This window comes from Melanotaenia boesemani, chromosome 11 (assembly GCF_017639745.1).
Source record: "Melanotaenia boesemani isolate fMelBoe1 chromosome 11, fMelBoe1.pri, whole genome shotgun sequence".
NCBI classification, from domain to species: domain Eukaryota; kingdom Metazoa; phylum Chordata; class Actinopteri; order Atheriniformes; family Melanotaeniidae; genus Melanotaenia; species Melanotaenia boesemani.
This window is the reverse complement of record NC_055692.1, coordinates 37,259,872-37,382,322: the sequence shown is the minus strand read 5'-3', so window position 1 is coordinate 37,382,322 and position 122,451 is coordinate 37,259,872. Positions and strand designations below refer to the sequence as shown.

General features: G+C 45.6%; 3 protein-coding genes and 1 long non-coding RNA gene across 13 annotated transcripts; 3 read left to right on the top strand and 1 right to left on the bottom strand.

Moving 5' to 3' along the window:
* Positions 1–3,620: 3,620 nt before the first annotated feature.
* On the top strand, positions 3,621–32,788 carry LOC121649368 (bromodomain-containing protein 3-like). Of its 5 annotated transcripts, none has more exons than XM_042000155.1 (12): positions 3,621–3,749; positions 8,556–8,834; positions 8,924–9,035; positions 17,852–17,989; positions 21,175–21,319; positions 21,398–21,567; positions 21,647–22,042; positions 27,520–27,648; positions 27,724–27,930; positions 28,098–28,330; positions 28,412–28,710; positions 30,710–32,788. In XM_042000155.1, the coding sequence occupies exons 2-12, from the start codon at positions 8,743–8,745 to the stop codon at positions 30,826–30,828; spliced, it is 2,040 nt and encodes a 679-aa protein (XP_041856089.1). In that variant the 5' UTR covers positions 3,621–3,749; positions 8,556–8,742; the 3' UTR covers positions 30,829–32,788. The 5 variants fall into 5 exon arrangements, with proteins under 5 accessions (XP_041856089.1, XP_041856091.1, XP_041856090.1 ...); XM_042000157.1 differs by having other exon boundaries at positions 3,631–3,789; XM_042000156.1 differs by lacking the exon at positions 3,621–3,749 and adding an exon at positions 3,796–4,069.
* A 10,094-nt stretch (positions 32,789–42,882) lies between these two features.
* On the bottom strand, positions 42,883–64,969 carry LOC121649381 (putative uncharacterized protein BRD3OS). 4 transcript variants are annotated; one of them, XM_042000196.1, is made up of 3 exons: positions 64,953–64,969; positions 43,377–43,781; positions 42,883–43,275 (listed from the first exon to the last, which is right to left on the bottom strand). In XM_042000196.1, the coding sequence occupies exon 2, from the start codon at positions 43,691–43,693 to the stop codon at positions 43,409–43,411; it is 285 nt and encodes a 94-aa protein (XP_041856130.1). In that variant the 5' UTR covers positions 43,694–43,781; positions 64,953–64,969; the 3' UTR covers positions 42,883–43,275; positions 43,377–43,408. The 4 variants fall into 4 exon arrangements, with proteins under 4 accessions (XP_041856130.1, XP_041856127.1, XP_041856129.1 ...); XM_042000193.1 differs by lacking the exon at positions 64,953–64,969 and adding an exon at positions 43,987–44,153; XM_042000195.1 differs by lacking the exon at positions 64,953–64,969 and adding an exon at positions 43,900–44,151.
* LOC121649391 lies at positions 53,797–57,306 on the top strand. Its single transcript, XR_006012112.1, has 2 exons — positions 53,797–54,605; positions 54,706–57,306. It is a non-coding gene; the product is annotated as an uncharacterized LOC121649391 (long non-coding RNA).
* On the top strand, positions 60,900–101,644 carry dok2 (docking protein 2). Of its 3 annotated transcripts, XM_042000164.1 has the most exons (8): positions 60,900–61,696; positions 61,781–61,918; positions 62,002–62,169; positions 68,310–68,418; positions 94,757–94,926; positions 98,878–99,162; positions 99,258–99,374; positions 100,517–101,643. In XM_042000164.1, exons 1-8 carry the CDS (start codon positions 61,637–61,639, stop codon positions 101,309–101,311), a joined length of 1,842 nt encoding a protein of 613 aa, XP_041856098.1. In that variant the 5' UTR covers positions 60,900–61,636; the 3' UTR covers positions 101,312–101,643. The 3 variants fall into 3 exon arrangements, with proteins under 3 accessions (XP_041856098.1, XP_041856100.1, XP_041856099.1); XM_042000166.1 differs by lacking the exons at positions 60,900–61,696; positions 61,781–61,918 and having other exon boundaries at positions 62,054–62,150; XM_042000165.1 differs by lacking the exons at positions 60,900–61,696; positions 61,781–61,918; positions 62,002–62,169; positions 68,310–68,418 and adding an exon at positions 78,534–78,886 and having other exon boundaries at positions 100,517–101,644.
* Positions 101,645–122,451: the final 20,807 nt, after the last annotated feature.

The window sequence follows — 122,451 nt, the reverse complement described above, 5'->3', positions numbered from 1 at the left end:
TCAATACATGAACACAGCACAGAAGGGCATTGGTAAAAATACCAGAGGAGCAAAACACCAGCTGCTGGTAGATAGAACAGTCGCTCGGGACTGCAGAACCAGGAATACCAATCTGTGCACTGCCTGGATTGATTACAAGAAAGCCTGTGACTCAATGCCACACACATGGATCATGGAATGCTTGGAGATGTATAACACCAACGGGACTCTAAGAGCCTTCATTGCAAACTCAATGCAGCAGTGGAAGACCACCCTTGAGGCCAACTGCAAGCCAATTGCACAAGTGTCCATCAAATGTGGCATTTACCAAGGAGATGTCCTGTCCCCTGTGCTGTTCTGCATAGGTCTGAACCCCCTCAGCCAAATAATCACCAAGACTGGCTATGGATACCGACTGAGGAATGGGTCCACCATCAGTCACCTCCTCTACATGGATGACATCAAGCTGTACGCCAAGAGCGAGCGAGACATTGACTCACAACCAGGATCTACAACAATGACATCGGAATGTCATTCCGACTTGAGAAGTGTGGGCGGATGGTGACAAAGAGAGGGAGGGTAGTCCATACAGAAGGGGTCTCACTCCCAGACGGCAGAATAGCAGACATTGAGGACAGCTACAAGTACCTTGGAATCCCACAAGCAAATGGCAACCTCGAACAGGACACAAGAAAAGCAGCCACAGCCAAATATCTCCAACATATAAGGCAAGTCCTAAGGAGTCAGCGGCAAGAACAAGGTCCGGGCAATTAACAGCTATGCCCTGCCGGTCATCAGATACCCTGCGGAAATAATAAGCTGGCCAAAGGAAGAGATTCAGACCACAGATGTGAAAACACAAAAGCTCCTGACCATGCATGGAGGGTTCCACCCCAAATCCAGCAACCTGAGACTGTACACTAAGCGCAAGGAAGGAGACAGAGGACTAGTGAGTGTCAGAACCACCATCCAGGATGAAACATCCAACATCCTTGAATACATCAGGAAGATGGCCTCCATGGACAAAGTGCTCAGTGAATGTCTCAGGCAGTGGAAAACAGATCATGTGGTGATGGAGGAACCATCATGGGAGGAAAAGCCCCTCCATGGGTTGTACCACCGACAGATAACTGAAGTGGCTGATATGGAGAAATCCTACCAATGGCTAGAAAGGGCTGGACTGAAAGACAGCACAGAGGCACTGATCATGGCTGCACAGGAGCACCAGAGCAATAGAGGCCCAGATCTACCAAACAAGACAAGACCCCAGGTGCAAAGAGGCCCGAGACAATCCAGCACATAACTGCAGGGTGTAAGATGCTGGCAGGGAAAGCTTACAAGGAGCGTCATAACCAAGTGGCTAGTCTAGTGTACAGGAACATCTGTGTGGAATACAGACTGGAAGCCCCGAGGTCAAGGTGGGAAACACCTCCGAAGGTGGTAGAGAATAACCGAGCTAAGATCCTGTGGGACTTCCAGATCCAGACCAACAAAATGGTAATGGCAAACCAGCCGGACATTGTGGTGATGGACAAACAGCAGAGGAAAGCCGTTGTGGTTGACATCGCAATACCAAGCCATTGCAACATCAGGAAAAAGGAACATGAGAAACTGGAGAAATACCAAGGCCTGAAAGAAGAACTTGAGAAGGCCTGGAAAGTGAAGGCAACGGTGGTGACCACGGAGAATGATTCACATGATTCATAATATTTAATAACGTTTGTCTTAAATTTGTTTTTAAACCCTATTAAAGTTGTACATTCTTTTAGTTCCTGGTCTAAGTTGCTCCATATATCAACCCTGACAAAAGAAACAACGTTGTTTAATTTTTGTTCTTGCTTTTGGTTTTCTAAACATATTGTATCCTCTAAGATCATACATGCTATCCCTGATCGAAAACAAGCCCTGGCAACAAATTATTCTTTACTCTATACATAAATTTAACAGTTTTAACGTCAACCAAATCTTTAAACTTTAATGTTTTTAATTGGACAACTTTGCTCTAATATGATCAATATGTAGTTTCCAGCATCACTTTTTTACATCGTTCACTCTTTCCATTTCTTTATTATTTTCAATTTTCTGTTCACATTAACAGCACAATTCGTGAATATGATCATTTTGGTTTTCTTTAAATTCAAAGTTAATTTGTTTGAATCAAACCAACATTTTAGTTTGTTTAGTTCATTTTCAATTGTGTCCATTAGTTTTTTTTTAATCGTTGCCAGAACTAAGGATATTAGTATCATCTGCAAATAATATGAAGTACAATGTTTTTGATACTAAACATATATCATTAATAAAAAGAATAAATAACAAAGGACCCAACACTGACCTCTGCTGGAGACCAATGGTCATTGTCAGTAAATGTGGACAAACTGGGATCTATTCTAAGTAGCTCTTAATCCAAGAGAAAGCCACACCCCTGAATCCATATCTACACATTTTTAAATTAATAATTCGTGGTTAACTGTATGGAAAGCTTTAGTTAGATCTAAGAACACCCTACAGGATATTATTTATCATCAGTTGCATTAGATAATTTTTCCACTAGGTCAGCAAGTACACGAGCAGTAGTCCTATCAGGTCTGAACCCATGTTGTTGTTCACAGAGAATATCATGTTTTTCAATAAAATCATAAAATCTATTATGAAATATTTTTCCAGTATTTTTGAAAATTGCAATAACAGGGAAATCTGTGTGTAATTAGAGTCGTCATGTTTGTCCAAAGCTTTAGAAATAGGGATAACCTTGGCAATCTTCATTGGCAATGAAGGGTTTTTGGTCTTCAGGTGTGCTTCATGGCTGGATGCTGCTGGAGATGTTGATAGGGCTGCAGTTGGCGCTGATGGATTTTCTGGCTCTAACTTTGCCCTGTTTGACTTTGTTTTCAGCAACATCGCTGCTATGCTTCATATAATTAATCCAGCCTGTCAGGATTTTCAAGGTGATAAATAATTGACGAGTGATATCAGGATGTGCCAGAAGGCACGAGGGTGACCTGTTTTATTTATTTATTATTACAATGAATTTAAACTAAATACTAGATTTAAAATTCCAGTGATAAACTTACTCATATTTATGAAGCTCTGCCTTTTGGAAGTCAGTTGGTTTTAAAAACATTAATGTTTTGATGCTGATGACCTTTAAGTTAAATCTGCTTTTTCATTTGAATTTGGTGACAGGAACAAAAGTGGGAAAATGAAAAAAAAAAATAAATAAATAAAAATAATAAAATAATAACAAATCTGGAAGCTTGTGGAAGGAAAGGGTACAAACTTGTTAAAAATGAATTTGGAACACAGTGTCCGTCATTAGAATTTCTTCCGAATTTAAGTATTAATAACTAATTAGTGTCGGTCTCAGTAATCAGAGCAGCCCGCTTTCTGATGCTGCGCTGCATGCTGGGAGACGTAGTTTGGCTCACGGCGCCATTCTAAAGCCCGTAAGCTTCACCAGCTAATCACAGCAGTGCAGTCATCATGTCGACCAATCACAATGCCCCAACTACATTTCTGACCAATAACAGCGCTTCACAGTCTTTAGAAACTAATCATAGCCCCACTTATAACTCACAGCCAATCACAGAGCCTCTCCCACCTGGGAAGCCAATCCCGTGACAACAACATGCATGATGCTTCTTGGCACTGCGCGTGCGTACACGATGGACAGCTGATAACTCATCTATTATGCTACTTGGCTAAATAAAAAAATCTTGAAGAGAAGTGACGGGAACTGCTGCGGGACAACCGGAGGAGCGAAACCCAAAGTAAACACGTCACTCTTGACCGTAGCGGTGCGGTTGGCGGGTAAACGGAGTGGATGGTTTGTCCTGCTGTGTGCAGAGTCGCTGTGTGTCGAAGACTGCTAGGCGCTCGGCGCCTTCAGACAAAGCTCAGCTAACATGCTAACATGTCGTTAGCGAGCCGAGTAGCGAGTGGCAACATCTGCAAATATCGGATTTCTGATCGATTTTATCCGTTCATCATCACTTTCATAAACGACTGAGTCACACGGTGTCCCCTGCCACGCACATTCATACACCCAAACACCCGCTATATCAGCCAGTGATCACATTTTACGTCCTCGGTAAGTAGCCTAGTTCGGCCAGCTAGCCATGTAGTAGCTGTTTAGCACTGGCTTGCCCGCCATCTTTTAAAGCTCGGTGGATGGATGTTTGGTCGGTGTGCGGAGCGCTCGCAGCGAAGCGGCGGCTGCGGTCATAGCGGTACATCACCAGCTCCGCAACTGGAGCTCCCGATGGAACCACGATGTGGCTGGATGCGTGTCGTTTTTATTGGTTGTTAGCGGTTAGCTCTACCGTTAGCAGCTGAACGGCTGCAGCGTGCAGCCAGCCGCCGGGGTCACATCTGTGAATCCCCGCTGTACGCGCGCTGACCGGGTCCGCTCCCTACGGTGGAGGTGTGGGTAAACCTGGCAGGCAGGTACGAGGGAGTTTTTTTGTATCTGTAGAGCCGATTGGTGGGGTTTCAAGCAATTTATGGTGCCGGTGCTGAGCGCGGCCAGTCGGATCCGGATCGACTAGCAGATCAGAGAAGAGCTGGATGCGTGTAGCTGGTACTGATGGGAGCTGTGTCCACTGAAAGAAGCAGGAATGAATCTGCTGGTGAATGTGAGCATCTGCAGCTGAAACGCAACATGACATCCAGCTCTTCAGACTGAGATTGTTTTAGTAGATCAACAGTTAACTAATGAATTATTATGGTCATTAACAGGTTAACATGAAAGTTTACACTTATTATTTAACGCACGCAAACACTGAAAAACTAAAAACAGGTCTATGCTTAAATTTTATTTACATCTGAATTGAGATGTTTGAGCATCAGCCAGGACCTGCTGATTAATTGTCAGTGTTTGCTCTTCTATCAAAGTAAGTTTTTTGTCAGTTTGCTCCTCTGCAGCATTCAGGTGTGTTAACATGAATCCTTCAGGAGTGGACGTCCCAGCAGGTTCAGCCACAGATCTCCACCTCAGACCCTGCAGGCCTCAGCTAGCAGGGTAGATGTTAAAGTTCATGACAGTCCAGTTAGAAACAGACTGAACCCGTATGGCTTGTTGGGAAGGTTGCAGGTGGATAGTGTGTGGAGCAAATCTCTGATACCCTGATCCAGGAAGCCAGGACTGCAGCTTCCTGCCACTGATCATTAGGACGAAGGAGGTTTTTTAGGTTGTGGCTTTTAGCTTCTGTTCAGTAAATAATAACACACTGCAGTCGTCATGCGGTCCGAGGACCAACTGAATTTTAACACCTGGTAACTGAAAGGCCAGTAAATCACTTTTACAGATAAAGCAGGCTGTTAAATAAAACGACCTGAGAACGTCCCCATCTTCTGCTTTTAGTACAAAATTCAAGACATATCTTTGGAAACTCAGGTGCAGTGTGGTGACGTGGAGGCAAAAAGTCGATCGGCATTTTAAAGTTATTATTATGGAAGACGAAGCGCAGTCCAGGCGTGAACGTGTAAATGAGTGTGCAGAGTTTAATGAGCTGCTGCAGTTGCTGGTTGGCAGGAAACGGCCCCATGGTTGGATTTCCACCATGTGGAAAACAAGGCCGGAATCTGGAAAGCTGACAATTACCCTGGAATCTGATGTAAAACATGGAAAATGGAGGAAAAATAAAAGGAATTCCATAGAGTCCTAAGTCAGGACCTATCTGATTGGAGAAGAAGATGATCAGGACATAAATTCATTTTTCCAGATGGGGAGGGATTGTCCCCTACAGGCTTCACATAGGAAGGATGTCCACACTGTGGGGGGTGTCACCAGTGAGCTTAACTATAGGTTAACAGATTAACGCAGCTTCCATTTGTCGTCTCGTCTTCTCTTAGTCGTCATCTTGGATATCTCTGGTCTGGTCTCCAGGCTCTAAACCTGCCCACATTTCAGTCTTACTGGCTGGTCTTAGGGAGGGTCCAGCTCTGAGATGATCAGACTGGCAAGGTTTGTGTTACTAAAGCCTGATACACACAACAATTTCTTAATCTTATGAGATTTTTTATCTGGTCGAGACCTCATGTGAAGCTAAAAAAATCTGTTTTGATCATACTGTGTGTGGTGTGCTCCGATAATCTAATCACAAAACAACACACACATAAACATGCGGTCCAGAAACTGATCTATAATCTAGTCCTCTGAGCCGGACAAACGTTGAAACGTAGAAGAAGAACCATAGCAGCAACTGGCGAAAAACGAAGAAGAACCATAGCGACAACCGGGAAAAAACGAAGAAGAACCATAGCGACAACCGGGAAAAAACGAAGAAGAACCATAGCGACAACCGGGAAAAAACGAAGAAGAACCATAGCGACAACCGGGAAAAAACGAAGAAGAACCATAGCGACAACCGGCGAAAAACGAAGAACCATAGCGACAACCGGGAAAAAACGAAGAAGAACCATAGCGACAACCGGGAAAAAACGAAGAAGAACCATAGCGACAACCGGCGAAAAACGAAGAAGAACCATAGCGACAACCGGGAAAAAACGAAGAAGAACCATAGCGACAACCGGAAAACACAACACCCAGCATGGAAGGGGACACACAGGACGAGGGCATGATGGTGGTCGTGGGACTATTGTTAACAGAAAAAGCCAGAACTGGAAAAAAAATAAGACTGGAGACGGCGTGAACACGGACTTTTATTTACCTCCTTGTTTCCCAGCCAGCTACAACATCACCATCCTCTCAGTCACAATGCACAAGTCGTCGCCGTTCCTCAGAAATCGGCTCTGAAATATTGAACATGTTCAATATTCCCAATTGTCGGCTAAGACCCATTTCGGAGCAGATTATTGGGACAAATCTTAACCTCAGACCACATGATGATTGACAGGGAAATCTCACAATGATCGGGTGTTTGCCGTCCGAGGTCTGGAAGAGGAAAAATCGGGACAAAAACAGCCCAGAAATCGTTATGTGTGCCAGGCTTGAGTGAATTTCTGGATTGTTCTTAATTCTCCGTTGTACTGAATCCATGTTCGCAAGATTTCAGGTTTCCATAACAGTCTTGCTTAAATCTGATTAGCATGTGTGTGTCTTTATGACTTGGTGTTACTCACAGAGGAGTCATCCATTATTAGGGAAACTCAGGACTTTTAGGGGCTGGGATACACTCGCTGTGAACGCTAGTGCATGCTTCAACCTTTCATCTGTGTAAATACTTGCTGCAAATGGTGGAAAACGCTCAATACTGTTGGCGACCACTAGGGGCAGTACACAGCACTTGGACTCTGAATAGTGAAAAGGTCAAGCTACCGGTCACATTGTACTTCTGGGACATCCCCCCCCAAAACTCTTCTGTTGTCAGCTGTTAAGGAACGAGTGTTGGTCACTGTGCGACAGGGAAGAAAAAGCTAATAGATGCCGGTAGTCCCAGAGAAGCACTTCAGAACTATCCGCCATCTTGGTTACCGCGGACATGTTGTATTCATGCTCTTGTTTGCATGAGCGCCTCTAGTGTTCAAGCCAATATTGCACCTCACGCGCGACACGTTACCTCAGGTCAATGCGAGCATCCTACGTGCCAAATGAACGCTATGAGCAGATGGCGGCCATAATACGTACGCGGAAGCAAGAAGCACATACCACCCTTACACAGCTCTGTCAGTATCCTCCACAGGTGTACCTGTAGCTCGGTGCACTCCCTGCACACCTTTTTCATTCCTGCAGCTGCCATATCTGGGTGTTTCTAGACGGATCCATCATCACTTTTAGGGACTTGACCAGATCAGCCAGTTCTAAATATATTTGCGTTGATCTGTCCGCACCATAACTAAAGGGTTTGGATGGATTTTGATTAAATTTTCAGGAAATCTCAGAAATGGAATAAAAGGCAGAAGTGATCAGATTTTGGGGGTGATACTGAGCACCACCTGGATCCAGGATTTTTTTAAAGAAATGTTCCTATTGGGGGGGAGGACAGTTTTGCCATTAGAGCTTCTAACTGAAAAAAAATGTCCAAATAGAACGTGAATGACTTGCTGTCCTCTGAGTGATTCTAGTTTAGTACTGAACCCCTTCTCTAACTCGGTTATGACTCTAGAATTACTCTCAACACCAAAGTACAGTTCAGTAATAACTGGCCTGAAATATTTGCTTTACCAACGTGTTGCCCCAGTTATGGATCTGGTTCCACGTGTTAGTAATCGGTGGCCAGGACCACGGGATGCCATGTCTGTGTCAGATGGGCTTGCTGACGCCTGGTGGTTTGCTCTTCACTTAAAGGCACCGCTGAATCAGCTGTAGAAGCAGCTGGTGACTCAGACTTGATGGTAGACCGCTGGACACTAAACCGCTTGATCTCACCACCATAACGACAGTTCCCTGAGGATGGCGTTAACGTTGAAGAGAACTAGGTGTAAATGACTCGACATTGATTCTGACTGGGCTGTTGCGAGTGGAACTGCATTGATTCAGGACATTAGCCATGATACCTAGATGTGTTAGTGAGCGCTGCCTCATGGATCCCACTCATCAACATACCTGAACTGATCACTGATTGGTTCTTTCATGTCAAAGTGGGTGGAGCTAATGCTGCCTGTGTGTGTTGCAGGTTGTGCAATGGGAGTTTGTCTCTTCTGGGGAAACGTGGATCTAAGGCATCAGTACCTGCAGACCCTGAACTAACACACACCTGTGTGCCCTCACACACACCCACCCAGAAGGAGTGTTTGTATTTTCTCACCTTCGAGTCAGACGCCGCTGTCTCACAGTGCGCTGCTGTGTTGCTGTCGTCCACCATGTCGGACGCCCCTGAGGCTGCTCCCGCCAGCCCCCCTTCCATCACCAACCCGCCCCCCCCTGAGGTCACCAACCCCAACAAACCTGGCAGGTAAGAAGCACCTGAGGCTGCACTGCATGTGTAGGAGGAGCCTGACCGGTGTGTGTGTGTGTGTGTTAAAGTGTGTGTTTGTGTTTCAGAAAGACCAACCAGCTGCAGTACATGCAGAATGTGGTGGTGAAGACTCTGTGGAAGCATCAGTTCGCCTGGCCCTTCTACCAGCCCGTGGACGCCATCAAGCTGTGTCTGTGGGTACGTCAGCTTCGACCAGTGTTCAGCAACCATGACCGTGTTTAGGCTGGTCTGCAGAACAGCTCCATATCAGGGCTCTTCTAGCTCCAGGAAGGGCAGTTCCAGCATCTAGGCCACATCAGCTCAGGTCCTGTTTATTCCACCCATATGTCTACAGCTAAACTCTGCAGGTAGCAGAACGGGCTTGCTCCCAACATGGCACTAGTAATGAGGAACTGGTTCAGTTTTACCACCTCAGACTCTGAACAGGTAACCACACCTTGCAGAATTCCTTTAAACCAGCGTTTGTTTGAGCCAGTTCACTGAACCCGGTCACTAAGCCTGGTCACTGAACCCGGTCACTGAGCCGGTTCACTGAACCCGGTCACTGAACCCGGTCACTAAGCCTGGTCACTGAACCCGGTCACTGAGCCGGTTCACTTAGCCGGTTCACTGAGCCCACTCACTGAACCCGGTCACTGAACCCGGTCACTGAGCCAACAAAAATCATAACATAACTGAATAATTACCTCTCTCCTTAACCGCAGTCGCTCTTTCTGCGCGTGATAATCTTATGTTCATAGACAGCCATGAACAGATGACTGGTCCATCTGTGAGGGTCGAGGCCAGTTTGGAAGGACCAGAGCAGGACAGTAAACTCCATGTTAATCTGTGCCCGATGCCTCCCCCTTCCTTCTCCTCAAGGTGGCGTATTCAGTTGCGTTTTAGATGACGTAATGATGCTACAGTGGCCGACAGAAAACACGCTGCAAATACAGAAACTTGCTGCTTAAACAAAAACAACTGCAAGAAGAAAACGCTGCAAAGTCACTGACACAACAGAAGTCTCCAGGTTTCTAGGGCCCGCGATACGTTTCCACCCAGGAGACAGACAACGGTGAGAACAGAACTGGTGGGAAGTTTGAGCAGAGCGCAGGGAGAGATACTACTTTACCAAAAGTTTCTACTATGCTTACGTCAGTAACTTTAAACATATAATCTTTTTCTAATATTGTACAAGATTGAGGCCAAATGTATGACAAAAAGGCAGATAAAAATACATACCTTGATGTAGTTTGTCAGTGAATTTGCAGCGTTTTCTTCTTGCAGTTTTCATTTATGCAGTGCGTTCCTGTATTTGCAGTGCGTTTCTGTATTTGCGGCGTGTTCTTGTATTTGCTGCGTGTTCTTCTATTTGCGGCGTGTTCCTGTATTTGCGGCGTGTTCTTCTATTTGTGGCGCGTTCCTGTATTTGCGGCGTGTTTCTGTATTTGCGGTGTGTTCCTGTATTTGCGGCGTGTTCTTCTATTTGTGGCGCGTTCCTGTATTTGCGGCGTGATCCTGTATTTGTGGCGTGTTCCAGTATTTGCGGCGTGTTCCTGTATTTGCGGCGTGATCCTGTATTTGCGGCGTGTTCTTGTATTTGCGGCGTGTTCTTGTATTTGCGGCGTGTTCTTGTATTTGCGGCGTGTTCTTGTATTTGCGGCGTGTTCTTGTATTTGTGGCGTGTTCCTGTGTTTGCGGCGTGATCCTGTATTTGCGGCGTGTTCTTGTATTTGCGGCGTGTTCTTGTATTTGTGGCGTATTCTTCTATTTGCAGCGTGTTTCTGTTTTTGCTGCGTGTTCCTGTATTTGCACCGTGTTTCTGTATTTGCGGCGTGTTCTTGTATTTGCGGCGTGTTTCTGTGTTTGCGGCGTGTTCTTGTATTTGCGGCGTGTTTCTGTTTTTGCGGCGTGTTCTTGTATTTGCAGCGTGTTCTTATATTTGCGGCGTGTTCTTATATTTGCAGCGTGTTTCTGTATTTGCGGCGTGTTTCTGTATTTGCGGCATGTGTCTTTTTTTGCGGCGTGTTCTTGTATTTGCGGCGTGTTCTTGTATTTGCGGCATGTTTCTGTTTTTGCGGCGTGTTCTTGTATTTGCAGCGTGTTCTTATATTTGCGGCGTGTTCTTATATTTGCAGCGTGTTTCTGTTTTTGTGGCGTGTTCTTGTATTTGCAGCGTGTTCTTGTATTTGCGGCGTGTTCCTGTATTTGCGGCGTGTTCTTGTATTTGCGGCGTGTTCCTGTATTTGCGGCGTGTTTCTGTATTTGCAGCGTGTTTCTGTTTTTGCGGCGTGTTCTTGTATTTGAAGCGTGTTCTTGTATTTGCGGCGTGTTCTTGTATTTGCGGCGTGTTCTTGTATTTGCGGCGTGTTCTTGTATTTGCGGCATGTTTCTGTATTTGCGGCGTGTTTCTGTATTTGTGGCGTGTTTCTGTATTTGCGGCGTGTTCTTGTATTTGCGGCATGTTTATGTTTTTGCGGCGTGTTCTTGTATTTGCGGCGTGTTTCTGTATTTGCAGCGTGTTTCTGTTTTTGCGGCGTGTTCTTGTATTTGAAGCGTGTTCTTGTATTTGCGGCGTGTTCTTGTATTTGCGGCGTGTTCTTGTATTTGCAGCATGTTCTTGTATTTGCGGCATGTTTCTGTATTTGCGGCGTGTTTCTGTATTTGTGGCGTGTTTCTGTATTTGCGGCGTGTTCTTGTATTTGCGGCATGTTTATGTTTTTGCGGCGTGTTCTTGTATTTGCGGCGTGTTTCTGTATTTGCAGCGTGTTTCTGTTTTTGCGGCGTGTTCTTGTATTTGAAGCGTGTTCTTGTATTTGCGGCGTGTTCTTGTATTTGCGGCGTGTTCTTGTATTTGCAGCATGTTCTTGTATTTGCGGCATGTTTCTGTATTTGCGGCGTGTTTCTGTATTTGTGGCGTGTTTCTGTATTTGCGGCGTGTTCTTGTATTTGCGGCATGTTTATGTTTTTGCGGCGTGTTCTTGTATTTGCGGCGTGTTTCTGTATTTGCAGCGTGTTTCTGTTTTTGCGGCATGTTTATGTTTTTGCGGCGTGTTCTTGTATTTGCGGCGTGTTTCTGTATTTGCAGCGTGTTTCTGTTTTTGCGGCGTGTTCTTGTATTTGCAGCGTGTTCTTGTATTTGCGGCGTGTTTCTGTATTTGCAGCGTGTTTCTGTTTTTGCGGCGTGTTCTTGTATTTGCAGCGTGTTCTTGTATTTGCGGCGTGTTTCTGTATTTGCAGCGTGTTTCTGTTTTTGCGGCGTGTTCTTGTATTTTAAGCGTGTTCCTGTATTTGTGGCGTGTTCCTATATTTGCAGCGTGTTCCAGTATTTGCACCGTGTTTCTGCATTTGTGCCGTATTCTTGTATTTGCGGCATGTTTCTGTATTTGCGGCGTGTTTCTGTATTTGTGGCGTGTTTCTGTATTTGCGGCGTGTTCTTGTATTTGCGGCGTGTTCTTGTATTTGCGGCATGTTTCTGTTTTTGCGGCGTGTTCTTGTATTTGCGGCGTGTTTCTGTATTTGCAGCGTGTTTCTGTATTTGCGGCGTGTTATTGTATTTGTGGCGTGTTCCTGTATTTGTGGCGTGTTTCTATATTTGCTGCGTGTTCCAGTATTTGCACCGTGTTTCTGTATTTGTGCCGTATTCTTGTATTTGCGGCATGTTTCTGTATTTGCGGCGTGTTTCTGTATTTGCACCGTGTTTCTGTATTTGTGGCGTGTTTCTGTATTTGCGGCGTGTTCTTGTATTTGCGGCGTGTTCTTGTATTTGCGGCATGTTTCTGTTTTTGCGGCGTGTTCTTGTATTTGCGGCGTGTTTCTGTATTTGCAGCGTGTTTCTGTATTTGCGGCGTGTTCTTGTATTTGTGGCGTGTTCCTGTATTTGTGGCGTGTTCCTATATTTGCAGCGTGTTCCAGTATTTGCACCGTGTTTCTGTATTTGTGCCGTATTCTTGTATTTGCGGCATGTTTCTGTATTTGCGGCGTGTTTCTGTATTTGCGGCGTGTTTCTGTATTTGCGGCGTGTTTCTGTATTTGCGGCGTGTTTCTGTATTTGTGGCGTGTTTCTGTATTTGCGGCGTGTTCTTGTATTTGCGGCGTGTTCTTGTATTTGCGGCATGTTTCTGTTTTTGCGGCGTGTTCTTGTATTTGCGGCGTGTTTCTGTATTTGCAGCGTGTTTCTGTATTTGCGGCGTGTTCTTGTATTTGTGGCGTGTTCCTGTATTTGTGGCGTGTTCCTATATTTGCAGCGTGTTCCAGTATTTGCACCGTGTTTCTGTATTTGTGCCGTATTCTTGTATTTGCGGCATGTTTCTGTATTTGCGGCGTGTTTCTGTATTTGCGGCGTGTTTCTGTATTTGTGGCGTGTTTCTGTATTTGCGGCGTGTTCTTGTATTTGCGGCGTGTTCTTGTATTTGCGGCATGTTTCTGTTTTTGCGGCGTGTTCTTGTATTTGCGGCGTGTTTCTGTTTTTGCGGCGTGTTCTTGTATTTGCGGCATGTTTCTGTTCTTGCGGCGTGTTCTTGTATTTGCAGCGTGTTTCTGTTTTTGCGGCGTGTTCTTGTATTTGCGGCGTGTGCTTGTATTTGCAGCGTGTTCTTGTATTTGCGGCGTGTTTCTGTATTTGCAGCGTGTTTCTGTATTTGCGGCGTGTTTCTGTATTTGCAGCGTGTTTCTGTTTTTGCGGCGTGTTCTTGTATTTTAAGCGTGTTCTTGTATTTGCGGCGTGTGCTTGTATTTGCAGCGTGTTCTTATATTTGTGGCGTGTTTCTGTATTTGCAGCATGTTTCTGTATTTGCAGCGTGTTCTTGTATTTGCGGCGTGTGCTTGTATTTGCAGCGTGTTTGTTTATTTGCGGCGTGTTCTCGTATTTGCTTCGTGTTTCTTTATTTGCGGCGTGTTCTCGTATTTGCTTCATGTTTCTGTTTTTGCGGCGTGTTTCTGTTTTTGCGGCGTGTTCTTGTATTTGCAGCGTGTTCCTGTATTTGCGGCGTGTTTCTGTATTTGCAGCGTGTTTCTGTTTTTGCGGCGTGTTCTTGTATTTGCAGCGTGTTCTTGTATTTGCGGCGTGTTTCTGTATTTGCAGCGTGTTTCTGTTTTTGCGGCGTGTTCTTGTATTTGAAGCGTGTTCTTGTATTTGCGGCGTGTTCTTGTATTTGAAGCGTGTTTCTTTATTTGCGGCGTGTTCTCGTATTTGCAGCGTGTTTCTTTATTTGCGGCGTGTTCTCGTATTTGCAGCGTGTTCTTGTATTTGCGGCGTGTTCTTGTATTTGCAGCGTGTTCTTGTATTTGCAGCGTGTTTCTTTATTTGCGGCGTGTTCTCGTATTTGCAGCGTGTTCTTGTATTTGCGGCGTGTTCTTGTATTTGCAGCGTGTTCTTGTATTTGCGGCGTGTTCTTGTATTTGCAGCGTGTTCTTGTATTTGCAGCGTGTTTCTTTATTTGCGGCGTGTTCTCGTATTTGCAGCGTGTTCTTGTATTTGCGGCGTGTTCTTGTATTTGCAGCGTGTTCTTGTATTTGCAGCGTGTTTCTTTATTTGCGGCATGTTCTCGTATTTGCAGCGTGTTCTTGTATTTGCAGCGTGTTTTTGTGTTTCCAGCGTGTTTCTGTATTTGCGGCGCGTTCTTATATTTGCAGCTTGTTTCTTTTTTTTTCCTTTTTTTTTTTTTAACCCTGTACTGTCCAGCATCCTAACATACAGAACGGTGGTCTGTGTGCCATATTTTGCTTGACAGATTTGCTCTACCAAGGGAGACATGTTATATACATGGCTGCCCTTGATATTTTTATTATTTTCATTGTAATCTTATTTTCTTTAGTCTTAGATGTCAGTGCCGAACCTGACAGGAAGATAGAGGAAGAGAGAGAGAAAAAAAAGAGAGAAAAGGACAGGATTAAAATGTGGAAATAACAGTTGTCTATGCTGCCCAGAACATATCACAAAAAAAACAATATAAACTACCACAGTACTACATGATACCGAAAGAAAGATAGGATGATGATGATATAAAAAATTACAATAGTCATCAAACGTACCTGCAGATGAACGTACCAACACACAAACATCAGCTACATCTAGTGAGAAGCGGATGGAGAGACGAGCACGTTTGTGAGCATGCACGTATTAACATGCATGTGTGGCCATGCAACAAGGAGGAAATGTGTACCCGCAAGGGGGGCCGCGATCACGCTGCACCCCGAAGCATCAGCGGGGGACGGGGGGAGCCCGAGGCCCCAAAGGCCAAGCAGATCCACAGAGTACCAAGCCCGGGACAGCCAAAGCAGTCAGAGCAGCGGCCCACCCGGACCAGAGCAGAGGGGCCCCCAGACCGGAACCCCCGGCGCGACGGGGCAGGCGCACTGGGCAGCCCAGGGCGATGGTGAGCAGGCCCAGCGGGCGCCGGGTGCTGCGGTGCGGGCCGCACGGAGGGCAGGCACCCCACAGGCCCAAGGGCCACCCTTTCCCCCCAGCAAAGCCCCACCCAGGAACCCGACGGGGCCCGACCGTCCCAGGCAAAACCACCGTGGGCCACGCCTACCCAACACCAAGGCTAGGCACCCCAGAGACAAGAACATGTCCGCAGGTCCCCCTCCCAAAAAAAAAAAAAAAACCCTCTTTACCCCAACCCTTACCCATTCATCCATCCCCCACCCCCCACCCCCACGCCCCCACCAGGGGTAGCCCAGGAAGTCTAGGGCCTGGTGGGCCCCAGACCCGACCCTCTCCACATACACACACCCACACAACCACATACATTCTCCCTGGGGTCTCACCAGCCCCCCGATGCGGCACCGAGGGCAGCCCCCAGGGCAGATGGCGCCCAGTAGCACCCCGCACAGGACTCCAGGCAGGCACCGAACCTCCACCCCCCGCAGCCCCGAGTGCATCCCGGGACACGAGGGCGTAGGAAGACCCCCGCCCCCCTGCCCCCCAGCCTGAGTTGTGTGTGCATGAGTATGGGCTATTTATAATGCAATTAAAAACTGGAAGGAGCCAGTGTTCTTGTATTTGCGGCGTGTTCTTGTATTTGCGGCGTGTTCTTGTATTTGCGGCGTGTTCTTGTGTTTGCGGCGTGTTCTTGTATTTGCGGCGTGTTCTTGTATTTGCAGCGTGTTCTTGTATTTGCAGCGTGTTCTTGTATTTGCGGCGTGTTCTTGTATTTGCAGCGTGTTCTTGTATTTGCAGCGTGTTCTTGTATTTGCGGCGTGTTCTTGTATTTGCGGCGTGTTCTTGTATTTGCGGCGTGTTCTTGTATTTGCGGCGTGTTTCTGCATTTGCAGCGTGTTTCTGTATTTGCAGCGTGTTTCTGTATTTGCGGCGTGTTTCTGTATTTGCAGCGTGTTTCTGTATTTGCGGCGTGTTTCTGTATTTGCGGCGTGTTTCTGTATTTGGAGCGTGTTTCTGTATTTGCGGCGTGTTCTTGTATTTGCGGCGTGTTCTTGTATTTGCGGCGTGTTCTTGTATTTGCTGCGTGTTCTTGTGTTTGCGGCGTGTTCTTGTATTTGCGGCGTGTTCTTGTATTTGCAGCGTGTTTCTGTATTTGCAGCGTGTTCTTGTGTTTGCGGCGTGTTCTTGTATTTGCGGCGTGTTCTTGTATTTGCGGCGTGTTCTTGTAATTGCTGCGTGTTTCTGTATTTGCAGCGTGTTCTTGTATTTGCGGCGTGTTCTTGTATTTGCAGCGTGTTCTTGTATTTGCAGCGTGTTTCTGTATTTGCAGCGTGTTCTTGTATTTGCAGCGTGTTTCTGTATTTGCAGCGTGTTCTTGTATTTGCGGCGTGTTCTTGTATTTGCGGCGTGTTCTTGTATTTGCGGCGTGTTCTTGTATTTGCGGCATGTTTCTGTATTTGCGGCGTGTTCTTGTATTTGCTGCGTGTTCTTGTGTTTGCGGCGTGTTCTTGTATTTGCGGCGTGTTCTTGTATTTGCAGCATGTTTCTGTATTTGCGGCGTGTTCTTGTATTTGCGGCGTGTTCTTGTATTTGCTGCGTGTTCTTGTGTTTGCGGCGTGTTCTTGTATTTGCGGCGTGTTCTTGTAATTGCTGCGTGTTTCTGTATTTGCGGCGTGTTCTTGTATTTGCGGCGTGTTCTTGTATTTGCAGCGTGTTCTTGTATTTGCAGCATGTTTCTGTATTTGCGGCGTGTTCTTGTATTTGCAGCGTGTTCTTGTATTTGCAGCGTGTTTCTGTATTTGCAGCGTGTTCTTGTGTTTGCGGCGTGTTCTTGTATTTGCGGCGTGTTCTTGTAATTGCTGCGTGTTTCTGTATTTGCAGCGTGTTCTTGTATTTGCGGCGTGTTCTTGTGTTTGCAGCGTGTTCTTGTATTTGCAGCGTGTTTCTGTATTTGCAGCGTGTTCTTGTATTTGCGGCGTGTTCTTGTATTTGCGGCGTGTTCTTGTATTTGCGGCGTGTTCTTGTATTTGCGGCGTGTTCTTGTATTTGCGGCGTGTTCTTGTGTTTGCAGCGTGTTCTTGTATTTGCAGCGTGTTTCTGTATTTGCAGCGTGTTCTTGTATTTGCGGCGTGTTCTTGTATTTGCGGCGTGTTCTTGTATTTGCAGCGTGTTCTTGTATTTGCGGCGTGTTCTTGTATTTGCGGCGTGTTCTTGTATTTGCAGCGTGTTCTTGTATTTGCGGCGTGTTCTTGTATTTGCGGCGTGTTCTTGTATTTGCGGCGTGTTCTTGTATTTGCGGCGTGTTCTTGTATTTGCGGCATGTTCTTGTATTTGCGGCGTGTTCTTGTATTTGCAGCGTGTTCTTGTATTTGCAGCGTGTTCTTGTATTTGCGGCATGTTCTTGTATTTGCAGCGTGTTCTTGTATTTGCAGCGTGTTCTTGTATTTGCAGCGTGTTTCCGTATTTGCGCCGTGTTTCTGTATTTGCATGAAATAAGACGTATGAAAATTCCAGGTTGGATTTTAATCCGTTCAGGCTCAGGTTCTCTAACCCTTGCATGAGTCGCTGCTGTTAACAGTGCGGTGACCAACCTAGCTTTATGTTGAACTAGCTTCACACTTGTTTCCAGGACTACCACAAGGTGATCAAGAACCCAATGGACATGGGAACCATCAAGAAACGCCTGGAGAACAATTATTACTGGAGCGCCAGCGAGGCCATGCAGGACTTCAACACCATGTTCACCAACTGTTACATCTACAACAAGGTACGCACATACTGCTGCAACGTGCACGCTCACAAGTCACTTCCAGTTGTAATGAGTTATCTGCCGTCTTCTCTAAACCAGCACTGCAGTTTATAGCTTTTCCTTTACTTAATGTAAAGAGGAGGGATGTTCCACTCCGATCTCTAGGGTTTAGGTATCTGCCGATACAGAGTACTGATCCGATACCTGTTATTTTATTAAGAGGTTTATTAAATTCTTATTTTAAGTAAATTATGTTTAATTATAGACTTTCATATTCAATATTTTTGGCATTGTCATATAATGGCCTAGCATAGGTTACACTATAAAACATCAATTAATACATGAAAACAATGATTGCCGTAGAATTTTTAAATAAACTCAAACCAAAGAATTTAAAAAAAAATGTCCTGGAATTTGCCTTAGTGAAGGTTTTCTACGTAGGACAGAAGCTGCTCATCCAGGGCAATCTGTTTGGTTCTGGCTTTCTGGATTTCTCATGTTTTTAAAAGCAGTTTCCATTGTTTATTGTTGCTGTGGTTGTGCTTTTCCTTGAGGAAACAAGCTCCTCTAGCGTTTTATCGTGATGGCAACCCAGATGCTTTATAAGGTTGCTGCTGTTAAACATTTGGAGACGTCAGCTCACCGTATGAAGCATGTTGCTGTTCTGCTAGTGAAATCTTCTAACGACTAATAACATAACGCTAATGCTGTTAGCACTACAGTAACTTTCATGCAGCTGTTTCTCCAGATGGTGGGGGAGGATGCTGGTCAGGCCTGGCAGACCCAAGCTTGTTGTAAGGGTCTGCTGGGAACGTCTGGCAGAAGTCCCCTGTCAGAAAGAGTTTTAACTCCCATCTCCGGCAGAGCTTCAACCATGTCCCGGGTGAGGCGGGGGACATTGAGTCCAAGTGGGCTGTGTTCCGTGCCTCTACAGTGTGTGCAGAATTATTAGGCAAGTTGTATTTTTGAGGATTAATTTTATTATAGAACAACAACTATGTTCGCAATGAACACAAAAGACTCATAAATATCAAAGCTGAATATTTTTGGAAGTTGGAGTGGGGCTTTTTTAGTTTTAGTATCTTAGGAGGATATCTGTGTGTGTAGGTGACTATTACTGTGCATAATTATTAGGCAACTTAACAAAAACCAAATATATACCCATTTCACTTATTTATTTTCACCAGGGAAACCAATATAACAACTCAAAATTTACAAATATACATTTCTGGCATTCAAAAACAAAACAAAAACAAATCAGTGACCAGTATAACCACCTTTCTTTGCGAGGACACTCAAAAGCCTGCCATCCATAGATTCTGTCAGTGTCTTGATCTGTTCACGATCAACATTGCGTGCAGTAGCAACCACAGCCTCCCAGACCCTGTTCAGAGAGGTGTACTGTTTTCCCTCCCTGTAGATCTCACATTTGATGAGGGACCACAGGTTCTCTATGGGGTTAAGATCAGGTGAACAAGGAGGCCATGTCATTATTTTTTCTTCTTTTAGACCTTTTCTGGCCAGCCACGCAGTGGAGTACTTGGATGCGTGTGATGGAGCATTGTCCTGCATGAAAATCATGTTTTTCTTGAACGATGCTGACTTCTTCCTGTACCACTGCTTGAAGAAGGTGTCTTCCAGAAACTGGCAGTAGGACTGGGAGTTGAGCTTGACTCCATCCTCAACCCGAAAAGGTCCCACAAGCTCATCTGGCCCATCAAGACTCACTCTCATTTCATCAGTCCATAAAACCTTAGAAAAATCAGTCTTATGATATTTCTTGGCCCAGTCTTGACGTTTTATCTTGTGTGTCTTGTTCAGTGGTGGTCGTTTTTCAGCCTTCCTTACCTTGGCCTTGTCCCTGAGTATTGCACACCTTGTGCTTCTTGGCACTCCAGTGATGTTGCAGCTCTGAAATATGGCTAAACTGGTGGCCAATGGCATCTTGGCAGCTTCACGCTTGATTTTCCTCAGTTCATGGGCAGTTATTTTGCGCCTTGTTTTTTAACACGCTCCTTGCGACCCTGTTGACTATTTTGAATGAAACGCTTGATTGTTCGATGATCACGCCTCAAAAGCTTGGCAATTTTAAGAGTGCTGCATCCCTCTGCAAGACATCTCACTATTTTTGACTTTTCGGAGTCCGTCAAATCTCTCTTCGGACCCATTTTGCCAAAGGAATGGAAGTTGCCTAATAATTATGCACACCTGATATAGGGTGTTAATGTCATTAGACCACACCCCTTCTCATTACAGAGCTGCACATCACCTGATATGCTTAATTGGTAGTAGGCTTTCAAAATACTCATTTGCCTAATAATTCTGCACACACTGTATTGTCGAGGCGGCCAGCTGTGGCCGTAAGGTCGTCGATGCCTGTCGTGGTGGTAACCCCCGAACTCGTTGGTGGACACCAGCAGTAAGGGATGCCGTCAAGCTGAAGAAGGAGTCCTATCGGGCATTTTTGGCCTGTGGGACTCCAGAGGCAGCTGATGGGTATCGGTAGACTAAGCGGAGCGCAGCTTTGGCGGTTGCTAAGGCAAAAACTCGGGCATTGGAAGGAGTTTGGAGAGGCCATGGAGAATGACTTCCAGACGGCTTCGAGGAGATTCTGGTCCACCATCCGGCGGCTCAGGAGGGGAAAGCAGTGCTCCGTCAACACTGTGTACAGTGGGGATGGGGGACTGCTGACCTCGACTCGGGACGTTGTGAGGCGGTGGAGGGAATACTTCGAAGACCTTCTCAATCCCACCAACACGTCTTCTGATGAGGAAGCAGAGTCTGGGTTAGCTGGTGCTGGCTCCCCTTTCTCTGGAGCTGAGCTGGTTAAAAGGCTCCTTGGTGGCAGGGCCCGGGGGATGGATGAGGTCTGCCCAGAGTTCCTTAAGGCTCTGGATGCTGTAGGGCTGTCTTGGCTGACACGCCTCTGTAGCATCGCATGGACATCGGGGACAGTTCCCCTGGACTGGCAGACTGGGGTGGTGGTCCCCCTCTTCAAAAAGGGGGACCGGAGGGTGTGCTCCAACTACGGTGGGATCACACTCCTCAGCCTCCCTGGTAAGGTCTATTCAGGGGTGCTGGAGAGGAGGGTTGCTGCACATGCGATGAGTCCGAGTCCCAGACCTGATTCCTCACCTCTGGTGCATGCTGAGGCTGAGCATACTTCATTAGCGATGTAATGATGTTTGTATGTGTACGTGCAGCCCACAGATGACATCGTTCTGATGGCTCAGGCCCTAGAGAAGATCTTCCTGCAGAAGGTGGCTCAGATGCCGCAGGAGGAGGTGGCTCTGCTGCCTCCGGCTCCCAAAGGCAAAAACAAGAGCAAGCAGCCGGCGGCGACCACAGGTGAGCCACATGCACACGCTCACGTACATGCTCATGCACACGCTGCAGGACTGACTTGACTCTGTATATATTCCTCAGTGAGTCAGCAGGCGGAGTCTTCAGCCTCCCCTCCCACCTCCTACCCCTCACCCTCCCCTTCTCAGACACCTGTTATCTCGACCACACCCACCCCTGTCCAGGCCACGCCCCCTGTCACTGCGCCACAGCCTCCGACAACCATGATGCCATCTGCGCAGCCTGTTGTCAAGGTAATGACATCGTGTGATTTGATGCTGCAGATGTTTCTGTGCAGCTGTCTGTCTTTACACCTGTTCTTGTTCCTAACAGAAGAAAGGTGTGAAGAGGAAAGCTGACACCACCACCCCCACCACGTCGGCCATCTGTGCCGGGCGAGCCGACTCCCCGTCCGCTCAGGACACCAAACCACCCAAACTTGCTTCCTCCCGCCGCGAAGCCGCCGCCCGTCCCGCTAAAACCCGGCGGGAGACGGTCGAGGAGGTAGTGGGGGGCGAGGTGGGAGGCGGGGCCCTGGGTGCAGGGGGGAGGAAGGGCGGTAAGCTGGGGGAGCAGATGAAACACTGCGACGCAATCCTGAAAGAGATGCTTTCCAAGAAGCATGCCGCCTACGCCTGGCCCTTCTACAAGCCGGTGGACGCTGAGGCGCTTGAGCTGCACGACTATCACGACATCATCAAACACCCCATGGACCTCAGCACTGTCCGGGTATGATGCCAACACGACATCACACCTTTAAAAATCACTTCCAACACCAGCAAACGTGTGGAGCTGCGTAAAACGTTTTAAGATATGTAAAACAATACAGGAAGACATCTGATCTGCAAGCACAAATTAAAAATGAATGCTGTCTCTAATTTAAACGAGGGTGTGATGGTCGAGTTAGCAGTAGTGGACACCATCTTCCTCTCCGGGATTTGAGTTACCCCCAGTTTCCACTGGGTGTGCGTGCGCCGCGTTACAGCTGTGCTGCAGCTGTTTGCAGCCGCTTTAGTCGACGGTTTGATTCCCACTGGGAGCCGCGGTGCGTCCCAGAAGCGCCTTGTTGCGGCTCTTCGCTAAACATACACACTGAGTCTATTTGTGATGGATCACTCGTCCAGAACGCGTCAAGCTCAGCAGTTCAGATAGGACCAGGCAGGAAATCAGACACGGGAACAGTGTAGAAGCTTCCAGTAATATTCAAAATAAAAGCCCTGTGTTTTTCTTCATCATCATGGACGACGAGACGTTTATTCTGGAGTGGAGAATCACAAGATTCTCTTATGGTGTGGTGATCTCTGGGCGCTCCGCACCTGACACGCTCCTGGTGTGGATTGACGCACCACATAGGTCGGAGCGAAACTGCGGCGCAGCTGGTGGAAGTGAGACATAAACTAATTCTGATTGGTTCTGTGATAAAATGTCAGACAAAAACTGGCCTGTATTTTCAGACCTGCAGTATGAACCATACTCGTAGATTTGATTTGTAGCTGTAGTAGGAGTGGGCCAACTCACTATTTAATCTGTTATCGCGGTGGGACACGTCCCAGTTACGATTCATAAATGTTCAAAATCGGTTATTTTTCAGAGTAAATAAATGACAGGAACACAGCTGCAAAGTGTGGCAGGAACATTAAAGTCTTCCAGCTGATGAAAGCCCCAAAATCTACTTCTAAAAAATTAGATTATAACATTAAATCAATAAAAAGGAAACTGGATCCAGAACTGTGATCGTGTGAAGACTCTAGTCCTGCGTATGAACCCAGGTCTCGGTCTAGTCCTGTGTATGAACCCAGGTCTCGGTCTAGTCCTGCGTATGAACCCAGGTCTCGGTCTAGTCCTGCGTATGAACCCAAGTCTCGGTCTAGTCCTGCTTATGAACCCAAGTCTCGGTCTAGTCCTGCGTATGAACCCAGGTCTGGGTCTAGTCCTGCGTATGAACCCAAGTCTCGGTCTAGTCCTGCTTATGAACCCAAGTCTCGGTCTAGTCCTGCTTATGAACCCAAGTCTCGGTCTAGTCCTGCGTATGAACCCAAGTCTCGGTCTAGTCCTGCTTATGAACCCAAGTCTCGGTCTAGTCCTGCGTATGAACCCAGGTCTGGGTCTAGTCCTGCATATGAACCCAAGTCTCGGTCTAGTCCTGCGTATGAACCCAGGTCTGGGTCTAGTCCTGCTTATGAACCCAAGTCTCGGTCTAGTCCTGCGTATGAACCCAGGTCTGGGTCTAGTCCTGCATATGAACCCAAGTCTCGGTCTAGTCCTGCTTATGAACCCAAGTCACGGTCTAGTCCTGCTTATGAACCCAAGTCTCGGTCTAGTCCTGCGTATGAACCCAGGTCTCGGTCTAGTCTAGTCCTGCGTATGAACCCAGGTCTCGGTCTAGTCCTGCGTATGAACCCAGGTCTCGGTCTAGTCCTGCGTATGAACCCAGGTCTCGGTCTAGTCCTTCTGCATGGACTCCTGCCTCCATGCGGTGTGGATGTTACCAGCCTGTGGTCCTGCTGGGTGGAATGAAGACCAGGATGCCTTAGGTCTCCTGCATCGCTCCGTCTCATGTGTCTTATCTTTCTCTTGGCAACGTCCTGCTGCAAAATAAACTCCACAAAGGAAGCATGAAGACTTCTAAGACCTCCTGGTAGAGGCTGCGTGGACTCTGGACTTAATAAAGCCCGGTGGACCAGCACCAGAGGACATGGCTCCCACATCACCACCACTGTGGAAACTTCATGCTGCACTTTAAGGGTCTTGGATTGTTGCCTTTCCAGTCTTCCTCCAGACTCTGGGACCTGGATTTCCAAATGAGATGCAGGACTAGCTCATCAGAAAAGACCCCTTTGGACCGCTGCTCACAGACCAGGTCCTGGTTTCTTTAGTCCAGGTGAGACGCTGCTGACGTTGTGTTGAGGAGCAGCTGGACTAGAGGACTAAGATATGGAGTCCAGGTCCAGGATCCGTCTGTGTGGTGGCTCTGGAAGCTCTAACTCCAGCCTCAGTCCAGTCCTGGTGAAGCTTTTCCTGACCGTCCTCTCCAGCTGCTTCATCCTGCTGCTTGTTCCAGCTTTTCCTTCCTCTCAGCTTCTTCTTGATGAGCTTTGATGCAGCACTTTGATCATCCAGCTTCTTCTGCAGCCGCCTGCTGAGGCTTTTCCTCCTGGTGGAGGGAGGTGATGGTTTCTGTCCAGCTGTCAGGTCAGCAACCTTCCCCATGATGCTGGACTCTACTGGAACAGACTGAGACCATCTAGATGCTCAGGAGGCCTCTGCTGGTGTTTGGATGGATCAGCTGATCAGAGCGGCTCTTAGAGGCTGCAACACTGAACCTTTTCACTATGTTCTCATTTCTGAGATTATGATTTCTGAGTTTTTATCAGCTGTAGCCATAATCATCAACATTATAACAAATAAATGCTGGAAATATCTCACTGTAGAGTCTATATATTAGTTTACCTTTTTAAGTTGAATTAGTAAAATAAGTTTTGGGCGATATTCTAATTTTTTAATTTTAACCTGCATTTATTAGTCTTCCCTCCCCCACCCTCCCATGTCCCTTGGGTAGGGTGGGTGTTCCTCTCCAGCTCAGGCCCTCTACCAGAGTCCTGAGAGCTTGAGGGTCCTCCAGTATCTTAGCTGTTCCTAGGACTGCTCTCTCCTGAATGGAGATGTCTGATGGTTCTCCAGGTATTTGTTAGAGCCACTTCTCCAGTGTGGGGGACACACTGGAGACCTGGGTCCTGCCTGGTGTGGTGGATCTGGGGTCCTGCCTGGTGTGGTGGATCTGGGGTCCTGCCTGGTGTGGTAGATCTGGGGTCCTGCTTGGTGTGGTGGAACTGGGGTCCTGCTTGGTGTGGTAGATCTGGGGTCATGCCTGGTGTGGTGGATCTGGGGTCCTGCCTGGTGTGGTGGATCTATGGTCCTGCTTGGTATGGTAGATCTGGGGTCCTGCCTGGTGTGGTGGATCTGGGGTCCTGCCTGGTGTGGTGGATCTGGGGTCCCGCCTGGTGTGGTGGATCCGGGGTCCTGCCTGGTGTGGTGGATCTGGGCCTCCATTGTCCTGGTACTCAAGGCTTGCTCCTGTGCTGCTATGATTAGTACCTCTGTGCTGTCCTTCAGTCCAGCCCTCAGCCATCCTCCACTTCAGCTCTCTGTCGGTGGTTCATCCCATGCAGGGCTTGCCCTCCATGATGGTTCCTCCATTTCATTCTCCTCCAGGTTCTGTTGCCTGAGACTTTCACTCAGTGCTTCATCCGTTGCGGCCATCTTCCTGATGTGTTCATGGAGCCTGGATGGTTCATTTTGGATAGTAGCCCTGATGCTCACTAGTCCTCAGCCTCCTTCTTTGCCCTTAGTGTGGAGCCTCTGGACACTGGATTTGGGGTGGAACCCTCCATGCATGGCGAACAACTTCTGTATTTGAACATCTGTGTTCTGAACTTCTTCCATTGACCAGCCTGTCATCCCAGCAGGGTAATTTTCAAAATAAAAGCCCAGTGCAGATCTGCACTGCTGAACCAGGTAAACATTACATCATTAACCGATCAAGGTGTCTCAAGGTTGTTTTTCATCATGGATGGCGAGATGTTTATCCTTGAAGTGGAGAATCACATGATTTTCTGTGATTTCGTGATCTCTGGGATCTGTGGATCACACACACACACATAGACCCATCTCAACAAGACTTAGGGTAAAACAAATAAACTGTCTCCTCCTCATTAGAGCTGCGTTAAAAAATTGATTGATTTTAATTGATTCAAATGAAATAAATCCAGTATCGATTCACAAAACTTGGAGGTAATTTTTTTAAAAAATGTCATTTCCTGTAGCATGACCCTACTCTTGCATGACGTATCAAGGATTGGTGAGATCTTAGTGTATGTACACACACACCTGGTTTCCTGTGTCGCCTCCGTCCAATCAGCTTCTCTTGCCGAGATGATGTCACATTCAGATTTTTTCATACACCAGTGTGGATTACATTCTCCTGTAAAATATTTAGCAGCGAATTTCCGCTCATATAAGCAGCTAATGCTAACAGGTGGCGTCGCATTCCACAGCAGGTTTCCACGTCGTCCTTTAATCAAACAGGAAACAGTCTGATGCTGTTTATCTGGTTTCCATGATAATGTGTCATAGCTGTCCATGGAGGTGAGAACACACACACATGTGAGTGCACACAGGTTTCTATCAGAGGACAGAGTGCCCGTGTTAGAAAACACATCAACCAGCTGGAAATCAGACAGACAGGAGTTTCCTAGCTTCTCTCAGCAGGTGGAGATGGAAGCATCTCGCTCCAGGAGGAGCAGATGTTTCCACCACAGCGTCTGTGGCTGGGGGTCTGGGAAACGCCGGATTGTTCTGGTGTTTCAGAGATGATTACTGATTATTACAGTAATCTGATTACTCCCAGATAACTGAGTTTGATAAGTTCACTGTGTTTTATAAAAATATTTAACTCTTGTAGGTAGCATTAATTTACTGTCCTGCCAGGTCATAGCGGGACAAAAAAGTCCCCGATTACCTACAAGGGTTAACATTCAAGAAAAATAGTTTGTCTTACATAGTTAGCTGTAGATGAATCCATATTGAATTGAATCAATTTAATCGAAATCTAATCGAAATAGGCTGTTGTGAATCAAATGTGATTCAGGAAATCAGTGACGCCCTACTTCCTCATGTTATAAGACAGCTGAGCTGATGTCCATCTGCCTCACAGATTTCTACCACTAGCTTCACTCAGTACATTGCTGATAACAAAGATCTGTGGTCTGCTGCAAAAGATCAATTCATCATGACAGCTACATCAACAGTGCAGATTTAAAATAAAATCAATTAAAGCTATTTTATTCATACATATTTTTAAAATTAAACTAATTGGCCGATTAATGGGCTATCAGAATTCTTCTGCCACATATTGGAATCGACCTTTAAAATAATCCATATCGGTCGGGTTCCATGGAAAAATATGAACATAAAAAGGAAAATATGTTGCATTTATTGATGGCTTGACATAAACAAAAGGGAGCTGCGATCAGTTTGGTTTCTTGAATTAATGGAAACTGAAAGGATAAACTCGACAAATAGATTCCTGATAATCGTTTAATAATCGAAAGGAAGGACTGAATGGTAATGGAATTGTGAGGTCACTTGTACCTGAACGTTTGAGAACTGCATCTCCGTACCAACACCTGCCGTCTGTCTGTCTACAGAAAAAGATGGACAAAGGCGAGTACGCCGACCCGCAGAGCTTCGCCACTGATGTCCGGTTAATGTTCTCAAACTGTTACAAGTACAACCCTCCAGACCACGAGGTGGTGGCTATGGCCCGCAAGCTGCAGGTATGTCACAGCTGCAGAAAGCCACCTGATCAGGTGCAACGACAAGTCATCACTAACCAACCTGTGTGTCCTCAGGATGTGTTCGAGATGCGTTTCGCTAAGATCCCTGATGAGGGCCTGGAGGTGTCTGTCCCTTCTACAACGCCGCTTGTCAGCAAAAGCACCGCCTCCTCCGACAGCAGCAACAACTCCTCCTCTGATGAATCCTCCGACTCTGAGGAGGAGCGAGCCACGCGATTGGCTGAGCTTCAGGAGCAGGTTGGTGCTGCCGACCAATCACAGGTCAAGAACGTCCTGGTTTTTTCTCTCTTAACATTTCAGTAAATTAAATGAATCAGAATCTTCATATTTGTGTGATTTTAGAAAACGTTAGAAAGTTTGAGCAGATGAAGGCCTGGCTATGTACTGATTATAGGTTGTAGGTATTGATTATTAGTGTATCCCACCAGTTGAAGGCGGTACACGAGCAGCTGGCCGTCCTGTCGCAGGCGCCGGTCAGCAAGCCAAAGAAGAAGAAAGAGAAGAAAGACAAGGAGAAGAAGAAAGAAAAAGACAAGGACAAAGGGAACAAAGCCAAGATGGAAGAAGAGAAGAAGCCGAAGGCCGCTGCCCAACAGCCAAAACCAGCCAATCAGAAGAAGGCGCCAGCCAGGAAAGCTAACAGCACGGTACCGGTCACCAGGTAGAACTTCTCTACACCATTTTCACCTGTTCAGAGGCACGTTAGAGGCTTCCTCCAATCAGAGCGTCTGTCTTCTTCCAGGCAACCTAAGAAAGGTGGTAAGATGGTGGGCGGTGGCTCCACCAACGGAGACGACGGTGAGGAGTCGTCCCTGCCCATGTCCTACGACGAGAAGCGCCAGCTGAGTCTGGACATAAACCGGCTGCCAGGGGAGAAGCTGGGCCGGGTCGTGCACATCATCCAGTCCAGAGAGCCGTCGCTGAGGGACTCCAACCCCGACGAGATTGAGATCGACTTTGAAACCCTCAAACCCTCCACGCTTCGAGAGCTGGAGCGCTATGTCAAGTCCTGCCTGCAGAAGAAGCAGCGGAAATTACTGCGTAAGTGTTGCTAGGAACAGAAGCGGGTCTTCTACGTCTGCATCAGGAAACCAGCTGAGTAACGAATCACTTACCTCAAAGTGTGGGGAGGTGGGTTATGGACATCAACCAGACCGAAACAGACTTTAACACTAGCCCTGGGCTTCCAGTTTTTTCCAATAAGTCTAAAGCCTGGTACACACATAAGGATTTTTTTAATCTTATGAGATGCATTATCTGGTCGAGACCTCATAAGTGAAGATAAAAGTCAGGCATTAAAAAGTGTTGATCGTACTGTATGTGGTGGCTCCGAAAATCTCTGCACAGAACATATCGATGCTGCCCAACAACTCATCTACCATCTAGTCCTCCGAGCAAGACATTTTACGTGACTAAACGTCATCTTAAAAAAGAGAAGAAACATAGCAACAAGCGGGAAAAAATGAAGAAGAAGAAACATAGCAACTGGCAAAAAAACGAAGAAGAAGAAACATAGCCACAACCGTGAAAATAACGAAGAAGAAGCATAGCAAGAAGCAGGAAAAAATGAAGAAGAAACATAGCAACAACCGTGAAAAAAACTAAGAAGAAACATAGCAACAAGCGAGAAAAAATGAAGAAGAAACATAGCAACAACCGGGAAAAAACGAAGAAGAAGAAACATGGCAACAAGCGAGAAAAAATGAAGAAGAAGAAACATAGCAACTGGCAAAAAAACGAAGAAGAAGAAACATAGCAACAACCGTGAAAATAACGAAGAAGAAGCATAGCAAGAAGCAGGAAAAAATGAAGAAGAAACATAGCAACAACCGTGAAAAAAACTAAGAAGAAACATAGCAACAAGCGAGAAAAAATGAAGAAGAAACATAGCAACAACCGGGAAAAAAACGAAGAAGAAGAAACATAGCAACTGGCAAAAAAACGAAGAAGAAGAAACATAGCAACAACCGTGAAAATAATGAAGAAGACACATAGCAAGAAGCAGGAAAAAATGAAGAAGAAACATAGCAACAACCGGGAAAAAAACGAAGAAGAAGAAACATGGCAACAACCGGCAAAAAAACGAAGAAGAAGAAACATGGCAACAACTGGGAAAAAAACAAAGAAGAAACATAGCAACAACCCGGAAAAAAAACAAAGAAGAAGAAACATAGCAACAACTGGCAAAAAACGAAGAAGAAGAAACATGGCAACAACCGGGAAAAAAACGAAGAAGAAGAAACATGGCAACAACTAGCAAAAAAACGAAGAAGAAGAAGAAACATGGCAACAACTGGGGAAAAAACAAAGAAGAAACATAGCAACAACCGGGAAAAAAACAAAGAAGAAGAAACATAGCAACAACCGGCAAAAAACGAAGAAGAAGAAACATAGCAACAACCGGGAAAAAAACAAAGAAGAAACATAGCAACAACCGGGAAAAAAACAAAGAAGAAGAAACATAGCAACAACCGGCAAAAAAACGAAGAAGAAGAAACATGGCAACAACCGGCAAAAAACGAAGAAGAAGAAACATGGCAACAATCTTTGTGTGTGTACCAGGCATTACTGGAACGTTCCTCTACTGCTCCAGCCTCCACAGTGAAGCTCAGTCCCTCTCTTTGTTCAGACCAGACCCTGGGCCTAAACATGGTGGCACAGAGTTGTCCTTGGTTGTTTTGGTCTTTATAACCCCTCCTACTGCTCTTGGTGTAAGTGGCTCTCTGCTCTGCTGTTGCTGGTGTGGAAACCCTAATCCCCTAACCCAGACTGTGGAGCCGGGTCCAAGTTCCCATGAAACAGTTTTCTCTACAAACCATCTCATCAGTCCCGGGACCTAAACTCCTTCTTTTACAGGTTAGGTGGGCGGGATGGATAGATTTAGAGAGAAAGATAAGATTATGATTTCTTGGAAGACCAGATTTAGTTTCATGGGGACTTTGACTCCACCACTGTAACACTGCTATAACGTCATATGATCACTTAATGTCTGTGATGTCATCATGTTAACCCCACCCACTCCTTTATATTCATCTTTCAGAGAAAGCAGCAGGCGGCGGAGCCTCTGGAGGCGGGGCCAGTCGTTTGAGTGGCAGCTCCTCTTCCTCCTCTGATGACAGCTCCTCAACAGGGACCTCCTCCTCCTCTGATACAGACTGAACACACACACCTGTTACCATTCACACACACACACACACACGTAACACAAGACGAACACACAATCATCTTCCAACATGAACAAACACACAGTCATAGCAGAGACCTCCCGAACACACACCTGCACATGCCCAGACGTGGAGACTGTATGTAAATAGGCTGACCCGTTTTTTAGCTCCTAGTTTCCTTCTTTCTTTTCTGGAGAAAAACAGTCGGAGGAGGAGATGAAAGCAGCGACAGGGCGGCGTTTGAGTCGCAGCGATGAGAGGCATAAACCAGCCGGACTTTCCCTCCTCCTCCTCCTGTGGACGGCCGGCAGTGACCCCCGACCTCCGAGCACATTCCAGAAGCATCAGTAGAGCATCATGGGAGAGTTGGAGCAGCTGATCTCTGACGGAACGCAGGTGACGGTTGGTCGGCGACGGTCACGTGATTGGGAGAGGAGGAGGAGTTTAGTGTGAAGGTGTTGCAGAGAGATCTGACAGTACGGCTGCCAGGGGCGCCACGGCGGCCAGATTCAAACCTTCGGCAGCCTGGAACATCAGAATGCTGCAGATCAATCGTCTCAGCTGATTGGTTAACGGTCAGCAGCAGCTCTGAACCTCCGATGAGAGGAAGGAAGCTGTGCTCTCTTCCCCGACCAGAACCAGGAGGCAGGAGAAACCGCTGAGGACGGACTGATGGCTGGTCTCTCTGTAACATCTGTTCCAGACCTGCAACCAAACCCACAACCTGCAGTTTGTCCCGGGGTCATTGGACCTGCCCGGCGCCGGCTCGGTCCCAGCGTGGAGACGAACTCTATTTTTTTAACACTACATTTCCTTTTTCTTCGGTTTGAGTTTTCAGGTTGTGCTGACCTTGTTTTGTGTCTTATAAAGTTCTCAATATGAAAATGTCTTTGTCCAGACCCGCCCCAGGCCCAGTCACTCATACTGAACCCCCCACTCCCCCGATGTGAGTCCACATCCAAACCGAGCTCATCCACCGTGGTGGGATGAGTATGAGGTGACGTATAAGTCGTCGGCTCTGACGGTAAAATGTTGGCGAATAAAAACGAGCCTTCATCACCAGGAGGAAGATGAGGAAAACTTTTATTCGTTTGATTGGCTGTTTTTTCGTCAGTCATGTTTCTTGTGGGTCCTTCTAGAAGAAGAGGAGGCGCGAGAACTTTAAGCTCCGCCCATCTCCTCCCCGAGCCAAATGCCCAACAGGAAAAGCTCTCTGGTGATGCTGTCAGGAGCCAATCAGAGTGAGGTGGGCGGGGATTCTTACCTCATTCCAGATGTTGAGTTGTGAGGCGTCCATTGTTCTCTCGTGGGTGTGCTGGGCCCTGCGTCGTGCCTTTCAGGCTCCGGGATGTAACCATGGTTTCTGATTGGCTGGAGAGGAACTGGTCCTGCCTCCTCTGTGATTGGTTGCTTACTGGTGATGGTTGACATTCAGAAAATAATCAGTCGTGTGGTCACCATGGAAACAACAGATTAGTTGCTGGACTTTTTTTTTTTTTTTTTTGCTTTTAAGCTTTCAACCAAAGTTCATGGCTTCCCTCTGTGGTTTGTGTCGCTCGGTCGCCATGGAGACAGGCTTTATTGGTGACATTTTGCAGACGGATCAGAAACAGTTTTCTCCCAGTATGACGGACAGCTCGTTGCCACAGTAACCCTCCTCTTTGTTTTTAGTTGATGGTTGAGCTTTGATGCTAATAGTTAATTTTTGTATTTTAATAAGAAAAGGAAAAAGTGATTTTATGTATTTGCATGCACTCCGGCCGTACGTTCTTTCTTCTGTATGTTTGAGCACTGTATAGTAGCTGTATAGTAGCTGTCTGAGGTTAGATGGAACTCGAGACGCAGACGCAGGACAAACCAACAAAAACCAACAAGTGAATTATTTGATGTAAGTACTGATATGGGATCCTTATTTTCTGAGTTCATTTGTTTTCATAAATAAACACATAAACTGAGGAAACGGCTCGACTCTCATTCACACACCTGAGGCCACACCTCCTCCCACCCCTGCTCACACCTGACCTGCGTTCAGGTCTGACGGAAAGTGGACTGTGTGGGTGGAGACAGAAGTCCCGTTTGGTCACATGATGAGTTTGAAAATCCCTGAATCAAGAGCGTGACTGAGACCAAACGACGAGACCCGGTTGAAGCCGAGACCTCCAGGTGAGCTGCAGGGGAGCGGAGGCACTGAGCAGCGCTGACTCCGCCCACAACTCGGAGGCAACTTGGTAATGTGCTGCTGGTCCTCTACAGAAGCAGCGTCTTGGAAAAGGACACAGGTTTTGTGATTTTTGTCAAAAACTTCATAATTTAAAGATCTGTGGGAACATTTTCTGTAGTTCCAGCGAGCGTCGGAGCGCGTCTTTAACACGGAGCTTAAATAGAGTTGAAGCGTAATCTTGGCTAAAACAACCAGATTTAATGGAAGCACACTTGAATGTGTAGACCTTAACCCTGAACGTAGCTCAGCCCTGATGCTGACATACAGCATACCCCCCCCCCCCCCAACCAGACCTCATTTGCTGGATGAGAAGCTCAACAGAGTGCAAACAAAGGTCAAGCAAACTGATGTTAAAGCAGACAGTACTTCAGTCTCTGGTGGGTGGTCAGCGTCCAGGAACAAGGAATTATCAACTACACTGTCACCACCACTCCAGCTGTTCTCTACACAAGCACTAAGACGCAGCCTCGACTCTGCTGCTGAGCTGAAAAACGGCCATCAGTGACCTTGGACCAGATGGAGGTTGCCTGGGCAACGTGGAGGAGACCTTCAGCAACCTCAAACCAAAGGAAAAGACAACACGAGTAGCACACTGAGGCCACCGGCATCACGCCGTGGGGTGGTGGTGTCATGTGTGACAGTCTGCTGGAGGGAAAGGAGTCTGCAACTGACGGCCATATCCAGGCTGCTGACAGGGAAAGGGACATCAAGAGAAACCTGTTAGATCATGTGTTTTGGGAAAGAGTGACCAGCAGCCTGAGAATCCTCAAACCAGCTGATGCCATCTTCTCAGAGGTCCAGTGTTTTTTTGGAGAGTTTAAAGAAGAAACCCAGAAGACAGTTCTGCTACTGGAAGCAGAGCAGTGGTCCGGCCAGAGTCCCGCATGAAGCAGCAGAGGTTAGCGGCCTTCTGTTACCGTGGTAAAGCAAGGCCTCTAGGGGAGGGGACCCAGCCAGTCACTGCTGGGAAGTTTGAGTTTTAAAGACTATTCTAGGTGAAGACTTCTTCCAGATGAAGGAAGGTAATATTTTAACAGATTAAAAAAATGCAGCACCTTCATTTTAATTCATTCATTCAAGAGGTGGAATGGGAGCATTTTCCAAAGTTCTAACGCTTCCTTTATCTTTTTGAGTAAAGAGACGTAATTTAAAGTGGTAAAGATCTTTAAGTTATGTAGATATGTAATACTCAGTAATTTAGAGAAATCCATTCTGAATGTTACTATACCAGGAGCAGAGAACACCAGGAGATCAAACAAATAATCAACACTTCATTATTTGCAGGCATATATAAAAACAGCTCGGGCTAGCCCGGCCAGCCCACGGTATTACAGATAGGAGACGCGCTGCTTCCAAACACACACCTAGCCTACGTTAGGGTACACCGCAAGCCACTCAGTGTCACACCGCCCTCTATAAAGCGAGGCACTGCACCACACATTAGTTGCACATCAATCTGCCATTCAGGATTCTACCCCCAAACCGGAAGAATCTAACGCCTGTGAGGAGAAGGCAAGCTACACGCACCTCAGGCCCAGCGCGCTCCAATCCAACACTGCTTCCCACACCAAGGGCGAAGCGGCTGTCGTATTTAAAACTAATAAGACCCCACCCTCCCACACGTACACACATAAGGCTCTTTCCGACTGTAGGAACCTTTTGCAGTTCCTATAACCTTTTCAGGAACCAGGCCGTTTTTTCGCGCATTCCGACACATAGGAACTAGTGACCAAAGCCCCCAGTTCCTAGAACCATTTTAGCTCCTGCTCCAAGGCAGGGTCTGAACAGGGTTCTATAGGAACCCTCATGACGTAGGTGTTTGGTGACTGGTAGCTACGCCTCTTGCCAGATTTCCGCATTTTGTGTCCCCACCACATTTATAAAACACGGTTGCACATACGGACAAAAACAACAACAGAGCAAGCGATAAATGGACCGACGAGGAGGTCGAAGCTCTTCTGACCGTCTATGCCACAGAGGATTTTCAGAGAGGTTTTGAAGGTTCGCAGCGAAATATAAAAATATTCCTGACGATCAGCTCTCAGTCAGAGAACGCGGGATAACGCGAAGCAGTGCACGTAGAAAACTCACACAAGACTACAAATAAATTAAGGACCACGACAACCGGAGCGGGACGAACCGAACAAACAGTAAATTGGACAGTTTGTACCACCGACATGTTTACTCGGGCAACGCCGCAGCAAATGACTCCTGCGTGCGGCAGGAAAAGCCAGTGTGATGTGCAGCATATACACACATGTAAATAGTTATTTTTTGCTCTGCTGTATTCACTATAAAAAAATAAACGACTTTGTAAAGAGTCTGAAGTTTTCAGTTTGTGTCTGTTAGATGTGCTTTGGCCACATCTATAAAATATTAGCTAATAAAAATATTGAGTAGTTATTAACTTATCACAGCTATGAAATATTAAATAATCCATCTTTGGTCGCTACATTTTAAGTCTTATCCTGGGTGTAAATTACATTAGTTTATCAACTTTATAATATGCTCCATATCACAGAACGAAGTTTATCATGTTTAACCAAGATCTGACACAAATTACACACCTGTAAACATTTCACCACCCTTTTTATATTTTTACCTTCATATACGCTAAATCTGTGTGAGTATGTCCTCATAATTCTAAACCGTAACTCAGTCACAACCAACCCTCCACTGACGGATTACTCCTCCACCTTCTACTGATGAGTCCATAAAACACACAAAGCTTAATAGCAGATGATGAGATCTTTATTTTAAACATAACACAAAAAAAATGAAATGATGCATTTTCTATGGAACATTTTCTCTTTAAATGTGTACATCATGTATACATGTATGTTCTGTCTGTGGAACTTCCAGAACATGATGCTTATTATGAAGAGGTGTGTAGTGATTAGCAGGAAGGCAGGAGGTAAAGCATCCAGGCTGTTCTCCATCTCCTTCAGTATCTGCAGCAGGTGGTTGTGTCCATCCTCTCCAGTGCAGCTTCAGGCGGCCACAGATGTACTGAAATGTCTCCCTGGAGAAATTCTCTATCCACTGCTCATCGGTAAAATTGAGAACAACCTTTTCCCGCTAGTTATCAGCTTTGTATCGGACCAGCCGGACGGTGAGGAGTTCAATGAGCTGCAGCAACGTCTGAAACAGAACACGAGTTACAATAAACCCGCCGTCTGAAATATTTACTTATTGTAATCTGCTCAACACAGACAGTAGAAAACCGTCTGAAACGTTTACTTATAAGACACGTATACAATCGGCGCATGTTTAATAAGTTAAACTTAACGTTGTCTCCTTTGTCTGCGGCGGATCTCCTGCCGCTGGATTCTTCATCTTCTGACTTTCAGGAGCCTTCCAGCCTCGACATGAGACGCCTGGTTTTATGGTCCATCAGTAACATCTCCATCAAGCAGAGCAGGAACACTACGATCTCTTCCTTCTCCATATTAGCTTACCTTGTTGTTTTGTTTTTAGCGGGTTTTGTTTTGTTGTTATGTGGCGCTAAAGCCACTGTCGCAGACGTATGCGTCACATCAGTCCCGCTACCGCCCCCAACTCATGTACGAATGCAGCATGAAACAGTTCCCCTGGAGAAGGTAGTTCTTAGAACTAGGACAGTTATTAGAACTGCGTTCTTAGAACTTCTCTGTCGGAATGCGCCTATACATCTGATAACAAATAAGAATAAACAAAACACTTAACTCTCCCGGGTTGCGAGACCCTCCCCCGGGGTCTGAGCTTAGCACTGGTCCGGCTCAACAGATATGACAATTCCCCGGGATACCGGTCCAGCGCTGCGAGACTCCTCCACTGACTGCAGGAGGGGTCCTCCTTCCACTGGAGAGTGGCACAGTCGTGCTCCTAAGTTTCCCCTATCTAACCCACCTTAGCCTGCCTATCGGCGGTTGTAACCCGCTAGCCCGTCTAGCTATCTTTGCCACCGGCAGCCCTACCTGGCTGCGATCGGCACCCTCCCAATCAGTCCAAGTCCGTGAACGCTTACGGTTTGCCTGGCGGGGTTTTGTGGTGTACGGTTAAGCACGGCACCGTAATGAGGTGACACGTGTGTGAGAGGACTTCTGGCGGGACGTTGTTGTTGTTGTTGCGTGCTACGAGGCTAAATAAAAGCTGGTGACGATAACATTGTGGTCCGTGTTTTCTGGACATAACATTGGCGACGAGGATGAAGCATCTGTTTTCACCTTTACCCCAGTTTCTTGCCCTGCCTGGCGAACCTCCGATTCCGTGGCCTCGCTGGTATGAGTCCTTCCAGACATTTGTGGCGGCCATCGGCCTAGCTGCTGCTCCAGACGACCGGCTAACGGCGATGCTTATCCACAGCCTGGGCGTCGAGGGACAACGCATCTTCCACACGCTCGGCCCCGCACGGACCTACGCGGACTGTGTCACGCTACTGGCTGGCCATTTCACTGCCCCACAGAGCGTGGTGGTCCGACGCATCCTCTTCCGCCAGCGCCATCAACAGCCCGGTGAGTGCTTAGCCGGCCCCTGCAAGTTTGGAACCATGGAGGACGAGATGATTCGGGATCAGTTGGCGGAGCACACGACCAACCCGAAGCTGCGGGAAAAACTGTTTATGTCACCAGATGACCTATCTCTCTCAAAAGCAGTTGATATGGCTTTCCAATTGGAGTCTGCGGCTCTGCTATCATCGCAGCTACCAAAGCCCGACCCGGCCCTGGCCCACCCTGCCTCACTGACACGATCTGTGGCCCTTGCAGTCCCGCAGCCCCCCTCCTCTCCTCCTTCACCCCAGGGTGACTTAGTGGTGAATATTGCGGGCTTTCAGGGCGCCACTACTCCCCAACCCTGCGGTAACTGCGGATCTTCTTCTCATCGCACACGCGCCCCAACCTGCCCAGCCACGGGCCAGCGGTGCCGACGATGCGGCAAGCCTAATCACTTCTCCAAAGTGTGCCGTTCGGCTCCGACACCTACGGACTCGAGAACCCGCATGACCCGGACATCGATCCCCACCACCATCCACTCCGTGGGCTCTGGCGCAAAACCATTTAAATTAACGGTGGAACTGGACGGTGTGCCTTTACCATTGCTGCTGGACACGGCTGCGTCGAGATCCCTGCTTAGTGAACCTACGGTCCGACGTTTATTTCCCAACCACCCGATCGTAGCGGACGCCGTTGACTTGTACAGCTACGGGAATGCTAAAATTGGCATGGTGGGGACCATTACCCTCACAGTTCGTTACGGCTCCCGAGTCCTCCCAGCGTTCACCTTTCAGGTGTCCTGCCAGGGCGCCGACCTCCTCTGTTTTGACTTATTCTGTGCCCTGGGCTTTTCTATCATGGACAATGTGGGCTCCGCTATTCTGACCATTGCCACGCCTTGGCAGCACCGTTGGCCGTCGCTCTTTGCCGGGTTGGGCTGTCTCACTGCCTTTAACCACCAGCCTCTCATAGACCCAGCCATGTGTTCCGTCATCCAACCACTGCGTCGGCTGCCCCTTGCTCTACGTGATGACATTACGGCACAGTTACACAAGCTACTGGACTCCGGCATTATTGAACAAGTCAACGCCTCACCCTGGATATCCAATCTGGTGGTGGCAAAGAAAAAATCAGGCGGTTTACACCCCTGCATGGACCTCAGACAAGTGAATAGAGCGGTCATACCGGATAGATACGGGCTACCCACCACGGAGGAACTGTCAGCTAAGTTCCATGGGTCAATGGTCTTCTCCAAGCTCGACCTCCGCCAGGGCTATCTACAGGTTCCATTACACCCGGATAGCCGCAATCTTACCGCTTTTGTGACCCGCATGGGGGTCTTTCGCTACACCCGCATGCCTTTCGGCCTCAGCTCGGCCCCCAGCTGTTTCCAGAAGATCATGTCCACCCTTTTTGCGGGCATCCCAGGTGTGGTCGTATACCTGGACGACATCGTGGTGCACGGCGCGTCGACTGCCCTGCATGACGACCGCCTTTCCAGGGTCCTCGACGTGCTCGCCCACCACAATCTCACACTCAATGGTGAGAAGTGCATTTTTGCAGCATCTGCCATAGAGTTTGTGGGGTTCCGTTTGACAGCAGATGGTCTGAGCCCACTCCACTCGAATGTGGATGCAATCCTACGATTGCCCGAGCCTACCTGCCCCGCCCAGCTGTCGTCGTTCCTAGGGATGACAGCCTTTTACCTGCGTTTTCTCCCACGTTACTCAGAAACCACAGCACCTTTGCTGGCCCTCCTCAGCCAGGGTTCCCCCTGGTCTTGGACCCCTGTGTGCTCTGCCGCAGTCCGCCAACTCAAATCACAGCTCACCTCTCCGCCGGTGCTCGCCCATTTCGACATACTGAGTCCAACGTTTGTGACCTGCGATGCTTCTAACGCCGCGGTCGGCGCCGTCCTCTCCCAACTCCACCAGGGCGCTGAGCGCCCGGTAACGTTCGCGTCGCGGTCACTTACCCCGACCGACTCGTGTCCGAGCTGATCTCTCCTGTTGGAATGACGTCTGTGTGGCAAGGGGACTGTGCACAGTCGTTCCCACCACTTTAAGGGCGCGCGTTCTGGCCATGGCGCACGAAGGCCACCTGGGCATGGTCAAGGTTAAACAGCGGTGCAGGAGCCTGGTGTGGTGGCCGAGCATCAACAGGCACATCGAGACAATGGTGAAAGACTGCTCGGCTTGTTTGACAAGCGGGAAGACAGGCCCGCCCCCGTCCCCGCCTCTACAGCCCCTGCCCTGGCCTCCAAGGCCTTGGACCCACATCCAACTCGACATCTGTGGCGAGCTCCACAACGTACCCCAACACCAACGTTTCCTCCTGGTGGTCTATGACCTCCACTCCAAGTGGCCCGAAGTGCTGCCAGCTGGCGCCTTTACCACCAGGGTGGTTACTGACTTCCTCATTTCCCTCTTTGCACGTTGGGGAGTGCCAGACACCATCACCACCGACAACGGACCCCAGTTTGTCTCGACCGACTTCACCGCTTTCACTGAGGAATGGGGCATGAAACACATTAGGACCGCCCTGTACCACCCCCAGGCTAACGGCGGTGTGGAGCGGTTTAATCAGACTCTCAAGAACGGGCTCAGAGCACATCTGGCAAGCGGTTTCCGGTTCACATCAGCCTTAAGGGACACCCTCCTCCACTACAGAGCAACACCTCATGCTACGACGGGCCGCTCTCCAGCTCTCTTGATGCTGGGCCGCGAGCTGCAGCTTCCCTTGGACCGCCTGCGGCCGCCGGGACACAGGGGATCACCAGCAGGGTCCTCCGCAGGAGATAAGGTGGCGGTCCAGCAACACCGCATGAAACAGAGATTCGACAGGAAACACCGCATAAAGCAGCCCACGCTCGCCGTAGTCGACTGGGTTTGAGTACGCCGACCCAACCGATCCCACAAACTATTGTCCTTTTGGTCAGCGCCGCAACAAATCATCAAGAGGTTAGGTCCAGCTACCTTCCGCCTGCAGCATGGATCACGCTGGCATGCTAGCCGACTTAGGCGGGTGCCATCACTGTCCCCTTCAGACCAACCAGCCACACTCGACCCGGGTCCCCTGGACATGGACTGGGATTTTACGTACGAACAACCGAGGGATTCCGCCCAGGATCTACCAGAACCTGAACCGCCGGTTGGACCCCTCCAGTCCGGAGGCCGCCCTGCACGGGCCCGTCAGAAGCCTTCTTACCTCAGTGACTTTGTTACAGACTTTTGATCGTTCAGTTGGACAGTCAGCGCATGGCCCGTCAGGTGGCAGAATAATCCACGAGGCTATGCGGGTAAACTAGTAGTCTACCTGGTTTACCCAGTCAGTTTACGTTCTTTCGGGTTCGTATGTGTTGTGGGGCTGTATGGGATTTGATTTGTGAAAGGGGGGGGGGGGGGGGGTGGGGGTGGGGGTGGTGGATGTGGTGTACGGTTAAGCACGGCACCGTAATGAGGTGACACGTGTGTGAGAGGACTTCCGGCCGGAAGTTGTTGTTGTTGTTGCGTGCTACGAGGCTAAATAAAAGCTAGTTGACGATAACGCTGTGGCCCGTGTTTTCTGGACATAACAGGTTTCCCCTTTGACACACGCCAAGCTCCACTCTCCAGAACAACCTGGCCACACACACACAGTTCCTTTTCATACCTCTCACCACTCCCCTCCACAACAGGTGATCCCACTCCGGTAATCAGGGCACGTCATCATGCCCACTCACTACAATACGTTTACCTCTAGATATTTAAAGCCACGCTGAGCCCATGTGAAGGGTGGTATACTCCTGAGCTTATCTGAGACTGAGGAGTTCGTCCATAAGGCGTTTGGTTTTGGAAGATTAATTTTAAATAAGGTCTAAGACTGCTGGGACGGACCTCTCGGGGCTAGGTAGGTATAAAATTATATCATCAGCATATGAAATTTTGTTTATTTTCCCAAAATCAACACCAATAATCTCTTTGTTGGTCCGTGTTGCTTCAGGTAAGTAAGAAGGCAGACATCTCTGGACAGTCAGGGCACCATTTACACGTACTGGGCCTGCAGGTTGCTGCACATAGCTCCGATCCAACCCATGTATTTTTTACCAAGACTGAGCGAACAGATCACATCTCGGCGTCCAGCGATAGCACAGCTGTTCTCATGTGAGGGTCGAGTGGTCTGTTCTCTTTAGTGGCCTCCGGATGTCGTCAGCGTGATGTTACAGAGCCTGACTGGTCAGGTTAAAGATCTGCAGCAAGGCTTCAACTGTGGGATTATTTTTATATTATCTGGAAGTCGACCGGAAGTAATGAATTCAGGTGAAATGTGGCACACTCAGCAGGATCTGTATTCTTTTTGTGTATTAATGTTATTATTATCGTCTTCATAGACTCAAAGAAATCTGTAAGCATTGGCATCTTCATTCGCGGCCAAAAGGCCTTTTAGAATTCTACAGTATATTCAGACCAGGGGCCTCATTTCTAAAACCAGCGCACATCAAATATAATCAACTTTTGGGATTTATGAAAACCAAACTTGGTGGGAAAATGTTCCTCCACAGCAACTCTGACCCAGGCGTACGCACAAAATCTAGAAAACGGGAAACGGTGACACCAATGGTCCAGAATAAAACAAGTAAATGATGTGAAATGTGAGACATTTGTACACAATCCACTATCACCTTCCACACCACATGTTAGATATTAAAGCTGTTTGCAGCAATAAATAAATAAAGACACATTCCATATTAATCCTCCTAAGAGCCATGCTCGGGGAAAACAGGATTTCCAGGAAAAAGGGAGATGATGTTAATAAGAAGCTCAACCACTAAAACATGTTCTGTCATTGTGAAACAAAACTTCATGTTATAAAACCATCCAGATAAATAAGGAGTCAGTCTGCTGCCAGCATGTAGCATCAGTGTGGAAAGTAGCTTTGGTCCTTCATTCCAGCAGAGCGGGACCAGACTGGAGGCTGGAGGTCTAGAAGTGATGCTACGCTAACGAAACACACAAGAGGAGGATTTCCTTTATTTATTCTTACACAATGTTTTTTATTGTTGTCCTCATTTCTGTCCACACATCTTTATTTCCTACAACTCCTTGTCCACCTGGTTAATAGCGGTGATGGTGTCCCTCTGCACCACACGGAGGTGATGGAGCGTTTGTGAAGGAGTCGCTCTCATGACTCATCCCTTCCTGGCCAATCAGTGGCATGCAGCCTGGAAAACATCACGTTTTCTGAACCCAGCCTGAGTTGGTGGTAAAAAAAAGTACCTGGTAGTACGACCTGTAGTACTAGGTAGTATTACAAATAGTAGTACTTCATGGTGGAGCTGAGTAGGTACCAGTGGAAAGACACATGTGACCTCAGCAGGTAAAATCAAAGTATTGTGTTTATTGTAGTAAAATAAATAGTTTATTCCACAGTGTTGTAGTAGTTCAGGTGAACAGGTCACCTGTCCGCGGCCTCAGAAAGGAAAAGCTGAAGATGTGAATTCCGTCTGCAGCAGCAGGTTGCTGTAAAAACAGCTGCTTTACAGCTGAGGATCAGCTGACGTCTACAGCGAGGAGGCGTCCACCTGGTGGTTCAGGTCCAGGCCAATACCTCCACACGGACCCTGACCTCTGCCCACCAGAGACAGGAAACGGTCATCGCTGTGGAGGAACCGGACCAGAACCCGGTCTAGCGTTTTGAACACAGAAACCGGAACGGTGATCCGGCTCCAGCTCCCGCTGCTGGAACAGCTGAGTTCAGGACAGTTTTCAGGCTGCAGAGAGAAAACTGGACATAAATCCTAACGCAAAACATCAGCTTGAAACAGAAAAACTTCTAAATTTAAATTTTCAAATCCTTTAAAATGTCACGGACTTCTCTGGAACATAGCCCGGTCTGGTCCTGGTTCACATAATCCTGCAGATTCTGGACTGTCCCTCACGGTCCTGCAGACCCTTCTTGTCCCGGATCAGCACGGCCTGGTTCCCGTAGCTGGTGTACCAGGCAGACTGGCTCCGGTTCAGGTAGGTGGAGGGCGGTGCAGCCTGCAGCTGCAGCTGCTGCCAGACCAGCAGGGAGGTGTCCCGGTACCGCAGCTGGACGTACGACTCGGACATGGCCTTCGCAGCCAGAGGGGGGCGGGCGGTACCGGCATCTGGACCGTGATCTACTACAGTAGCTGGGTCTGACATGCTGAAGGTGTGCGTGCTCTGTGGTCCATCCTGAGGAAGCCTGTTCTGTCCAGTCCGGACCAGCTTGGGTTCAGGTCCAAATTCAAACCTGAGGAAGAACCATAGGGAGATAAAGCTGAACTCCGATTCTGTTGGATCCGGACCCGGGTTAAAGTCCGGAGAAGCGACCTCACCGTTCCTCTACATGTCCCCGCCGGCCGCCGTACCCTGAACACTGCTGATGGCCGCAGTTTGAAGCTAACAGCTAATCCCCCGTTAGCCTGTAAGCCCCCACGTCACAGCTAAACGTTTACCGCTTCGGTGACGTCATCGCCACCCAGCGATGGAGCAGTGACGTCTGACGATGTTTTCCCAGTCTGCGCGCGGATGAGCCTCCTTTAGCACCGCTAGCGTCTCACGCTGCTGCTGCATAGCAACCGTGCGGCTGGAGTCTGGTCCGGGTAGGAACAAAGAGAGCGGGAGAAAGGTTCTTCACGTTTACTTACTGTTTTTATTTACTTGATTTGACTTTTTGTTTACGGCTGTAGTTTAATTTACGTTTTTTCCTTTTCTTTTTAAAGTTAATATGTAATTACATCAAATTACATCGTGGCCAATATTTGATTTAAAGGAGGAAAAGTTGTCTTCATTTTCCCTGCAGACCAACAGCATTTCCATGTCCATCCCAGACGCCTCTGAGTCCAGAGAAGTATACTCTGGACCTCTGGACTAGGTTAACATGCAGCTTCTCGACATGTGTGAATGTAACTGGATTGTAGAGCTTCTGTTTCCTGGTTCATGTGCTTCTAGCAGCTGCTGCTGATGACAAACTGGATCATCGGAACATATCTCATCAGAGATTTTCATGGATGTTGATTTTAGACCAAATCATCATCATCATCATCATCATTAACTGAATCGTCCCTGTTCCAACTTTTGTTTTGAAAAATGTTGCAGCCTGAAAGTTTACATGGCACAGCAGCAAGAATGTACACAAACAGAAACACACACATACACACACACACACACACACACAGAGAGAGAGAGAGAGAGAGAGAGAGAGAGAGAGAGAGAGAGAGAGAAAACAAAAATAACAGCAGTAGTTACTAATTATAATAATAGTTAACTGTATAAATGTCCTACAGTACGGAAGCGTGGAGCTGTCACCCAAATAAAAAAAAATCGGACCTTATCACGTTATAACGTGATAAGTTTATCATAAGAACATAGCCTGTACTGTATGCAGATGTTGTTACGACCTATATTGGAGCAAAATACATTTTATGGAAAATATACTCATCAAACAGAAACTTTTCAGTTCTTTTTGACAATGATTAATTGTTCTACTCTGGTTTGTTGTTGTACAGAAATGTGGGGCAGTTATGAGAAACACGTAGGTCACCTGCCTGCACGCAGTGAGACGGTGTGCGTGTGTGTCTGAATTGCCACAGAGCAGGCATCCCCAACCTGGGACCTCTTGAGCCAGAGTCCTGCAGGTTTTCAGTATGTCCATACTGCAGCACACCTGACTCAAATAATGGGTCGTTAAGAGGCTGGTGCAGACCTGGTTTATTATTGTACACAAGACCGTTATAAGCAACGCGGTGCGTCACCTGCCTGCACGCAGTGAAACGGTGCGTGCATGTGTCTGAGTGGCAATAGAGTGTGTGTGCTGCTTTCAGTTAATAACATGTTGTCTCCTGACAATAAAAATGAAAATTATAAAGGCTTTATGCACCGCTGGGACTGGGAGAAATAAGTTGCCGACACAAAGACGTGGTTCTGTCTACTTAAAGGGTGCAACGTCAACAAGTGTCCTCCAAGCTTCATCAAATCTCTCCAATGAAGTAAAACTTAATCCCATGTAGTAAATTAGGAATTTCTCTGGAAATAATAAACCACACTGAAAACCTGCAGGACACTGGCTCAAGAGGTCCCAAGTTGGGGAAGCCTGATCTGTGGCAATTCAGACATAGGCCTACAGGTACGCCCCATCTCACTGCGTGCAGGCAGGTGACCTACGTGTTTCTCAGAACTGTCCCACATTTCTGTACAACAATAAACCAGAGTAGAACAATTAATCATTGTCAAAAAGAACTGAAAAGTTTCTGCTTGATGAGTATATTTTCCATGAAATGTATTTTGCTCCAATAAAGGTCGTAACAACATCTGCATACAGTACAGGCTGTGTTCTTATAATAAACTTATCACGTTATAATGTGATAGGTTTCACGTTATTACAATAAAGTATCACGTTATAACGTGATACGTTTCACGTTATTACAATAAAGTATCACGTTATAACGTGATAAGGTCTGATTTTTTTTAATTTGGGTGACAGCTCCACGCTTCCGTACTACAGAGACGTTACATTAACAAATAAAAAATTATTAGTTATATACACATAACTGAGTGGTGGGAAGCAATGCAGGGTGATGGGGTGGCAGATAGACAGGGTGATGGGGTGGCAGATAGACAGGGTGATGGGGTGACAGACAGACAGGGTGATGGGGTGGCAGAAAGACAGGGTGATGGGGTGGCAGACAGACAGGGTGATGGGGTGGCAGATAGACAGGGTGATGGGGTGGCAGATAGACAGGGTGATGGGGTGACAGACAGACAGGGTGATGGGGTGGCAGAAAGACAGGGTGATGGGGTGGCAGACAGACAGGGTGATGGGGTGGCAGATAGACAGGGTGATGGGGTGACAGACAGACAGGGTGATGGGGTGGCAGATAGACAGGGTGATGGGGTGGCAGAAAGACAGGGTGATGGGGTGGCAGATAGACAGGGTGATGGGGTGACAGACAGACAGGGGGATGGGGTGGCAGATAGACAGGGTGATGGGGTGACAGATAGACAGGGTGATGGGGTGGCAGATAGACAGGGTGGTGGGGTGGCAGAAAGACAGGGTGATGGGGTGGCAGACAGACAGGGTGATGGGGTGACAGACAGACAGACAGGGTGATGGGGTGACAGATAGACAGGGTGATGGGGTGGCAGATAGACAGGGTGGTGGGGTGGCAGAAAGACAGGGTGATGGGGTGGCAGACAGACAGGGTGATGGGGTGACAGACAGACAGACAGACAGGGTGATGGGGTGACAGACAGACAGACAGGGTGATGGGGTGGCAGATAGACAGGGTGATGGGGTGACAGACAGACAGGGTGATGGGGTGGCAGATAGACAGGGTGATGGGGTGACAGATAGACAGGGTGATGGGGTGGCAGATAGACAGGGTGGTGGGGTGGCAGAAAGACAGGGTGATGGGGTGACAGACAGACAGACAGGGTGATGGGGTGACAGACAGACAGACAGGGTGATGGGGTGACAGATAGACAGGGTGATGGGGTGGCAGATAGACAGGGTGATGGGGTGACAGACAGACAGGGTGATGGGGTGACAGACAGACAGGGTGATGGGGTGGCAGAAAGACAGGGTGATGGGATGACAGACAGACAGGGTAATTGGGTGGCAGACAGACAGGGTGATGGGGTGACAGACAGACAGGGTGATGGGGTAACAGATAGACAGGGTGATGGGGTGACAGACAGACAGGGTGATGGGGTGACAGACAGACAGGGTGATGGGGTGGCAGAAAGACAGGGTGATGGGGTGACAGATAGACAGGGTGATGGGGTGACAGACAGACAGGGTGATGGGGTGACAGATAGACAGGGTGATGGGGTGACAGACAGACAGGGTGATGGGGTGGCAGAAAGACAGGGTGATGGGATGACAGACAGACAGGGTAATTGGGTGGCAGACAGACAGGGTGATGGGGTGACAGACAGACAGGGTGATGGGGTAACAGATAGACAGGGTGATGGGGTGACAGACGGACAGGGTGATGGGGTGACAGACAGACAGGGTGATGGGATGACAGACAGACAGGGTAATTGGGTGGCAGACAGACAGGGTGATGGGGTGACAGACAGACAGGGTGATGGGGTGGCAGAAAGACAGGGTGATGGGATGACAGACAGACAGGGTAATTGGGTGGCAGACAGACAGGGTGATGGGGTGACAGACAGACAGGGTGATGGGGTAACAGATAGACAGGGTGATGGGGTGACAGATAGACAGGGTGATGGGGTGACAGATAGACAGGGTGATGGGGTGACAGACAGACAGGGTGATGGGGTGACAGAAAGACAGGGTGATGGGGTGACAGACAGACAGGGTGATGGGGTGACAGATAGACAGGGTGATGGGGTGACAGACAGACAGGGTGATGGGGTGGCAGATAGACAGGGTGGTGGGGTGGCAGATAGACAGGGTGGTGGGGTGGCAGACAGACAGGGTGGTGGGGTGGCAGATAGACAGGGTGGTGGGGTGGCAGATAGACAGGGTGGTTGTTATATGGACCTGTTGTAGGAATGACCTGCTGTAGCTTCTTCCTGTTTTGTAGGTGTAGGAACCTAATGGTGAAGGATTTGCTCAGAGCCGGCAGGATGTATCGGGTGGGTGGAGGTGTCCACGTTACATGTTAGCATAGTCAACATACGTCTGTCTGCCACCTCCTTGATGGAGTCCAGTGAGCAGACCAGGACAGAACAAGTTCTTAACCAGTTTAAATCTGTTGTGGAAATTTCATATTATTCCTTTTACTATATTATGTCTACTGATCCCTCTCAGGGTAAACAGCTTGTTTAAGTTCTTGGTAATTGAGTTTAATACTAAGTAGCCTGTTGCTATCGTAAGTGGATGCATTCTTTAGAACAGTTCGCTCTGACCTGTGTGACTTAGCTGATACCAGCCAGGCGCCTCAGGATGACCCAGCCGGGCATTCTGTCTTAATGTCACTGGGGTTGTTTATGTGCTCACTAAACTGAAAAAGCTCATTAGGTTTGTTGAAGTGTCTAATCCTGTGTGGGGAACAGACAGTCTCTTTGTTTGTATTTCATGATGTGCTGTGACGTGATCATTCTGCTTAAAAGATGCTGCCTGTGTGTTTCTTATCAGATTCTGTTCAGATCTCTGTGCTGTCAGACCTCTGAGCAGTCTCTCAGGAATTGCAATTCTATTCTTTCTATTCTTCCTATTCATTCTATTCTTTGTATTTTAATCCTGTGTTCAATAAACTTGTAATCATTTTTCACTTCAGAACCAGACTCTTAATTCCTTGACAGAGTAACTTTTTGCCTCAACAACCTGGTGTCAGAAGTGCTCCTGCGTGGTCAGTTTCGGGTTTTACGACGGGTGTCTGATCAACCTGAGTACGTCTCAGCTTTTGTTTTCTGGGGGACTCCTCGTGGATCTCCTTACTGGCCCGCCAGGACCTCGAACATCTTCCATCCTGTCAAGGAAGTCTGGTGAGTGAGAAATTACTCTAGGATTTTAGGTTGCTCTCACGCACACACACATTTCTCCCTTTTTAGAAAAGTAGGAAGACGGGCAGCCGGGGGTTTTGGGAGCTCCGCTTATAGGAGCAGGCCTGGAAGTCTCATTAGGAGATCTGGGCAGGTTAAAATCCCTTCACAAGGGATTTTGGGAGCTCCGTAGGCTAGAAGCGGGCCTGAAGGTCTCATTAGGAGATCTGGGCAGGTTAAAATCCCTTCACAAGGGTGTGAGTGGGTCTCTCGCTGGAAAGCAGTGAGATAGGGCGGACGGATTAGCCGTTATTCCGTATTCTACAGAGACGTCTGTAGTCTAAGGTGTGGGAATATTCCTCCCCGTGCTTAAGTATAAACATGGGTAATGTAGGCTCCAAAACACCGGCGACGCCCCGCGGTGAACTCTTTGAGTTCATGGAACGTAAGTATGGGAAGGTGTGTGTGGAGGTGTGTGCGGAGTGGATCCAGAATGGTATTTTTCCAGCCGAAGGCTCTTTGAGCCCGGCAGCATTAAAAATAACTAAAGAAGGTTTAGATAGGATGAGGGACAAATTAAAGTCACAGAAACGGGTGAAGGTCTCAGATTGGGACAGCTTAGAAAACATCAGGCGGCTTTAACAAACTGGCTCGCAGAATGTGCGCGTCGACAAGAGAAATCAGAACGCCAAAGTTCTTTCAAAACTTACTGAACCTCCACAGACTGACCTGCAACGACCTGACAACAGCCATGATAAGCGAACGACAACCTCTGTTGCTGTGTCTCACTTTTCTCAGCTGAAAACTAACTCATTGTATCCTCTCTACCTGCATGTCCACCATCGGGCCCGAGCGGCCAGAACACCTCATTCCTGTGCCCAGACCTGACGATGCTGGGAGCGTCTCCGGATCCGGACTTGGATTGCCTACCCCAGTCCCGCCACCTGCCCAAGGCCGAACCACAGCCCGATCCGCAGACCACAGAGGAAAAGAAAAAGTCCAAAGCCCCTCACAAAAGCAGCAGAACCTCCATTGTGACCCTGAGGAAAGATGGCCTGAACTCTGATTCCACCACTCACTCATGCCCCATGGTCAAGTGGCTGGTCCGACTGGGACCCATTCTGGTCTTCCAAACATGGACGGAGACCGAGGTCGCTGAAGATCGCGACCCAATGGCCCCTTTGACCTCTGGGCCAAAGTTTGCTGATGAGTTCCCTTTTTTTTTTTCTGCTGCTGGAGCTGCTGAGGGGGGACAAAGAGCTGCACCTGGCTGCTATGACAATGTATTCAGCTCTGTCTGGTCCAAACCCAAACGGGGCCAGACGGCGTGACTTCCCACGTGGACGTGGGCGGGGTTCTCGAGGACGTGGCTGCCATCATGACGCATGTCATATCTGCGGACAGCTGGGACACTGGAAGGCTGAGTGTCCGCGTCGCCTGAAAAACCGGGGCCGGCAGCTTGCCCCTTCAGATTGACTGGGGGGGGTATGGCGGCCAAGGATGGATCAGGGGGGACGCTCCACATCTCTGGGTGACGTAACTTACACACACAAAGTTTTGACCCAGTAAATGAAAGCTCTCCTCTCCTTTTCCTCCTGCTCTGCTGCCAGCACACAGACACCCAATGTAAACAAACTACAGATAACACAACACACACACCCAGCTCCCACACACACACACACACACCCGCTGAAGGTCACAACACTGATGAACACGTGCAGTTTTCCCTCGCTCTGTTGCAATGAAGAGACGCTTGCTGTTTCCTCTGACTTTGACTAAATTAACCATGCTTATCTCTGTGCTCGAAAGCAGATGCATACCGACGAAGACGTATAGCAGCGAAAATACGCATTTAACGGCTGAGGCCTACAAGATTTTCCCAAACCTACAAGTCGAGGTGTCGGGTAAGACCGTTGAATTCATGGTAGACTCTGGTGCAACTAGATCAGTTTTGAGGGCTTCTGGGTTTCCTGTGCCGCTTCAGATGTCTGGTAATTTTGTGCATTCAATCTCTGCGTCTGGGACCACCGTGAAAGAAATGGTTGACCGCACCCCTTGGGTGTAATTTACTCTTGGGGTGTAAATTTAGACATTATTTCTGCTGTCTGAAGTTGGTCCGGTCAACCTTTTTGGTTTGAGATTTGATGTGTCGGTTAAACATTTGTCTCACATCTTCTCCTGATGGAGTGAAAGTTATGGCCAACCCTGACTCCGTCATCACAGCATGGACACACCCCCTGGGAAATCCTGTGTGCTATTGTTGGGAGGTCCCGAGCCAAATTTTTTCTGCAGCAGCTGACTGAAGTAAAAATCTTTCCCCCTCTGTCTCCAGCCCTGCTCAGAACTGTGTGTGCATTGCTAACATCTCACGGGAACCCGATGAGAGATTTGAAACACAATGGTTTAATCATTCTCCAGAAACTTTAAAGGTGTCATCTGTAAAGTGGAATGAGCACGTGGCTGCAGCTGTGCTCAGTCTGACAGAAGAACAGAAGGGATGCTTCCTGCTTCCGCATTCCATCCCGCATGCTCCTCCCTACAGCTATGTGAGTGAAACAGGGGTAATGCATGTATGTGAGCCGGCTGGTGAAACTGGGTGTGACTCTGAGTCTGTGTGGCTGCAGGGTGATGGATGTGGACTGATGACGTCAGCGTGTTGTTGAGTGTGTGTGAGAAGAAGACTGGAGTTCTCTCCTCTTGAACCTGCAGTGATGTTTTTCTTCTGCTGTGAATCCAGCTTGAAGGACACCCCCCTTTACCCCGTCTAACCGCTGACCCAGGATCTGATAAGATGGTTTCTCTCTCAGTCCTACAGCTGAAGCAGTGAGAGTGAGTAAAACCTTTTTCTGCCAGAGGTGTAAAGGCCCCCAAATACTGAACAGCAGTTTCCTGCTTGGTTCTGTGTGGTGATGCGAACTGCAACTTCCCTGATTTCCTGTCAACTTTAAGTGTGTGCGTAATTCGCACCAAAACTGCTTGTGTGTTTCTGGGTCCCGATTATTTTATTTTTGCTCACAGTTGGGTTAAGTTAAGGTTTTGAATATCTTGGTACCTATAATTTATAATAAACCAGAAACAGCTTCCATTTTGCTCTTAAAAAGGCTGCATAATAACTTTGACCCGTGGTCTCATGTGTGAACCATAACATGCTGCATTTAAGGGTTATTAGCAGCCACATCCACATATACTGGAATCATTTTCTTTGGTATTGCTCTATCATTCATTGCTAAGTTAAAATGGATAACATGGCTCTTTGAGATCAAGGTCTCAAACATCTATAAAAAAAAATTGAAAATACGTGCTATTTTTACTTTAAAGAATAAACACTGAAGGCCTGATCTATATTTCAACCAAGCAAACTAAAGATCTGAAATCTGTCTAAAAACAAATAAATGAATCCCGGGCACTTTGAGAAAATGTTCATTAATAAATGGGAATAAAAAAAAATTAAAGTAAAGTTAAGGAGCTCCTCTTTTAACGGTCACCAAATAACCAGATGGAAATTAGTTAAAGTAAAAGAAGGGAAAGTTTAAAAACCTACGTTAATATGGATAAAATAGTTTTTTTGGTTGTTGTTGCTATTTGAAATAACATGGGAAGGTGCACTGTAAGAATTAATACAGAGATGTACCTGGAGAAAAATACAAACTATTTCATAATAATCTGATATCCATGGATGTTTTAAACTGATTCTCTTGGAAAATAAAATAAAGAAATTGTAAAAGAACAAAAGCAAAAAGCTGCTCGAGCAAAAACTTGGCTGATGGTGGACACATAATTAAAAGCAATTTAACTTGATTTAATGTCCTTATCATCTCGGAGTTTAATAAATTGATTAAGAAAACTCCAGCAGACTTCATGTCTTTCCAAAACTATGTGATATTGGCCTTTATGGATCCTCCTACATGCAGGGAAAATCTACCTGCTCTGATTTGGCTTTTCTGCAGAACGAGTGACGTAACTGACAAAGTTCTGACTGACCTGAACGAACTGACGGACTTTACTCGACCTTTTCCTTCCAGCAGGATTTTCTCCAGGACGCTGCTCTGCTTCCACACAGGGATGGTTGCTGTGTTTCATAATGCTGCTACTCTGATGTTATTAACCAGAAACACCTTTATTTTCCTGATAAGCAGGACTGATGATGTGGATCTATCTACAGGAAAAGACGTCTACACTAAATCTCTTTTGAATATGTGTGTGTACATTTAGAAAAATCAACCATGATTTTGACGCTTATGACATTCTGGGATAAACTTTTACAGGAAGGATATTATCACCATGGATACGGGTGCATGTGCTGTTTTAGTTCATCTTATCATACTGCTGATGATGGCTGCTTTCACAGGGGTGATACCGGAGCAGTGGCCTTCAGGATCCAGTCGTATAGTCTGGTCATTTCATAATAACTTGTTTTTTCTAGATTACAGGAACAAGCAGATGTTGTAATGGAAAATATCTGATGTGTTTATGTTGGTTATGTGCATGTATGACACTGTCCTGTGGTTTGAGGGAATGTTGATGTGTTTTAGAAAGTTTGTTTTGTCCACATCTTTCTCTCCTAATGCTGGTTGCTATGGCGACGCAGTCACCGTTCTAAAAACCGGACAGTAAGCTGGTTTTGGACGTGTCTAAAAAACCGGACGGTAAGCTGGTTTTGGACGTGTCTAAAAACCGGACGGTAAGCTGGTTTTGGACGTGTCTAAAAAACCGGACGGTAAGCTGGTTTTGGACGTGTCTAAAAACCGGACGGTAAGCTGGTTTTGGACGTGTCTAAAAACTGGACGGTAAGCTGGTTTTGGACGTGTCTAAAAGCCGGACGGTAAGCTGGTTTTGGACGTGTCTAAAAACTGGACGGTAAGCTGGTTTTGGACGTGTCTAAAAGCCGGACGGTAAGCTGGTTTTGGACGTGTCTCGGGTTGCTGACCTTGGCAGGCACCGTTACTCCTGTCTGTCTCACTCCGCCGTCTCTCACTTGATGTCTCCCTTCTTCTCCTCCTCGCTCCCTCTCTCCTCTGCTCTCTGTTCCCCTCCCTTCACATCCTCTGCTTTGCATGCTGACGGCTCTCTACCTCCTCCTGACCTGCAGGAGGATGTGTAACCGGACAAGGTTGAACCTCAGTCCATTTCAGGTTCTCTCTAGCAGGCCTCCTGGTCTTGGAACTGAGCCGGCCCAACCTGGAATCGTCATTGGTGAGGATTTAGTGTTGTTTTATTGTGAAACCTTTTCCTTGTGCTTTCTGAGGCTTCACAGGATCAGCAGCTCTCCCACAACCAGCTGCAATGGGTTTCACACACTGATGCAGAATGGCTGGATTGTAGTTTGTTCGTGACGTGGTTCCACGTCCTGCTGAAACCGTGTGCCATTCGATCCGTCCCGGAGACTGGGTCCTGACTAAGAACCTCAAAAGGATGCACTGTGGGTCCCAGCGGTTCTGTGGACCCCTTCCAGGCTGGTGCCCATTTCATCGGAGTCCAGGGACACGTCAGGTGCCCCCCCCGAGGGTGCAGCTGTATCGCCTGGCCCTTAGCCTGAGAAGGAGCCTAGCAACGGGACGTCGTGGCCCCGGACAGAGCGGGTGAGCCTAGCAACTGGACGTTGTGGCCCCGGACAGAGCGGGTGAGCCTAGCAACACAACTGGATTTTCCTGGCTCCTTCTGACCTGAGCCCACCACTGATCTGCCTGTTTGCTGCTTGCACACCTGTTTCCTGCCTAAAGGTGTGCAGTTCATTTTCCCTGTGGGAAAAAGGAATGGAACCCTGGATGCATCAACACCGTCTCCCACCTGCACATTTGGTGGTGTTTCAGTGCAGAGGTTGGTGTCTGCCTCTGTTTGTTTTAGCAGCACTGTTTTCGCTACTGTACGTGCTGTCTGCCCTGACAGCAGGAGTTTCACCTGTTCCTCCTTCACCTTCACCTGGTACGTTTTCAGTTCCTGAGTTAGACTGCGACGCCATGTCATCAATCATCATGACGAACATGACAACTTGTGGTATGCACTTGCTAAGCAGACCACAACCAAAGTGATTAATAGCACATGTTACGTGTGTTCTCTGATCCCTCATGCCACACCGACTGGAGACGGGAGAGCGGCTGGTGCTATCCTTCCTGGCTGCCAGATCAGTGGGTAAATCTAACAGTACACATTTCCTCCATGCTTCTTTGCTTCTGAAGTTTTGTCCATGGATGCATGATTTTTCATTTCAGTCTATTAGGTTTCACAGAGACTTCTCCAGCAAGACTGATCACCTGATTTCTAAGTCTGTGACGCCTTCTAGTTCTGTACATGCAGTGGCTGCCCCGTTGTGTTTTGAGATGCCTTGGTTTGATGTGTATATGCTTTTAGGGGTAAGCAGTACCTGTAATCACACCATCCTTGCTTCATGTGGGTTTTTTTTACTGCTGGATAGACCTCCCTGTAAGGATCCTAATTTTATGTTGTGTGCAGGAGAGAGTAATGTTAAGTTGTCCTGGTTTGTCCATATTTAACTCTTCTATCTCCATCTTTTATCTCTTCTATCTCCGTCTTCTATCTCTTCTATCTCCGTCTTCTATCTCTTCTATCTCCATCTTTTATCTCTTCTATCTCCATCTCCTGAGGGTTATAGTTGTCCAACTAATGTGGGTTGGGTTTGCAGTTCAAAGTCCTTTTTGTATCTGCCTAGAAATTGGTGTGGTAGACGCTATCTATCTTATCTCATCCCTCACCTCCGTGTGTTGTCAGATCTTTCAGGGGTTCTCGCTCCTCCTCATATGACTACAAGGGCTCGTATCTCCATCACTAACTCAGTGCTTGGGGGGTGTTTTTTCCACACTATGGTACAGTTAACAATGCTTTTCAAATGGACGCATTAGCTGTAGAGTTACAAAGTCTCACTTTTCTAAAACTAAGGGGTTCGACGTGTTAGATTACATTAGATTAGATAAACTTTATTGATCCCACGGACGGGAAATTCACTTATTACGGCAGCATTTAAAAAGTGAAAGATAAAAAAGAAAAGAATAAATAGATAAACTTAAGAGTTCAATATAACACAATAAACATAAAGAAAACAATAACAGAATAAGGTGACGGTATAAATGACTGTGTAAACAGTGTAAACAGACTACAACATGACAGCCTGGTTCAGGGGTTACAGATTGTTGTAGAGTCTGACAGCAGTTGGGATGAAGGATCGGCGGAGCCTCTTTCTTACACCGTGGGTGTAACAGTCTGCTGCTGAAGGACCTGAGTTAAAGGCCCTCCGGGTCATGACCCTGCAGAATAGGATGGCTCTGGACTTTCTCTTAGCTGAAAGGGGGGACCTGCAAGGTTATAGGGGACGAGTGTTGTACATTCATTCCTGATATGTCTACTAATCTGTCTTCTGTTCATGTCACCTTAGAGATCTGTTATCTGGGATGGAGGCTCGTGATAGCTCTGGATTTTCTTCTGAATTATGGTCTTGGTTTCAGTCAGGTGGCTGGTGGCATATCTTGCTCGCAGTTTTAGGCCCTATTTTTGCTGTTCTGATTACCTGCTGGCATGTGGTGACTTTCGTCCCCTGGTGCCTCAAGGTTCTGATAACATCTGCGTTTCCTGGTCATTCCCTCCAGATGTTTGTTAGTGCTCAGGGCGATTTTTCTAACACCCCGTTAGATTTCCTGGTTTCTCCTCCCGCTTAGCCTCCCCGGATCTGTTATGATGATACTGGTCTTCCGCTTGATTTTTCTAGTGATGATGAAGTTTAGGTTGTGTGGATAGTTCTCTGTTTAGTCATCTTAGTTTGCTCTTCTTCTCATTCATATGTATTCTGATGTGTTTTTTTGTTGTTTTTTGCTGGAAATCACATGTGTTGAATTGAGGTTGATTTTTATTTCCCCATTCAGAGTTATGATGGAGTTTCTCGAATCCTTGTGACTTTCAACTTCTGATGTTTTGTCTGAATGTATATTGGGAAAATGGGGAGTTGATTTGATTGTTGAATATAATCATTACGGGTTTTTTTACTACAAATACATTACTTTTATTACTTTTATCTTTTATGGGTTTTCTGTTTTTTTTGTTTTTTTTGTTTCCTCTGTCTTCCCATTGTTTTTTTTGTTTCAATTGTTTGCTTTTTTTTCTTTGTTTTTATGTGTTCATTAGCGGGTTGATGTCACCGTGAGTTTTTGGGTTCACTAGCTGATTGTGGTGTTCTCATTTTTATCCACTGTGCATCTCTGCCTCAGTGGTTATCGTTGTTTGATGCATTTTTGGTGTTTTTTTCTTTTATGCTTTAATCTTATGAAATTTTCTTTTCTGGTGTGATCAATATGAAATGGGTTTCATTATGATCATAAGAGGGGAATTGTTGTGGAAATTTCATATTATTCCCTTTACTATATTATGTCTACTGATCCCTCTCAGGGTAAACAGGTTGTTTAGGTTCTTGGTAATTGAGTTTAATACTAAGTAGCCTGTTGCTATCATGCATTCTTTAGAACGGTTCGCTCTGACCTGTGTGACTTATCTGATACCAGCCAGGCGCCTCAGGATGACCCAGCCGGGCATCCTGCCTTAATGTCACTGGGGTTGTTTACGAGCTCAATAAAACTGAAAAAGCTCATTAGGTTTGCTGAAGTGTCTAATCCTGTGTGAGGAACAGACAATCTCTTTGTTTGTATTTCATGATGTGCTGTGACGTGATCATTCTGCTTAAAAGATGCTGCCTGTGTGTTTCTTATCAGATTCTGTTCAGATCTCTGTGCTGTCAGACCTCTGAGCAGTCTCTCAGGAATTGCAATTCTATTCTTTCTATTCTTCCTATTCATTCTATTCTTTGTATTTTAATCCTGTGTTCAATAAACTTGTAATCATTTTTCACTTCAGAACCAGACTCTTAATTCCTTGACAGAGTAACTTTTTGCCTCAACAAATCTCTTCCAGTCTCATAAAAGGCTGCAGAGGCCACAGCGATGTCAAAAAATGTCCGGAGCAGAGCTCCATGCACACTGAAGGACCTCAGCCCTCTCAGCAGGTGGAGGCAACTCTGGCCCTTCCTGCATCAGGTCGGTGTGTCCAGTCCAGTTTTTTGCTGAGGTGAAACAAAAGTGAATTTCATGCATGTCAGTTTTTCTCAATGTCAGATGTAAAATTTTCTACCCTTCTGTGTCTTCAGATATTACATATGAATATTTTTGCCACTTTTTTTCTCAGATCTTTCAGTCAACTTTACTCCTAATCAAAAATACCAGATATGTACTGAAGTTTTAAAATATTCTTTGTTGGCTTTAAAAGACTTGTTCACCACCTGTAAATCAGAAGGAAGAGTGTTCAAAAATCCACATTTTTAAAAGAAGGCAAAAACACCAGAGTTTGAGTAGAATTGACAATTCTTTGTTAAGCCAGTAATAAAAAACAATACATATCTTCTCGAGAAGGAGGCCTGTTAGCTTAGCTTCTGGTCAACTAATACACAAAGTGTCGGGACCCTTCGGTTCAGCCAAAAGACCCGCCTACCTAAATTATCCTCCTCATTTATACTGATACAAAGCATTGTGGCTATGTGCGTGCATGTGGTGAGCATTCATGTGAATGTGTATTTTGCAAGGTGGTCCTTCCTTCTTCCGGGAATTTGATTCCTCCAGGTCCTCCTTTTGGGGTACGTCAGAGCTGAAAGGAAAGAAGATGCTTCGCTCTGCCCTGTTATCTGTCTGTCTCTGTGCTGACCTCCTTCTACCTGTTCCCACCGTTTTACACAAAAGGCTGTACTTTTAATGATTTCTGAGTTACTGGGAAATTCCGTTCTGCTAGGAGTGAATAGATAAGCAAAGAGATACAAAAATATTTACGATTTACTCCCTACTGGCCATCCAGAACATTGTCAAGGTCCCTGTTATTTTCTCAGTATTGAACTCAGTAACCCTATATGAGTTTGTGTCCTGTTTGTGAATGCATTATCTGTGAGCTGTGAAGGAATAATAATAATTAAGCTGTAGTTCTATTAATTAAAATCAGAGCCTAATGAATGTTACTAAAATCTAAGGATAAAATGTAAATGAATAAATGAATAAGAATGCTTAAATGAGTAAATGAATAATAAATGAGTAAATGAATCAAAATGCTTATAAAATATTTGCAACAACTCCCCCTGTTGGACTGAAGGAATCCTTCAGTCCACTAAACCATCCTCCTGTGTGGTTAACCCTTAAATAGCAACTGTACGAGAGATCCGTTTTCTCCCGGAGCTTCAAACCCTCATCAGCCAACACAGTACTGTTTGTACCTTTAAGTAGGAAGTCAGCTGCAGAAAACATGGTTAAGGGGTCTCAAACCTCTGTGTCCTCCCCTGACAGTTCTCCATCCAGGGGGTCATCAGAGTCCAGCAGGGACTGGACCTCCAGAAGGGGAAACTGAGCTGAATAAGGCGGTGGAGGAGAATACTTTTTGTCAACCGCAGCCTGAATAGAACGCTCACAGAGAGAATGGATTAGTGTAATACAACAGCAGCCACAGATCAATTTCATCTTAAAAAGTTGGCTTTGGAAAAAAGAAAAAAGAAAAAACAAACATGGTTCATTTCCAAATTTTGTCTTAAAATAAAACTTATGTCTGATATGATTTTAAAATCTGCTGAATTGTTTTAGTGAGAACATGACTTCTCATCTGTTCAGAGTGTTAAATTAATGCCTTTGCTGTAAATACAACAGTGTCCAGGTTCATTATGTCATTTAAGGAATGTATGGAAATAAGACCTAATTTATTTATTTATTTTATGTATTTTTCTAAAGACAACTAAAATGAATAAAATAAGAAACTTGCCCTATAAGCCTAAACAGTGCTGCTTTATAATAAAAATACAATACAATTTTAGAATATAAAATGTAAAATTTCATTAGCTCCCAAAAAGGTCTAAGAAAGGAAAAAATTAAATATCAAATGAATAGTAAACAGTAGTTTTTATAATCTCTGGTGATGCTCTCAATTCCTGTTTTTCTATTTTCTTCAGTCCCTCCTGTTCTGAGAGTAGCATCTGAAATAGCTGTGGTCGATAGCCAGTGACGTTTTTTGCTGCTTTATCTGCCGCTGCGTTTCCTCTGGCTCGCCTGTCCTGGCTTTTCGTGTGCACTCTGACTTTAACAACTGCCACTTCTGTGGGTTCTAAGAGAGCCTGTGCCAAGTCCTTCATGAGTTTGGCATATTTAATAGGTTTGTGAGTGGATGTCAGATATCCACCTTTTTCCCACTGTGGAAGTTCCATATGTACAGCATTTACAATGTAAGCAGAATCTGAAAAAATATCCACTCTTCTATGTTTTGCATATTTTAAGGCAGCAATGATAGCTTTTAGTTCAGCTTTTTGTGCTGACTTGTGTTCATCTGTAATGATTTCAGCTAGGACAGTTTCAAACTGTCCTTCTTTTCTCTGTGTATTTACATCTTGGACCACTGCAAATCCGGCCCTTAACTCCCCCTGTTCGCCCCTGAAACAACAACCATCTGTAAAGAGTAAGAGATCAGGATCAGAAAGAGGTGTGGCATACAGGCCAGGGCGAAAAGATGAAAGAGAGATAACTCTGGGCACACAGTCATGTGGTTCTCCCTCAGGGAAGGCCTCAGCAGCATTAGAATGGGTGCTCTCAAAGGTGATATGGGGCTGACACACAATGCGGGAAATTTTTTGTGCATCTAAGAGGAGAGAGAGTGAAAGCAGAAGAGTCCAACAAAGCTCTAACTCCATGAGGAGTGTGTACAGTGAGAGGATGACACTGAACCACAGGAGCAGACTTCACCAGTAGAGCAGCGACAGCTGCAGTCGCGGTGACACAAGTTGGCTGTCGGACAGTATGTAAATATTACATATTTGGTGAGTGTTGATCAGAAGTGAAGCTGATTCAACAGTGTGAGCAAAACAAGGAGGAACGTCTGAATGTATGTAATGTTTTTTAGCAGCTCTTGGCTCAGGTGACCCGACAGGGTAGTAAATTTGTCCCTCCCGGGCTTCCATTGACCCTCAAGACAGATTGAAACTTAAATTTCATAGAGAAGCACTTTCTTATAGGAAATGATGTGATATGTGTAAATACAGCCGGGCGGAGGCTGATATTTGAGGAAAAATGACGTGGAAAGACCAAAAATTTCAGATAACCTACAAGGGTTAAGAAACGAAACAAAGTTGGTGAGACGGTAAAAATAAGTAAAGTCCAAAACTTTCAAACCATGACTCTGGTTTGAGCTTGCACATTGCAGGTGTCTGCAGGACCACCAGGGGGCGCTCATTTCCACATAAACTTGAAGTGGTTTCATCAGTTTGTAGAGGAGCAGGAGGAGGAAGAGGAGGAGGAGGTCACAGCTGGTTAGTTCTGCATTACATGTTGCATCAGAGACAGGAAGCACACATGATGCTCAGCGTCTCTGTGCATCACACCGATACCACAGAGGAGGCGAGACAAGAAGAGGTGAAGCTCAGCCGGAGCTAAGGAGGCGCTCAGAATCCGAACCGGGTCGAGTCCAAATACCGAACCACCAAAACAGAAAGGAGGTGAGAGGAGGTGCAAGGGGAGCAGAGGACGAGGAAACACAGGGGAAGTTCAGGTTGAAAGCAGTAGGAGAGGACGGGAAGAGGACGATAAGGAGAGACGGGAGGACACTGAGCGGGGGAGGAGGAGGAGGCGTGGTGGCGGCATCATGGAGGAGGACATCAGGAAGCAGGGGATGCTCTTCCTCCAGCAGCAGCGATTTGGGAAGGTACAAACACAACTTACCGTAGAAACTTCCAGCGTGCACGGCCTGAGCTCAGCTGTTTGTGCGTGCATGTGTGTGTGTGCGTAGAAATGGAAGCGGGTGTGGTGTGTCCTCTACAGGGAGAGCTCCTGCTCCATCTCCAGGCTGGAGTTCTTCGAGTGTAAAGATGGAGGGAACGTGGAGAAGAACGACAAAAGTCTGCGCAAACAGCAGGAGCACAAAAAGGTACCGCACACTCCTCAGCTCCGGTTCCATAGCGACCAGGCTCACTGTTACCCGCATGACGAGAGACACCGTTTGTCTCCCAGGTGATCCGTCTTTCTGACTGCATCCGGGTGTCGGAGGTAGAGATGGACGGCTGTCCCAGAGACACGGGGTCCTTCCTGGTGGAGACCACCGAGAAGATCTACGTGTTCGCCTCCGAGAGAAACCAGCTGGACGACTGGACACACAAACTGTGTGAGATCGCCTTCCCCGTAGGAACACACACACACACACACACACACACACACACACACACACACACACACACACACACACACACACACAGAGTTATTTATTATTTACTTATCAGAAACCAGAAACTAAACATCACAATTGCGGCGCTCAGCTGTGCTAACACGATGCAACGGAGGAAAGACATCAGAATGACTTCAAAGACATGCTGGCAGCAGACTGGCTCCTTATTTATCTGGATGGGTTTTATAACATGAAGTTTTGTTTTACAATGACAGAACATGTTTTAGTGGTTGAGCTTCTTATTAACATCTCCCTTTTTCCTGGAAATCCTGTTTTCCCCGAGCATGGCTCTTAAGAGGATTAATATAGAATGTGTCTTTATTCATTTCTGCAAACAGCTTTAATATCTAACATGTGGTGTGGAAGGTAATAGTGGAAATGTCTCACATTTCACATCATTTCCTGCTTTTATTCTGGACCGTTGGTGTCTCTGTTTCCCGTTTTCTAGATTTTGTGCGTACGCCTGCTGAAAGTATTTTCCAAACGCTAGTGATGTGCAATCAGGAGGTTTTTCTAATTTAACATGTTCACCACGTCTGCCAGCCCTCATCCACCAGCGAATGGACATGAAAACCAGCTCCACGTAGAACTCCAAACGCCCAGAAACAGACCAGGACCATAAAATTAGAACGTGCTTGTGGGTTTATTTGGTTTAATCCATGTTTAAAAAAGTCACCTTTGCTCTACAGGTGTGACCCTACAGATCTAAGGCTATGGGTCTGATCCTCCAGGTCTGAAGCTACAGGTCTGAGACTCCAGCTTTGAGCCTCCAGGTCTGAAGCTACAGGTCTGAAACTACAGGTCTGAGCCTCAAGGTCTGAAGCTACAGGTCTGAGACTCCAGGTCTGAAGCTACAGGTCTGAGACTCCAGCTTTGAGCCTCCAGGTCTGAAGCTACAGGTCTGAGACTCCAGCTTTGAGCCTCCAGGTCTGAGCCTCCAGGTCTGAAGCTACAGGTCTGAGACTCCAGCTTTGAGCCTCCAGGTCTGAAGCTACAGGTCTGAGCCTCCAGGTCTGAAGCTACAGGTCTGAGACTCCAGGTCTGAAGCTACAGGTCTGAGACTCCAGCTTTGAGCCTCCAGGTCTGAAGCTACAGGTCTGAGACTCCAGGTCTGAAGCTACAGGTCTGGGACTCCAGCTTTGAGCCTCCAGGTCTGAAGCTACAGGTCTGAGCCTCCAGGTCTGAAGCTACAGGTCTGAGACTCCAGCTTTGAGCCTCCAGGTCTGAAGCTACAGGTCTGAGACTCCAGCTTTGAGCCTCCAGGTCTGAAGCTACAGGTCTGAGCCTCCAGGTCTGAAAGTACAGGTCTGAGCCTCCAGGTCTGAAGCTACAGGTCTGAGACTCCAGCTTTGAGCCTCCAGGTCTGAGCCTCCAGGTCTGAAGCTACAGGTCTGAAAGTACAGGTCTGAGCCTCCAGGTCTGAAGCTACAGGTCTGAGACTCCAGCTTTGAGCCTCCAGGTCTGAAGCTACAGGTCTGAGCCTCCAGGTCTGAAGCTACAGGTCTGAGACTCCAGCTTTGAGCCTCCAGGTCTGAAGCTACAGGTCTGAAACTACAGGTCTGAGCCTCCAGGTCTGAAGTTACAGGTCTGAGACTCCAGCTTTGAGCCTCCAGGTCTGAAGCTACAGGTCTGAGACTCCAGCTTTGAGCCTCCAGGTCTGAAGCTACAGGTCTGAGACTCCAGCTTTGAGCCTCCAGGTCTGAGCCTCCAGGTCTGAAGCTACAGGTCTGAGCCTCCAGGTCTGAGCCTCCAAGTCTGAAGCTACAGGTCTGAGCCTCCAGGTCTGAGCCTCCAGGTCTGAGCCTCCAGGTCTGAAGCTACAGGTCTGAGACTCCAGCTTTGAGCCTCCAGGTCTGAGCCTCCAGGTCTGAAGCTACAGGTCTGAGACTCCAGCTTTGAGCCTCCAGGTCTGAAACTACAGGTCTGAAACTACAGGTCTGAGCCTCCAGGTCTGAAGTTACAGGTCTGAGACTCCAGCTTTGAGCCTCCAGGTCTGAAGCTACAGGTCTGAGACTCCAGCTTTGAGCCTCCAGGTCTGAGCCTCCAGGTCTGAAGCTACAGGTCTGAGCCTCCAGGTCTGAGCCTCCAAGTCTGAAGCTACAGGTCTGAGCCTCCAGGTCTGAGCCTCCAGGTCTGAGCCTCCAAGGATTTTGGAACTATCTGCTTGTCAAGGTTCAGCTCTTAAAGTTGTCCTTTGTGCAGCAGCTGCTTCCTGCCTCTCCTCTCATGTTGTTCTGTGAATCATGACAGCTGTTGGTGATCAGCTGATCGGCTTATAAGATAATTAAACACCAAAGAATAAATCATTTGTACTGCACACACACACACACACACTCTGTCACACACACATATTGATTAGGCATTGAATATTTTCCTGGTTTTCCATGAAGCATGTTGTGACTAGCATGCTAACGATGCTAAAATAGTGTTTGAGGTTTTGTTTATTTCAGCGACACAGAGACGGTTTAACTTTGCTTTTCAGTTCAGTAAAATGCTTAATGAATAATTAGAGAAACAGAGAATTTAGTTGCTGCTTATCATCAGAATTATCTGTGTTTATAAGCAGTTTATGAATAATGGTGTAGAAATACAAAAATGAGAGGTCAGCTAATATGTAGGCACGTGTGTGTTTGTAGGTATGTAGAAATGTTTGTGTATATAAAACGGAACAAGCCAGTTTATATTTTCTAATGTACTAAAAGGCGTCAAATTAAAAAAAGTTAGACTTTTGCAGGATCACCTGACAGCCCTGAGTCATCACTCCACTTCCTCCTTCAGTCAGCGTGTGACAGGAAACGCACACAAACAACCAATCATGCTGCAACCTTTCGAAAGACAGAAAAACTCAGAAAAACTGTCACGTTACAGATGAAACCAGAAAAGTCAGAGTGTTAGCAAACAGAGGAGGCAGCCTCCATCTGGATGCATGTCTGAGCTGAAGTGGACAAAAAGGAAGTGAAGAGTGGAAACAGAGTTAAATTTGGACGTGTTTGACTGTGGTTTCAGGGTTTTAGAAGGTGTTTGCACAGTGGTGTGAAAAGTTCGCCTCTTTCTGATCTCTTAGTTTTTGCATGTTTGTCACACTTAAATGTTTCGGATCATCAAACAAATTTAAATATCAAATACGACACAAGTAAACACAAAATGCAGTTTTTAAATGAAGTTTTTTATTATTAAGGGAGAAAACAATCCAGACCTGCATGGCCTCGTTGAAATAGGGATCGCCCCCCTGTTCTCAACAACCACGCTGGTCAGCCTGTAATTTCTTCACCATTCGACTGGACAGAATTCCACAGGACTCACAACCAGCTACTAACTAATGGTTCACATCATGTTATGGCTGTAGCTCCGCCCATTTTGGCAGCAATGTTGTTGATGTGATGTGACCATGACAATGTGAAGTCAAGCCGAAGTGCAAGAACAGTTTGTACCTGCTGTAATGTTTGACCATCTCTATGTGTTTTCAGGGTTCTCTGGTAACCTCTGCCAAGAACCAAACGTCATACTCACTGTTTCTCACATATTAAGGAAAAGTTTGCTGGCCGCACGCGAGTATAAATCTAACTTTAGGTTTAGGGGCAATCACTTTTTCACACAGGGTCAAGTAGTTTTTTCTTCCTCAATAATAAAAACCTTCATTTAAAAACTGCATTTGTCTTTACTTTTGTTGTCCTTGACTGATATTAACTTTGTTTGCTGATCCAAAGTAGGAGACAAACACTTTCACACCACTGTAGGTAAAAGATGTGAACGGCATCATGATATACTGTAAATAAACATGGTCGGCACCTGTCAGGCTTCTGCAGCAGAGCCATTAAATCATAAGAAGAAAATGAGCTTTAGTTGTTTTATTAAACTGGAATGGATTTATCCAGGGTCATTTAAAAACAGGAAGAAAATCTGACGAACGTTCTCTTACCGCTTCCTCACAGCATTTAAAGTGAAAGCATATTTATACAGCACTTCTCATACATACAAGTTAGATTTGTTCCGGGCTCTAGGGACTGAGCTACAGGGGGGGTCAGGGTGGCAATGGTAGACTGTGAAATCTGATTAAGTTCAGGTGATTGACAGGTCACTGGAGGGAAACAAAGACAGCTTTCCAGACCTGTCTGGACCAGCAGTGGAGAAACAGGTCCTGGAAGCAGTCTGGTTTAGTACAGGAAGAATGAAGAGAAAGGACACAGAGACAGACCCCAGACCCAGTACCAGCAGCCCCACACCAGGCTCCAGTCTACCACCACCACCAGACCGTAGTCCAGAACCGATCCCGTACTACCACACCAGGATCCAGTCTACCACCACCGCCAGACCGTAGACCAGAACCGATCCCGTACTACCACACCAGGATCCAGTCTACCACCACCACCAGACCGTAGACCAGAACCGATCCCGTACTACCACACCAGGATCCAGTCTACCACCACCACCAGACTGTAGACCAGAACCGATCCCCCTACTACCACACCAGGATCCAGTCTACCACCACCACCAGACCGTAGACCAGAACCGATCCCGTACTACCACACCAGGATCCAGTCTACCACCACCACCAGACTGTAGACCAGAACCGATCCCGTACTACCACACCAGGATCCAGTCTACCACCACCACCAGACCGTAGACCAGAACCGATCCCATACTACCACACCAGGATCCAGTCTACCACCACCACCAGACTGTAGACCAGAACCGATCCCCCTACTACCACACCAGGATCCAGTCTACCACCACCACCAGACCGTAGACCAGAACCGATGCAGAACAATATGGGGCCCAACATGGAGCCTTGAGGAACTCCACATGTAGATGCACAATGATGTTGTTGTCATGCATTTGTAATTTGTCTCCATGCACTAAAGTAGATTTTTTCCAGCGTCACTGGACAGGCTCCATTAGTCCTCCATAATGTTTAGTTATTCACATTTAAAATCGCTGCATTGGCTCCCCGTGCATTTCAGGATTGATTTTAAGTTTTTTTTAGTAGTTTATAAATGTCTTAATGGTCTTGGGCTCTTATTTTTGGTCATGAACCCCCGCAGACCCTCAGGTCCTCTGGTTCCGGCCTTTTAGCAGTTCCAAGGGTGAGGACCAAGACATACGGCTCTTTCCGTTGTTACGGCCCTCGTCTGTGGACCCGCCTGCTGGAGGACTTCAGGGCTGCAGAGAACGTTGATGTTTTTAAAAAGAAATAAATTTTTATTTGATCTTAATTTGTTTTACATCATTTTATTTCACGTTATTTTATTTTCATTTTACTTAACTGTACTACTTCATATTTATTTATTAATTCATTCATTCTAAGCTGTTCTTATTGTTTCTTACGATTCTTTCATTTTCATTTTAACTCCAGTGTTTTCCTCGTGGGGATCCTCCATGTCGGGGTTTTGGATCACCACGACATTCATATTGTTTCCTCACAGCTGCTTGGTGTGTGTGTGTGTGTGTGTGTGTGTGTGTGTGGGGGGGGGGGGGGGGGGGGGGGTTTGGGTGTGGCTGCTTGGTGTGTGTGTGTATGCATGTGTGCGTGTGACTAAAATATTTAATGAGTGTTTTTATTCTGTAATTCTACTTTGATGTATGTGACGGCTTGTTTTATTTTTAATCATGTAAGACACTTTGTTCTCTTTGGCATGAAAAGTGCTTTAGAATAAAGTTCAATTTGATTTAAAAGATGAACAAATCATTTAAGTCTTAAATATTTCTTCACATGTGGGTATATTTGCTCATATTTATGTACAGTTTTACATGTGACTGGTGGATGATTTAAAGTTTAAAAATGAGATTGCTTAGGATGCTGAATCATGGTAATTCTTCACACTTTGAGCCAGTACTCATCCGTCTGGCTGTCTCAGATCTGCAGAGTTCTTATAGGAGCTTCATGGAGATGAAGTACTTTGGAATTATGTCATTAAATCGTGGCCTTGTGTTCATTTGTTGGAAGTGAAAACGAAAGTATGGGCCTAGCATGCAGCATGGATTCTTTTGATTTGATTTTAATTTTTGAGCCCTTTTAATCTGGAAAATTATCAGCTGTTTGTTGCTGTTAGTCAGTGTTTCTCTTTGATTTGCTTGAATTCACCTGACTTGTTTGCAGATGAGCTGGATGGACCACGGAGCGAAGCGAGGCAACCTGCAGAGAGGAAACAGAGTGGATGTAGATGAAGGCATGGAGGACAACTCCCTGTACAGCGGCAGACACACAGGTACATCCCACCGTCCACCTGCCTGTCTTTGAATTGAAATGTGCTTTTATCACAGCGTTTTCTCCTGCACAACAAGCTGTTAGATGTGTTAGATGGAGGTTTGCTGCTGCAGGAGGCCGTCAATCTGCATGTGCAGCTGGACAGAATGAATATTCTGGTTGTCTCTGTTACAGTCCGACCGATCCAGAGCAGGTTTTGCTGCATAGTTGACTTAGTGCAGCCGTTTGTCAGTTCAGCCTCAAGACTTCCTCTGTTACACCTTCACCCCAAAGCCCACTTCCTCCTTGCATTCTTTTCCCATAACAGCCAAATTTAGCAGCGTGCGGTTGGCATGACGCAGTTCTCTGCTGAGTAGAACCTTCTCTGAGCTGATCTGGTTCATCTTCACATGTGGGTATATTTGCTCATAAGCCTGTGGACAGTGAACACACCATGTAAAGCTTTGTGTCAGTGGAAGGTCCAAAAAAAAAAAAAAAAAAAAGGGAGAGAAAAGGAAATTCCACTGGTTGCTATGGTGATTCCCACCTTTTCCAGGGGGACAGGTAGCACGCAGCTGCTGGGCAGACGGAGGCAGACGAGTCTCAAACTCACAGTTTTCGCTGTGAAAACTAAAAGTCAAGTTGAAATCATTCTTGAGCTGTGAACAGCAGAATCTTCTGATGAACACACAGAGAGATATTTACTCATTTACTGGTTATTATGTGGCTTTTATGGCAGCTGAAGAGGCCGAACACCCAGAGCTAGAATCGCATGGTGGTGAACTGGAGTTAAAACTTGACCCCGTGGCCACCGAGTTTTTTATACGTCACATTTCATGTAAAAGACACCTCCAAGTTCGAAATATAAAACAATTAAAGCATCACAGCAAGCTGTAAAACAAACAGTCAAGCTTTATTTGTAAAGCCCTTTACAATAACTAAAAGGTAGTTAAAGTGCTTCACAACCATCATAAAAAAGTACCTAAAATAATACATAAAATATCAAATAATTAAAACAACACAGAAACACAATTGGAAAGTTCTACAGTGCTGCAGGGTATTAAGCTCCTTCAGACGGCAGAAGATGGACAAAATAAGAAGAGCAGACACCCAGAAACAAGTCTGGCCGAGTCAGAATTAAAAGCCCATCAAGAAAGTATAAAAGAGATGAAAACACACCGCTCAAACTAAAAGACGATGAAAAACATACAGTGAGTTAAATATGGAAGAAAATTACATCATCATCATCATCATCATCATCACTGTCAATGTACATATGTAAGTAAATAGATTCAAAAAGAAAAGAAAAGAAAAGAAATCTACCTTTTCTTTCTTAATTATGGAAGCCAAAACAATGTTGGACAAAAGAAAAACAAAAACGACAAAGCTACAGAATAAACATACAAAAATAATTTATAAATAATAAAATAAAATAAAATAAAATAAAATAAATAAAGCACAGACGGGAGGGGAAGAGTGTACCAACCCCTCATTTCCACCAGGTGCGTGTACACCGCGGCTTCGTTCCAACCTCCGCGGGGGCAAAACGTGTCCACGCAGGGGACAAACGTGTCCACGCGGGGCCAAACGTGCCCACGCAGGGGCCAAACGTGCCCACGCGGGAGCAAACGTGTCCACGCGGGGCCAAACGTGCCCACGCGGGGCAAACGTGCCCACGCGGGAGCAAACGTGTCCACGCGGGGCCAAAAGTGCCCACGCAGGGGCCAAACGTGCCCACGCGGGAGCAAACGTGTCCACGCGGGGCCAAAAGTGCCCACGCAGGGGCCAAACGTGCCCACGCAGGGGCCAAACGTGCCCACGCAGGGGACAAACGTGTCCACGCGGGGCCAAACGTGCCCACGCAGGGGCCAAACGTGCCCACGCAGGGGACAAACGTGTCCACGCGGGGCCAAACGTGCCCACGCAGGGGCCAAACGTGCCCACGCAGGGGACAAACGTGTCCACACGGGGCCAAACGTGCCCACGCGGGAGCAAACGTGTCCACGCGGGGCCAAACGTGTCCACGCGGGGCCAAACGTGCCCACGCGGGGCAAACGTGTCCACGCGGGGCCAAACGTGCCCACGCGGGGCCAAACGTGTCCACGCGGGGCCAAACGTGCCCACGCGGGAGCAAACGTGCCCACGCGGGAGCAAACGTGCCCACACGGGGCAAACGTGCCCACGCGGGAGCAAACGTGTCCACGCGGGGCCAAACGTGCCCACACGGGGCAAACGTGTCCACGCGGGAGCAAACGTGCCCACGCGGGAGCAAACGTGCCCACGCGGGAGCAAACGTGTCCACGCGGGGACAAACGTGTCCACACGTGTCCACACGGGGGCAAACATGTCCAAACGGGAGCAAACGTGTCCACACGGGGACAAACGTGTCCACACGGGGACAAACGTGTCCACACGTGTTCACACGGGGGCAAACATGTCCAAACGGGTGTCTGGTGTGAACGCCCGGAGTGCGGTCCGCTCCATACGGGAGCGGTTTTCCAGGGCTTTCCAGGTCTGGATCAAACTTAAAGCAAACTGGACCAAGGTGGTCTCAGAAGTCTCCGTGGCTTATGTGGCGTCAGCAGATCGGATCTGTACTTTATGAAGCTTTGGGGAACTCCACATGTAAATGCTGAACAACATGGGGTCCAACATGGAGCCTTGAGGAACTCCAAACACCTTTTTTTGATATTTAAACTGTAGATGCAAAGGAGAAAATGAGCTTTTAAGTAGCTTCAGACATTTCTGAGTAGGGTCAGATTGTGTGACATCACTGCTCTCTCACCTGAACCGTCTGTAGAAAAATCCCAAAAGTCGTAGAACGAGATATGTGATTATCTCGTTATCTCTCGTTCTAAAATTTAGAACGAGCTGTGTGAGCTGTGTGAGCTGTGCGGTACAACAAAGGCTGTTTGCTTTGAATCTTGAGGTCTTTTCCAGCCATCCTTCCTCCCTCTGTCTGCGGTTTCTGCAGCTGTGTGGACAGGTGTTAGTCAGGCTCCTGCTCCAGTAGCCAGGTGCTGAGAAAGCACATCAAACTCTCCGCTGTGTCCTCATCAGTGGTTCAAGCCTACCATTTAACTGTCTTTCATCTCACATTCCAGTGTGATAATTTTAAAAGAAATAGTGTAAAATTCCTCCACTTTGCTCCTGTCCTACATCCAGAATGTCTCCTGTTCATCTTATTTGGATTTGGGGTGTCACTCTGGGCATTAACTGGGCCTTGGAAAGCTCAGACAGGTGCTCCTCTGTATCTATAAATTTGTGTGTGAACAGGTGAGTATAGCTTGTTGTTTAGGAGCGCTTTGATTGGTCAACAAGACCACCTGCAAATAAAGTCCATTCAAAAAGTTGTTTTTATTTTTAGGGGACATTAAGGACACTGCATCATTAGAACACTGGAGAAACCTTGAGCTGCTTTAAAAAAAAAAACATTAATATATTTTGTGAACAATAAGAAGACGTAGGCCTGTCGACATAACAAATTTATTTGTGCAATAAATTTTCTCAGAAATGATTGTGATAAGCGATAATATTGTGCAAAGTGATAATGTTGTCATTTTGAAACCATTTTCAACTAATATAATGACAGTGTCATAATAATGTAAGTACATCCTTTCAGAGATCAATAAACTTTCATTTCTAAAGAACATTTTACACGAACTGGAAGAAATTTTAAATAAATCAAAAACAATAAATAGTCTTATTAACAATGAATGAAAACCAAACACAGCCAAAAACAATAAGTATGATAGAAAATAAAGTCTCTGTTCTGACATATTTATAAAAAAAGAAAATATTAAACATGGGGCTCAGACAAGGAAAACCGGTAAAACAACAAGTTAGTACCATTGTATTTAAAAAAAACTAGACAAAAAAAACTGCGCATCGTTGCTGTTTATGAAGCTGAAGTATCTCCCTCATCGCTGTGTGTCAGGCGGTCTATGAGCAGGGATGAACCGCTGCTCCTCCAGCCCAAAAGTAACGGGCCGAACCTCTCGATCAGCTGATTGATGTGTATTCCCGCGTGAGAAATTTGAGGTTTAGCGCGAGAGCGTAAGAATCTTCTCAAATGCGCGAGTCTTACGGCCGATGCGTGACAGTTGGCAGCCCTGTAAACAAATGCGGTGCTTCACCGTGGTCTCGTGCTGCAACATGCCGTCAAGTATGACACCAGACAGATCACTCCGCAACAAACCAGAGCGTTCAGTCAAGATGCACCATAGTGAAACCTGCTGCCATACACAGTCTGTGGTAAGATAGGAAGAACAGAAGCAAACTTATCGCGCTCATTTTTTCTTACCTGACTTATTGCTTATCACAACAGGCCTAAGAAGACGTCCATTAATTAACCTTCTGAAACCTGACGTCCCCCGGCTGGAACAGTAGGTACCAAACTGGGCTAAAAGGTCCGTTTCTGAGAGCTCGGCTGAACCGTCAGTACTTAAACTTCTCTAGTTTTATTCTGCAGCGATGATGTTCACTATGATGTGATGAGGCTGAGAGGCGCAGCTGCATCGTTTCAGAGACATTCATCCTGAGGGTGGTTGTTTTAGGCGGGTTAGCAGCGTTTTTAGTTTTTGCTATGTGCCATCTCCATTTATTCTCCACCAGTAACACACATTCTGATATTTAGGCTACGTTCACACTGCAGGCAAAACAGACTCCAGTCCAACTTTTTGTACGTGACCCATATTGGGTTTTTTTTTTATTTTTTATTTTTTTTATCACAGACTGAACAGCACAAATTCAACCAGGCTACTTTCACATGTGCTACAAAATCAGATCCATATCTGATCTTTGTCAAAGCAGCGTCAGTGTGAACGGTCGTGTCGCATTTCATCCGACTTTCACGTCATTAAACTGAGACAGACGTCAGTTCTGCGCTGCTGGAGACGGGACATGGTGCGATGGGATGTCAGAATTCTTACCAGATCTGGTAGCTTCCAAACCGACACCGCATGCTAACATGTAGCGTCCATGTTTAGCTGCACAAATGCTGCGTGACGTCACGTGTTCCTCTGCACATGCAGGTCATTTCATGCCGCTGTCTGCTGCAGGTCACATTTACATTTTTACATGAAAAAAATGTCAAAACAGAACGGAGCATTAACCTCTTAATGCCTGAATTTATTCACAATTATATAAAAACTTATATTAATAAAATTATATAAAAACTAAACAAAAACAGAAACAATGTGGAAAAATAACAAGAAAAAGACTGAAATGTAATAAAACACAATGAAATATCAAAAAAAAAAAATTCAAACTGATAAGATTAATATTAAATAATATAAAATAAATAAAGAAGAATGAACCAGGCAAAGAAAAAACTAAAAATAAATTAGTTAGAAATAAAGAAATGAAATAAATAAAACCTAGACGACTTGCATGTAAAGGTTCAGACCTGAATGTGGTTTTACACATCTTCATATCGCTTCTCCCGTTACTGTAACTCCAAAAGTTTCCAGAAATACTGGCTGTTTGCAGAGATGTACTCACTCAGAAAGTAAAATACCTAATTGTAAGAGATACTGCTGCTGTACCGGTATTGTTCCTCTGGAGAGCATTTAACATGACGAACAGCAGTAACCAGTAACATTACCTTCTTTCTGCAAAGGTACAAGTAGGTGCTTCATGTTTTGAGTGTGGACATGAAATTTTACAGCAGAGACCTAAAACTGGCCACAAGCTTGTGAAGGTATATAAATACCCCTATTTGTATATGTATGAGTCTTTATTGCAGCTCAGAAAGAAACGTGTGTTTCAGACGCAGCCTCTTGTGAAATGTGACAGTTTCCACTGCGGTTGTGCAGCTCGCGACGCAGCGTGTGGTTGCGTAGTGGAAACTTGTCAGAGCCGGTTCCTGCTGCGGTCGCCGGCCAGCGCAGGCTGTTGTAGCTCTGCAGTGTCCAGTCGCTGCAGCACCACTTCAGCTTTTATCTTGACAGGACAAACTTCCTGTTTCTAAACAGGAAGTTCTATGTTTGGGCTGCGATGAGCCGCGCCTCAGCAGCTACTCAAACATCAGGATTCAGAGCACGTTCAAATCCTTCTCACTCTTTGTGTTAACAAATAAAGCGACCTGGTTGTTTTGGATGACAGGATTGAGTTGTGTTTGTGGACTGAAGTGGGCGGAGCTTAGTGTTTTATAGACATTTTCTTCATGATGTCGTCAGTGCAGTGCAGTCCTGAAAAGATGCTGAAGACGTCTTTAACTCATTGACACATAAAAAACCAATAAATAGTATTTTAGGTGGCTTCAGCTTCCGGTTGCGACCTCATCATAACATCTCAGACTCCATTAATCTGACTGAGCAGGTGATATTTATCCCAGGTGAAGGCGGGATCAGTGTTAACTCCGACCTGCTGCTCATATAGTAGAATTCCTTCATACTAAGAGTCTTTTTTAATATACATATTTATTTATAATCTCTAAATAGCTTCTGTCACATTAATAAATGTCTGATAAATTCCTAATAACTCTTTCGGAGAGCGGTGAGTTTATTTTTAACTGTGATTAATCACATTATTACATAAAATTTGAATAACCAGTTCACGGTTTGTATTGCAGATTTGCTTTAATAGTGCTTCTATATGAAATAAAAAGCAGCAACTTTTAACACCCTAAACTGCTTTTTAGCTTTAGCATTCCATTCATACAATAGCAGTTAAAATATTTCCACTTGGGCCAGGACCTCATTCCCGACCCTGAGAGTGCACTCCACCCTTTTCCGGATGAGGACCATGGTCTCGGATTTGGAGGTGCTGATTGTCATCCCAGCCGCTTCACACTTGGCTGTGAATCGCTCCAGTGAGAGCTGGAGATCACGGCCTGATGAAGCCAACAGAACCACATCATCTGCAAAGAGCAGAGACCCAATCCTGGGGCCACCGAACCGGATCCCCTCAACACCTCGGCTGCTTGATGAGTATGGCTGCACAATTAGTGGACTGTTATCCTTCAATCTTAACATGCTGAATGGCCCCAGAAACAATCAAACCTGATTCTGGGGCAATGGTCAGCAAAACTTCTGAAGTTAGTGCTAACCATGCTAGCCATAAAGCCTCACCTCCATGTGACAACCACGACACTGGAGAGGCGGCAGCGGCAAGCGTGCCCAGCGGGGTAGAGAAGGAACTGGCCCAACTCTCGGCTCTTACCCTTGAAATCCAACTAAGCACAAGCTCCTCAGAGAACAACCTGGTTGATAATGCTGACCGCATCGGGGAGGTGGAGAACCGGCTTTGCTTTCTGGAAGATGAACGTGAGAGGTGGAAAGCTGACCCTGCTGCTGCGGAAGACAAAACACTTCGCCAGAAGCTGAATGACATCAAAAATAGGAAACGAAAGGGATTCCCGGAGGGCTGCAAGGATGGCGATGCTGTGCCGTTTCTGGAGAAGGTAATACCAAAGATTCTCAACATGGAGTTCCCCGAGGACTGGAAGTTGAAAGGGCTCACAGAAGAGAGGATGGTGACCCGACGAGCCAGACCTCTTAAAGCCAGGTTCTTGAGGTTTCAGGACCGTATTACCATCGCTGAGGTTGCAAGTAAAATGGGTAATGTCACCTGGAAAGGGCGCCGCATCGTGGTCTTTACTGACTTCTCCAAACGTCTGAGTGAAAAATGTACAAGGTTCAATGAATATAAGAAGCTGCTGAATGACAAATGCATATGCTTCTCTCTGAATTACCCGGCAGAGCTCATTGTGAAAGCTCCTCAGGGCTCGCTTTGACGACCACAGGAAATCCTTAACTTTGATTCGGTCTTCGGAGTAAGCAGCTCTGCCTCTGTACAGCGGGCGGTCTGCTGTTTCTATTTAGAGGACCTCTTATATCCCCAACATGGACTCTGGGAAGATATTGCAGAACCAATAACGGCCCATGTGAGAGATGTCTGTTGTTGTTCTTCCCCGCGCAGGACCGGTCCTGGCTCACTTGGACCTTCATCAGCTCAGCTTGGTTCTGGAAATATTGATGCGCTTCTTTTTTCTTCAGTTTGTGGTCTGATGTTATACACATTTTACTTGAAGTGAAACATCTTGCTGATATATCCTTGGGCGTGGTTAATAGACTCTTTCTTACTGTTGTATTTTTATTCTGAGTTGGGGAGGCCACCTTTTCATGTTTGTTTTCTCTCAAAATTTCTACCTACTCCACCCAGAGTTTTAGGGTTCAGGAGGCTCAAGGTTAGCGTGAGTTAAGTATATGTTCATGGCTCTTGTTAAGGGGTTGAGAGTGTTGGTCTGTACAGATATTTGTTTAATGTGTTCAAGTTTTTGTTATATTCATTGATGCCAAACATTTTAAGTTTGCCCACAGCTGTATATTTTCCATTCACAGTACCACTCAGTAATTACTTGAATTTTATGAGCTGAAGTGTACTGTACAGGACTGTATTGTGCTTCATTACATCTAAGAAATGCAGCATTGTTTACGTCCAGAGTCACATCTGTCATCTCAGGCGGCTATGTATGGACTGGGTGGACTTTGTGGGCATATCCAGCGCTAACAGAAAAAGTAGAGGCATGGCCACTTGATTGTGACAGACCCATCCTGAACATCCTTTGTCCTGTATAATGAGTTCTATGCAGAATTTTGAATTGTATTAGTTGCATATTTGAATTCTTAGTCATTTTAAAGGTGTTTAAACATATTTGTGACCATTTATCTTTATTAAAGTTACTGGATAAGTCACCCTCCCATTTTGAAGTTGGAAGACAGATTGAGTCTTCTAGTTTAGATAATAGTCTATATGTTTTTGATAATAGCTTTGGGGCATTGAGATTCATGAATTCTGCCACCCTAATAGGTAGCTGTAAGTTTAATTGATTAATGGTATATTTTTACATATAATAGATTTAAGCTGGTGATATTCTAAAAATGTTTTGCTACTGATTCCATATTGTGAAGTGAGAATATTAAACGACAAGAAGTTTCCATTTTCTATTATATGTTCTAACTGTTTTATTCCTTTATTTTTCCATTGAGTGAAACTGGTAAGCTTTTTGTTTTGCAGGATGTCAGGGTTGTTCCAGAGGGGTGTAAACTTACATGGAAAAAGTGAGGGTTTAGTTATTTTTAGAAAATCCCACCAAGCCACTAAAGAGGAACTGATATTGATGCTTTTAAAACACTTATGTGTTTTGATGGTTGAGCTGATGAATGGCAGGTCAGAGATAACCAGATCCTCACACAATGCTTGCTCTACATCTAACCATGGTTCATCCAGACTGCTAGGTTTAAGCCATTTGGAGATATACTGCAGCTTGTTAGCTAAGAAAACATGATTAAAGTTGGGTAGCTCCAATCCGCCTCTATCTTTAGTCTGTTGTAAAGTTTTTAGACTGATACGTGATGGCTTATTTTTCCATAAAAATGTAGATATATGTGAGTCCAGTGACTTAAACCAACTGGAGGATGGTTTAGTGGGTATCATTGAAAACAGGTAGTTTACTTTAGATAGAACCATCATTTTAACTGTGGTAACCCTCCCCATGAGTGATATGGGTAAGCGCCTCCACCGTGAGAGATCATCCTCTATTGCTTTAAGTAGCTGGACATAATTTAGCTTTTTTAGCTGTCTGGTTCCTCTCTGCAAACAGAAGCTTGGAGAGGTTTGATCATTGGTCTTCACACATGCATTTGGGTTGTTATATAATATTTTTATCCAGTTTATGAAGATGACCCAAACCCAAATTTGTTTAACGTTGCAAATAAAAATTTCCAGTTTACTCGGTCAAACGCTTTTTCTGCGTCTAAAGAAATGACTGTGGATTCCAGATTATGTAGAGTAGAATAATCTATAATGTTAATTAATCTACGCATGTTAGTAGAGGAATGTCTACCTTTAATAAAGCCTGTTTGGTCAGGATGTATTATTAGAGGGGTTATTTTTTCTATCCTTCTGGCCAAAGCTTTGCAAATTATTTTAAGATCTACATTTATTAATGAAATTGGACGGTAACTGGATGGAAGTGTTGGGTCTTTTCCTGGTTTTAATAGTAGAGTAATATTGGCTAGGTTCATATTTGAAGGTATTTTTTGTTTTTCCTTTATTTCTAATATCATATTGTAGAAAGTGGGTGCCAGCATTGTCTAGAATTCTTTGTAGAATTCTGCTGGGTAACCAGCTGGACCTGGACCATCTGGACCAGGACCATCTGGGCCTGGACCATCTGAACCTGAGTCATCTGGACCTGGGCCATATGGACTTGGTTCATCTGGACCTGGATCATCAGGACCTGGAACATCTGGACCTGGACCATCTAGATTTGGACCATCAGGACCTGGGTAATCTGGACCTGATTTATCTGGACCTGGACCATCTGTACCTGCGCAATCTGGGCCTGGAACATTTGGACCTGGACCATCTAGACTTGTACCATCTGGACCTCAACCATCTGGTCCTGGACCATCTGGACCTGGACCACCTAGACCTGGAAGATCTGGACCTGAGTTATTTGGACCTGGACCATCTGGATCTGGGTAATCTGGACCTGGATCTGGGTAATCATATACACTCACAGTTTCACTACTGTCATTGATAACAATGTCATTGCTCCCTACCCGCAGGTCAAAAACCTGGGTGTCTTCTTCAGTAGCACACTTTCCTTCACTTCCCATGTCAGCCATACCACCTACTTTCATCTCAGAAATATCAGCTATTTATGCCCCTTCCTCACACCCCACACTGCCTCCATCCTCGTTCATAGTCTAGTCACGTCTCATCTAGACTTCTGCAACTCCCGTTATTTGGTCTCCCTCAGAAAACTTTACACAAATTGTTATTGGTTCAGAATGAAAATCAGAATTCAGCCACACAAGGGTAAATGTTTAAACAGAGATTGGTTTATTGTGAGGAATGAGAGGCGAAGGTGGTTGGTAATCAGATCTCAGGAAGGCAGTCTGGTCATGTGGGGTGAAAGCACACTCTGGGACATCTTGGTTCTGGGACCTGAAAACATTCTGGCAGTTTGAGCAGAAGTCCGATATCCAGTCCAATAAGTCCGGTATTGCTTGTCAAGAGAACAAGATAGGCAAAAGGAAGGAAGATGAGAATCCATTGTCATCAGAGCAGGGTTAGGTGTCCAGATAATCACAAGGAGGGGAAGATCTGTCGAGGGCAAGGCAAGAGTAATCCTGGGACGTGACTTGGTCGGTAACATGGAAACTGGAAGATATAAAACACTGAAACTCAATGTGGTGCGAAGCTCTCAATTATCTGGCAGGGAAAGAGAGACTGGAGAGAGTTTAAGTAGAGCTGAGCACAGGTGACGATAGGGAAGACCAGGTGGAACGAATGAAGCTGATTAAGGAAGCAATCACTAGAGGCCTGGAACAACATGAACCATGACAGTATCCCCTCCTCAATGTCAGGCACTGGATGGACCGCCAGGCTGAGCAGGATGCAAGAGATGAAACTCCTGGATAAGGGACTTATCCAAGACAAACCAGGAAGGGACCCAAGAGCATTCCTCCAGCTCATACCCTTCCCAGTCAACGACGTACAGCAAACCACGGCCCCTGCTGGAAGGGGAGGAAGCATCACACAGTGTACACCAGCCCCCCATCAACAAACCAGGTGGGAGGAAGGGGTCTGGAAGAAGGAGTAAAGCGTGACGAGGATACAGGCTTGACCCAGGAAATGTGAAAGGTGGGGTGAACTCTGGGAGTACTGAGCAGGCTAAGACTAACAACCACTGGATTTACCACCCTGGAGATTGTAAAGGAGCGGATGAAATGTGGAGCTAACGCAGTTCTTAACTTGAAGAGGAAGGTCCCTGGTAGACAGCAGATGGAACCCTGGCCATCTTTTCCTGGGGATTGAACACTGGAGGCTGGAAATCAAAAACCGTGTAGAAAGGCGAAAACCCAGTGGCACTGGAAGGGAGTGAGCTAAGGGTGTATTCGATCCATGGAAGGTTCTGTGACCACTAAGCAGGGCCATGCTTACATGGCAAATGAAGCTTGGTCTCTACCTCCTGGTTGGCCTGTTCAGTCTGTCCATCAGTCTGTGGCTGATGGACAGAGACTCACTTGGATTCCCAGTCATTTGCAGAACTCCTTCTAGAATCTGAAGGCAAACTGAGGGCCCTGGTCCGAGATGATGTCAACAGGAAGTCCATGAAAAACGATTAATAGTGGTTGGTAAAACTGAATGATTATCAGAAATGGACGGACCTGTAATGAAATCCATACACACGAAAAGGGACAGGAAGAGGTCATAGAACACTGGCTGTTGTTCGACATGAAGACTTGGCTTGGCAGGAAACTCTACATGGTAAGACAAATTCCTTGACATCATGAACTATGGTGTCCCACCAGAAAAGATCCCAGACCACTGATAGAGTCTTGTTCACCTCTGGGTGACAGTACAAATGAGAGCTATGATAAAAAGGACAGTACCTCCGTGACTAGGTGACCCAGAACAAAAAGGCAATCCTTGGAACAGTGGGTGTTGTCGGTGGGCCTCTGTAGTCCTTCTCTCCCAGTCGAGTCTGGTAACTGCCAACTGAATGGATGAAGGCAAGGTGTAACCCTCGCCTTCCTCAGTCCGCCCATCCTCTGAGGACTCATGGATTCTTGAGAGAGCATCCGGCTTAATGTTCTTGGCTCCAGGTCTGTAAGAAAGAGCGAAGTTAAACCAGCAAAAGAACAAAGCCCACCTGGCCTGTCTGCGGTTAAATCTCTTTGATTAGGCCTAACAGTGAAAGGTTCCATAGTCCCCCTCCTCTCCTCAGGCTTAAAGGCCAGTAGCTCTTGATCTCCCACATCATAATTTTTCTCAGCTTCAGGCAGGCTTCTGGAAAAGAAAGCACAGGGGTGGGTCTTGACATCTAAACATCTGACTCAGTATATCCCCAACTCCTCAGTCTGAAGCGTCAACTTCTATGATGAACTGTTGAGAGGGGTCCAGAGAGTGGAGAACAGGTGCTGAGGTGAATGTTGTTGTTCTTCAAGTGTGTGAAAGCGGGATTAGCTAGGTAGTTCCAGACAAACTTGCATTTAGAAGATATGAGGTCAAAGGTGAAGCAACAGAACTGTAGTTCCTGATGAATGTCCAGTAGAAGTTAGCAAAGCCTGAAAACCACTGGAGCTGTTTACTGGAGAATCGGCCATTCCTTAATAACCGCAACTTTGCTGGGATCCATGGAGATCTTGTTAGGGGAAATGACAAATCCTAGAAAAGAGATGGTCTTTCTGTGAAATTCCTACTTCTCTGCTTTACTAAACAGTTTATCTTGCAGGAGACGGCGAATGACATGTACAGACATGTTCTCTATGACAGAGGAGGTCCTTGGAAAAAGTCAGAATGTCATCCAAGTATGCCAAAACAAATAGTCCAATCATGTCCCTGAAGACATCATTGACCAACGCCTGGAAAACTGCAGGAGTGTTAGTCAGACCAAAAGGCATTACTAGGTACTCATAGTGTCCTGTAGGAGTGCTGAATGTTGTTTTCCATTCTTCTCCCTCCATGATTCGGATGAGGTAGTAGACATTCCTGAGATCAAGACTGGTAAAGATGGTGGCTCCTTGAATGTGTTCAAAAGCAGTGTTTATGAGGGGAAGAAGGTAACGATTCTTAATAGTTTTCTCATTAAGTCCTCTGTAGTCAATGCATGGTCTAAGACACTGATACTCACTTCGGTCCTACGAGGGCCGCAATCCAGCAGGTTTTCCATGTATCCCTGCACCAACACACCTGAGTCAAATTAATGAGTCATTGTGTAGAACCTGCTTGGCTGTTAGAGCCACCTAATTTGACTCAGGTGTGTTGGTGCAGGGATACATGGAAAACCTGCTGGATTGCGGCCCTCGTAGGACCGAAGTGAGTATCAGTGGTCTAAGAGATCTAACTTTCTTGCCCACAAAAGAAAAACCCAGCAGGTGATGATGAGGGGCATATGATACCCACCTTGAGGGAAACATCTATTTAAGTTTTCATAGTGTCTGATTTGCCAGGTCCTACCTGGTCTTGCAGGTTTATTTCTGGTTTGGCTGGTAAAGAAAATGATGATGCCTTATAAATGTGGAATGAATAATAACTTTGTTTTTTTCTGTGTTGATGCGTTAAACAAACTAAATTCCACAGATTCATCCCTTTGCATTAAATCCATCATTTTCACCGCCCTGATTCTTTAGGGCTGGTCCAGATGTCTATGGATTACAGTTAAAGTTGCCAGCCACCTGTGGTGCGTCTCTTTAATGGGTATGACTGGAAAATTCAGCTAAACTTTTGTTCCACATCTCTTATCAGATGAAATTAAACCAAAAGATGAATGCCTGCTTTCTGAGTGGCACTAGCCCACCATGGAGCCCCTAGAACCACTCCTGCCTGTGACATGCACATAACAAACACGAGGGCTGAGCATGAAATACAACTCTCTGCATTAGAAGCTGGTGTGTTAAAGAACTCCAGCTTCCACGGGCAGCTTTGTTTGCTTGGAAAGTCGGTTTGTTTGTTGAGAAAACTGAACTCTGATGTGAACCAAAGAAGTAAAGCCTGGTCTGCCTGCAAACGTAGGTCTTGGGCCGCTTCCAGGGACCCAAATGCAGGAAGTGGACTACAACACAAGGCATTGTGGGTTAACATGATTAAAACGCACGTGTGTGTAGGATGATATCCAGTAGAAATGTCTGGTAGTCAGACGTGAAAGAACTCATTAAAAGTTCTGATAGAAATCAGACCAAGACCACCAGGATCTGAGGCGGCTCCATGTTTTACTCGGATCCTGCATTAACAAATAGATGAACCAGTTTTCATTTTAGGAAAAGTCATCAGATTTTTGACTAAAATAAATAGGTTTACGGTATGTTTGCTGCAGTAAAATGTCTAAACAGGACTTATTTGACCTCAATTTAGTTCAGTTCAGTTTATTTGCCATTTGCAGTATAAAAAAAACAAATTGGAAAACAGCTGCAAAGAGCTCAAAGTGCAACATTTAAACAGACAAAACATACGAAACAAAACCCTAAAAAATACAACACATGGACACATCCTAAAACGCATAAATACTATGAAACAATAAAAACACTGTGCAAATATAAATAAGATTCGAGATTCATGATTCTTTATTTGTCATGCAGGTTCAACACAAAGTCAACAATGCAACGAATACTTAGGATGAGAAGCACCATTCGACTCGCTAGATAATCAAGAATTACTATTAGCATGCAATAATAGTACATGGTAAAAAGAGTTTGTAAAAGTACAAGAGAAAATAAGTAAAACAATATAGTAAAAAATATAATAAAATAAAATATAATAAAATACAAGGTGCGGGAGGACTAAATAGAATAGAATAGAAATACTTTATTAATCCCTTCGGGAGCCTCAGGGAAATTTGGGTACCAGCAGCAATACAACACCAACAGTAAAGCAGGACAAGCACAAGACACAATATATACAAGTACAAAGCAAAATAGAGGCAAATAGAATGCAATAAATATGACAATAAAAACAATAAGATAAGTTAAATAAAACAATATAAACAAGCATTGCACACAGTAGAGGTGGTACAGATTCCCAGTTCACTATTGCACGTATAAGTTATTGCAACTGTTTGTATGGGTTATTGTGCATGTGTTGTATCAGGCGGACTGCACACCCCCCTCTCCCCCCTCCTTCTCCCCCTCCTGCCTAATGCAGAGTTGTACAGTTTGATGGCTCGGGGGACAAAGGAGTCTCTGAGCCGGTTGGTCCTACTCTTGGGGAGGAGCAGCCTGTTACTGGTCAGGCTTCTCTGTGCACTGATGACAGTGTGCAGAGGGTGACTGGCATCATTCACAATAGCCAGTAGTTTTTTTAGTGTTCTCCTCTCTGCCACTGTCACCAGGGAGTCCAGCTTCATGCCAACCACAGAGCCCGTCCGCCTGATGAGTTTTTCCAGCCTGTTAGCACACCTTTTTGTCATGTTACCCCCCCAGCAGACAACAGCATAAAAAAGCGTACTAGCTACCACAGACTGATAGAACATCCACAGGAGTTTCCTGCAGATGTTAAAAGATCTCAGTCTTCACAGGAAGTACAGAAGGCTTTGGCCCTTCTTGTACAGGTGATCTGTACAGCATATCCAGTCCAGCTTGTTATCCAGCCACAACCCGAGGTACCTGTAGTTGTCTACAATCTCCACCTTGTCGTCTCTGATGGTCACTGGACGTGGTAGTGGGCTGGATTTCCTGAAGTCAATAACCAGCTCCTTAGTCTTTGAGGTGTTAAGCTGGAGATGGTTCATCTGACTCCAGGTGACAAAGTCACTGACCATATTCCTGTACTCATCCTCTCCATCATCCCTGATACACCCCATGATGGCTGTGTCATCTGCAAACTTCTGGATGTGACACAGCTCTGAGTTGTAACAGAAGTCTGAGGTGTAGAGTGTGAAGAGGAGGGGGGCCAGCACCGTCCCCTGGGGTGCTCCTGTGCTGCTAATAACAGTGTCAGATGTGATGTGCTTTAGCCTGACGTACTGCCGTCTCTCTGTGAGGTAGTTACCAATCCAAGACACCAAGCAGGGGTCCACCTGCATCTCCCTCAGTTTGTCCAGAAGCATCAGGGGCTGGATTGTGTTGAAGGCACTTGAAAAATCCAAGAAGAGGATCCTCACTGTGCCCCTCCCCTTATCCAGATGAACTTGGACACGGTGTAGGAGGTAGAGAATAGCATCCTCCGCACCCACACCTGCACGATAGGCAAACTGTAGGGGGTCCTGGGCCTGTTGCACTTGGGGCTTGAGGAGATTAAGGATGAGCCGCTTCATCGTCTTCATCAGCTGGGATGTAAGTGCCACCGGTCTGTAATCGTTCAGCTCACCAGGACATTTTTTCTTTGCAACGGGAACAATACAGGATGTTTTCCACGGGGTAGGCACTTTCCCCAGCTGTAGACTGTGGTTGAAGACATGCTGGAGTGGTTCCCCCAGTTCAGCAGCACAGGTCCTAAGCAGACGAGGAGGCACTCCGTCAGGGCCAGCTGCTTTCCATGGGTGGAGCTTCCTCAATTCTCCCCTCACCTGGTCTGCTGTTATGTGTGGAGGGTGTTGAGATGGGGGGAGGGGTAAAGGTTAGCAGGGGGGGCTGCACAGGGGATGAAGTCAGGGAGGTTGTGTACTGCAGTGGGGGAGGGGGGGACAGTGGGCTGGTCAAAGAAGATGTTCAGCCTGTTTGCTTCTTCCACTGTCCCCCCCCCCCCGCTGTTATGGCCTTTGATCTGAAGCCTGTGATGGTGTTGACACCATCCCAGACCTCCTTCATACGGCTCTCACTCAGTTTATCCTCCACCTTCCTTCTGTAGGTGTCCCTCGCCATCTTCAGGCATTGTTTCACCTCCCGCTGTGCTAATTGCATTGCCTCCCTGTCATGGTTCATGAAAGCCACCTTCTTCCTGTTGAGGGCAGCTTTGACATCTTGTGTTATCCAAGGTTTGTTATTTGGATAACAACGGACAGTCTTATTGGGGGAGACTACGTCCAGCGAGAAGTTGATGTAGTCCGTCAGACAGTGAGTCTGCTCCTCTATGTCCTCACCATGTTGTCTCAGCAGTACGTCCCAGTCAGTGATGTCAAAGCAGTCTCTCAGAGCATCCTCTGCCTCAGGTGACCACTTCCTGATCGAGCGTGTGGTTTTAGACATCCTTTTGACCAGGGGGGTGTATTGTGGCTGTAGGTGAACCAGGTTGTGGTCAGACTTTCCAAGTGGGGGAGGGGGGTGGCTCTGTAGGCATCCTTCACATTGGAGTACAGCAGGTCTATTGTTCTGTTGTTCCTTGTGGGACAGTCTACAGCCTGGTAGAAGGAGGCCAAGGTAGAGTCCAGGGAAGCATGATTAAAATCCCCAGATATGACTATAAACACCTCGGGGTGCTTTGTCTGCAGCCTTGCTGTTACTGTGTGTATCTTCTCACAGGCAGCTGATGCATCCGCGCTGGGCGGGATGTAAACACAGAACACGATCATGTGACTAAGCTCCCTCGGCAAGTAATATGGCCGCAGACTAACGGCTAACAGTTCCAAGTCCTGGCAACACAGTTCCTTTTTCACTGAGACATGTCCTGGGCAACACCAACGTTTGTTCACATATATGATGAGCCCCCCACCTCTGCTCTTACCGCAGGCGTTCATGTCTCTGTCAGCTCTCACAGCAGTGAAACCCGGTAGATCCACGTTACCATCCGGTATCGCATCAGTGAGCCATGTCTCTGTGAAGATGTATAAGCTGCACTCGCGATAATTCCGTTGATTGTTCAGTGCCAACAGCTCGTCCATCTTGTTAGGTAGTGAGTTGATGTTCCCCATTAGTACAGAGGGGATCACTGGCTTAAAACGTCGTCGAGCAGCCTTTAGCTTAGATCCTGACTTGCAGCCTCTGTACTTCCTCCTCAGCTCTGTCGGTACGTTGTGCTGCATTCTGACATTAGTCTTCCATGCAAAAAGTTCCTCTCTTGAATAAACAAGACGACGTGCAAGTGCCATACTAGAGTTCAAAATATTCAATAGGATATATATATATATATATATATATATATAATAAGGAATAAAATGATCAGAAAGAAAGAAAGAAACACTCGGGTGCGTAAGAGACACTGGTAAGGCAGCCGTTTCCTGCAGCGCCATTTAAAAAAAAAAATAAATGAAAAAAAAATAAAAAAATAAGGTGTAAGTAGAGTATTTGACAGGTGGTAATATTGCTTCAAATGAATTTCGTACTGCACATAGTTTAGTATTTCATGTGGGTTGTGGAGCAGGTTATTGCACAGGTAATAAGTAGTATTGACAGTGAGGCAGTGACATACATGATACATTCATATAAATGTAAACATATTATGCATCACAAAAAGTAGTTTATTGCAGTATTATGGAGTTCAGTAGTCTGACAGCTTGGGGGTAGTAACTGTCTTTGAGTCTTTTAGTACGTGCTGGCAGGCTCCTGTATCGTCTACCAGAGGGTAGCAGACGGAAACATCCTCGTGCTGGATGATGTAGTCCTTAGTGATGCTGCGTGCCTTACGCAGACACCTACTGTGATAGATGTCCTGGATGGAGGGGAGACTGCTGCCGGTGATGTCGTCGGCCGCTCGCACCACCCTCTGTAGTGCTTTTTGGCTCTGAGTGGTGCAGTTCCCATACCACACTGTGGTGCAGCCCGTCAGCAGGGTCTCCATGGTGCACCTGTAGAAGTTTGTGATGATGCTGGTATTCATACCAAACTTCCTCAGGAAGTAGAGTCTTTGTCGGGCTATTTTACCACAGTGTCTGTATGTCGTGTCCAGAACAAATCTTCCGTTATGTGTACGCCGACGAACTTGAAGCTGCTGACCTCCTCCACCTCAGCGTTGTTGATGTGGATGGGTGGGGTGCTGGTCTACATGCTGTCTCCTGAAGTCCACTATCATCTCCTTAGTTTTGCTGACGTTTAGAGAGAGGTTATTTTCCTGGCACCAGCTGGTCAGTGATTTCACCTCATCTCTGTAGGCGCTCTCGTCGTTATTGGTGATGAGGCCTAGGAGGGTGGTGTTGTCGGGAAACTTGAGGATGCTGTTGGAGCTGTGCCTGGCGGTACAGTCATGGGTGAACAGGGAGTACAGGAGTGGGCTGAGAACACAGCCCTGTGGTGTACCAGTGCTGAGGACGAGTGTGGAGGAGAGGTGACTGCTGATTCTAATCGCCTGTAGTCTGTTACTGAGGAAGTCCGATATCCAGCAGCAGATGGACTTCCCCAGGCCTAGGGCGGTGAGTTTTGACACCAGTTTAGAGGGGATTATGGTGTTGAAAGCTGAGCTGTAGTCAATGAAGAGCATTCTCACATGTGTGTTTCCCCTCTCCAGGTGGTTGAGAGGTGTGGACTGCTAGAGCAACAGCGTCGTCTGTAGACCTCTTATATGCAAACTGCAGGAGTCCAGGGTGACAGGGAGGGAGCCACAGATGTATCTCTTAATGATTAGCTCAAAGCTCTTCATGATGACAGATGTGAGTGCTATGGGCCGATAGTCATTAGGACAGGATGCTGTGGGGGTCTTTGGGATGGGAATGACAGTGGAGGTCTTGAAGATGGTGGGAACAACAGACTGGCTCAGAAACAGGTTGAAGATTTTAGTAAACACCTCAGCGAGTTGGTCAGCACAGGTTCTCAGCACCTGTCTGGGGATGCCGTCGGGCCCTGGTGCTTTGTGGGGGTTTACTTTCTTGAACGCCCGTCTCACTGTAGCCATGTCTATACAGTGTACAGCGTCCTCACTGTCCACAATAAATAAAGACCTGAACAATATGTCAAAATTAAACAGGGTTATATGAAGAAAATCAGCCTGACAGACAGAAGAGAGAAAGTCTAGTTTCATTCAGGATCTCATTGTGGTGACTGTGAAGTAATGAGGTCAACCAGACTGTGTTAGTTCTTTATAAAGCTCAAAATCAGCACATAAATACAGGTGGTTGCACACACCACACCTGCAGATTAACTACAGTGCAGAACAAGAAGAACATCAGAGAAAGCAACGCTGAGTTGATCTTGGTTCCCCCTCTTACATGACTTCCAGCTTTATACCAAGTTACATGAAATTTGGTTCCATAGTTTATTCTGTAATCTTACCAACAGCATCTCAGTAATCGCACGTATGCTACTACTCTATGTTCCTGAGGTTCTGCGGAGCATCTGTCCCTCCATCGGACCTGTGGAGGCTGTGATGATGTGTTTGGGGTGGCCAATAGGGTGGCCAGGATTTAGATAGCCACCCCACCCTTGAAGGTCCGACTTCTTGGGAGGATTCAGTTCTTGTGTCATGTGACCTACCTCAGCCTTTTCCCTGTTTCCCTAAGAATGGCTTCTTGACAGCCACGTTTCCATGGAGACCATTTCTGATGAGGCTTTGGCCAGTAGTACATGGATCAGCTGAAGGTCCAGATGCCTCTCTTAAGTCTTGGTTAAATCCTGTTTTCTGACTATCAAACTGTCAGGTCTTTGCTGGTTTTACAGATGAAACTAAAGAAATGGGAACAAATGATGCGTCTTTGTGACAAAGAACCTAAAGATCCAGTTTAAACCGGTCATTTGCTAAGGTGTATGTTGGTTACAGAGAAGCTGCTTTCCAGCAGGCCTACTGAGCAGTTGCTTAGGTCCCTGAGCCAGAAGACCCTACAGAGTGACAATGTGGAGAAGCTGCATCCCAAACACAGGATTCAGAGGCAGGAGGCAGACGAAGCGCAGGAATACGGGTTTTAATCCAGATTCACGTAAAAACTTAGAGACGAATCAGAGGAGACACGGCGAGCTTGATCTGCCAAAGGACAGCTGAAACCAAGGGTATAAATACACTGAGGTGAACTAACAGAGAGCAGGTGAAGCAAATCCAACCAGGTAATGACCAGAAGCATAAACAGAATGCAACACACCAGGGAAGGAACTACAAAATAAAACAAGAAACCAGACAGGACAATATGACAGTAAACCAAAAACACACAGACCATGACAGCGGTGACCACTGTCAGCCAGGGCCCCGCCCATTTCCCACTTTTGCTGTGGTTATTTCACGTAAAAATGTAGAAAGTTTTCTGTCTGGCTCTGAGACAGAAGTAAAAAGAGGAAGGAGACGAAGACAGAGGGAAGTAGAGCATATAATACAGAAGCTAATTTAGCTCAGAGCAGCTCAGTCTGTCCTGGTCTTAGTGAGTTCCTTGATGTGACCAGGATGGAAATAAAACATTTAGTTTAGTCATCACATTAAAGCTGTGTCCAGATAACCAGTTAAGTTTATCTGTCAAGCTAAAAGTACTAAGTTATAGGATTTATTAGCAATAAATCTCGATTATCTACAACTAAAGATGCATTAATTCAACATTCAAGATTCAAGTTCTTTATTGTCATTATGCAGCATAACAAAATTTTGAGTGTCTCAGCTTAAACACACATAAATAGGAAATAAATATTACAGGCACACATAAATAGATAAAAATAAAGATATAAAATATTTAAACGATATTAGAACATGTGTATATTTACAGAAAATGAGAAAATTCCCAGCAGACAGTAATATTTACAGTATGAAGGTGTGTGTGTGTGCGTGCGCATGCGTGCGTGTGCATGTGTGTGTGTGTGTGTGTGTGCAGGGTTGGCTGCATGTGTGTGAGCATTGTAGGGGGGGTGTATGTGTTAAAGTTTAATTCATTTATTTAATGTACAAAATGGCGGTGAAATGCAGTCGTACATGGTGGAGGCTGTGCACACCCACTTACCACTAGTAAACAACAACACGGTAATAAAGTAAAAAGACAATAAATATAAATAATGAGCCACGGTGCTGCTGTACGACTGACTACAGAACATTTCCAGTGTGGATGGAGCAGCATATGAAGCTTGTTAAAGGGAGGAAATGACGGTGTTTCCAGCAGAAGGTAGGACGCTGGCCAGGGCCACTACAGGGTCGAGTTCCAGCTCCTCCAGCCTGAGGGAAGAAGCTCCTCCTGAGTCTCTCTGGGTTCGCCTTCATGAGCCTCAGACGGCAACCAGAGCGCCGCCGCCTTGTTAGGATGAGGGTCTCCATGATCCTGTTCCTCTGGCTGCTGGTCTCCTCATGAAGATGTCCTGGAGGGGGGAAGGTGGTACCATGGTACGCTCTGCTGACCTCAGCACCCTCTGCAGGGCCCTCCGCTCCCGACCAGTCCTGGTCCCGTACCACTGGGTGGTGTTACCAGAACTCTCTGCACCACTCCAGTGTAGAACATCCTAATGATCCTCAGAGAGACTCTGAACTTCCTCAGGTGTTGCTGCCTCGTCCTCTTCACCTGCCTGCCTATGGGCAGAGTCCAGGATAGATCCTCTGTGAGGAGAGTCCAGGATAGATCCTCGGTGAGGAGAGTCCAGGATAGATCCTGAGTGAGGAGAGTCCAGGATAGATCCTCGGTGAGGAGAGTCCAAGATAGATCCTCGGTGAGGAGAGTCCAGGATAGATCCTCGGTGAGGAGAGTCCAGGATAGATCCTCTGTGAGGAGAGTCCAGGATAGATCCTCGGTGAGGAGAGTCCAGGATAGATCCTCGGTGAGGAGAGTCCAGGATAGACCCTCTGTGAGGAGAGTCCAGGATAGATCCTCGGTGAGGAGAGTCCAGGATAGATCCTCGGTGAGGAGAGTCCAGGATGGATCCTCGGTGAGGAGAGTCCAGGACGGATCCTCGGTGAGGAGAGTCCAGGACAGATCCTCTGTGAGGAGAGTCCAGGATAGATCCTCGGTGAGGAGAGTCCAGGATAGATCCTCGGTGAGGAGAGTCCAGGATAGATCCTCTGTGAGGAGAGTCCAGGATAGATCCTCGGTGAGGAGAGTCCAGGATGGATCCTCGGTGAGGAGAGTCCAGGACGGATCCTCGGTGAGGAGAGTCCAGGACGGATCCTCTGTGAGGAGAGTCCAGGACGGATCCTCGGTGAGGAGAGTCCAGGATGGATCCTCGGTGAGGAGAGTCCAGGACGGATCCTCGGTGAGGAGAGTCCAGGACAGATCCTCGGTGAGGAGAGTCCAGGACAGATCCTCTGTGAGGAGAGTCCAGGATAGATCCTCGGTGAGGAGAGTCCAGGATAGATCCTCGGTGAGGAGAGTCCAGGACAGATCCTCGGTGAGGAGAGTCCAGGACAGATCCTCTGTGAGGAGAGTCCAGGATAGATCCTCGGTGAGGAGAGTCCAGGATAGATCCTCTGTGAGGAGAGTCCAGGATAGATCCTCGGTGAGGAGAGTCCAGGATAGATCCTCGGTGAGGAGAGTCCAGGATAGATCCTCTATGAGGAGAGTCCAGGATAAGCTTCATGCCCCTGAAAACTGTGTTTATTTGTGCTGTGTTATGTTGTAAATGTAGTCCCTGCAAGTCATAATGTTCCAGTATAGAGCTGAGTCTTCTATACTGGAACCATGTTGGATCATTTTCACTCTGGTAAACTAAAACTGTAACTAACAAAGCCTTATTTCAACCGTTCTATGTCCAAATTTTACTATAGGAATCAGCCCACTGTGCTTTTTCTAGACTGGGTTGGTAAACATCAATGCGCTGTTAAGATTAAGATTATTAAGAAATTCACGTTGTTAAATATTTGTAGTTTTTTTTGGTCTGTGTGCTTGACAGATTTGCTCTACCAAGGGAGACATGATATATACATGGCTGCCCTTGATATTTTTATTATTTCTATTGTAATCTTATTTTCTTTAGTCTTTATATGTCAGTGCCGAACCTGACAGGAAGATAGAGGAAGAGGAAGAGGGAGAAAATAGGGAGAAAAGGACAGGATTAAAATGTGTAAATAACAGTTGCCTTAAACACAGCACAAAAAAACAATATAAACTACCACAACATGATACATAAAGAAAATAGGATAATGATGATATGAAAAAGTACAGTAGTCATCAAACGTATCTGCAGAGAAACGTACCAACACACAAACATCAGCAACATCTAGTCAGAAGCAGATGGAGAGACGTGCATGTTTGTGATCATGCACGTGTGAACGTGCGTGCGTGGCCATGCAACAAGGAAGAAATGTGTGTTTGCAAGGGGGCCGTGATCAGGCAGCACCAGGACTGTGGACCAGGACTGTGGACTCTAGACCAGGACCATGACTGTATATAGAGTTTCAGTGCTGCAGTGATGCTGCTGCAGAAGAAATGTTTCTAGTTGAATCCAGGTCAGGAAAACCAGCTCCTGAAGCTGTTGGTCCACATCCTGAAACACCTGCAGCTCAGAGCCCGGTGGTTTCCTCTGAGGTCTGATTCATTTCAACAGCTGAAGACATTTAAAGTCCTGATGTCTCACTTTCTCTGTGTTTACAGTTATTTAACAGACAGTTGGCAGGGCCGCTGCTAGCCAACTGCTTTGTGGTGCCCCCGTATTTTAATCTAACAGTTGTTACAATTTTACATTCTGAGATGTTTGGGATTCATTTTTTGAGAAATATTTGTCACATTTAAAGCAATCCCATGACAGGCCTTTGCATAAAAAGCTATTAGGTAAAATAAAAATTTAATCCTAAAATTTCTAAATAGAGACTTTTCTTATAAAAGGAAACACTCCTGGTTGGACCTTGTTTGCTCCAGCAAGGACTTGTCCTCTCTCCCTTCCTGGCTCTGTGGTTCCAGGATTTCCCGCCTTCTCCCACGTGCAGTAAGACTATTCCTCCGGGCATCCCGTATAACAATAAAGTGTGTTAACCTGTCTTCTGTCTCCGAGGGGTCCTTGCGGAACACAATCTAAGCAACTGCTACCAAATGGTAAGATTGTTACCATGGTTACAGAATCAGTTCAGCTAAGATAAAAGTATTCTGTGTCATTGAACATGTCAGAAGCTGAATCAATGCAGCACACAATGACAGGTCTCTGATTGGCTGGAAGTTAAGGGGGGTGGTTCTTTTCATGTTCTAGGTGTGTGTGTGGAAGGAGGACGGAATGAGTCTGTACGACTGATATTCCAGCTGTTAGAGCCTAATAGCCGAGCTTGTTTGTTTGTTTATGGCGTAGTTGTATCCCACACAATCTTTTTCTTCCTGTTAATACATAATCACCAAACTGGATCCCACTTCACCCTCAGAAGGCTGGAATGTTTGTAACTCTAGATATGCAGTGATTATGATTAATCATGACCCCCTTGGAACTTGGTGCCCTACAGGCAGTGCATGATACGTGTGGTGGGAGTGGCGGCTGTTGTGGAATTTTATTTATCAAAGATCACACACTAAGTGAGAATCAAACAAAGTATTTTAATAAGAGCTGATCAGGCAATGAGAATCCCACAGTCAAAGAGGTTTGACTGCGCGAGTCTGAACAGATACATTTGGGTTTGGTTTATATGAGCTGATCACATCAAGACAAATCATTAGTCCTCTGTTTCAAAGGAATGTTATCAGAAGATTGGAAGGGGAGGTAGATGGAGCTCACTCAGTTCATATCTGGGTACAAGTCATCCTCCTTCCTTAGTAAATCACAAGACAAGGTTTTGTAACAATACAAAGTGCAGACATATGTATAAAATTTTCCATTACACAGCTCTACCTGGAGCTTCAGTCCAGTCTGAACTCCTGCTGGAAGGATTCAGTTCTAAGTCTGTTTGAAGGCGTTCCTCGTCTGATAGGAAATGAGGACTGTAGGAACTGGTTGGTACATCCAGGTATCATCTGCATAGAAGTGATCCAAGAAGCCTCGTCTCAGGTCTGGGATCACCAGATCTGAGAGAAGAGGTTCAGCACCAGGCTGTCCTCACATAAAGACGTCCTCAGAGATGAACAGTCTCTTGATTTGTTACTTAACATCAGGACATACAACCTGTTTTACATCTGACTGGATGTTTCTCTGTGGAGGACTTCATGGTGTGTTTCTGTGTGTGGTGTGTGTCAGCACGTGATTTCAGAGTGTGTGTTCGGAGGACGGAGGCGGCTGATCGCTGCCGACTGAAGGGGGACGGCGTCCTGCGAGCTGACATGGACGCTCTGCATCTGCTGGACAAGGCGGGAGACATCCTGTACAGCTGGCCGTACAGATATCTGAGACGCTTTGGACGGGACAAGGTGACACGCACACACACACATGCGCAATCATGGATGAAGCTTTGTTTAACTCGTGTTACGATGCTTCAACATGCCGAACGTGCTACTGGTGGTTTGCTTACTGTGAAAAAGCTTTTTGACCACATCAGACCAGTTCGTTCCTCTGGTTTCCCCCCACCTTAGAACAGATGGTAAAATTCTCTTACTGGTTTTTAAATGTTTGAATGGTTTGGCTCCTATTTTAAATTTGCTTGATTGTGTGCCAGCCAGCTGCTTTTGGCTGCTGCTGTTGGTTCGGTTAAAATCTGGGGGACTGAGCCTTTTCACTGAAAGCCCCCCAGCTGTGGAACAGATGCCTGACCAGCTGATAGCTGCACCATTAATACAACTCTGATGTTAATCTTTCCACCTTTTTATTATTATTTTTACTTAATTCTTTAATTATGAATGTAGTTTATCTTTGTTGTATTGCGGTCTGATGTTGTTTATATTGTCTATCCTGTGCAGCACTTTGGTCAACTGAGGTTGTTTTAAATGATCTATAGAAATAAATTTGACTTGACATAAAGGTTTCCCACCGACGTCTTTGGAAGACACATGTATCATGTAAAATATTCTGTTCATGGACAGGCTGGGTGGTCATATCCACTTTCTTCACCATTTCCACCTTCTTCATTATCTCCACCTTTCTCATCATCTCCTCCTTCCTTGTCATCTCCTTCTTCCTCATTATCCCCTTGTTTCCCATAATCTCCACCTTCCTCATCACCTCATCCTTTGTCATTATCTCCTCCTTTCTAGTTATCTACCCCTTCCACATCATCTCCATCTTTCTCATCATCTCCGACTTCTTCATCATCTCCACCTTTCTCATTCTTTCTCATCATCTCCTTCTTCCTCATTATCCCCTCGTTTCTCATAATCTCCACCTTCCTCATCATCTCATCCTTTCTAATCATCTCCACCTTCATCATCTTCTCATCCTTTCTAATCATCTCCACCTTCATCATCATCTCATCCTTTCTCATTTTCTCCTTTCTAGTTATCTACTCCTTCCACATAATCTCCACTTCCTCATCATCTCCACCTTTGTCATCATCTCCGACTTCTTCATCATCTCCACTTCCTTATCATCTTCACCTTTCTCATCATCTCATCCTTTCTAACCATCTCCGCCTTCCTCATTATTTCCACCTGCATCATCATCTACTACTTACTCATTATCTCCATCGTTCTTATCATCTCCACCTTCTTCATCATCTCCACCTTTTTCATCAGCACTACTTTCTTCATCATCTCCACCTTTCTTGTCATCTCCTTCTTCCTTGTCATCTCCTTCCTTCTCATTATCCCCTTGTTTCCCATAATCTCCACCTTCCTCATCACCTCATCCTTTCTCATTATCTCCTTTCTAGTTATCTACTCCTTCCACATCATCTCCACTTCCTCATCATCTCATCCTTTCTAATCATCTCCACCTTCATCATCATCTCATCCTTTCTCATTATCTCCTTTCTAGTTATCTACTCCTTCCACATAATCTCCACTTCCTCATCATCTCCACCTTTGTCATCATCTCCGACTTCTTCATCATCTCCACTTTCTTATCATCTTCACCTTTCTCATCGTCTCATTCTTTCTAACCATCTCCGCCTTCCTCATTATTTCCACCTGCATCATCATCTACTACTTACTCATTATCTCCACCGTTCTTATCATCGCCACCTTCTTCATGATCTCCAACTTTCTAATCATCTACACCTTCTTCATCATCTCCTCCTTTCTCATCATCTCCACCTTCTTCATCATCTCCTCTTACTCATCATCCCCACCTTTCTCATCATCTCTTCCTTTCTCGTCATCTCCTTCTTCCTCATGTTATCCTTTCTTATCATCTCCACCTTCTTCATCACCTTATTTCTTATTATCTCCTCCTTTCTTGTCATCTACTCCTTCCACATCATCTCCACCTTCTTCATCATCTCCACCTTTTTCATCAGCACTACTTTCTTCATCATCTCCACCTTTCTTGTCATCTCCTTCTTCCTTGTCATCTCCTTCCTTCTCATTATCCCCTTGTTTCCCATAATCTCCACCTTCCTCATCACCTCATCCTTTCTCATTATCTCCTTTCTAGTTATCTACTCCTTCCACATCATCTCCACTTCCTCATCATCTCATCCTTTCTAATCATCTCCACCTTCATCATCATCTCATCCTTTCTCATTATCTCCTTTCTAGTTATCTACTCCTTCCACATAATCTCCACTTCCTCATCATCTCCACCTTTGTCATCATCTCCGACTTCTTCATCATCTCCACTTTCTTATCATCTTCACCTTTCTCATCATCTCATTCTTTCTAACCATCTCCGCCTTCCTCATTATTTCCACCTGCATCATCATCTACTACTTACTCATTATCTCCACCGTTCTTATCATCGCCACCTTCTTCATGATCTCCAACTTTCTAATCATCTACACCTTCTTCATCATCTCCTCCTTTCTCATCATCTCCACCTTCTTCATCATCTCCTCTTACTCATCATCCCCACCTTTCTCATCATCTCTTCCTTTCTCGTCATCTCCTTCTTCCTCATGTTATCCTTTCTTATCATCTCCACCTTCTTCATCACCTTATTTCTTATTATCTCCTCCTTTCTTGTCATCTACTCCTTCCACATCATCTCCACCTTCTTCATCATCTCCACCTTTTTCATCAGCACTACTTTCTTCATCATCTCCACCTTTCTTGTCATCTCCTTCTTCCTTGTCATCTCCTTCCTTCTCATTATCCCCTTGTTTCCCATAATCTCCACCTTCCTCATCACCTCATCCTTTGTCATTATCTCCTCCTTTCTAGTTATCTACCCCTTCCACATCATCTCCATCTTTCTCATCATCTCCGACTTCTTCATCAACTCCACTTTCTCATTATGTCCACTTTCTTTATCATCTCCTCTTTCTCAGAGGACAGATTGTGCTCATAGGTGCACATGATGGAAAATATGTTAAACCAACTGGAAATCAGACAGAAAATATGAGAATTTTCTAGATTCTCTCAGCCAGGAGGAGATGGAAGCATCTCACTCCAGGGAGGTGCAGATAAAGTATTTCTCCTGCTCCAGTGTTACGCTGACAGCCTCACGGTCATCATGGTAACGTGCACAGCTGTTCAAGCTGAATCTACGTCATTTTAGAAATTTCTGAGTCGTATTGCGGCTTTAAATGGATACATTTTTTGTAGGTTTTATTACCATCAACACGTTATCTGAGATCTGAACTTTGAGAATATGTAGAACAACATCTTTAATATTCAAGAAAAATCAATTAATATCGATGTAATTTAAACTATATCAAATCGAATTGGATTTAATCAAAATCGAATTGAAATAGGCTATTGTGAATCAAATCGGATCAATTCAGGAAATTAGTGGCCCTGCCCTACTTCCTCATCACCTCCATCTTCCTTGTCTCCACCGTCATCATCACCTCCATCTTACTTATCGTCTCCATCTTTGTCATCGTCTCCACCTTCCTAATCATCTCTGGCCCCTCCTGGTAGATTTTTGTGCTGGGGGTAGAAAACATCTTTTTAACTGTGTTATGACTAAACATCTGGATGGTGGATGTCCCTGAAGACCTGCTAGGATGTGGCTAACATGGTTTCAGTTTAGCACAGATGTGCTGGTCCACCTGGTTGATGTGTTTAATCAATCATGACTGGGACCACTGGGAAAGCCAGAGCCAGACCATATGTGTGAGGCTGATGTGTTCATATTGTGTTTGGCTCCTGAGTCTAAGGTTTCACTAAATGTGGAATCATGTTTATGTTAAATCATCCTGAAATTAAAACTCGTCTTTAAGTGTCAGACTGCTGCTTCACTCCTGAATCCTGTACAGCCTCCAGGTAGTCTAATGACACTCAGGAAGCTAGGACTTAAGTCTGGTTTAACTGTTTCTCTCTCCCCAGTCCACCTTCTCCTTCGAGGCAGGCCGCAGATGCGACTCTGGTGAGGGGAGCTTCGAGTTTGATACCAAAGATGGGAACTTTCTGTTCCAGACCGTAGAGACAGCCATCAACCTACAGAAGATCTCCTTCCCCAGCAGGCAGACCTCTGGGGGAGGCCAGGGGAGCCCAGAGGCCCCTCAGATCCTGAACCTGCCTCCCCCACCAGTCAACCCACCCCTGGCCCACAGCAGGACGCTGCCACTGCCTCAACCCCGCGGCCAAGTGCCACAACCCCCCCCTGCTCAGGTCAGCTGACGCTCCTGAAGTTTTCTCTAAAATCAAGACTCTTACAATCATTTCTAGATTTTCTGAAATCTTTGCTTTCTCTGCTTTGCCTGCAGGAAGCTGACGGCGTGTACAGCATGGTGAGCGAAGCTCCAGGCTGTCAGATGATTCATCATAAAGACAGTGAGAGCTTCACCCCTTCACAGCAGCAGCAACAGCAGCGCCCCCAGCTGGTGAGAAACAAACACAAGAATCAACACTTCTCTAAAAACAACCAGTCATTAGGACTTCAGCCATATCTACCCATCTGTAAAAAGTAGTTCCAGGGTGATGTTCGACACGGTGTAAAAAGTAGTTCCAGGGTGATGTTCGACACGGTGTAAAAAGTAGTTCCAGGGTGATGTTCGACACGGTGTAAAAAGTAGTTCCAGGGTGATGTTCGACACGGTGTAAAAAGTAGTTCCAGGGTGATGTTCGGCATGGTTTAAAAAGTAGTTCCAGGGTGATGTTCATCATGGTGTAAAAAGTAGTTCCAGGGTGATGTTCATCATGGTGTAAAAAGTAGTTCCAGGATGATGTTTGGCACGGTGTAAAAAGTAGTTCCAGGGTGTAAAAAGTAGTTCCAGGATGTAAAAAGTAGTTCCAGGGTGTTGTCCATCATGGTGTAAAAAGTAGTTCCAGGGTGATATTCAGCACGGTGTAAAAAGTAGGTACCAGGGTGATGTTCAGCATGGTGTAAAAAGTAGTTTCAGGGTGATGTTCATCATGGTGTAAAAAGTAGTTCCAGGGTGATGTTCGGCACGGTGTAAAAAGTAGTTCCAGGGTGATGTTCATCATGGTGTAAAAAGTAGTTCCAGGGTGATGTTCGGCATGGTGTAAAAAGTAGTTTCAGGGTGATGTTCATCATGGTGTAAAAAGTAGTTCCAGGGTGATGTTCGGCACGGTGTAAAAAGTAGTTCCAGGGTGATGTTCATCATGGTGTAAAAAGTAGTTCCAGGGTGATATTCGGCACGGTGTAAAAAGTAGTTTTAGTTCGATGTTCGGCATGATGTAAACAGTAGTTCCATGGTGATGAAACGTCTCAGTTCCATGCTCTGGTGTGTTGGTGATCTGCTACTGGGTTAAAATATGGTCGGTGAGGATGAGAACACAGCGTCTCAACTTTTGGAATTGTGCTTGTGACATATTAGGAATGTTTATATTTAACTTTAACATCATCATCAAACATGATTTATCATCTGTGTAATTAACCTAAGTCTCCCGACATGATTCTGACTGATAAAAACCAACGAAGTCATAAAAATGAGGCTCACTGGGTGGGATGAGGCCAGACTGGTTTGACTGGTCACTGATTGGTTGTGTGTTTTGTTTTCAGTCTCATCTGGAGCCTCCAGTCGACAAAATGCTGACTGCTGTAAAGAGCTTGACGCTGGACCCTCGTGGAGTCCCCACCCCTCGAAAGAACCAGGTGAAGATGATCTCCAGCTGTCCTCTGCCCAACGCCAGCCCTGAGCTGGCCCCGGGCCCCGGCTCCAACCCCAACCTGGACCAGATGTACTCACAGATCAGCCTGTCGGGCGCTGCTGGTCGGAGCATCAAGAAGGAGAAGAAGAAGAGCAGTGTGGCCCCGCCCTGCACTCCTCCACTCAGCAACAAGGAGTCCGACTACTCCCTCCCCTTCGACACCATCACCACCAACGTCATGTCCGACATTTTGAGCTGCCATCAGGGTTCCGGCAACGAATCAGGCGCCGATCCGCTGTATGACAGCATAGACGAAATGAAGATCAGAAACATCTCCATCAGCCAAGCCAACAGCCTGCGACCCACCTACAGAAAGGTGGACCACATCTACGACGAGCCCGAAGGCTGCGCTGCCACCACCTCAGGTCCCACGCCCATCACTGCCTTGTACGACGACCCTGAGGAGATGAGAGGAGACGCCTGGAGGATTATGGGTACAGCAGCCGACCCTAAAGGCCATGAGTATCCCTATAACCCCCGTGAGGATGACTATGCTGTACCCAAACGACCCCAGAAAGCTTTTATCAGCACTCAGGTCACCGGAGAAGAAGAAGAGGAGCTGGGAAGAGAGGAGGAGCTTGAAGGTGAGGTGGAGGTGACTGAGGAACAAGAAGATTCCCCATACAACAATGTGATGTTAAAATAAAGTAAAAGAGAAACCAGCGCCTGTAGACATGACTTCATTGTGAACCACATTACCCCGTCTGTCCTTTTTATCCATCGTATGTCAGCATATCATCTTCCTGGAGAATCCCAGCTGGTCCAAGACCAGGTGGGAAACTTACTCTGGGTCAAGCTCAAGTGTCCTTCCAGTAGGAACCTCCAGAGGCCTATGGGGGTATTTTCCTCCCTTTAATCAATTGTTTGCTTTGAGAGCAAGATTTTTGGTTTTCATGCTCAAATATCGTCGTTCTCTCTCTCAAAACTCTGCTCTCACACTCAGAAAGTCCCTCCTACTTTCAGATATGTTGTTCTTCCTTTCAAAACTCTGCTCAGACCTGAGGGGTATTGCACGAAACCAAGATAAGGGATTAAGCCGGGATATGTTGGTTATCCTGGCTGAATTTAGCCCTAAGTCGGTTGCATGAAAGCAGCTCAAACTAAACCCGGCCAAGTTACTATGGTGATTTATCCGCTGCAGCTAGCCTGCTCCAGACCAGGCTAACTGCTCAGGCTAAGATTAATCCTAGCGAGTCACCTGCATGTCCAACGTCAATTCTGTGAGGAATTAATGTGTTTTACAGCATGTCCACGGTCTTCCTAAGTATGGCGCGTCATTTTAATCATCCAGTATTAAAATATTACAAATACAGTCACCGTACATTTAATCGAAATCTGTTCATAATCGCAACAGCCTTTTTATATGGATTCGAGTTGTAGTATTATTACTCAGGCCAAGTGTTATATTACTATGCTAATGAAGACTGCTCGTCAAATTGCTGTCAGAGGTTTTATAAATATGTGTTTTATTGCATTAATTGAGATTAGAAAACACAGCGGATGAGGTTACAAAGGTGTATTCAAAGAAATCCGTGACGAGGGCAATGTAGAATATATAGGTCCAACTCCCCTTCACCTGTTCCCTCTTCATAATGGCTTTCCCTTTTTCAGAGGATGTGCTGGACGAGGAAGCCCGCATCCTCAGAAGAGCATTCAGACGTGAACGAGTCTTCAGGGACAGCTCACATCCCCTGGCCTTTGGAGATGACTATGTCATTGAGAGATACAGATTTTCGGTTACTGGATTTCCAGGTCCAGTTTTCTGAGTGTCCGGCGTTTAATCTCAAGATCCAGCTCCATTCCTTGGAGCTTGCTCTTTTTGAGTCAGCTTTTAACATCTGCCAGCTCTCTCTCTCTCTCCAGGTGCCCTGAATAAAGCGTTCTGACAGTTTGTGAGGTCTGTAAAGGAAATGTCAGTTAGCACAGCAGGATTTGTGCATAACGTAGATTTACTTTAGCCAATACTCACAATGTTACCAGGCCGCTTAGGAGACTGTGCAGCATCCGGGTCCTGCTACACATTTTCTATTAGCACCACATCACTGACTTCATATCCTTCATGGAATAAATAAGCAGGCCAATCCCATAAAACTGACATGCCTCAAGCCTTCTGGACTCCACTGACACAGTCTCCTCATCTGCAGATGTGCATTCTGCAGCTGCAGATGTACCTTCCTCCTGCCGTATACATGCAGCGAGAGGACTCGGATTAAGATTTCACAGAACATACCAAGCCTGTGTTTCGAGACACTGTACTAACCGGATCATCTTCTGGTGGCTCCAAAAGTGTAATTGTGTTCCCAGACACTGCAAGGTTATCCAAAGTCAGACACTATATTATATTTGATTGTGTTCCATGTGCAGTAGAATTGCAGTACGTGATGTACCTTGTATGAAGCGGACAGTTTCTGTGGCTGGGACAGAGTCAGTTATTGTCCCTCCCTGGATCCCCTCCATCACTGGCCTCCCTTTATTTAAATGGAGGCCAGTTCCTCTGCTGGAGTCACATCCTGGCTTGGTGGGCCGCCCCCTGTGCCAGTTCTATAGGCCTTTTTTTAACTGCTACAATCATACAGACATTGAACATGTCAGCAGACACCTCATCTATTCACCTCATTTGTTCACGGTTATCTACTTTGGAGTCACTTACCAGCCTGCAAAATGTTCTTATATTTAATTTTTCTTGCTGCCAGGTCCTTTTATGGCCAGACAGGTTTGTCCTTTATGAAGGACAGAAAGATAAAATAGATAAAAACGTTACATGAGGAAAATAGATTAAATGACACATTGTGGATAATTGTTTGCACCTAATCATTCTCTACATTTCCTGAGTAACATGCACCTGCTTGTCACTCTTAAAGTATACAACAGTTAGTGGATTTGAAAAGTAACTCCTTTAATTGTAGCCTAATTATGACAGTTCCAGTGGAGCACTGTTTATTAATTGTACAGTTTTTGACCACTTACGCATTGAGCCGGTCGGCTATTGTCTGCCAGGCTCTCTCGCGTTCTTTACTTATGGCATTGGTTTTGCCTTTTTTCCTTATAATATCCTTAACTTCGTCAGAGAACTCCGTCAGGAGCTGTTGTTCAGCGGCCGTGACGTAGGACGCGCGACTTTTATCCATTTCCCCATCGGTGATTCTGTGAGCGATCGCGAGGTCTGCTTCAGTATGCCGTGCACACGCACTTATCCCAACTATCTTCACCTGGCTTAACCTAGCCGCACCTTCTCATCCTGGCTCAGCAAACGTGCAACCAATTAAGCCAGGATAGGCCGCGCAAGCTAGGTCAAGCTGGGCTTGTTTATCCTGGATTTCTTTATTCTGGTTTCGTGCAATAGCCCTCTGGTCTCTTTACCTCACACTCAGACACTTTCTCTGCGCTCAAAACTTCTGCTCTTGTATATTTTTCCTCTCTCTTGGGTTGCTGAACGAGCTGTCTGTCAAACCTCCTCCAGCCAATAGAATACGAGATAAATGGAGAAACTAGTCCTCACCTTCTTCAGGGTGCGCTTGTTTTACTTCACACAGTGACTCCACACTCTTAGTCCAGATTTTGTTTGAACATAAATGAATGAAAAGGATGGTCCAGGAAAAGAAACCCACCACCAGCAGTTAGATTTGTACATGATGTAATGTGTAAAAAATTATAATTATTGACTCAACCCATCATCACCTTCTCAGTATTGCTGGATGTGGATCTGCAAGTTGATGCAAAGCATTATCTACAGTTTATTGTCATGTGTATATCAAAGGTCAACAGAAGAACTAAACAGTATGAGTAAATCTAAGAGAATTAGTTCAAACTCCTAGAGGCTTTAAAGAAATCTAGATAAGTGAACTAATGGCTTTAAGTAAATTGGTGTTGATAAAACTTGACATGTTTCAGCATTTGTAAAAATTAGAATGGTTTAAGGCAACAGATTTCCACAAAAATTTCTAGTGAACTCAACTAATCCAGGATTAGAGTGCAGGTAAGTTAACTTTTTTATTTGTTCATTTTTTATTATTATGGTTTTTATTTTATCAATGTAATCTGGTGGGCTAGATATTGGCAGCTTGCAAGCCGCTAGTTGCCAAACACAGCTTTAGGTGTTTTCACAAATTCATCTTAGTTGAGTAGCGAATCACATAGATCCACCAGAGACCCAGTGAGTTATAATTTTACTGACAAATAAGTATCTACTTTAATAGTAAAGTGGAAAAGCATAAAATTATTATAAAAAGGAAAAAACAACAACAACAAAACAAACAAACAAAAAGAAACAAAACTGTTAACTAGTTTGGAGCCACTGTATGAAGTAAAACAAGCGCACCCCGTAGAAGGCAGGGACTATTTTCTCCATTTATCTTTCCTTTCTTTCTGATGTTTATTGTCATTGTAACATGTGACATATACAACGAAATTAAAGAGTGTAAACAGTCAAAGTGATGCAGCAACATACATTTAACATTCAACCGTAAAATTCTGAATAAAAACAGCTAAATTAAATAAAACAACTAATCTTACACGCAGTCAAACTTATACTCATTATATTGCACACATTGTATGTAAACAGAGGTAGTATTTATTGCAGTGTGTAAACAGACTGCAAAAATATGATTTGAGATTGTTTAGTATGGTTACAGCCACAGGATAAAAGCTGGTTTTCAGTATCTCGTCCGGGTGTGATTAGTCCTTTAGGATATGCTGTGCTTTCCTGAGGCAGCGGGAACTGTGTAGCCCTTCCAGCGTGGGGAGAGGGCATCCGATGATCTTCTGGGCCGTGTTTCTGACCCTCTGGAGCACTGTCCTCTGAACCACAGTCCAGCTGGAGAACCAAACACCTAGGCAGTATGTTAAGGTACTTTCTATGGTGCACCAGTAGAACTTATTATCTATTATTCTATTGGCTGGAGGAGGTTTGACAGACAGCTCTTTCAGAGAGAGGAAAAACATATCCAAGAGCAGAAGTTTTGAGAGCAGAGAAAGTGTGTGAGTGTGAGGGAAAGAGACCAAGTCTGAGCAGAGTTTTGAAAGGAAGAACAAGATATTTGAAGCCAGAGGGACTTTCTGAGTGTGAGATCAGAGTTTTGAGAAAGATATTTGAGCGTGGAAACCAGAAATCTTGCTCTGCAAGCAAACAATTATGCTCTTGATTAAAGACAGAAAAATATCCCCATACTCACCCATCACACCTCTCCACACCAAGCTCCCCCTCACCATAAATCTGGCTAAATTAGTCAAACTAAACCAGCGGCTGGACACTGAAGCGGTCGGAAACAGGACGTTAATGTAGCTCATGTTGGCATCTCATCAAAAGATGACTAATTTATAGGTGGTTTGTCTTAAATATGCAGCTACGCTAACATTAGCAATAATGTCTGCTTGTTTAATAACATGTTTTTAACAGCATTTTGTAAATCTGGACATGTTGTAGTTTCATATAAAGATTTACAGCTTCATTAAACAGCATGCATTACATTTCTGCTCAGATGTTTTTATTATCTTCTCTCAGATGCTAGCTGGCTAACGTTAGCTCCGTTAGCTTGATCAGAGGCAGCTAACGGCTACATCTACGGTTGGTTTGAAGGTGTGATGCCTTCTTTTTGTTTTCAGTCACAGAAAACTCACAATATTTCAGACATTAAACCATATTCTGCTCAAACAAAATCTGGAAACTTTTATTTTCACCAACAGCAACGGCTAACCCCTCTAAGCTAGCTAGTCCTCTCTCAAAAACATACGTGAAAACATTACAGATTTATATTTTTTCCACTTTTTCCCTCAGATGTTTCTGTCAGCTTCAGCCAAAATGAAAACTCCCAAAATTATTTTAACACTGTAAATGCAGATTTGATCATATGAAAAGAGTAATTTTCTATATAGAAATTTTAGAGGATTTTATTTAAACCTGAGCCTTAAAAACTAAAATAAGTTTCAAAATTTACTTTAAAACATTGTGAGGTGTTTTTTTTTTTTTTGTTTTTTTTTGTTTTGTTTTTTTTTTTGTTTTTTTTTTTTTTGTCATATTTATAATTTTCTTCCCTTTGGGGTCTTTAAAAGTAAAAAAAATCACCCCCATAAACCACAATAACACCATTACAGCTTCATTTTGTTTGACAATTTTTCCTCAAATCTTTCAGTCTACTATCGTCCTAATTAAAACTTCTAAACGTCCTACGCATTTTAACCCTTGGAATGCCTGTTTAATGACATGATGTCACTTTTATTAAAAAATGCATAAACTATAATTACAATTATTTTCCATAAAATAGATGTTTGACTGATGTTTATTTATATTTTATTTAATCAGTTTTAAATGGACTGAAAATATTTTAAAACATTGTTTTTGATCTTTATAATTAATACAATCCACCAACATTTATTATCTGAATTGCTTTTTTGTTTTTTTGTTGTTTTTCTTTAATGGAAATCATGTGATCAAAGAACTGACTTTTTATATATTTGTTATACTGACTAGGAGTGACTTTTATTGGCTGAACTGAAAAAGTGAAAAGTATTAATCTGTAATATTCTTATAGCAGGTTTATATGGACGACCAAAACAGCCAAAATAAAAAAAACAGAAATAAAAAAATGACTCAGTTAACAAATTAATTATAATAATAAAATAGCTTTTAAATTTAGAAACCTTTAAAACATGACATACGTTTATATTTATTTTGTCATTTTCAGCTGTTTGAAGTTTGTAAATATTGATTTACTTTTCCATGTCATTTTTATTTTAATTTATTTATTGATTTGGTGATTTTTACATTTTCCCTCTTATTTTTATTCCTGTGTTTAATTCTGTATTATTTTCCTTTTACATTTCATTATCCTCAGAATTATTTATTGGTGTGTTTGAATATAATAAATATAATGTATATAATAAATATAGAAATCTCATTTTGGCAGGTTAGATTAGTTTTGTTTGTCTTTTTTTTTGTAATTTAAGTTTTTATTAGTTTTGCATTTTATAAACACAATACAAAAATTGAACAAAAGAAAATAAACAAAAACAAATTGGTGAGGATAAACTGTGTGTATCCTGTCAAGTCACTTCGTACACATATAAGTGCAAAAGCTGTCCCATTGTTCCAAGATGGCTTCATTTTTACAATGCATTCTTCCCAGCATTTTTTCACAAGCAATATTTTCAGTCATTTTTTCTGTCCACATTTTAACTGTTGGAACCCGAGGGTCCTTCCAAAATTTCAAAATAAGACGGGCACATGTCACCAGTCCAGTATTTAACACTCTGAAGGTATGTTTATTCAAAAGAGGTACCTCACTTTTATCCCCTAATAAACATAGTTTGGGTGATTTAGGCAAAGTACAAGGTAACCTGCCCTGCATGTAACTCAAAATGCTGTCCCATATCGGAAAGACTTTGGGGCATTCCCAGAGAGCATGTATCAAAGTACCTCTACTCATTTGACACTTCCAACACAGATCATCTCTGCCAACACCCATTCTGCAAAGTCTGGATGGTGTATAATGATATCTATTTAAAATTTTGTACTGGATAAATTTACCCCTGGCTTCTCTAATGTATAACCCATTATTTAAAAGGATTGAATCCCACAAATCATTATCAATTTTGCAACCTAAATCTTTTTCCCATATTACTTTGAGACTTTTACTTATATCTTTTGAAATCCAGGGGCAAATATTGTACCATTTTGAGGCTTTACACAATAGTGGGGGTAATCGCAGAAACGTCTCCACCGGGTTTTGCTCCTGTAATACCTTAACCTTTTCTTTTAAACAATCCCTTATTTGCAAATATTTCCAAAAATGACCAGGACCCTCCAAATTAAATTTGCATGTGATATCATCATATGACATGAACACATCTCCAACCAGTAAATCACCAACAGTTCTAATACCTTTCCGTAACCATTGTGTCCAATAGATAGTTTCTTTACCAATTTTAATTTTAGGATTATGCCACAAGGGGGCATATTTTTGAATATAAGGGATAAGTTTGTATTTCTTATGTACCTCCAACCATACCGTCTTTGAAAATTTCAAAATAGGATTTTGCAAATTATTGTCTTTACTTATTTTTTGTAGCAAAATTTCAATTGGCGTGAACGGAGATGCTAGTTCTCGTTCTATAAGAATCCAGTCCAGGTTGATCTCCCCTGCCCAATGCTTGGCTAATCGAGACATCTCGAAAGAAATGCTATAGTGCTCTATATTGGGCAGGGCAAGTCCCCCTTCCTTTTTGGGTTGGTAAAGTCGATTAATATTGATACGGGGTTTTCTACCATTCCAAAGAAAGTGCTTTATCATATTGTTATAACTTAATATCAGTGGCCGCGGGATGCACATAGGCAACATTCCCGTATAGTAATTAATAAGTGGAGCTATAACCATTTTTACTGTATTAACTTTCCCCCATAATGTCAAATTTAACTTAGTCCATTTATCCAAATTAGTCTTAATTTTGTTAAGCAATTTTCCTATATTGTCAGCCATAATGTCATCTATATCTGGGCCCAATTCAATTCCGAGATACTTCATTCCTTTATTCATCCACTTAAAATTGAGACCAGATAATGAACCACGGCTGCAGGTGTGGGAGACTGGCATGGCCTCAGATTTATGCCAGTTTATTTTGTACCCAGAAAACACTGAATAATTATCAATAACATCTAGTAAATTTGTAATAGAATTTGTGGGATCCTGACATAATACCAAAATGTCATCTGCGTATAAAAACAGTTTGTGTTCTCTGCCTCTCCCACGTACACCCTTTATTTTTGAATTTTCTCTAATTTGAATGGCCAAAGGTTCCAAAAAGATAGTGAACAACAATGGACTTAAATTGCACCCTTGACGGGTTGATCTGGAAATATTAAAAAATGAAGAGAGAATCCCATTTGTGAACACAGCTGCCTTTGGACATGAATATAAGGTTCTAATCCATTTGCAAAAGTTAACACCTACACCAAATTTCACCAGGGCTAAAAGTTTTGTTTGTCTTAATGTTAAAGGACCTTTAAAACTATTGACGAAGAGACTGAGATGGGGCTGATCTAGAGGGGTGGCCAGGGTGGCACTGGCTGATTGGACACCCCAGGTTCCTCTTCAGGTGACTGACAGGTCACTGGAGGAGGAGCTCAGACAAACATGGATCACCAGTTGCTACATTTACATAAACAAATTTCATTTCTAGTGTTTTGACCATAGACATGCTGAGTTTCCAACAAACATGTATCTGACTGCCACAGTTCTGTTTGATTTTCCTGAGACTCAAGACATCACCGAAGCCCCCCCCCCCCCCCCCCCCCACCCCCAACTCTCCTGAAGTCAACTGCAATGGTGACGAGGGTTAAATGCAAATACAGGGTTTAAAAACAAAGAATAAAAAACAAAGCTGTGTTATGTCTCTGCAGCATTTTGACTAATATGGGTCAAAGAGATTTGATTAGCAAAGTGTGTGAAAACAAAGCTGTCTTCTTCATAGTTTCATTTTTGGTAAGGAAAACTTGGAAAATGCTCAGCTCAGAAATTACATCACTGAGTACACAAATCTTTGCCTTTATACGGAGGAAACATTCCTTCTTTCCTCTCAGGTTTATCTTTCAGTCTGTTATTTCTCCAGCAGGTGGCAACACCAACTCAGATTAGACGGTGAGAGGAAACCCGCTCTGATGAGGTCTGGAAGTCAAACGGACTTCCTGAAGCGTTTTGGCTTGATAAGAGCGACATCATGCACTCTGAACTGCTACAACTCAGTTCATTCACACATTTTATTTAGTAAAATATGATATAATTCCATTTATTTATTATTAACCCAGATGGAAAATGGCATCTCTGCATTTCACCATAGTTACAGTAGGCAGTTAGCCCTGATTCCAACTCCTAAGGAACAGCCAGGGGGCTTAAAGCCTTGCTCAGGGACCCACAGTCATTGCCAGGCGAGAGACTTGAACCCAAGTCCTCCAGATGCCAGGCTACCTCTGTAACCAGGCTGCCACTGTAACCACCAGGCTACCTCTGTAACCACCAGGTTACAACTGTAACCACCAGGCTACCTCTGTAACCACCAGCTTACCAATATAACCACCAGGCTACCACTGTAACTACCAGGCTACCTCTGCAACCACCAGGTTACCACTGTAACCACCAGGCTACCTCTGTAACCACCAGCTTACCAATATAACCACCAGGCTACCACTGTAACCACCAGGCTACCTCTGCAACCACCAGGTTACCACTGTAACCACCAGGCTACCTCTGTAACCACCAGGTTACCAATATATCCACCAGGCTACCTCTGTAACCACCAGACTACCACTGTAACCACCAGGCTACCTCTGTAACCACCAGGCTACCTGTCTAACCACCAGGTTACAACTGTAACCACCAGGCTACCTCTGTAACCACCAGGTTACCAATATAACCAACAGGCTACCTCTGTAACCACCGGGCTACCTCTGTAACCACCAGACTACCACTGTAACCACCAGGTTACCTCTGTAACCACCAGACTACCTCTGTAACCATCAGACTACCACTGTAACCACCAGGTTACCTCTGTAACCACCAGGCTGCCTCTGTAACCACCAGACTACATCTCTAACCACCAGGTGACCACTGTAACCACCAGGCTATTTCTGTAACCACCACGTTACCACTGTAATCACCAGGCTACCTCTGTCACCACCAGGTTACCAATATGACCACCAGGCTACCTCTGTAACCACCAAACTACCACTGTAACCACCAGCTTACCTCTGTAACCACCAGGTTACAACTGTAACCACCAGGCTACCTCTGTAACCATCAGACTACCACTGTAACCACCAGGTTACCTCTGTAACCACCAGGCCGCCTCTGTAACCACCAGGCTACCTCTGTAAACACCAGGTTACCAATATAACCACCAACTTACCTCTGTAACCACCGGGTTACAACTGTAACCACCAGCTTACCAATATAACCACCAGGCTACCACTGTAACTACCAGGCTACCTCTGCAACCACCAGGTTACCACTGTAACCACCAGGCTACCTCTGTAACCACCAGCTTACCAATATAACCACCAGGCTACCACTGTAACCACCAGGCTACCTCTGCAACCACCAGGTTACCACTGTAACCACCAGGCTACCTCTGTAACCACCAGGTTACCAATATATCCACCAGGCTACCTCTGTAACCACCAGACTACCACTGTAACCACCAGGCTACCTCTGTAACCACCAGACTACCTGTCTAACCACCAGGTTACAACTGTAACCACCAGGCTACCTCTGTAACCACCAGGTTACCAATATAACCAACAGGCTACCTCTGTAACCACCAGGCTACCTCTGTAACCACCAGACTACCACTGTAACCACCAGGTTACCTCTGTAACCACCAGACTACCTCTGTAACCATCAGACTACCACTGTAACCACCAGGTTACCTCTGTAACCACCAGGCTGCCTCTGTAACCACCAGACTACATCTCTAACCACCAGGTGACCACTGTAACCACCAGGCTATTTCTGTAACCACCAGGTTACCACTGTAATCACCAGGCTACCTCTGTCACCACCAGGTTACCAATATGACCACCAGGCTACCTCTGTAACCACCAAACTACCACTGTAACCACCAGCTTACCTCTGTAACCACCAGGTTACAACTGTAACCACCAGGCTACCTCTGTAACCATCAGACTACCACTGTAACCACCAGGTTACCTCTGTAACCACCAGGCCGCCTCTGTAACCACCAGGCTACCTCTGTAAACACCAGGTTACCAATATAACCACCAACTTACCTCTGTAACCACCGGGTTACAACTGTAACCACCAGGTTACCTCTGTAACCACCAGACTGCCTCTGTAACCACCAGGCTACCTCTCTAACCACCAGGTTACCTCTGTAACCACCAGGTTACCAATATAACCACCAGGCTATCACTGTAACCACCAGACTACCACTGTAACCACCAGGTTACCTCTGTAACCACCAGACTACCTCTGTAACCATCAGACTACCACTGTAACCACCAGGTTACCTCTGTAACCACCAGGCTGCCTCTGTAACCACCAGACTACATCTCTAACCACCAGGTGACCACTGTAACCACCAGGCTATTTCTGTAACCACCACGTTACCACTGTAATCACCAGGCTACCTCTGTCACCACCAGGTTACCAATATGACCACCAGGCTACCTCTGTAACCACCAAACTACCACTGTAACCACCAGCTTACCTCTGTAACCACCAGACTACCACTGTAACCACCAGGCTACCTCTGTAACCACCAGACTACCTGTCTAACCACCAGGTTACAACTGTAACCACCAGGCTACCTCTGTAACCACCAGGTTACCAATATAACCAACAGGCTACCTCTGTAACCACCAGGCTACCTCTGTAACCACCAGACTACCACTGTAACCACCAGGTTACCTCTGTAACCACCAGACTACCTCTGTAACCATCAGACTACCACTGTAACCACCAGGTTACCTCTGTAACCACCAGGCTGCCTCTGTAACCACCAGACTACATCTCTAACCACCAGGTGACCACTGTAACCACCAGGCTATTTCTGTAACCACCAGGTTACCACTGTAATCACCAGGCTACCTCTGTCACCACCAGGTTACCAATATGACCACCAGGCTACCTCTGTAACCACCAAACTACCACTGTAACCACCAGCTTACCTCTGTAACCACCAGGTTACAACTGTAACCACCAGGCTACCTCTGTAACCATCAGACTACCACTGTAACCACCAGGTTACCTCTGTAACCACCAGGCCGCCTCTGTAACCACCAGGCTACCTCTGTAAACACCAGGTTACCAATATAACCACCAACTTACCTCTGTAACCACCGGGTTACAACTGTAACCACCAGGTTACCTCTGTAACCACCAGACTGCCTCTGTAACCACCAGGCTACCTCTCTAACCACCAGGTTACCTCTGTAACCACCAGGTTACCAATATAACCACCAGGCTATCACTGTAACCACCAGACTACCACTGTAACCACCAGGTTACCTCTGTAACCACCAGACTACCTCTGTAACCATCAGACTACCACTGTAACCACCAGGTTACCTCTGTAACCACCAGGCTGCCTCTGTAACCACCAGACTACATCTCTAACCACCAGGTGACCACTGTAACCACCAGGCTATTTCTGTAACCACCACGTTACCACTGTAATCACCAGGCTACCTCTGTAACCACCAGGTTACCAATATGACCACCAGGCTACCTCTGTAACCACCAAACTACCACTGTAACCACCAGCTTACCTCTGTAACCACCAGGTTACAACTGTAACCACCAGGCTACCTCTGTAACCATCAGACTACCACTGTAACCACCAGGTTACCTCTGTAACCACCAGGCCGCCTCTGTAACCACCAGGCTACCTCTGTAAACACCAGGTTACCAATATAACCACCAACTTACCTCTGTAACCACCGGGTTACAACTGTAACCACCAGCTTACCAATATAACCACCAGGCTACCACTGTAACTACCAGGCTACCTCTGCAACCACCAGGTTACCACTGTAACCACCAGGCTACCTCTGTAACCACCAGCTTACCAATATAACCACCAGGCTACCACTGTAACCACCAGGCTACCTCTGCAACCACCAGGTTACCACTGTAACCACCAGGCTACCTCTATAACCACCAGGTTACCAATATATCCACCAGGCTACCTCTGTAACCACCAGACTACCACTGTAACCACCAGGCTACCTCTGTAACCACCAGACTACCTGTCTAACCACCAGGTTACAACTGTAACCACCAGGCTACCTCTGTAACCACCAGGTTACCAATATAACCAACAGGCTACCTCTGTAACCACCAGGCTACCTCTGTAACCACCAGACTACCACTGTAACCACCAGGTTACCTCTGTAACCACCAGACTACCTCTGTAACCATCAGACTACCACTGTAACCACCAGGTTACCTCTGTAACCACCAGGCTGCCTCTGTAACCACCAGACTACATCTCTAACCACCAGGTGACCACTGTAACCACCAGGCTATTTCTGTAACCACCAGGTTACCACTGTAATCACCAGGCTACCTCTGTCACCACCAGGTTACCAATATGACCACCAGGCTACCTCTGTAACCACCAAACTACCACTGTAACCACCAGCTTACCTCTGTAACCACCAGGTTACAACTGTAACCACCAGGCTACCTCTGTAACCATCAGACTACCACTGTAACCACCAGGTTACCTCTGTAACCACCAGGCCGCCTCTGTAACCACCAGGCTACCTCTGTAAACACCAGGTTACCAATATAACCACCAACTTACCTCTGTAACCACCGGGTTACAACTGTAACCACCAGGTTACCTCTGTAACCACCAGACTGCCTCTGTAACCACCAGGCTACCTCTCTAACCACCAGGTTACCTCTGTAACCACCAGACTACCACTGTAACCACCAGGCTACCTCTGTAACCACCAGGTTACCTCTGTAACCACCAGGTTACCAATATAACCACCAGACTATCACTGTAACCACCAGGCTACCTCTGCGACTATTAGGTTAACACTGTAACCACCAGGCTACCTCTGTAACCATCAGGTTACAACTGTAACCACCAGGCTACCACTGTAACCACCAGGCTACCTCTGTAACCATCAGGTTACCACTGTAACCACCAGGCTACCACTGTAACCACCAGGCTACCTCTGTAACCACCAGGTTACCACTGTAACCACTAGGTTCCCTCTGAAACCACCAGGCTACAACTGTAACCACCAGACTACCTCTGTAACCACCAGCTTACCAATATAACCACCAGGCTACCACTGTAACCACCAGGCTTCCTCTGCAACCATCAAGTTAACACTGTCACCACCAGGCTACCTCTGTAACCACCAGGCTACCACTCTAACCACCAGGCTACCTCTGTAACCACCAGGTTACCAATATAACCACCAGGCTACCTCTGTAACCACCTGGTTACAACTGTAACCACCAGTCTACCTCTGTAACCACCAGGTTACCTTTGTAACCACCAGGTTACCACTGTAACCACCAGGCTACCTCTGTAACCACCAGGCTATCTCTGTAACCACCAGGTTACCACTGTAACCACCAGGCTACCTATGTAACCACAAGGCTACAACTGTAACCACCAGGTTACCACTGTAACCACCAGGCTACAACTGTAGCCACCAGGTTACCACTGTAACCACCAGGCTACCTCTGTAACCACCAGGCTTTCTCTGTAACCACCAGGTTACCACTGTAACCACCAGGCTGCCTCTGTAACCACCGGGCAACAACTGTAACCACCAGGTTACCACTGTAACCACCAGGCTACAACTGTAACCACCAAGTTAGCTCTGTAACCACCAGGCTACTACTGTAATCACCATGCTACCTCAGTAACCACCAGGCTACTACTGTAACCACCTGGCTACCTTTGTAACCACTAGCCTACCACTGTAACCACCAGGCTACAACTGTAACCACCAGGCTCCCTCTGTAACCACCAGGTTACCAATATAACCATGAGGTTACTCGTGTAACCACCAGGCTACCTCTGTAACCACCTCAGTAACCACCAGGTTACCTCTTTAACCACCAGGTTACAACTGTAACCACCAGGCCTCCTCTATAACCACCAGGTTACAAATATAACCACCAGGCTACCTCTGTAACCACCAGACTACCACTGTCCCTCATTGCCTGAACAGTTGAAGACTCGATGTTTTCTGACAGCTTGATATGGTCATTGTCATGTTTCCCCTAGGATCTGTGCGGAATAAATTTGACTTATTATGCCTTATTGCTTCATATATTCACTTCACCAAGGGCTCATTTATCCCATCATTTCTTTCATTATATACTTTTATTCACCTTTTCATTGATTGTTACTACATTACACTTTCATCACACTGTTTACATTGTACATTTTAATCATCAGGCTTTAATTTAATTTTACTTTCATGTACATGTTCTATTAAACGTTCACTACAAGGGTAAGATGACCTTTATCTGATCCTTCCTCAGACCCTTAGTCAGACTGGTTCTGGTGGAGACACAACTATGAGGTTGCTTTGACACCAGTCCTGGGAGTGGTGTGTCCACCCAAGGTCTTCAGAAAGGAGGATTCTTTCAACAGAAAACCTTTTGTCTTCCTCTTGCCTCCCCAGAGTCTCCTCTGACTTCATGCAAGTCAGAGGACGCTCTCCTTGCTGCAAGTGCATGTTTGTTCGTTTTCCTAAATAAACTTTGTTAGATTTTGATAACCCTTCTTTTATTTACAAAGACAGGTGACTCATATTATTTGCCAGGTAATGTAATAAATAGCTATCACCAGTGTTTGTGTGAGGTAGCCGTACTGCAGTATGAGGTTAGATTTTCTTGAGATTTTCGGACCAAAATTCCAAGTTGAGAAGATGCTCCAGCTGAAATGCAAAAAGGATGAAATTCCACCCTCCCAGTTAGGTGACGTCTGTAGGAGTGAATGTAGGTCAGAGTATCGTCCTCCTTAGATGGAGACTAGAGTGTGTGTCTCTTTAATTATGCTAAGTTGTTTAGCAGGGAGCTTCAAGCATTAACACAGTTGGAGGATAACACACAGACCATCAGAGGCTGTTCACGCTCACAAGGATGCAATCTGAAAGCATCTGAAGCCTCATAAACTGGTTTCCAGTTAGAGCTCATAAGATTCTCAATAAATCATACCTGGTTCTATCCGAACGTGCGGACTTCATATTGGATCTTGAACACCAGGTGTCACATGAGGTGATTGACATGTCACTGGAAGACAGAACAACAACACCGGCAACACTGCACCAGTATCATCGCACAAATATAACTACACCAGTATTAATACAACAGTATTACTTCACCAGTATCACTGCACCAGTATCACTGCAGCAGTTTCCCGTTAGCAGTATCACTACACCAGCATTACTGCGCCAGTGTCATTGCAGCAGTATCACATCACCAGCATCACTACACCAGAATTACTGCGCCAGTATCACTGCAACATTATCACTTCACCTGTATCCCTATACCAGTATCAATACACCAGCATCACTACACCATTATCACTGCACCGGCATCACTACACCAGTATTACTGTACTAGTATCACTACACCAATATTGCTGCGCCAGGATCACTGCACCAGTAGTACTACATCACTATTTCTATCCCAGTAGCACCACACGAGTATCACTAAACCAGTATCACTTCACCAGTATGACTACACCAGTAGCACTGCACCAATATTACTGCGCCAGTATCACAACACCAGTATCACTACACCATTATCACTGCCCCAGTATTACTACACCATTATCACTGCCCCAGTATTACTACACCAGTATAACTATACCAGTATCACTACACCAGTCACACTGTACCAGAATTACTACTCCAGTATCACTGCACCAGTATCACCACACCAGTATCACTAAACCAGTCACACTGCACCAGTTTAACTGGACCGATATCACCATACCAGTATCACTACTCCAGTATCACTGCACCAGTATCACTTCACCTGTATCCCTATACCAGTATCACTACACCAGTAACAATATACCAGCGTCACTGCAAAAGTATAAGTACACCAGCATGACTAAACCAGTACCACTTCACAAGAATCACTACACCAGTGTCACTGCAGCAGTATTACTACACCACTATTACTAAACCAATATCACAACACAATCACACTGCACCAGTATAACTGGACCAATATCACTGCACCAGTATCACTGAACGAGTATCACTTCACCTGTATCCCTATAACGGTATCACTACACCAGTAACACTACACAAGTATTACTGCACAAGTATAATTACACCAGTATTATTACACCAGTATCACTGCATCAGTGTCACTACACCAGTATCACTACACCAGCATTACTATACCAGTGTTATGACACCAGTCACACAGGTCCAATAAAACTGGACCAATATCACTGCACCAGTATCACTGAACCAGTATCACTTCACCTGTATCCCTATACCGGTATCACTACACCAGTAACACTACACAAGTATCACTGCACCAGTATCACTGCACCAGAATATATACAACAGTATCACTGCACCAGTATCACTACACCAGCATTACTATACCAGTATCACGACACCAGTCACACAGGTCCAGTATAACTGGAACTATATCACTTCACCAGTATCGCTAATACAGTATCACTACACCAGTATCACTATACCAGCATTGTTATACCAGTATCACTACACCAGTCACAGTCTCCCAGTATAACTGGACCTATATCACTTCACCAGTGTCCCTACACCAGTATCACTGCACCAGTATCACTACATCAGTATCACTTTACCAGTATCACTACACCACTATTGCTTTACCAGTATCACTACACCAGTCACACTGCACCAGTATGACTGGACCTATATAATTGCACCAGTATCACTTCTCCAGTATGACTGCACCAGTGTCACTTCACCTGTATCCCTCTAACAATATGACTACACCAGTATCACTGCACCAGTATCACTGAACCAGTTTCACTGCACCAGTATCACTACACCAGTATAATTACACCAGCATTGCTATACCAGTATCACTACACCAGTGACAGTCCCCCAGTATAACTGGACCTATATAGCTTCACCAGTATCCCTACACCAGTATCACTGCACCAGTATCACTTCACCTGGATCCCTATACCAGTATCACTACACCAGCCACAGTCCACCAGTATAACTGGACCTATATCACTTCACCAGTGTCACTACTCCAGTATCACTACACCAGAATCACTGCACCAGTATCAACATACCAGTATCAATCCACAAGAATAAGCACACCAGCCTTACTACGCCAGTGTCACTTCACCAGCATCACACCATCAGTATCACTGCAGCAGTATCATTACACCAGTATTACTACACCAGCATCACTTCACCAGTACTAATGTGCCAGTATCACAACACCAGTATTACTGCACCAGTATCAACATACCAGGATCACTGCACAAGTATAAGCACACCAGCCTTATTACACCAGTATCACTGCAGCAGTTTCACTTCACCAGTATCACTAGACCAGTGGTACTGCAGCAGTATCACTACTTTAGTATCACTGCAGCAGTATGACCACACCAGTATCAATGCACCACTCACGCTGCACCAGTATACAGGACCTATATCACTTCATCAGTCTCGTTCATCCAGTGCCACTTCACCAGTATCACTACGTCAGTATCACTGCAGCAGTATCACTACACCCGTGTCACTTCACCAGTGTCACTACATAAGTATCACTGCACCAGTATAACTGGACCTATATCACTTCACCAGTATCGCTTAACCCAGTATTACTTCACCTGTATCCCTATACCAGTATCACTACACCAGTATCACTGCACCAGTATCACTACACCAGCCACAGTCCATCAGTATAACTGGACTTATATCACTTCACCAGTATCACTACTCCAGTATCACACCACCAGAATCACTGCACCAGTGTCACTTCAGCTGTATCCCTATACCAGTATAACTACACCAGTATCACTGCAGCAGTATCACTGCACCAGTATCACTACATGAGTATCACTACACCAGCATTGTTATACCAGTATCACTACACCAGTCACAGTCTCCCAGTATAACTGGACCTATATCACTTCACCAGTATCACTACTCCAGTATCACTTCACCTGTATCACTACACCAGTATCACTGCACCAGTATTAACATACCAGTATCACTGCACCAGTTTCAGTGCACCAGTGTCAGAACACCAGTATCACTACACCAGCATCACTACCCCAGTATTACTACACCACTATCACTGTACCGTATTATTACACCACTTTTACTATACCAGTATCACTACACCAGTCACACTGCACCAGTATAACTGGACCTATATCACTGCACCAGTATCACTACTCCAGTACCACTACACCAGTATCACTGCACCAGCATCACTACACCAGTATCACTGCACCAGTATCACTACACCAGCATTACTATACCAGTATCACAACACCACTATGACGATACCAGTATAACTACACCAGACACACTGCACCAGTATAACTGGACAAATATCTCTACGACAGTATCACTACTCCAGTATCACTGCTCCAGCGTCACTTCACCTGTATCCCTACTCCAGTATCCCTGCACTGGTATCACTTCACCTGTTCCCCTATACCAGTATCACTTTACCAGTATCACTGCACAAGTATAAGTACAGCAGCATTAGTATACCAGTATCACTTCACGAGTATCACTACACCCGTATCACTGCACCAGTATCACTTCACCAGTATCAATGCACCAGTAACACTACTCCAGTATCACTGCTCCAGTGTCACTTCACCTGTATCCCTATACCAGTATTACTGCACAAGTATCACTGAAGCAGTATCAGTGCATCAGTATCACTACACCAGCATTGCTATACCAGTATCACTACACCAGTCACAGTCCACCAGTATAACTGGACCAATATCACTGTTCCAGTATCACTACACCAGTATCACTTCACCTGTATTAATGTGACAGTTACACAACACCAGTATGACTACACCAGTATCACTACTATAACGGTATCACTAAACCAGTCACACTGCATCAGTATAATTGGACCGATATCACTGCACCAGCATCACTACACCAGTATTACTGCACCAGTATCAAAATACCAGGATCACTGCACAAGTATAAGCACACCAGCCTTATTACACCAGTATCACTGCAGCAGTTTCACTTCACCAGTATCACTAGACCAGTGTTACTGCAGCAGTATCACTACTTTAGTATTACTGCAGCAGTATGACCACACCAGTATCACTGCACCACTCACGCTGCACCAGTATACAGGACCTATATCACTTCATCAGTCTGGCTCATCCAGTGCCACGTCACCAGTATCGCTACACCAGCATGACTGCATCAGTATCACTACACAAGTGTTACTTCACCAGTATCACTACATTAGTATCACTGCACCAGTATAACTGGACCTATATCACTTCACGAGTATCGCTAATCCAGTATTACTTCACCTGTACTACACCACTATTACTTTACCAGTATCACTACACCAGTCACACTGAACCAGTATAACTGGACTTATATAATTGCACCATTATCACTACTCTAGTATCACTTCATCAGTGTCACTTCACCTGTATCCCTGTACCAGTATCACTACACCAGTATCACTGCACCAGTATCACTGCACCACTATAACTATGCCAGTATTACTACTCCAGTATCACTGCTCCAGTGTCACTTCACCTGTATCCCTATACCAGCATTGCTATACCAGTATCACTACACCAGTCACAGTCCACCAGTATAACTGGACCAATATCACTGTTCCAGTATCACTACACCAGTATCACTTCACCAGTGTTACTACACCAGCATGACCGCACCAGTATCACTACACTAATATCACTACACCAGTATTACTACACCACTATCACTGCAGCAGAATAACTAAACTAGAATCACTGCACCATTATCACTTCACCAGTATCACTGCACCAGCATCACTACACCAGTGTTAATGCGGCAGTTTCACAATCCCAGTATGACTACACCACTATCACTACTATAACGGTATAACTAAACCAGTCACACTGCACCAGTATAATTGGACCAATGTCACTGCACCAGTATCACTATACCACTATCACTGCACCAGTATTATTACACCACTATTACTATACCAGTATTACTACACCAGTCACACTGCATGAGTTTAACTGGACCTATATCACTTCATGAGTCTCGCTAGTCCA

Bases quoted from the DNA above. Each gene is read 5' to 3' on its own strand.
- LOC121649368 (XM_042000153.1), top strand. The intron at 21,320-21,397 runs GTGAGCCACATG...TATATTCCTCAG, and splicing joins GCAGCCGGCGGCGACCACAG to TGAGTCAGCAGGCGGAGTCT. The intron at 27,931-28,097 runs GTCAAGAACGTC...GTATCCCACCAG, and splicing joins GTGCTGCCGACCAATCACAG to TTGAAGGCGGTACACGAGCA.
- dok2 (XM_042000164.1), top strand. From the start codon at position 61,637: ATGGAGGAGGACATCAGGAAGCAGGGGATGCTCTTCCTCCAGCAGCAG. The intron at 94,927-98,877 runs GTGACACGCACA...CTCTCTCCCCAG, and splicing joins GACGCTTTGGACGGGACAAG to TCCACCTTCTCCTTCGAGGC. The intron at 99,163-99,257 runs GTCAGCTGACGC...CTTTGCCTGCAG, and splicing joins CACAACCCCCCCCTGCTCAG to GAAGCTGACGGCGTGTACAG.